Below are 132,632 nucleotides of genomic sequence, written 5' to 3' on the forward strand. Positions count from 1 at the left end.
TTAAGCATCAACAATTCATGAAGGAAGAATACCAATAGAAAAAGTAATTCAGGAACTATATTTTCATGCCAGAGGAAATTCTTTTGTTTGAAGAGAAAGGGGAGGAATACTCACCCCACCCACATTAAACTCCAATTATGCTTCTGTGTTGTATTTTCCTTGGCTGTGTGTTTACACCTCCATAAGAGACTGCAAACAGCAGAAAGCAACTGCCTAAGCTCTCCTTCAGAATTTTATTTTGCAGAGTAATTATATATAGCCTGTTATCCTTCAGAGGCTATTCTCAGTTCTTCACATTAACCTTCCTGTGCAGGCCAGGAAACTGGCTCTCTGCAGGGTTTCCTGGCATCCAACTTTCTGTGCAGAAGCATTTCTACGTATCTCCATGTGTCCAGTTGACTTGAGATGTGGGTACAGCTCTCGTAATCATTAGTACGGAGTGTTCTTAATAGAACTTGCATCAGGACTAGAGTGTACACTAAGGTTTAGTAACCATGGTGGCACTTTCGAGGGTGCAATGAATGTTTCTGTAGCATTACCTAGATGACATCTTGACTCTCTAATGCACTGTGGAACAGGGAGTGCAGAATATTCAGACAGCACTGATTGGTCTCAAGACGTTCCATAACAAATAGGGCAAATTGCTCCCTATTTTCAGCTCAGTTCCTATGCTCCGAATTTGAGCTAGATGCTGCTTAGTTCAGGATATTCTTGTCTGCATAAGGGAAGGAGATTATCACCAAATAAGAGAATCTAAAAAGCTTTGCAGTTGGAGATCATCACATTTGATCTATTGTTAGATATGCTTGTTTCAGATGAAGGAATATTGAATTGGTCAAGGTTTCAGATAAGACTTTTTCAAAGGCTGATATACTCCTGTCAGAGCTGACAGCTCACAAAGGACCAACGCCAGTTCTTGTTATATACAAAAGTCTTTATTGAAGTTCAGTTTCGATTTCAAAGCCGCGGCGCGCAGCTCTACGTCTTGAACTCTAGACCGCTGAAGCTCCGTCTGAATCTCCTCCCCCCAGGCACCAGTTTAAGACTCTAGCCCTGCTCCACCTCTTCCTCTGCTCTTTCCTCCTCTGGGTCCACCTGTCCGCTGGGGTCTTGCCCTTTCTGGACTCTTCTGACGCTGAGTCCCCTGAGTCTTCCCCCTGCCTCTGGCGGGCTTTAGGACCTGGTTCCCAATCCGGGTTTTCTGCTGTGCCGCGCGCCTGTACATTTGAACTTGGCGCCCGCGCCCAGCCGGCAACCTTCCTCCTGACCGTTACACTGCTCCTGTCACTGCTTCCCCCTTCGGGGGGGCTAGCTGGGCCTGACCTCCCCTCCGTTCCCTCACTCTCCAACAGAGGCGTGATCAGCCCTGACTCATCTTCTCTCCCTGCTGGAGGAGACGCTGGCCCTGATGCATGGGACTCTTCCCCCCCACTACGCTCTGGTGGGGGAGCTGGCCCTGATCTCTCGCTGCTGCTTTGGGAGTCCCCGCTGGCCCCTTGCTTCTGGTGCGTCCCCCCGGGACCCCCCTTGCCCTGGCCATCGGCGCCCCCTTCTGGGAATCTTCTGATTCGCTGGAGAAGCTCATGGAATCTCTCGGGCCACTGTCATACTCCCCTACGCTGCCCTCCGATTCTTCCCCTTCGCTCTCCATTTCCTTTCTCCCCTGTGTCTCTGCTCCTGAGCCCCTGACAACTCCCTTTCTAGATGGAGATTTTGAACCAGGAACGTTGGCTCTTTTGTGTCACCAGACAGCCCGGGCAGTAATGCCTACCAAAATGGCGGTATCGGCTGGAGTGAGCTTCTCTAGTCCCAGTCTTCATCACTAGAAGGATGGAGATGCAGGCACTGGCTAACATCATCCAAACCACCTACTTAACAATTGTAAGTGTACATGGGTATCAGTTGATTGGAGAACAAAGCCACCAGTTGGGCACCAAAACAGCTCCAATGTGCTTTATTTTGCTGGAGCAATGTATCTTTAAAGGCATACATCAAGAAACAGGGCAAATCTTGAACTGTGAAGAACAGCTGTTGAGGCAAGGCACCTGACATTGGTGGAATACCAGATTTCTTTGTGGCAATAGAAGCTGAAACCATCTTAATCAATGCACAGGCTCCCTGATCTCAGGCTGGCCAGGATTTAAAACACATTCTTGCCAACCTGATTCCACTGTGGAGAATAAAATATCGTTTTGATAATGTTGCACTGTCCTCAAAACATCTTTGCTTCCATGATGTGTCATTAAGAGCCTACGGCAGGACTGCTAGTTCCAGTCCCACCTGCCTCATCAATTCCTGCATACTTAAGCATAATATTTTTTTGCTCTCAAGTTGGCTTTTAGACTAGTCCCCTTTTAAAAGCAGGAACACACGAGCCCCCTTGCGTATAGAATTGCGTCTGTGTGTGAAATGGGTTACACGCTGCCTGCAGCCATTTCCAAAACAGTGGCAGCTGCAAAAGAGCTTAGTGGTGAACAAAATAAACTGGGAGCCAGGGAGCCCTTAGTGAAAAATTCACATTGGCTGTGAGTTCACTGGATGGCAAGCACACAATTTCTGACAGAAGAGGATTTATGCCGGTGTAGACTTCCAGGATGTACGTACGTGCGCATGTACAAGCTATTGTGCTGTATGCAAACAAAAGACTGAACCTCTCTGAGGGTTGCTTCATACATGTATTTCCCAAGATCAACTGAAAGTCTGTCATATTAAGACCTGCAGCAACACACAAATCCCCAGCCATTTTTCTCCCTGCAGAGAGAGAGATACTTGCCGACACACACAAATGCTTGCCAGAATTTTAGTAAAACCCATTTGCTGCTATTGATGTTTGATTAAAAATCAGTTTGTTAGTTTATTATTTTACTGCTTCGTTGTAAGCTGCATTTGGAACTGAACAACATTTCTTCACTTCAGACACTTGGTCTTTTCTAGTCCAAGACTGATGGGCCAGCACTTTCTAGGGTCTCAGGAAGAGACATTCCCCCATACCTGTTACCTGAGTCCTTTTAACTGAAGATGCTGAGTGGGGCTGAAACTGGCTCGAAGTTGAAAGGCAAGGTAGAATAAATCTTGTTAGGAGCTTACGTTGGGGCCTGCCCTTACGTTTTAACATAAAAACATAAGAAGTCTCCTGCCCATCTAATGCAGCCACTCAGATACTTGCGGGAAACTCACAAGCAGGACTCGGGCACAACAGCACTCTCCTCGTCTGGGGTTTCTAGCAACTGATATTCAGAAGCATATTGCCTTGGACTGTGGAGACAGAGCATAACTATGATGGCTAGTAACCAATGACAGATAGCCTTATCCTCCATGAATTTGTCCAATCCTCTTTTAAAGCCATCTAAATTGGTGGCCATCACTGCCTCCTTTGGGGCTGAGTTCCATAGTTAAACTATGCACTGCAAGAAACAGCACTTTCTTTTATCTGCCCTGAAACTTCCAACATAAACTTTTCCACTTCATGCCATGCATAATTTCTAAAAAAAATTCTGTCATGTCACTTCTTACTTGCTTTACACACTCTTTGGAAAGCCACTGACTGGCCCATAATGCTTAAAGGATTATTTAGGCAGATTTAGATCAGAGTCCATAAAAATTACTCAATCTGTTCTCTCAACGACTCCATCTGAGGTCCCCAAAGGCAGCCTCTCTTAACTTAGCAGAAATTCATGCTAGCTGAAATCATTAGGGTTTTTTAAAAAATAAACGTTCCGAGGACAGCAAATCCATCATCGCTGCTTCACCTCCCACCCCATCATAAACTTTCTGCAGCATTTAAAAATATGCTACTTAAAATAACAAAATATGCAACTATGGGGCAGTATCTCAGTATCTGCAAATCAAAAGGAATCCTTAAGCTGGTCCGATAACGGACTTCTAATTGTTAACAGAATGATTAACAGCTTTGCTCTGGTATATAATGGAGACTGTGCATAGCAAAATCTTATAAAAGTATTCTACATACCATGACTTTTTGTTCCATGTAATATATAGTTTTTTAATTATAAGATACTATGGATTATATGTGTCTGGGAACTCAAAGATAGGAGTCTGGTTGCCAAGTTCCTTTTCTAGACTCTCATTACTATAACTTCCATTGTTTAAAGCAAAATACAAAAATATATACATTGCTCATTATGCAACACGAAAGGACAATGCACTCTTTGCATTAAACAACACAGGGGGCTTCAACAATAAGAAATACAACACATATATCTGAAGGGAAGTTGAATTGCTGCAAATATAGTTCCGGCTTTTCTGTCTCAAATCATGTGTCAGTTCAGCTATTGTATCTGAAGTGTGATGTGAATTGGTGGCAACGCAGACCTTTGTTACACTTGTGCAGTACTCTCTGCACAATACCCTGATTGAGTGGGAGCCATTTGTAGCTCAGATGTCTATGATCTGTGACCTAAAAACAGCTCTAATTAAGTCTGACACAGTAGCGTATTAGCTTGCTTGAAAGCCACTGCAATCTATTCACATTATTAGCACCTCCCCCCCCCCCAAAAAAAAACATTCTACCTCTATAAGCTGGCAAAGTTACAGCATCAGTTCGTTTGTTTGGCTGTAGATCTAACATAGATTGGGACCAAAATAACAGCTCCAGAGATTTTTAGTGCACTGTAAACAGTACATGGAAATGCAGAAGAATCCTCAATATATTTTGGAATGCACAATCCATTGTTGATAAGACCACCAGCTGCCTCCAGCAAAATTTATCGCAGCTTTGCCTTTAAACATATAATTATGAGAGACTCTGAGTCACCGTCTTATGGGGGTTCAACAATATGAAATATAAATTCAAGCGATGTGAGATGCTAGTGTGTCCTGGGATTTTTCTTTCCCCCTCCTCCATCCCAATAAGGACAAACAACATGAGGAGTATTAAGAGGCGATTTTCAGAAGCACTTTAGACATCAGATTTAGTTAAAGTGACGACGACAAAGGACCATTCCACAAATTACACTTTAAACAAGTACACCCAAAAGAATGTGTGTTCCTATGAGCCTCGAACATGTGATCTACTTCAGGAGGCCAAGGTTCAAAACTTCACAGGTATGTGCAGAACTTCTACCTTTGTTGCATTAGCTTAATCCCGGAAAGCCTATCATAAGCCAGGGGTGTGTGTGTGTTCTTCTCAATAAGCCTTTTATGCTGTTTTAGGGCACTCTGAATATCCAGGTACCTGAAGGAAGGTTTCCATCAGTTTCAAATTCAGAAATCCTGCATCATGAATTTAAGCTTGCATGAAAACAGTGTCAAAGTAAATGTCTGGCTGGCAAAATAAATGTGCTTTTCTTAAGTAGACTGGATCTGCACATGAAGCAGAATGAGGTGGAAGGAGAGGTGGCAGAACGGACTGTAACATTTCAGCAAGTAATCATGTTTCTGAGGCTTCCATATATGAAAACTAACTGGACGGAAACTAAAATAGTTGATATAGAAAAGTTGGGAGAACAACAGGATTTTTTTTTTAAAGCAGGGGAGCCTTCAAAAAGGTTATTCCCATGTGTGATCTGTTGGTCTGCTCTATGACCTCAGAATTATGACCTGATTTTATTTTTTAAAGGCAGTGAATGGTATCTTCTGATCAGCCCAGACACTGAGGTCCAGCTCCAAGGGCCTTCTGGGAGTTCCCACACTGTAAGAAGTTACAGGGAACCAGGCAGAGGGCCTTTTCAGTAGTCACACCTGCCCTGTGGAAGGCCCTCTCATCGGATTTCAAACAAGCAACTATATGACTTTTTAGAAGACATCTGAAGGCAGCCCTATACCGGTAAGTTTTTAACATCTGAGGTTTTATTGTGTTTTTATTATTTTGCGGGGCAACCCAGAATGGCTGGGGCAACCCAGTCAGATGGGTAGAATATAAATTAAATAAATAACAATAACAACAATAATAATTTATTATTAAATAATGATTGCATCCATTGAATTGCTCCCATTTCCCAGGACAAAGGTTCAGCTACACTTTTTCTTTTTGTCAAAACCATCTTTATTAAAGGAGAGTGTCGCGACAGAACATGTGTGTATGAAACCAGCTTTGATGAAAAGTGCTTTGTATGGAAACCATGATTACTGTAAATACACATGTTGGCAAAGTCAATACCACCTGGTCTCCAATTGCTGAAACTGCTGGTACAACTGAACATGCCTGGAGGATGTAGTTTGGGCAGTCGGCTTGGACTTATACAATGCCATTTGCCTAATAATTTAAAATTAGAGAATGAGCACAGTAGATTCATAGATACTCAAATATAATTCTCTAATAATTAGCCCCAGAGTATAGATTTTTCACTATGGATACTAACAAAAGAAATTATAAATTAACATCACAGCAGTATGTTATATACTACTTTCTAAATGGTAGTATCCAATATACCACTGGGTCATGCAGTCTCCAGTTACATGATTTTGTTTTGATTTACACAAAGAAAAAGATATAAAAAATAGGTTTATTATTTATATTTCACTCTTGAGTTAGCTATGGCACTCTGCCTGCCAAGAGCCAAGTTACAGCAAGTACACTAATCTATTCAGTAGTCTTCTCTAAATCAAAACTTCGTTTGGTACATTCACATACAAAAAAAGAAGTTGCAAACTCTTTGTACAAAACAAGAGCAAATAACTGTTACCTATAGAAAGGGGTTAGGTCAATCCCTTGATTTTATTAGAATGGCACAGAAGTGAGAAGTAAGTCGTACAACAGTAAACTGATCTGGTTTTAAACTCTTCTAAAGCCCCAATAAATGCATTTTTGAATGGTGAAGTGAGAGTTACCACAGGCAGACAACTCATGCATTGAGCAATTCGTGTTCTTTATCTGTTTTCCCAACTGCATCTGGGTTGGACAAGGGGTCCAGATCAGCAAAGAGGCTAAACCAAGCCGTTAGATCTTTAGAGGAACTTGCAGCTTCTGCAAAAAGGGGGGGGGGGGGGGGAGACAATCCCCAAGAAGTTAAGATTTTTGCTTGACAGTTGTTTTTTAAAAAAATATATACTAATGCTGACATAAGCAAACATGGTATGGACTTAGAATGCACTACTGATGAAAATATGTAATATATGCCTGATAGAACCTATATTCATCTATTGCTTTTGACAGAAAATTTAAATATTCTGCAGTTATTATTATTTCATTTCTATATTTTTCTTACATTTTTTAGAAAAACAGTTCTATATTATTTATTTATATAATTAGCAACACACACGCACACACTGCCCTTAAAGTTGACTACAATAGGAAAAAACCCAATATATTGCAGTAAAATATAATGGAAACTAAATCAGCATAACTGGCAGGTAAAAACGAAGATATCACATAACAGCAGTAAAAAAGAAATTACTGTAAGAGGATCTTAACTGCCATTAAAACATCATTAAGAACACAAACAAGAGATTGGGATAGGTTTTTCTTGAAAGATAACAATGATGTTGCTCAGAAAACACATTTGAAGGCGAAGTTTGATAATTTAGGTGCCATCACAGAGAAGGCCTTTTTAGCAATTAGCTACTTTCCTGGCTCCTAAGCACAGGGACATCGGGAGAAGAGGAGGGTATCCCACAAACTCCCTCAATTGGTGGATTGGCTCATGGTTTCTCCATTCCCAACCACTTCATAGTATTTTAATGAAATCATCTTCACTTGGATGAGCCTTTGGAGGTTGTACAAAAATGGAAAGGGAGATCACCAAAGACCCAACTCTGGGAGGGCCCTAAGGGTCCATTCTGCCTGCAGCCAGGAGTACTTGAGTTCCTAGAGCGTCTCTAGAAAGGGATTTTGTCAACACAGAGTGTGACCAAGTGATGACCCAGTGGAGTTTTCGGTGCTGAAACAGGACATCTCCACTCAGGTCTTGGCAACATTTTAACGTCAACCAACAAGCAAGCATTGATAGTCAAGTGCCGATTACTTAAATAACTTGCCAATTAGAGCATAATTAGAAGACAATTCCTGAAAGGAAGCCATTTTATGTAGTTGCAAGACTACACACACACACACACACACACACACACAAAACCAAACACCTGGAAAACTCAAAGCTTTGTGTTGCTGTGTTGGTGCACACACAATCAAAGCGTAACGTGTTTGTCACCTTTCATAGGTGTCTTGTTGACGGTCGTGTTCAGGCTGTTGGATTTCTGGGCGGTCTGTGGGACAGGCGTAGGGCTGATGCTGCTGGCTGCCCAACCTAAAATTCAAGAACACAGTTGCATTTCTGTTAATCAACTATAATTACTTAACGAGCTCACACTGCTCACGACAGTAATAATTGAAGCTTGAAACTCTTCTGTTAAAAACAATTTCTAAAAATCCTGTCCTGATCTGTTGCTTTACAGCTCTGGCTTCATTGCTTTATGTAGGTCTTTACATTTTGTACTTTGTATTATGTTACTTTAATCCTGTTGTAAATTCTTCTTGTGTACTTTGGTATAGAAATTAAACAGCTCTCATTTCCTTACCAGTTACTGCAACAGGGTTGTATTTGAGTCTGCTTTTTTTTTTTTGCCTTCACTTTAACTGTCTTGAGTGCTCCATCAAATCCATTCATCTACTGAAACTAACAGTACAGCTTGTTTTGACAACTGATATTTTTGAAGTTGTTAGCAGAGCTCATGAACAGATCTATCTGCAGACTGGGAATGGGGACCTTCAGACTGCCGTTTCAAATAGTGAACAGGAGTCAATCCAGCCTACCATCTGGAAAAGGCTCCCACAACAAACAGGCTCCAGCCCTTCTGTAATAGATCTGCTAGTATTACTACTAGCAGTTCAGGTGCCTGACACGTGCCCTATGGGTCTGTAAGTTTGGTCCAAAAGGGTGGTTAGGAAAAACTTTTGAATAATGTTACAAAGTAGTGTTCTCCATTGCTAATACAAGCAAAGTTTACAGGGGAAATTGGCCTTTGGGGGGGAAATATTGGTGCTTACTAGCTGGCTGCTCAAAGAGCAGCTCACGATATGACTAGACGCAAGATTATCAGTGAGACATTAAGGAAACCAAACCTCCTACTCTTCTGCCAGCAACTGTACAAATGTGGAAAAGGTGAAGCAAGCAGTCATTATCTTGGCCTCAATTAAATTTAAAAATGGAAGCAACAGCTAGATTGTTCAGCCACAGAAAAAAGCTCCTGTACACATAAATTAAAAATGATTCCTATAATTATTATTATCAAAATGAAATACAGGTAGGAGGGGAGAAAGGGATTGCCTTTTTGTTAAAGCAGTCTTTGCAGTTAGAAAAGTAGCCAGAGGAGGCAGTGACATAATCAGTGGACTGACTGAAACACACTCAGATCATTTGTTCTTTTTGCCTTCTTTCACCTGCAAAGGGAGCCCTTCAACAATAACAGTTTCTTGCAGTACAATAGTGCCTGGAGGACCAAGTGAAGACTGGGAATAAATGGGTGCAGTAACAATACGGTTTTAAAGGCAGACAAAACAGACTAAAAGACAAAGGCTGTATTTACAGTGGTGCCCCGCAAGACGAAGGCCTCGCAAGACGAAAAACCCGCTAGACGAAAGGGTTTTCCGTTTTGGAGGCGCTTCGCAAAACGAATTTCCCTATGGGCTTGCTTCGCAAGAAGAAAGCCCATAGGGAAATCTCCGGGGACCTCTTTTAAATGCTAGCGGTGGGGAGCAAAGCCTTTCCCCCCCCTCCGGCCTTCAGAAGAGGTCCAGGAAGGCCAGCGGGGGCCGAAAGGCTTTGCTCCCCACCGCCAGCATTTTAAAAGCGGTCCGGGATAGCAGGGAAGCGCTTCCCGCTATCCCGGATGGCTTTTGAAGGCAGGCGGCGGGGGGGGGGAGCAAAGACTTTCGCCCCCCACCGGCCTTCAGAAGAGGTCCTGGACCTCTTCTGAAGGCGGGCAGGGGGCAAAAGTCTTTGCTCCCCCCTTCCTGCCTTCCGGGAGAGCGGAGAAACGCAGCGCTGCCAGCATTTTAAAATCGCCCCGGGAGCGGAGAAGTCTCCGCTGTCTGGGGTGATCTTAAAATGCTGGCGGGCGGCAGCGCTGCTGCCCGCGAAGCCTTCGCTGCCGCCCACCAGCATTTTAAAAACCCCGGGACAGCGGAGGACTTCTCCGCTGTCTGGGGTGATCTTAAAATGCTGGCGGGCGGCAGCGCTGCTGCCCGCCAGCATTTTAAAATCGCCCCGGGAAGTCTCCGCTGTCCCAGGGGCTTTTAAAATGCTGGGGGACAGCAGCGAAGGCTTCGCTGCCGCCCGCCAGCATTTTAAGACTGTCCCGGGAAGGCAGGCGGGGGGAGCAAAGACTTTCGCCCCCCACCGGCCTTCAGAAGAGGTCGGGGGACAGACTGTCCCCGGACCTGGTCTGAAGGCGGTTTCCATAGGAACGCATTAATTGATTTTTAATGCATTCCTATGGGAAACCGTGCTTCGCAAGACGAAAAACTCGCAAGACGAAAAGACTTGCGGAACGAATTAATTTCGTCTTGCGAGGCACCACTGTACTGGATAAAAGACTAAGGGGACAGGAAAATAGAATTAAGACAATTTCCGATGGATGTAAAGTGTTCCATATATTTTTAACCCACGTCTGAAGTGAAGCATGCCTGTATGATGCCTGCCTCCTTGCTGGTCAATGGGGATTAACAGGCATGCTTAGTTGATAAATTGCTGAAATGTTGTGCACAGGCTGAATTCAGAGGCAACACAAAACCCCAGAGTACTTGGGTAAACCATGGTTTGTTTCAATGTCTGAACTTGAGCGAGCTTCCCCACAAACTGATCTGGTTCAGATGTAACACTGAACAGTGGGATCTTCAACTGTGGTGTTAGCGTAATCGTAGTTTTTTATTACATCTGAAACCAGCTTTAAGATGATTTAATTCCACTAAAGTAAATGAGATGGAAGAAGTCTAACAGCTCTTAGGACACCTCCATTATTATTTTTTTAAAAACAGATAATCAATTTAATTGAGAGCCAGTGTGGTGCAGTGGTTAAGAGCGGTAGTCTTGTAATCTGGGGAACCGGGTTCGAGTCTCCGCTCCTCCACCTGCAGCTCCTGGGTGACCTTGGGCCACTCACACTTCTCTGACGTCTCTCAGCCCCACTCACCTCACAGAGTGTTTGTTGTGGGGGAGGAAGGGAAAGGAGAATGTTAGCCACTTTGAGACTCCTGAAGGGGAGTGAAAGGCGGGATATCAAATCCAAACTCCTCTTCTTCTTCTTCAATAACTAACGACATGAACACAGTTAGGAACCTGACTTAGCAGAAGGTTTTTTCAGTCTGCCAGGATGCTTTTGTATAGCATTGTTTGCTCCAAGGTATTTTATTATTTGTAAATGCTTGGGATTTTACCTGGAACCTTATACAAGCAAAAACATCTGCTCTATTAACATATGATGCCATCAAAGATAATTAATAGCTAGATGGGAAACTGAGACACAAAGCTAGCAACCTGTACATAACTGCTTTGATCACACAACAGTAAGTTCTCTAGTTTACTTAACAGGCATTGTGGAATAAGGCAGTAATTTGCAGTTGGAGAAGACTTGTTTTCTGCCAGTCATATGCTAAACAGATCTCTGAAAAATAATCCTAGCAAAGAGACATTTTCAATTAACAAGCAAAGCCTGTGTACTTTGGAAGAAAACCACTTACATTACTAGGAATGGAAATTCTGAAAAATAGTTGCCATGGTTGGCTCCTCGGCCATGCAAAATGAGAGGTTACTTGCATTTATAATACACCTTCAATTATTTAACAGGGCATAGCTTTTACTGGTTAACTTAGAAGGAAAACAACCTCTCTCCATATTGTGCTGGATGTCATAGATAACCAATAGCATTGGAAACAGTTGTGTTCTTTCTGAAGGGAAGTGTGTTGGCAGTGAACCAAGGAGACACGAACCCCTGCCCTTGCTCCACCCTGATCTCTCTCACTGGCCTTGGGGAAGTCATGCTCTTTCAGCCTGGGGTCCCAGCCTGCACTATGGGTTTCTTAGAAAAGGAATGACATAATTGCATTTGGCAAAAAAGAAAGCGTTCTGCAAATGTCGTAAATAATACATTTCCCCACCAGCCGTTCCTTTAAGTGATCTGTGACTGTGTTGCAGCCTCAACTGCGTAACAACAAATGCACAAGACTGCATGTTCGAAAAAGCTGGGAAGAGAACAGGCCCGTAGTCCAAACTGGGTTTGGTGGGGTGGGATACAGCAGCCTTCAATTCAGGGCAAAAGCAACATTCAAACTAGAGACCTCCTGGCTCACTATTCAGTCTTTTAGCACCAAACCGTATGCAATGCAGAAGATTTGTGAACGATAGTTTTCATTTAAAAGTAGCTGATCTACACTGGGGCCACAGTGCTGGGGGAGAAAGGTCTAACCATTCCCCATCTGCCATTTCCCGATTTAAATCACACTCATCCAAAAGCAGCTATTTGCCACAACAATATGCAGGTATCACACATCTCTCCCACCCACTGGCTGCTTTTAAATTTAATTGCCCTCCCTACCCTTGGTGATAGTTTGTAATTAAAAAAGCAGCTACCAACAATCATAGGAGATCCTGTTCGCAGATCTGCCCCACTGTGTCTGGTTTGCCTCTTAGTGACTTTCCTACGCCATATCACCTTAAAAATCTGAGTACTTCAATTCCATTAAGCATCTGCACTACGTTAGACAAAGAGGCCAGATATGCCCCTGTCCACAGGCCTATTAAGCCAAAGTGCTTGGATTGAAGCCACTGAAGCCTCACTGATGACACACTCCTATTTTAGGCATGCCAGTCTTGACAAGGTCCCTTTAACAACAGCTTTTTTTATTGCTACTCCAGGCTCTACTATTTTCTTCTACCTGAGGAATGTCAGAGGAATAATTTTCCCATCAACAAATGACAAGCAAACCAGCCCACGTTAACACCCTGGAGGAGTTAAGAACTCTTCACACACGTCATCCCTTCACTCTAAAAATAATGAGACAATTTTTTCCTTTCACCCTCTACGCCTCCCTCCCACAACCACCATCTGCCCAAGAAACAGCGGAGAGATTAACATAGAATATTGGCAGCAAGGAGGCTGGTCTGCTGTGCATGGAGCACTGAAGCAACAAGAGCTGCAAACTAACAAAGCACTTTCATTCTGAGCCTGTTGTGCAGATGCATCTATTTTACAGCACCAGAGTAGCCAACTGATACTTAAGGCAGGGTAAAAATAGGGAGAGGAAAATGCATAAATGAGCTTAGTGTGAGTAACCCAAGGGAAGGAGCTATTTCCTGGAAGGCACACCTACAAACCTCATGGGAGAGTGTTAGCATGACTGAGAGAAGAGACCTGATTCAGATGTAATGTTGGCTAAGACCTAGTTCAGCTTTATGTGAACAAGCCTACTTCCCTCCTGTCTGCATGGAGATTGTAAACATTCATTTCCATTTTAAACTAACTGCAATTTGTTGTTTTGTCTGAACTGGGAACTACAGTTAAGTTTCCCTATGCTTATCCAAAGAAGCCAGGATCAGAAGCCATGGCTTGATCCTGGCTTGTTCTGACAAACCACTGTTTATCCTAACCACAGTTTGTCCCAATTTGGACAAAACAACCAACTGGTTAGGTTAAAATTCCATGCTTTGCATGCAAATTGCCCCTGGTTCAATCCCTGGCATCTGTCGGTAGGGCTGGGAGAAACCCGTCTGAAACTACTGTCAGTCAGTACTAGAGACAATACTGAGTTTGATGAACCAGTTATTTGATCAAGTATAAGGTAGTATACAAAATTAAATAATAATAAAAAATTAATTAATTATCTCCTCATGGTTGTAAATGGAGAGGGAGAGAGCACTTAAGCCCAAGGTTCATGCACATAACACTATCCTACGGTTTAGTGAAGAGCTTTTCAAACTGTGTGTCACGACATGTTAGTGTGTTGGCTGCAGTATGCAGGTGTGTCATGCAATCGCTCCCCACGCTCCTCCCGGGGCTGGGGGGGGGGGGGAATTACTGCTTCGCAAAATGATGCATGTTTAAAAAGTGTGTCACCAACATAAAGTTTGGAAAGCTCTGGTTTAGTGGTTATGGCTATATCCTCCCAAGTAAGTATGTGTCTTAGTTCACGTGCATTCATGCATGGCACAGCGCTCGGCATCAGGTTGGTGGACTGAGCCCATCTGTTTGCTAATCAGCCTAAAATAAACCTACCTTGAAGGGAGGACTGCAAGTCATTCATGTTTTGGTCTAAAAGCTGAGAAGGAAGGAAGCCTGACGCTGATGACTTATTGTTCTCCATTTCTCCTGCGGAAGAGCTTGTGGGCATGTCAGCAAGTGGGTCCTCTCCAAATACAGCTGTCCACTCTCTGCTGAATTCGCCGTCGTCCAAAGAAGACGCATTGAGAATCTCGTTCAGTAATACCATATCATCCTTATCAGTAGCCTCAGTCTCCAAAGAATTTGCAAGCAGGTCCATTGATGCTGCTGGGAGAAGCAGGAGTACCAAAGCAGAAAGAAATCAGAAAAAACACAAGTAAGGGTTGAGGAAGATACTTAAAGGAATGCCCATTCAGATCTACCAGTAGTGAAGGAACTATAGCTCCACGGTGCATGCAGAAGGTTCCAGGTTCAATCTCTAGAAGTCCCAGTTAAAAGGAACAGGATAGACCTTTGCTTGAAATTCTTAGGCTTCAGAGTAGACAATAAGGGATTAGCTAAGAGACCTGGTATAGGCCCTAGAGACTGAGGCATAGATAAAATAATTTTATGGGGAGCACCTAATCTAGGTGATCTTCCAACTACACCTCTCATTCCTCACATTCTGGAATTCAGTCTGGACATTTATGATTTCTCACCTCTCAGTTTAACCTCTCTAGATGCCATAGTTCATGCAATAACTCATGTTTTGACAGTTATTTAAAATGCAGACACCTCCAGGGGCGCACCCCCCCACTTTTCCAGATAAAAACCAGATATTTCAACAAAAGAACTACTTTGACCAATGATCCCAAATGATGAAAAACCCCTTTCCTGCAGAAGTCCTTATCCTTGTTGTAATAGAAATGTGATTTAATATGGACAAGAAACAGAAGGTTCATGATGGATTACCTAGAAAAGGAAGAGCTTACTTGACAGTTACACTATTCCTACTGAGCAAAGCATTCCAACCAGGAATTTTGCTGAATGGGGTTGACCTTATGCTGGCTCAGATGTCTACAAGACGAAAAATGAAGGAAATACATAATGGAGAAGCATAGAATGCCCCCTCTTCCGGATGACAAGTAAACAGGAAGGGAATATGACTTGGCTGCTTTACCAGTGTGGAAGGCAAAGAGATACAGTGATTCATTGTACTGTACATTGATTATGTGCCCATGCACTGGAGGGGCAAGAATGGATGCTCAGGGATAACAAACAGTGTCCAATCAACCACTGTTGGGCAAAAGGAGTTAAATTTTAGCATGTAGAAAATTCTAGGTAATAATAATACTTCTTCAGAAATGGCAAAGTCGGCTATGGAATTTGCTACCGCAATTTGTGGTGATGGCCACCAGCTTGGACAGCATTAAAAGGGAATTAGAGAAAATTATGGAGGATAACGCTATCAGGGACTGCTTGTCATGATAGCTACAGGTAGTAGACCTCTGAATTTCAGTCGCTGTTGAAGGGGAAGGGAGCTCTTGTGTTCATTTCCTGGTTATGGGATTCCATAGGCATCCCATTGGCCACGGTAGGAGAAAGCATGCTAGACTACCTTAAGTTTTGGTTTTATCCCACAAGGCTCTTCTTATGGTCTTAGGAAAACTCAATGAACCAGCAAATGAGTCACTAAAGCCTACTGCTAGCCTATCGTTTTACTTTCCACCTCCCTCTCAAGGAGACAATGGAAAGAATGGTGGAAGCTTCAGAGCTCTCCATTACCATGTTCCCCTAGCCTCTTTGAAATACGGACCAGCTTTCAAAAGCGAGCCTCACCATATGGGAAGTTTTAAAATAGCACCTCCATGGGAAATGGACATGTGATTCTACCCTGAGAATCTGTCCAGCCACAATGTTTCTTCCCCTTCTCTAGAGAGCATGTTTGTGGGAAGAACTGTGTGGCAGAAATAACCCTGACCACCTTTACCAAGACATCTACTCTGTTCTGGACTGATTTAGTTTTAACTTGTTTGATTGTACAGTGGTACCTCGGGTTAAGAACTTAATTCGTTCTGGAGGTCTGTTCTTAACCTGAAACTGTTCTTAACCTGAGGCACCACTTTAGCTAATGGGGCCTCCTGCTGCCACTGCACGATTTCTGTTCTCGTCCTGAAGCAAAGTTCTTAACCCAAGATAATATTTCTGGGTTAGTGGAGTCTGTAACCTGGAGGTACCACTGTATTGTATCAGTTATATTAAGATGTTAATCCACCCTGGGACATTATGATGAAGGGTGGGCAAGAAATATAGTAGACAATGAACAACAAGGTTACCCGTAAGACCTCCTGTCCCTGTAAAGACCTGCAAGATCTGTAGAACATCTGGGGAAAGTTTATTCAGAATATAACAGGGTGGTAACTCAGCAAAGGGCCCCTTTCTGCCATTGCCCTGCATTCCAGAATGCATTTTCCTCTGCCATACATGAAGCATTATCCATCCTTTGCTTCAGACATCTTGCAAAGATGTATTCTTTTTGCCCAAGCTTTCCCTGACCAAAAGAATACACCCTGTTATTACTGTATTCCTGCTTTTATCTGTTTTCATAATATATTTTTCCTAGTTATTATAATCCCTTTTTACTGTTTTTATTACATTTTAAATTTTTATATTTCTGTACAGTTTGTTTACATATTAAGCAGTTCAGAAATGCTTTTAAATCAATCAATATTTATTCACACATCCCAGGGGTGTTCCAAAACAATTTGCAATAATAAAAATACACAATCCACAATAAATTTAATAAGCCAATACAAATATGATATGCTTTAAAAAAAGGTCATCCAAAAAAGGGGGGGAGGAGAAAGGATCATCAAAAACAACACAAATTATCCATTCACTCCGTACAAGGTGAGCATCAGTTGCTGCCAAAAGCCCAAGCTGTCCAAGTGCCTGGGAGAATAAAAATGTGTTTGATGCTAGAATTTGTCTGATGCCATCCTTGCCACAACTTCAGGTTCACAACAGTTGGCAATGCCAGTCTGGCCAACTTCATTTCAACCTACTCATAAGGAAGCATACTCCAGGGGGCTGTCACAGCTGAATTATTTCAGAGAATGAATTCCATCTACTATTGGAACATTTTTCTACAGTGAATTTGAAGACTGAACACTGACCTCATTAGAAACTGAATTTAGTATAACCAGCAACATACTTCTCCATTTTTCCTCAAACATGATCTCTTTCAGAATGTGAGCTTTGGAACTGTACATGCTTTTCATTTCAGTGCAACTACCTAAGGCCCCAGGAGGTCCTTTATCTGGCATTGCTGCTTTTCGTCTTCTCCAGAAATTGACTTTTGAAAAGAAGAGTTTATTTGGGAGGTGTGATGGGACAGCAGATGATCAAAACTCCCAAAACATTGCTGTTGGAGGCAACCTGGTACCCATCAGATCTTTTGGACAGCAATTCCCATCAACCCCACCCAGCTTAGTCAATGATGAAGCTGTAGTTGAAAACATCTGGAGGGAACCATGGGAGAAAAGGCTAGTGTCTCCAAATAGGCATGAAAGTGCTTGAAGCTTTGCTCCAAAACTGCAGCAATGTGTATGATGCTAGGTGTTTTTTGAAATCTTCCTGTCATTTGAAATCTTCCTGTCATTGCTTCATCACTGTGGAGCTCAGTAGCTTACCTAAAGTAAGTGGTAGCATGTACAATAGGCAGCTTTCTCTAATAAAAACCTCAGCTGGCCAAGTAACCTTCTCTGCACTTAAATTATCCACACATAACACAGCAAAGATAAATGCTTTCTTGTAATGAGTTGGGCATATTAGAAATGTATAGATGAAAGAATCTTTCATCTATACATTAAGTAGGTCTTACTCAAAAGTGACTGAGTCTTCTTTCAAACACATAGAGTGAAGTTATTGGAGGCGTGAAAAGAGGAGAAGTTAGGGGACAGAGTTGACTTTAAAAAATGCCTATGAGTCAACACCACTTGGGAGAATAAAAAACACCTACACACCATGAATAAAACCAACTTGGATGAAAGAAAACAGCAGCTTTAACCTGCACGATGGCTGACAATTTTGAGGGCTGAATGTTCTGTTTACATCTTCAATCCTCTTTGCAGTTACACACTTACTTGTCAAGAAAGGCCAATATTATAAGTAGTCAATTACACTGGTATAATCCAGTGTGAGTTTCCAGCTGCATCAAAGATGGCAGTCAAAAGTTGCATCCTAGCATACCAAATTTGGAATTAATTAGGTATTAAAAAAAATTAGAACCACCCTCCTCTCTCTCTCAAAGAAAACAGGATTTGGAGTTAGCAGTTCACTACAGCCAGAAAGCCACAATACAGTCGACTTCCGGAGGCGGCGCGAACGGTAATGGCTGCCCTTTCCTAACCGGGAGAGGGAAGCTCCGCTGGAAAAGGGTCGTCCGCTACGGCGAAGCGGAGACCCATTCTGGAAAACCGCAGGCAGCGGAAGCCTGCGGTCTCGGGACCCGGCGGGCGCCAGGAGCTACCCCCGAAACGTTGAGGGAACCCCGTAAGGGGCTCCGGATCGCAGAGGGGGCAGCGGCGCTGTGGGTCTATGCGCATTCAGCGGAGCGAAGCCGCGCTGCCGTTGCCGGTGAGCGCCGACCTTTCTTCCTTCAACACAAGATTCTAAAACGCAACAACCCGTGAGTAATTGAGGACTTTACTAAATTTCGGGACTAAAAATATTGAAAATAAGCTGAAAGCGGAGAGACGAGGAAAAGGAAGTCCGTCTTCCGCAGCCATTGACTTTTAAAGCAAAGAGCAGGAGGAGTGGAGGCATAGAGAGAACTTTTGACAGCTCAGATTGAGCACCCGCAGAAATTACTTTTAATCCCTTTAAAGACTGTAAGCAATTGATTTTTGGACTTTTATTAGGACTTATATACTCTTTTCTTTGTGGATTACAATTCTATTTAAGAAGCCCAGGTGTCAGAACTGCCTGAGCAGTAGAACTGTCAGACTGCAAATTTGGATACATTCTATTTAAACTTTGAGACAGTCTGAGGGAGTTCAGAATGGTTACGTTCTTGCATTATGGAACTCCAGTAAGCACAACTTGAAATATTGTGGCAAACCTAAAACCAACTCTGCTAAAACTACTTTTGTGAAGATCTCTAAGTATTGGTTCAGTTTTCGTATGTGGAATGGACTCTTCTTCCTAGGACATTTTATGCTCCCCCTAGAGGATTGAGGATTTATAACAAAAACATTGTTTTACTTTCTATTTCCCGGCCCTCTGTTTGATTGCTACCACCTGGGCCGTAGCTTTCCCATGGGAACAACTCAGCTTGACCTTGACTGCTAGATAACTTTGGAATGAGTGGCGCAAAAAGAAAGGGATTAAGAACCAGACAAACAACTCTGACAACCGTAACTACAGCCTCACAAGCACGCAGATCATCTGTGCCTACTTTGCCCTCGGAGGAAAAAGCTACCTCCCTGTCACAGACAGGGGAGGAAGAAACTGAGGATTTACAACTAGAAGAGATGGCCTCAGGAGGATCTGGTTCTGTATTAGAGAGAATTCTTGAGAAATTGGAGTCTTTGGACAGGAAAGTTGACCAACAAACTGCGAAAATTGACCTTAATACAGAAACTTTAAACAAATTATCTGGGCAAGTTGCACAGAATGCACAAGCAATCGGACAACTGAAGGAGGCTGCAGGTGAAAATCAGAAACTGGCCGAAGAGACCAGCCAAAGAGTGGGAGAGTTGGAAAAAGAAGTAAGGCCGCTCAGTAAGCAGGTTGGGGAACACCAGACCTACCTCTCCATGTTGGAACTTCGGAACAGGGAGATTAATTTAAGGATAAGATCGATACCAGAAGTGGAAGAAGGTAATCTAGCTGAGTTTCTGACCAAAGAATTCTCCAAGTTCTGGGGTCTAGAGGAGGAAGACTTTAAAATTGTGTCAGCCTTCAGACTTGGAAGACTCACAAAGAGAGAAAAGCCCAGAGACTGTTTGATTACGTTGAGATCAAAGGAGGAAAGGGACAAGATTTTGGGCCTGCACTACGGAAGCTCCCTGAACATTTCGGACAAAAGAATTGAGATTTTTAAGGACATTCCTAAACAGCTGTTGGATCTTAGATCTGAATATTTGGACTTAGTAAAACTGCTGAGAAGCAACTCAATCATCTTTAGGTGGGACTTTCCCCAAGGATTATCTTTTACCTTTAGAGGGAAGAAGATTAAAATTAGAACTTTGGAAGATAGGGATAAGTTTTTGACTGCCTACGGAGAGGACCTTCATAAAGGACTTGAACTACCCTCAGGGCCTGAACCACCACAGGTGCCTGTACCTCAGAACCCTGAAGACTCACAGAACAAAATACCACCCCAAGGAAACTAAATAGATCCATTCAGGATGTCTCTGCAACTTTTAAGCTGGAATATAAATGGCTGCAACAGCCCGGAAAAAAGGAAGAAAATCTTTCACATATTAAAAAAGGAGCAACTAGACATTACTTGCTTACAAGAAACACATGTGACTAGGCTCCACAGAAAAATATTGGTAAATAAAAGGTTAGGCCAAGAATTTATATCTTCGGACTCAGTTAAGAAGAGAGGAGTGGTGATATATGCAAAGGAGAGCCTCTCACCAAAATTTCTATTTAAAGATGAACATGGAAGAATTTTGGCAATTGAAATACAGCATCAAGGAGAGAAAATTTTGATATTAGGAATTTACGCTCCAAATGAAGGGAAATCAGAATTCTACAAGAAGTTGCATGAGATTATGCTGGATTATCTGGACTATGATAACATCATCATGATGGGAGATATGAATGGGATCGTTTCAACGAACATGGATAGGTCACAAAGCCAAAAGGTTACTAAAGATGGCAGACTACCAAAGACCTTTTTTGAAATGACAGACAACATGGACTGGATTGATATATGGAGGACAAAGAACCCCTTGGGGAAAGAAGGAACATTTTTCTCTGAAGCCCAACTGACTTGGACAAGAATTGACCAAATATGGATTTCTAGAGGTCTGGCTCCTAAGGTGAAGAAAGTGGAAATCTGCCCAAAGACCTGCTCCGATCATAACGCGTTGAAAATGGACATGACATTATTACCAACCGGCTCCTTTAGATGGAAGATGAATGACAACTTGTTTAGAGATCAGGAGATTATTAAGAAGGCCAAAAAAACAATAAAGGACTATTTTGAGATAAATTTGAACACTGCTGTGGAAAAAAGAACAATCTGGGACGCAAGCAAAGCTGTGATGAGAGGGTTCTTGATACAACAGAACGCCATAAAGAAAAGACTACAAAATGAGAAAAAGGATAAGATTTTGGGGAAAATTAAAGAGTTAGAGAAGAAACTAAGAGTAAACCCGAAGTCACAGCCGATCTTGAGAGAAATTAAACTTCATCAGGCACAATATTCCAAACTGATAAATCAGGAAATAGAATGGAAGATTAAATCAATGAAACAAAAAACATTTGAATCGGCTAATAAATGTGGGAAACTGCTGGCTTGGCAGTTGAAGAAGAGACAAAAGCTGAACATAGTAACAAATTTGGAAATAGAAGGAAGGAATATTCAGAACCCGGTGGAAATTAGAAAATGTTTCCAGAAATATTTTAAGAAATTATACACTCAAGGGCCACAAAATGAGGAAGAGATTGCAAAATTTTTGGAGAAAAATGGACTTAAAAAACTATCACAAGAAAATAGATCACTCCTGAATAGTAAAATAACACGATTAGAGATAGAACAGGCCATTCAGAATATGAAGTTGGGCAAGTCTCCAGGGCCAGATGGCTTGACCTCCAAGTACTATAAGATATTAAGTGACTATTTGATTCAACCACTGATGGAGGTCAGCAATGAAATTATGGAGGGAAAGAAGGCGCCTGAATCGTGGAAGGAAGCTTTCATCACATTGATACCAAAATCAGAAACTGAAAAGACACAACTTAAGAACTACCGTCCCATTTCCCTTTTAAATGTGGATTACAAAATATTTGCTGACGTTTTGGCAGGAAGACTCAAAAGGGTTTTAAATGAGACAATTCATAAAGACCAGGCAGGCTTTCTCCTAGGAAGATATTTGTTTGCTAATACAAGGAACATTATTGACATTTTGGAACTTTTGCAAACAAATATTAACACTAAAGCAGTTCTAATTTTTATAGACGCGGAGAAGGCCTTTGATAACATTTCTTGGAAATTTATGAAGGGGAATTTAAAAGAAATGGGAGTGGGGCGGGGTTTTGAAAATGGGATTGACGCGATTTACTCAGAACAAAAGGCAAAACTGATAGTCAACAATGTGGTTACAGAAGAGTTTAAGATTGAAAAAGGGACACGACAAGGCTGCCCGATTTCCCCCTTGCTGTTTATCTCTGTCCTGGAGGTGCTCTTGAACTTGATTAGAGGGGACCGGTTGGTGCAAGGGATTCAGATCGGAGCGAAACAATATAAACTTAAAGCTTTTGCAGATGACCTTGTTTTGACATTGCAAGAGCCAGAATCTAGCACAAAAAGAGTGTTACAATTGATTCAGGACTTTGGTCGGGTAGCGGGCTTTAAACTAAACAAACAGAAAACTAAGGTGTTGGGAAAAAACTTGACAGATGCAGAGTCAGAACGGTTTCAGAGAGAAACAGAACTAACTGTGGTTAAAAAAGTAAAGTACCTAGGGGTAAACATAACAGCAAAAAATCTGAGTCTATTTAAGGACAATTATGAAAAATGTTGGTCTGAAATTAAGAGAGACTTGGACAGTTGGTCAAAATTGAAGCTTTCTTTGTTAGGCCGAATTGCTGCTATTAAGATGAATGTATTGCCTAAGATGTTGTTTTTGTTTCAAACATTGCAAATTGTGGATAAGACGGAGTGCTTCAGGAAGTGGCAGAGAGATATTTCTAAATTTGTCTGGCAGGGCAAAAAGCCCAGAATTAAGTTTAAGATATTAACTGATGCGAAAGAAAGAGGGGGCTTTGCCCTGCCAGACTTAAGGTTGTACTATGAAGCCGCAGCTTTCTGCTGGCTAAAAGACTGGCTACTCCTAGAGGACACTGATGTGTTAGATTTAGAAGGTTTTAACAATGCATTTGGTTGGCATGCATACTTATGGTATGACAAAGTTAAGATCAATAAGGCCTTTAAGAACCATATTGTCAGGAAAGCAGTGTTTAATGTCTGGACAAAATATAAAGACCTATTGGAAAATAAAACTCCAAGATGGCTATCACCTCTGGAGGCTAAGGCCCGAAAAAGACCCAATATGGAGGCCAAATGGCCGAAATATTGGGAAATAATAGAGAAAGAGGGCAATAATTGGAAATTGCAGAGTTTGGAAAAAATGAAAGACAAAGTGCGAGACTGGTTACATTACGCTCAGATTCAAGAAATTTTTAAAAAGGATAAAAAGTTAGGATTCCAGGTGGAGAAATCGAAGTTGGAAACAGAATTGTTAGAACCTAAGACTAAAGTACTCTCAAGAATGTATAACTTGCTGTTGAAATGGAATACACAAGATGAAATGGTTAAGTCGGCCATGATAAAGTGGGCACAGGATATTGGGCATAATATTATGTTTGAGGATTGGGAAAGGTTGTGGACCACGGGGATGAACTTCACGGCATGTAATGCTCTGAAGGAAAATGTAATGAAAATGATATATAGGTGGTACATGACCCCAGTTAAACTTGCCAAAATATGCCATGTGCCAGACAATAAATGTTGGAAATGTAAGGAAAATGAAGGAACATTCTTTCACCTCTGGTGGACTTGTCCCAGGGTGAAGGTCTTCTGGGAAATGATATATAACGAGCTGAAAAAGGTATTTAAGTATACCTTCCTTAAGAAACCAGAGGCCTTCCTCCTGGGCATTGTCGGCCAGATGGTGCCAAAGAAGGACCGAACATTCTTTTTGTACGCAACAGCAGCAGCAAGGATACTTATCGCCAAGAAGTGGAAAACTCAAGATCTACCCACTCTGGAAGAATGGCAGATGCAGCTGATGGACTATATGCAACTGGCTGAGATGACTGGCAGAATTCGAGACCTGGGAGAAGAGAGGGTTGAAGAAGATTGGAGGAAATTTAAGACTTATTTACAAAAATATTGTGATTTGGTGGAAAGTTAAGTAGGATGTTTGATCATAAATAATTGGCCACCACAAAATCAGATCGGAATGGGATGTAAAGTGAGATTAAGAGAAATTAATTTACAGAGGATTATATTTAAATAAGTGGTTATAAAATTTGCAAATTAGATGATAAATTGCATGGAAAAATCTATGATGATGAAAATGGCAGCGGGAGATGTGAGGAAGTCCAAAGAAGTTATGAAACTCTGTTGAGATAAAAGAAAGGTTGTTTATCTTTGTACTTTATTTTGTAAAAACCCCTAATAAAAATTTTATTAAAAAAAAAAAAACAGAAAGCCACAATACAGGAAATATAAGCAGTCTTCAGTCATGGTAAAGCTCATGTTACAAGTGGGTGACATCACTGATGTTTCGCTTCACAAGCCACAGCTGACCCATGTGGCTCAAATGAAAAGCAATTGTGCCAAAAGACTCTCTTATTGGTCTAGATGTGGCAAAACTTTCTTGATAAATGTGACATAAAACACTGCAACTCTTGTCTCCTTGGTGTAAGGCACATCTTATGTTGTAAGACTCCTCTTTATTTTGACTTCTCTGCCCTGATATATTACATAGTGTTTTAATGTGTTTGAGAGAGCCTGTTTTGCTTCCTGGAATTTCCAGATCTAGCAGGGAATCATGAAGTTACAACATATATTGAAGACATGGTTTTAATAGTAACATTTCACCATTCCTCTGCTATGCTAGAAATTACATCTACCACAATAGCAAATAATAATGATGATAGATAATAATGATAGTAATTATTATTATTACTAAAAAATCTAACAGAATTATAGCGAAGAACAAGGATGCAGTCATCATATACTGCTGGTATTTCACAAAGAAGTCATGTATAATAGTCATAAACAATTTCTCTGTATTCTAAAAACTGTAGCTATGTACTCACTAAGAACAGAGTTCTTATTAAAGAAGGGCCAACATGACTTTTATCAATAAACTATTTGCACTGCTGTTACTTCTTCCTTCTCTTCCCTTTTGTTCTTTGCCTTGTGTTCAACATTTCTTTGCCGCTTCCTTTTTCCAACAGTAAATCTATCCCTTCTTTTCATAAATTGTCCTTTGCCATCACAGTATAGAAGAAAGAAAATTCTACAGAACACAGTCTGCTTTTTACCTTCCATTGATATAGATTTACTCCTTCATGTGGCATACTATGAGATTGCTGTATGTTTAGCACTTTAGTGGTTAGCCAAGCCAAGCTTAATTCACAGTCACTTCTAATGTGGTTGCAAGTGTCAAAACAAGATGGTTCTGCTTCATACATTACACACAATGGTTTTTTTAATGAATAAGTATCTGTGTAAAGGCAGCTACTGCTGGGAAAAACTTGTGAGCTAATAGGTTCCCTTACACAGTAAATACTAGCCACCCCCATGTGTGGGAGTTGTGCTGAAACAATCAGAATCAGAAGTGATGTGATAACTTCAGCATGCCTCAACCAAATGTGGGAATCTAGCTTCAGAGGCAAAAAAGAAAGAAAGAAGGGGGGAGGGATAGGTACAAGAAGAGGTATGTTTTACTCAGAGCAAACCTGTTGAAATTAATGGATTTAGTCATGTTACTTTTTACTTTGAGTAAAACCTAGCTGAATACCACCCATAGAATTATTGCCAGGATGAATGTACTATGGCGCACACACCTGTCCCCCCAAAAAACACAGTTGCTATGGACCACTGAAGCATAGCTGGCAAATTTTGCCTGGCTGAAAAAGTGGAAGAATAACTGTTGCTTACAACAGCATTTCAAGTCAAGGAAACTGACAGACACTATTACTATCACTATCAGTTCAGAAGGAGATACTTTTCTACATCAATAGCATACTAAAAGGTTCACAAATTGAGGTGAATGTTCTTCTACAACTCTTAAGCGCCCAAAGTGGATGATCACATTGAGACATAGCTAGCTTTTATATTAGTAAAGATTAAATAATGCAATTGTTTAAAAGATTAAATTATCTAATTGGAGACCAGCCTCTACCAAAGGTGTCATGGACTTTGAAGACGCTTGAACTCAGGCCGAAAGGGAGAAATGTGCTAAGAGGAAGGCATGCTTGGCAAACCCGCACCATAATGAACTCTCGTCTGGAAACTTATGTTCCCACTGTGGAAGGATGTGTGGATCCAGAATTGGCCTACATAGTCACGGACTCACTGTTAAGACCATGTTTATGGAAGGCAATCTTACTCGGCTACGAGTGATCGCCAAAGAAAAAGAAGAAAATACTATGTTTGGTGCCCCTTTGCAGAATTGATAAAACAGTCAGACAAAAAGATTACATACCATTTTCCTCAGGTTTCAAGTCTAATAAGTCATCTATGGCTCCTAAAAATGGCAAAACATAAGGGAAAGTTATTGAGCTGTAGGCTCTTATATGTACATTTCATACTTGCAGTTATACCATTTTCTTTAGGCAGCAATCATATGCAACTTGTCTGTCAGTAAGTCCCACTGAACTCAATGCAACTTACTTCTGAGCAGGCATGTATAGGGCTGCACTGCGTGTCTAGGAGACATACCTGAATTCTCTCTGTGGTTGAAGCTCTCCCCAAAAGTACTCAGGATGTCCTTAGTTTCTTCTGCTGTAAGCAAAATATTTTCTAGGTCAGAACCTAAAGTGCTTTAAACATGGAATGTGCTTCAAATGTTTTCTAGTATGACACTCTTTGCACTGTTAACTCGCAGTTAGGATTTCACATTTAACCTGAAACTATCCCAGATAAATTATTTACCGGTGGTGTCTTAAAAGTCTCCAGACCCACACACACACACACACACACACACACTCTATATATTTATACTCTCTTACACACAGACACACTCGCTCTCTTTTCAGTACTTTGTAGCCTACTACTGGGCACTCACAAAAACTATTTGTGTTTCTTAAAGGGTCTCCTTTAATTCAGTAGGTTGTATTAAACAGTAGTTATGCTTAGAATGAACCCATTGAAATCAGTTGACTTAAGTAGCTTGAGTTCATTCATTTCAATGGGTCAACTCTGAGCATGACTACCAGTGAATATTACACAATGTCTTTCCAAAGCAAAACTCGTTTCGCAAAAACACCATGATCTAGGTCTAGTGTACCTAATGGGTGCCACTTTAGGAAAGGCCACTGAATCAGTTCCAAATATGGTCGACCATTTACCAAGTTTAATCATTTAAGGAAGTGATAAATATCAGCATTCTAATCTTCCTTATTTGGCCATCCTCCCAGCTAAGCTAATCACCAGCACAAGACAGAATGTTGTGCAATTAAGAACATACTGCCAATAACAGAGAAAGGGTTGGGTTCCTACTTCTGTTACCTACAGATAAAATCCCATTTTGTTCTTCAAAGTATATTTGATGATGTCAAAGTCTCCCCTCAATCTGCAGCTGCAGTGTGATTTTGATAGTGAGGTGCATCTGTTCCAGGTTAGGTAATTGGTTTACAATGAAATTATTTCAAAAATGCAGATCGCCCCCCCCCCCCGCCAGGCTGCCTACAATTAGAAATAGATTATGTTTTTGCTCCAGTTAATTATCCATAAATCCAGCTGAATTAAAATACTTTTGACAATGTTTGGTAACCTTGCTCTTAGGCCCTCACCTGGAACAAGTTAAAACCTCAACCAAGCCCAGCTCCACCACACAAAAAGCATGCAGGGGACGCAGGGAAGGTAAAAAAGTCTGGTGTGTTTGGAGAAGCACAGCAGAGAAATGCAACTAATTTAGCAGTGGCCCCAATCTATTTTTTTCTGGAAAGAGGTGAGGTGTGATGGTACCACAATACAGGCAATAGCTCTAGCATAGTGAGTGCTGTGTTATAGAGAACAGGCTGGAGGTCACTCAAAGTTATGGCAGCAAGTAGAAGAATATGGAGGCCTACACTCCATGATATTTATTTTCCAAGGTGCCTTTAGAGTTGTTAAATAAAATCTCTATTCTTAGATCTCTGCTCTTAATTGATTTCATGTGCTTTGGATTTTTAGAGCTAGGATAAGAAAACCCTGATGGAGACAATGCTATATACACTAAAGTAGTTTGCAGGAACAAACTGGCACATAGCATCTATTAGGATGAATGAGAGACTTTTAAGCAGGCTCAACGTTTGAAAGGCATAATAAAAGAAATACCTGAGCTGGTTGATTCCTTGGTGTGACTGTCCTCATCTAATGAAATCAACCTTAAATTGGAAGGTAAAAAAACAAGAACTTAGTTTATGCTGTGGTGTAGCATGCTATTGGGGAAAATAATGGCAAAAAGTTACAACTGTCTCTGCCCCCTTTCAGTTTTTACAGACCATGTTGCAATACACTTAAATTCCAAGGTGTTTTCAGAAAACAAAAATATCTTGGCATTTCAGGCAGTAAAGGTACAGTGACAGGAGGATAATCCTTCTAAATGTAATGGTCAGTGCAGTGACTGAATCAAAATGAGTTGGGGACCCAGTCTAAATTACAATCTTCCCATCTCCCCTAGCTCTCTTTGTTGCCCTGGTGATTTCACTACAGCCATATTCATTCTTCTTCATTTTCTAACTAACGCAAACCAGCATTTTAAAGCAGTCTCACTGGAGACTCTCACAAGCAAGGGAAGTCAGTGTGGTACCTTCCAGATGTTGGACTCCAAATCAGACTCAGCAGGCACAGCCACTGGCTAGGAACAATGGATGCTGCTAACAACATCCAGGGGGCGCCATGTTGGCTATCCTTGCTTTTGAGATTTAGAACTTGGTTTATTTTGTTTTCTTCTAAAGATTTAAAGAGAGCAGAAGATACTCAATGTTCCGTCTGGAGGACAAGAGGAACTACTCTCCCCAATACGGTGTGGAGGGGCCAGCAGAACCACTGAATAAGCAAGAGGACTGATTACATGGCAACTGACGTATACTGGCTTGGCAGGGATCATTGCTATTACTCTGCCTGCTGTCACTCTGTGATTTTATCTGAACCATGAGCCCAGAGCTGAGGACATATCAGTTGCGTCTTTAGGTGTGCAAGAACACCACAGGCCAAGTCGAGTAGCAGAAGCTTTCAGAAATAAAGCTCTGGTGCAAAGCAGGACAGAGCAGGGAAGAAGAAAAAGGAAGAACACAACATGAATTTCTGAGCCACTTATGCAGTCAGGCTGAAAAGGAAGTTAACATCTGTCAACTTATTTATGTGTTCTTTTTGGTGTTCCTCATGCCTGTTAGAAGTGCTTTGCTGACGTGAAGTCTCTATATCTAGGAAGAGGCTCCATGTGGGAATTTTCTTCACAGCAGCCTTTCAGAATTCCTCATATACTGTTAAGTAAGACATTTACATGAACTGTGAAGAAGAGTCTTAACCTGCTTCCCTTGGAACACAATAGGTGGGAGTGAAAATGGCTATCTAGAAAAGTGACTCAGCTGTGGGTGTTCTCAAGCTTCTAAACCAGTAATGTAGAATCTGATGCCCTCCAGATTTTGTCAGACTCCCAACTTCCATCAACCCAGGTCGGTGTGATGAAAGGTCAGGAACAGTGGAAGCTGTGGTCCAAAAACATATGGAAGGTCACAGGTTCCCACCCCTCATTTAAATATCCAAAATTAGAAAGACACAAAGCAAAATTATCTAACCTATGTCACACTGCTACTTAAAAACATTTTCCCCACAAACAAAAAACATTTTGGAGAAACTAAAAAGCCAACGAAATGAGGTCTAATGACAAACACTGAAAGCTGCTCTTCAGTGAATCAACAACTAGCCTCCCCTTAACCTTGAATATTCTAAACAGCTGGCTGTGTGATTATAAGGCTCATACCCTCCTCGCTGATTCCGGATGTTTCCATAGAAGGAGGATCACATCTCTTTCTCCTTTTCACATGTCCCCATCAGCCAAACTACCAAAGATTAAGATACAGCCTATCTGTATAGTGCCTCTTGACACCAGTAACTAGAATCCCACCAGGCTTAGTTCTCAGGGTATACTCTTACAGCGTACTTGCCACTGTACTGGATCACTTGCCAAACCCTGTATAGATTACAAAAGCTAATCAGTGCTCAAAGTGAGCAATGGATATGTTCCAATTCATGTATGCAATAGGAGCAGTGATGAGGAGGCAAAGTATAGAGAGAAATGTGCTTATATCTTCTGTATGATATACCTAAGATGCTTATTGCTTTGCTGACCCACAGTATGTCAGTGAGGAGGAGCAAAAAAGGGAAAGGGGCAGCATTCGGGAGCAAAGTCCAGGCACAGCAGATAGGTAGACTAATGTAATGTAATTAATATCTATGCAATGTAACACTTTCCCTATGCAAAAGGGCATCTGTAGGGAAACTCATGAAACATGTGCATGGAAGGCAAAAGTCAATGTGTATTTTGCATACCTGCAAAATATTTTTCAAATGTGTTGTCTGCAGGGGAAAATATTACAAGGGGAAAGAAGAAAATAAGAAAGAGATTCAGCTAGGGAAACAAAAAGATCATAAAAAGGAATGGGTGTAGAAAGGTTCTTCCATTCACTTCAACCAGTTTTTTTGTGCTTTAAAATGAGAAGGTGATTTCCAGGCAAACTCAGAGAAGCTTCTACCTCCTTCCCCACTGTCTGTCTCTTCTTTTTGGGATACTCATACACTTTGGGATTGGGGGGGAAATATGCATTTTCCTAACTGTAGAGCTAAAAATAATCTGAAAGCCCATTGTCATCCACAGTATTATTTTCTTCCAACAGATTCTTATCATATGGCTTACTGATTCTGCTGATCATCTTCTAATCTGGCGTTCTCTAGCCGCAATTCCTCCTCTTTTTCTTCACTCTCCGTTAGTTTATTTACAGGCTCTTGTAAGCTCTGGGTCACCCACCAATCAACGTATGAAAAAGAATATAGAAAGACAACAAGAAGGAATGCTGAAAACTTATCCAAAGTTGCATTAAAACAGTTTCATAGTGATGGAAATTACTTCTATCTAAACAGGAAAAATGAGAGCTCCTGAAACATTAAGAGGCCAGCAATTAAAATTCAATCAAAAATAACTTTAATGGAAACAGAATGGAAAACAGGCAGGTAGTTCGATAAATTTGATTCAAATGTAATAGAGATGATTTTCAAAAGAAAAGCTAAATATACACTGTGGCAAATAGGCAGAGATGACCCATCCTGCCTCATATGCATTAAAAAAATACTGTTAATATTAGGCAACAGAGGCAAAGGGCAGCTTTGATATACAAGGTTCTTACGAATAATTGGTAAAATACCACAACAAGCTTTTTCTTGTCTTGTTCCCATCTGTGATTCAACTATGCTACACATGAGAAGACTACTATGTAGGAACATCAATGGTTTTCACTTGGGTATCATGTATTTTGGGGGATCTTTGGGAAAATTAATAAATAAAGGGGGGGGGGAGAAAAGAAATGGGCTTGACAACCTGGACAAAATGTTCTATGGGAGCCCACCTCCCAGACTGCGCATGTTCTCTCCCTCTCACACACATCCCTCCTCCCCCAACCTCCTTCCTTTCTGCTGCCTGATAAGTGAGCGAAAGAAGGGGCTCAAGGAACAAGATCCCCTTTCTTTACTTTGTAAATAGAAAGAAAAAAGGACCCATTTGTCCCCTTCCTGGAGAGAGTTTGCGGACAAACTGGCCAATTTCCCCTTCTTTAGTTAAGTACGAGATAAAGAGACCTGGCTTACCATGGGGAAGGAAGGAAGGAAGGAAGGAAGGAAGGAAGGAAGGAAGGAAAGAGAGGGTTGCTGTTGCTTTCTTCAAAACATTTTATGGAGGTTGTTGAGTTCCAGCATACCCACCAACCTTTGTGAAATAAAGCTGAAGAAAGCAACAGCGGCTTGTTCTTTTCCACCTGCTCATGCAATCTTCCATTTGGTTTTCTCCTTTTCTCCTCCTTTCAGGTCATGTGACAGTGGCAATAGTGACTCCTATGTCTTTCCTTTTCCAAAGGCAGAACAAAGCTCATCACCTTAAATTCTCACAGTCCCTCATGAGCTCAGAGGCTCAGCACTTTGAGAAACCAAGGTGGTTCGGAAGGGTTGTTCCACATCATGCCCCCACTATTTTAAAAAATGGTGTGTGGGTGTGGGTGTGAAGGAATGAAAGGAGGTGAAGAAAATATGTTTTGGGCAACTGTTGCTGATGGGCTGCAGTCATCTCCCCACCCTGGGGACATTAGGGCCATGGAGCTATGATGCTTCGTTCAGTTCTAGTACCACCACTGAGTGAATTTTATTAAAGTGCATGCCACAATTAGTTTGTTAGGCAGGAAATTCCTTTGGTGGCCTTGTGCTCATAAGAAGCACTTTTGATCCAGCAGAGGTCTCCATTAATGGAAGAAGAGGTGAGGGTGGGGTGTTTTTTGTTTGCCAGTTCATCCTTCCTCCTGAAGCATCTAGATGTTCTGAAGGGTCCCCCACTATCTGGATTCATTTTTGTGTGAAATTGGATTCTACAGGGGTAAATTGGCAAAAATCGCCTCCCCTTTTCATCCATTAGTAGAGGCATTCACAGGATCAAAAGCTCTTCCATGTGTGCAATGGCTCTAGCAGGATTCCTCACATAGTCTTTAAGGCAGAGCTTTCCAAACTGTGTGTTGCAATACGTTAGTGTGTCAGCTGCAGTGTGTACATGTGTTGCGCGATAAGTGTCTGTATTTCTTATAAGGGGTTAGTTTAATCTCTGGTTTGCTAGTAAAACCGAAAAACTGTGTTGCAGAATGATGCATGTCTAAAAAGTGTGTCACCAACATGAAAAGTTTGGAAAGCACTGCTTTAAGGAGTCACAAGACTGCTGCAACAGACTAGCACAAGTTAATCTATTTGAAAAGAAAGAAGCACGTTGCATAGTTTTGCAAGTTGTGGGATTTATAATAGAAGATATAATAAAATGCTGTTCCAAGAATCAGACTCCTAACCTCATTATTACCATGCATTTTTCAGGCTACATTTTCAGTGTTCTGCCCACTTAAGATTATTTTTGTTTTAAAAAGGTTTTCTATTTCATGCTATTTGCTGTTGCATGGTCTGCATTCTGAGATAGGGAAAGTGATGCATCGGGCTGATAACCGGAATGTTGGTGGTTCGAACCCACCCAGAGACACCTGTGGGCAGGATTCCTGCTTTGCAAGGGATTGGACTAGAGGACCTTCGAGATCCCTTCCAACTCTATGATTCTATGATTTGATGAGTCTGATAATAGTACTTTAAAGATGTTTGACTAACATGTTGTCACCCTACCATGCACGAAGAATGTTATTTTATGCAAATACAAGTTACAAACAGCAAAAACAAGATTTTTAAAATTAAATTATCTATCCATCTTTTGAAATACTAGGGCACACAATAAACCAGGTGGGGCACAATCAGATTTTCTTCACACATTCGCAGATGATCTACCACAAGGTTCTTAATTCCAAACAGGGTGCCAAGTGGAGAATATTCTGTCTTATCTCCATTAGCTCCTGTGTTGGTCCCAAAGCTAAACAAACTGATTCACTAGTGGAGGCGTTGCAAAGTCCTGCCAATGTAATGCTGATCCAAAAACAGCTGTTTGTACTTAAGTTACCTCTGGTATTTTTAAGTGTTTTTAGTTAACAGGCAATTTCATTTCTTCCTCCCGTCACAATAAGCTTTTCTATAAATATTTACATGAATTAGAAGCCCAGGAGATACATATATTCCTCAAGCAGGTGAATTAACAGAAGAGGCAACAGCAAAACACTTATTAAGGAACATTATTGCCTAATTGAACCTTGATTTAAGCTTGCAAAAAAGCAATTTATATAAGATGAATATTTTTTACACAATAATTATTTATACATAGTCTAGGCCCGGTCACCTTTAGAGACTAAGAAATTGCCTCCAGATGATTTATGAGAGTTGGTATAGGTTTTTTTTATATGACAATGAGTAACAATGAGTGTGTAAAAGCAGGGTAGGAAACATTTATGCGAGCTACTAATTTTGTATATTTGCACATCTGAAACAGTCACTTGATCAAGATCGCTGACTGATTTTGAAAGAATATATTTCATTAAGGAATTTCTATGCTTTTCTTATATCTGGGGGTAGTGGCGTCACTGTGGTCTCCATCCAAGGCACTGAGTGTAGCAGAATATCCAAATGAATACAACCATAGTGTGACCTTATAACCCTTGATAGCTTTACCCTTGTCTTTTTAATTATTCCAGTTACCTGAAATGTTTTATACTGTGATGCCAATAAAGGTATTTAATTGATTGACCCAGATACCAGTTACACCACTTAGATCAGTAACAGCAGCAGCATAGTTCAGGACTAAATACTGTAATATCACCCTATAACCTTGTGCTCTTACATCAATCTAACATCACCCAAATGGAACCATCTTTAAGAAAACATATGAATGGACATAAAACCTAGAAATAGATTCACAAGTTTTAATGTTTCTGTTTTCTTAGACACCTTAGAACAATATTCAGAAGGGCCATTTTCAAGGGCATAGATTCTGGTTGCTAAAATGCTAGTTGAGGTAGCAAAACAGGAGTTCAAGTAGGAACACAGGAAGCAGCCTTAATACCGAGTCAGACTGGCCCACCTAGCTCAGTTCTTGTCTACACTGACAGGAGTCTCACCAAGCCCTCATGGACATGATTGAACCTGTGACCTTTCTGCAGGCAAAGCAGGTCCTCTACCACTGAATTATGGTTAGCATCCCTTTGAAAAGGGAGGAGTACTGCAGGTAAACACTCCATTAACTGTCTTGACCTACTTCTGGTCATTCCATCTTCGCAACTGAAGTGGATTGCAACCAATGAAAGCTTATGCAATATTAACAACTACATAATTGGTCAGAAAAAGGTGCCACTGAATTCAAACTTTGAATAAGTTAACCAAAAGCCTACATGATAATCCTAAGCATACAGACAGACAAAAGGGAACATGGAAAGAAATTGCAAAGAAAGCAGCACACTCACAATAACTGCGTTCTGGATTAGGAAAATGAACACAGTACAAGTACTAAAGCCAAACTTTGAAATTTATGCCAAGCAGAAAATTAAAACAAAATACATGTTAAATGAATATGTTATGGCAGTTTCAGTAGCATTCTGGTACAAAGTTATACAAATTGTTTTTCTTTTTAACTACTAGTGACAAGAAGAACTAGGTACTTGTAAATAAGGTTTATTTTTAAAATAAATAAAGTTGAGTAATAGGAACGACGTATCTTCTGGCGATGATAATGTTAAAATACAGAATACATGAAAGCAGCAGATAGAAGCTGCTGATGAAACTGTAAAGACATTAATTTATCTTACAGGCTTTGTAGCTGCCTCTGTGTCTAATCAAACTCATTTAAAATTGGGAATGGATTCCCCCCTCCCTTTTGCAAGATACATAGCAACCATATAATACAATTTGTAATGTAACAGATACCAGATACAACCCCATCAAATCCTATTTGCCTTTTCATGAGAAATGGTGAGGCTCACAGCAGTAGTTATGATTACTAGGTCTTCAGACTCTACTGCAACATTTAAGAATTTTAGCCTCCTTCTCAGGGTTGTGGAGATGACAAGGAACCTAGTTATATTTTCCTGAGCTCATCTTCAACATTTCTTCAATAATATTTTCTAAATCATAAAATAGTGATGCTTCACTACTGACCATTGAGGAAAGGGAAATTGAGAAAACACTGAAGGTCCCCTAATACAAGGTTACTGCAATTTATCCTTCCACCATTTCCTTCCTCACATATTACCATTCTTATTTGTTCCTATGTCCTCTTTTCTTTCTCTGCTTTCAATATTAAAGCAGTTAAAATAAATTTATTTATCTAACAAAATTTATATACTGCTTGACTGTAAAAAGAACCTCTAAGCAGTTTACAAAGCTAAGTGGTTTACAAAATATCCAAGTTTAATAATACCATATGAATGGTGCGTCCATGTTCTCTGTTCAGCATATTTCAAAACTTAAAATGTTAATCTTTAACAAAAAAAGGAGTCAAGAGGAATCAACACTCTCCTAACAATAAAAAGAATGAATCCTGAAAGCTTGAACAAACTCCCCTGGTTACCCCCAAGCAACAAAATTCTTGGACTTGTTAGTGCATTAAAAATATTCTCTTAAACACAAATACAACTATCAGGAAACACAGCTGCAATTACATTACTTCCACAATATACCCTGAAGCTAAGAAAACAATTTTTATCAGATTGTTCATTACCAGAGTTTAGCGAAGAGAGAAGAACTCCCACTGCTAAAGCAATGTATTATTTCCAGAAACGTTCCCAAGGGCAGAGTCTCTCTTTCTGGAGATAACACTTTAGCATGAATAAATGATCACTGCATAAAATTGTTGATTTATTAATTATATTATTAACTAAAATAGAAAACTGAAAAGTAAACCTGTTGAACTTAAAAAGCCTAACCTTCACCAAGTTGTACTCAGATGCTAGAAAACCGACACACTTCCTTAATTTGGACAGCTGCAGTGTGGTCTGTGCAAATAATTATTTAACGAAACTAAGAACATGCTTATTCTGCATTAGGAAGGCAAGGCATTCCAAAAGATAATTTTCCCGTATGCTCATTTCTGATAACAGGAGAACACACTTATAAGCAAGCTTCACTAGTATAAGTGTGCTGTAGTGGCTATTGTGTTGGACTTACTGACCAAACTTACATACCTGCTTAGCTTCAAATTCAAATATCTGCTTTGTAACAAAGTTCAAGGCCAAACTAGATGTGATATGGATTGTGCAGCTGGTTTATTTAACTAACCACTGTTTGTTTTAAACCAAAATTCCTGGTTTGCATATAGCACTGAGCAGTGATTCTTCTGAACTTGACAGAATTCCTCGCCAGGCCATGCAGGGGTGGGGAGAGGGGGTGAGACAGATGCTTTGCTCTAGGCGACTGAAGACTGTCTGCAGAGCACCAAACCATGGTTTAGAATTATAAGGTAAAGGTAAAGGTACCCCTGCCCGTACGGGCCAGTCGTGTCCGACTCTAGGGTTGCGTGCTCATCTCGCTATAGAGGCCGTGAGCCGGTGCCATTCGAAGACACCTCCGGGTCGCGTGGCCAGCGTGACGAAGCTGCAGCTGGCGAGCCAGCACCAGCGCAGCACACGGAAATGCCGTTTACCTTCCCGCTATAAAGCGGTACCTATTTATCTACTTGCACTTAAGAGTGCTTTCGAACTGCTAGGTGGGCAGGAGCTGGGACCAAACAACAGGAGCTCACCCCGCCGCGGGGATTCGAACCGCTGACCATACGATTGGCAAGTCCTAGGCACTGAGGTTTTACCCACAGTGCCACCCGCGTCCCATTGGTTTAGAATTCCATGCATACCAACACAACATTATGGGTTACATACATGGGTTGACCCAAATGTATGGGATTACAACATACATTTTAACATTCTTCTTAATACATGTTAGAAGTGCCTGCTAGCATAGTGTGTGTGGACTAGATGCACTTACGATATATAGAAATTGATGAACACTCCTAAGTGTAAAAAAGTTCTACAAAAAGGAAGCTTGACACCCCTCTTTCATTTATCCAAATTATTTTGCCAAGTAGGCTAGAAATGAACAAACCACTATATATGCCTTACCTTTAGCATCATGAATTCATATGGCTGATACCCTTTGAAACTTTCATGAATAGCTGCCATGGTATGAGATGTTTTTTCCCAAAAGTGAAGTAGGGTTGTCTGTAATGGAAAGAACCAATGAAAGTTAACACTTGCATGTTGACTGACACTTAAGATTTCCTGCTCATATACCCAACCTTAGCCTTATGGGGAGGAAAACTTGATTGGACTGCTACATAAAGGCAGGTGGGTATCATTATTAAGCAGAAGCTCTGGTTTAGTGGATACTTTCTTTTCCGATACCTGGTATGTTGTGAGCACATGAGACAGAAGATTACATCGGCTTGCTCCGAGAAGATCCACTTTTTGACAAACGTCAGTTTTCAGTTTGTCAAAGTTCAGTTTTGCATGGCGGACTTGTGCTTGGACCTATAAATATAGAGAGTTTCAGAGAGTAAGAGCTTCTTCAGATACCAGGACATCCCAGAAAACACCCACTCATCAGCATGTCTGTCTTATTTCCAAATAATTATTCAGCAGAGATTATTTGTTTTATTTAATGGATTTATAGACCACACTTCAATTAATAAGTTCTTGGAAGTACTAGCGGATAAATTTGATTCTCCAGAGGTAAGCAATATCCACAGAAGCAAATAAATTTTCATGCTTGAAAAAGGCAGATTACACACACACACACACACACACACACACACTCTTACAGTGCAGTCTCAACAAAATCTATGTCAGGGCAAAACAACAAAACCCAAAGTTTGTTGCAGACGTAGCTGCTACCTCTCTCACTCTTGGCAAAGACAGACAATGAATACCAGTGACTAATGGTAGGTCCAGCTCTCAAACATGCCTATTCTTCCATCAATATATTAAGGTCATATTTCTCAAGTGACCCACTCTTTCTTAGACCACATTTTTGTCAATAGAAGAATTTTCAAACATTACCCTGGAACCTAATCCAGACACTTCCAGAGCTCATTGTCTTCTGACAATGTTCCTGACCTGTTCTATAATATATTGACTGTCTACATTCTAATCCTACCATGTTCACACATTAACTTAGACACAAAGGTTTCTGTGCTTAAACTGGCAAAAGATACATGACACAAATGATGCATGTACTTCTGAATTATCTCACTCAGGCAACAGTGGCTGGGGGATGGGAACAGAATCATACTTCACCTTTTTTATTTATTGCAGGTGAACTCATTCACTTAAACACACAACATATGATTTTTCACCTGATTATTACTAATTGCATTTATTAGTCTCTCTTTTTTTTCACAAGGAGTGACCCAAAGCAAAATGAAACAAACATTAAAATGAAATATAATAAGCAGGACAAAATTAACCTAAACCATTCAAATCTGAGTATTATTTTTTTGCATGTAAGCTTTTGTTCAAAATGCAAATACTGTGGATTGGCTTGACTTCACTTTGTTGCAAGTAGTATTAGAGTATCGGACTTAAAAATACAGCAGGGTTGAAAAGACAATAGAAATGGTATCTATGTAAACTGATCTTTCTATTCCCACTCCCATCCTGTAAGGCTGCAAAGGATTGCAGTTGTGATCCTACCATTTCATTTTCAAAATATACTTTGTAACCTAGTGACTGGTTTAATAATAATAAAAAAATCTAATATGCTTTACCCATATGTCAATGCACCCCAGGATTCATTACTCAAACAGCTTAGTCAGTAGCAGTCCTGAGCACTTCAAAATGGGCATTAACTGTAGCAGAACGGGCATTAGCTTCCACGTATTTGTCTTTGGGAAGAGTATGATTAAACCAACATCCCATAATCTAGAATCCTGTTTCACAACATACTGTAATATCCACCAAAAAACTCATTTGTTTATTACAACTGTTGTTTCTTAAGAGAAATAGCTTTTTTCTTATGCAACACCACAATTATTTTCTTTTTTAAGGGATGGATAACTTATAAACAGGAAAGGATGACTAACATTAGATGTACTTGACCCAATATGTAACATAAGGCCATATGCTTTCTGTGTCAATACCGGTTATTATAATACTTAGAGCACTGTGGTGTTACCAAATGCTACATGTTTTCCTCTGCCAAGACAGGAAATGTTCCAGTATCAAGTTTTATTAACACGGATGGATTCTATTTTATACTTGGAAGGTACAAGAGGTTCCAACACAGCAGTGCAGGGCACTGAGTACAGAATTCAGAACAGCAGAATCATAGAATTGTAGAGTTGGAAGGGACCTTAAGGGTCATTTAGTTGCAACACCCCGCTATGCAACTAAAGCATCCATAACAGATGGCCACACAACCCCTTTTTGAAGATGGGGACAGTTCCCTGCCTCCCATCTGCAGGGAGCTCACCTGTTCTCCAAGAATTCTCAAAGATTATAGACGGTGGCTCTGAGATTACATCCACAAGCTCCTTTACTACCACTGAATGCAACACATAAGGCCCTGGAGATTTAAATTCATTTAAGGTAGCTAGTTATTTCCTTACCACCTCTTTTCCTATCTTGGGCTGTAGCTCCCTCTTTGCATCTTTTATTCTATTATCATTATGTTCAGACTGCTTTCCTTTTCAGTGAAGACAGAGGCAAAGTAGGTGCTAAGCAGGTGGAGAAAAGAACTGCTTCTCTCTATAGGAATGGTGGAGAAGGAGCTATAGATGGACTCAAGGGCTGGCTTGATGGCAGCCCCTCTTAGAATCATGGTCAGAAATAGGTTGACAAACTCTTGTTTGGAGCTAGCCAAATTTATCATTAATACTGGAAGTCACATTGGCAAACCACAGTTAGCTTTGGGAAGGGAGGGGTAATTCACAAGAGAAGGAAATATGAGGAAAAGAGTGTGAGAGCTTGTGAGGTAGTCATGGTCTTCTAGGAGAATGAAAATATATAGTCTTTAAAATGAGCTCATTCCACACAGGCTAATCCTTTCCTACCAATCATTACCAAGGCAACTGCAGATGTTTTCAAGTTGTGTGACTGAACCCAGAGCCCCATGACTTAGCTATCAATTTAAATGAATGGGAAAGCTATTACATAACAACTTGCATCTGGGCATGCACTAGAATCCATCACCCACAAGAAATAATGGAACTGGAGTACAGGCTTCATTCACATGAGGGAAACAATGCATTACAGTTCTCGGAGTAAATAGGGATTGGGTCTACTCTTAGAGAGAAATCCCAGAAAGCGATAAATTGCAATGAAATATTTTCCACAAATTACCCCCTTATTACTCCTGTGAATGTTCCCATGAATGTTTTCCAGGAATTTTTCCTCAGACATTACCTCAGATACAGGTCACAGAAAAGTCTTTGCCTTATTAATGTTGGGACATTATCTATGTACTCAGTGCAGTATCCAAGTACAGAGAGGTAACAGAAGTATCTGTTAATTCACAGGACCTGACGCCTCCCTCTCCACCCTCTATTCTCAGATGACAATGCCCCTTATGCTGGATCAGGATCTATAGGGGAACACATGCAGCTTTTTTGCTGTAAAGGAGATGAGATACGGTTTTCTAACCACAAACACTGGGAATTTCCTAACTGAAGGGGATGCACTATGATGCCCAGCAGTAATATTAAGTTTATTAAACTTATTTTGTTCCCCCCCCCCTGTAAGAATGTCAGTGCACATTTAGCTCTTCCCTGTCCCCAAAACTGATCTAGAGAACTGAGCCAGGGAGGGCAAGATATTTTACTGGATATTTGCTGGTGAAACAGAAATTGAGCTTTGAGATTTACAAAATGGAGTAAAATGTGGCAGAATGGGCTGGTTCTGGCAAAACAATTCTGGATACATAAACTGGTTTATTGAGCCAAAAACAAGTGTCATGCTCAAACATTTCCCTTTCCCCATTCCCTTGACATGCTGGCTCCAAATGTGATTTGCTTAAACTTGTTTCCCTTGACATCTGAATGAACATCTTCAAGTTAACTCAAGTATTCAAGTTACCAGAAGAGTGTCTACTTTTGCAGAACACAGAAAGGGTTTAGGGGCAATAATGCTATGAGCTGTGTAGGAGATATTTTAGATTTACAATGTAAATGGTATTTTGGTCCTGCCAAATTGTACCATTGTATTGTTATACTGAATGTATTTTTAGCGCATTCCTATGCATGTTTATGCAGAAGAAAGTCCTACTGAATTCAAAAGGGCTTACTCCCCAATACGACCGCACAGGATTGCAGCCTTAGTTAACTAAGTTATGTATGTTTTTCTGTTGGCACTGCATTGTGTTCTATTGGATGAGGTGATTTAGCAGTGCACACACAACTGAATTATGGAACTTGCTCCTACAGGAGGCAGTGATGACCACCAACCTAGATGGCTTTAAAAGATTAGACAACTTCATGGAAAGGGCTATTGAAGGCTACTAACCATGATGGCTATCCTTTGCCTCCACAGTTGGAGGCAGTAATGTTTCTGAATATTAGATGCTGGAAACAAGGGAGGAAGTGCAACTATACTCAAATCGTGCTTGCAGGTTTCCCCACAGGCATCTGACATGGCACTGTGAGAACAGGATGCTGGACTAGATGGGTCATTGAGCTCTTCCTATGTTCTTACAAACAATCTTACTCCACCAGGCAGGCATAATTAGAGGATAGGATTGCTCTATTAATTGCTTGCTGTAGTTTCTGATATTTGAAGGAAAACAGAACTCTTTGCTGCTTTGTTTTCTGATCATTTCAAATGCTGAGGTTTTAGAAAGACCCCAAACAGGCTCTATTTAGGCCACTAAAGTTGGAGAAAACAACAGGCACCCATGAGGTCAGAATACTAGAATGCTTTTGCTTTTAAACTGTTGTATCTGTTTGCTGCCCTGGGCTGCTTGGAGACAAAGGGCGGGGTATAAATTCCCTCAATGATAGTGTAGTTATTATTTCAATTTCTAACCTGGCTTCTGACTTCAGTTTCTAATGGATGAAACCACCATTAAACATGTGTGTCAACACAAACTTAATTTTGGCATATTGATTGTTCATTCATAGCCAGCCCAAATAAGGCCTTACACCGCTCTCTAGAAAATAATTCTGCTCAGATTTTGCAAAGGACAGAAACCAAAAGGAAGCAAAAAGCTTTTACATTTCCATAATGTGTACAGTTAGTGGGTCATCTGCAGAACTATGTGATAAAAATGATTTACAGCTGGACTGAAATGGAGAAATAAGAGTAAAGAAATAGGGGATGAATGGAAAAGTAAACAGGAAGGAAACACAGCTGCTGGGCGGATGTTTTTTACAGAACAGATTTGCTATGATTGCCACTCTCGCTTTCAAGACTTGGTAGAGGGTTGGATTATACCAAATGTGGTCCATCTGCTTTACTTTTGCTACATAAATTAATTGCAAGCATAGAATGCAGCTTACTTTTCATCTCTTTTTCTCCGTTCAAGACTCAAACACAAATATTGACTGAACTGAATTAAAGGAAAAACACACAGCTGACTAGGCTAGGATGCCATTTCTCCCTTCGGATTTTCACTGTTCGTGTCTCAGTGTTCAACACTGAAAGCAAGTAAAACCTGAGCAGGGTGGCAGACAGGAGAGTCTAAATGGCACGCAGCAGGAAAGCGTTTCTGACACTACAGGCATCCTTTGCAAAATGATCAGTTGATTTTCAAGGAAACTGAAACTATTATTGTTCCATTAAGAAGCAATGCAGAAACACATCACTTTTACTAAGAAAAAGAGAATTTTAGTTTGGTAATAATTGGGGTTTTTTAGGATCTAAGTTGTGTTTATCATCTCTTAGAAGGGATGGTTGGGATGGTTACATTTTAGTCTTCTTACCTGAATACTCCCATCCACATGTAAGCACTGCGGAGCACTACAAGACTTATCTTTGTGTAAGCACACACAGTTCATGATGCAACCCCCTTTTGTTTTCTCAAACTACTGCTCAATATTATCTAGTTTTGACAATAACAGAATACAAATCTCAGACTGCCCTACAACACCAGGTTTTGTGGCTAGTTGACAAAATTTCACAGAAGCAATAAAGGAACCATCTATAACTTTATAATTTTTTGACAGAATTGGGTGAAGTTTGTAGGCATGGTAGCCCCTTTTAAGGGGATGTATACTGTCAGGTTTCAGAGTAGCTGCAGTGGTTTTCTTGTGAGGGCAATCTTTACAGTTTTGGGGGATTCCTCTAAGCTCCCCTAACATTTAGTGGGCAATTTGTAGGGGGCGGGAAGCAAACACCAGCTTCGAGGTAAGAAATCTACTGAATTCCAGTAGGATAGATGCAGGCTCAGTCACCTTGAAGGTTGATTTAGATCAGGCATGGCCAAACTTGGCCCTCCAGCTGTTTTGGGACTACAATTCCCATCATCCCTGACCACTGGTCCTGTTAGCTAAGGATGATGTGAGTTGCAGTCCCAAAACAGCTAGAGGGCCAAGTTTGGCCATGCCTGATTTAGATAGCGGTCTAAAAGGAATGCAGTTTTGTAGAAAATGGTTTTCAGTTTGAAAATGACATACATCATAGAATGGGTGGGTGCAAGAGATAGAGATGGCTGTAAGAGCTAGAGAATTATGACGAATGGAGAAAAAACAAACAGCTTTGGGCTTGATTTCTGCTCAATTGGCACTATAAATCTCAGAAACCGAATGCAAAGCTGAACTGGCAGGAATGAATGTGGCAGAGGCACAAGGAACTGACCATCCCACATTTTCCAAACAAGCACCATTAACAGAACTAGAAAAGAATGCAGAACAGACAATGACAAGGTGATATATTATTTTAACTTCCCTCCCCCAAGGCACTGTGATTGAAATCATTCCAATCAGAATGATTTCTGGTGAAATCATTCCAATCAGATTTTCAGTCAGGGAAGAGCTCACCTTGCCTCCTCTCTCCACATTGGCATTTTCCTTGTACAGCAAGCTTCAAACTCTGAACAGACCTAGAACCTAGGCAGAGTGTATATTTTATGATGGTTCGTATTCACATTCAATCTGTTACAATGTATCTTCAACCAATTCGCAGCAAAAAAGACTGAAGGAAAATGGTTCTCTTTCTAGAACAATATGCCCAATATGGACCATGCCACTATAAGACTGCCACTCCCAACTGCAATATGTAAAAAAAAAGAATTATGAGTGCTTTTGATTGTCTATATTGCAATATACTTGTGGCTGGTGACATAAACAAGGCACACACCAGGGAAGGAGAGGAGAGAGACGTGGAAGAGAGCCGCAGTCCTCTGATGGCACAGCTAGCCATGAAGGGGGGGGGGGGGGGAGGAAAGGAGAAGAGAAATGGTGACACCATTTTGAAAGCACCTTCTCTCACCTCAGCTGCTTTCCTGTCCAAAGAGCCAGGTTGCTTTATTTGCCTGAGGGAGGAAAGTTCCTACCAAGCCAGTCCTATCCTTCTCCAGAAGTTGACTATTGTCTTTGGAAGAACTCCATAAGCGTGGCTGGAAAAATGAAGAGAGAGAGACTGGCAACTGATGTTTGTGTGTAAGAAAACGAGACAATTTCTGGCCTAAGTTCTAGTATTAGAAACTTGACTTCTTTCCTTCATGGATGCAGTAACTAACTTCTTTATTACATGGGAACTTCCCTGCTTTTTTGTGGGGAGGGAAGGAAAGAAGACAGTTGTTGCACTGGAAGAGTCTTTTTTTTAAATATAGCCACAGGAAAGGGGATAGGAGGAAAACAAGGAGTGGATTTTTATGGAAATTGGGTTCTACAACTGCATATTGTTTACTTGTATTCACAGTCCACCTTTCTTCCATCAGAGAACTCCACACTGTCACCTATCCCAGCACTGACCAGACCCAGAGTGCTTAGATTCAGCAAGGTGGCAGCCTCATGTGGTGGGAGCCATGCTCAATAGCTAAAAAGAGAGGCTACCACTCAGGTATGTGTGCTAGTCATTCCATATGCCCTGTAACCCTGCACCTTTAATTGTGAGGGCGTGTGCAAATAATCTGTAGTTCTTCAGAAATAAGGAAAACTTGCTTGCCACATGCTGAGAGGCATATTCCAAGACTCTTCCCTGATACTGAACACAGATTCCAGGCTTTATCTCTGGTGATTCATAGCACAAAGGAAACATTGGGCAGGGTACCTTTTTCTCTGTGTGCTTGGTCTGATTCATGTGTACACAAGAAACTGTGTGTGCAGATTCAAGTCCCTTGCTTCCTGAGAAGCAGAGGCTCGGGGGTATGCGATTTGAAGAAGAAAAACACCAGGAACGTGAGCAACAAGCTGAAGACCTATGAAAAAATGGTTTTGAGGAAGGATGCCAACATTGGGATATATGTTCTGTGACCTGGCATCAGTGGAGTGAAATGGAGTGGGCATGCAAAGGAAACTCTGAAGTATATGGGTTAGCAAACTCCAAAAAAAGGTGACTAAGAAAGATGTGTGAGAGGGAGAAAAAGAGACGGAGAGGCAGAGAGAATGAGAATAAATTTACCGGTACCAGCCAAAAATTGGCTACCAGACCACTAAGATCATTTCCGTTGTAAACAAGGGGTGGGGCACATTCCCTTCCTGGTAAACTTCCAGTGCCACGTGCCAGTGGTAGGTAGAACCAGAGGCAAAATTGGATGGAGCAATGTTTGTAAAATTTTATTTTTTGTACAATAGGCTAGCATCTGCATACGCTCACTCACCCTCCTCTGTCCTTCATCTAGACAAGTGAAGGGCTTTATTACAGTTCAAGGGCACATTCCATTCAGACGAAAACGCTCAGCAAGGGTGTGGAGCTGGGCTGAGTGAGGGGTGCTGCCTGGAGGCTGAGAAAAGTCCAGTTTTTTACCCAGTAACATTAGTTTTCATGTAATATAGGGAATCAGCCTTTTATATTAACCTGGCCTGCATTACGAAGATTTCTTTTTCTACTTAACAAATTATTCATTCATTAAGATCAAGCATAGATAGCTTTCCTCTCACAGAAGAAAACAGGAGACATCCTGCAGCAACAGAACTCTAAAATGCAACCACTCACTTACTCCAGGGCTGATAAAATATTTAAAAAGTAGGAACAGCATCTCTGCTGCAGCAACCCTCCCCCCCACAAAAAAAGTAGAGATGGCCAATGCGTCTGATGTAGAGAATTCAACAGGTTCACTCAACAAGCCACATGCTTAAAAGTACAAAACAGTGTGCAAAGATATTAAAAAACATAGGAGCTGTTCTTTATAAAAAAATAAATAAAACCTTTTGATTTATGGCTGTGGGAAAAAAGTCAAAGAGAAAAAAAATGTAAACAGGAGATTCCATTGATTTTTTTTTTTAACAAGAACCTCTGGGACAGACGAGGGGGAAAAATGCCTTGTGGGCCATCTGTGAACAGTCTCACTGCTATCGTTTTGCTAAAGGCATCTATGTTTGCCAGGTGCTGCTGCAGCTTTGCTTGAAAGAAACAAATCTTGCTCAGACACATCATCGTTAAAGAGTAAAAAAAAATGTTTATGGTAGCGCTTCAGATTCCATGCTCTTCTGTCAAGAGAGGGAGGATAAAAAACAACCACCATGAACTGTTTTTTTAATAAAACAACAACAACTCAATTGCATCATTCCTTCAGTAACCTAGATCATTAATTCAAGTTATATACTTTGTTTTTCTTCATCATACTATCTCTACTTAACCTCAGTATAAAAAACCAAAAACCATGGGGGAAAATATTGAATCTAATTATTGAGGCAAATCTATCCAGGGGCTAACAATGTCACTAAAACACAGTAAGAGCAAATGTAAGTCATATTTACTGGATGTCTCTTCAGTTTTTAAACATTGAAATTAATTCCTATAGAAAAATTTCTCATTATTGTCTTCCTTCAGATTCCCTAATTTTATTGTTTAGCTATGTAAGCTCCAACAGAGGATCAGGAGATTATTATACACCCCCTTGTCATATCTAGAATGTCTTATCAATTATGAGGAACAGGAAACAATGCAACCTTCTTGGAACTATTATGGAGAATTTGGAATGTTGTCTATATGATCAAATTGATACATTTTCTTACAGCAAGAAAGGCGTAGAGAAGTTTATGTTTTGTGAAAAGTGCAGTATTTTTGTTATGTATGCGAATTTGAAGGTACAGGACTCTGTACAACCATGTGCATTATTAAGTGCAAATTAAGAATTTTATGAAATGTAGCGTTCAATACATATTTGGCTGGGGCTGTTAGCAGTTGGATTCCAACAACATCTAGAGGGTCAGAGGTTTCCCACTCGTGATTTAGGAGATGTCATCATCCATATCACCAGAATCAGCTGCAGGGCCCACATGGCTACATTCCAGTTTTATGCACCCCAAGTACCTGAATGTGTTCTCAAATTATGAACATTTATTGCTCTATCAAGCAGATAGGACAGTCTTCCCATCTCATGGAGAAACACTACATATACCCTCCAACTACCAGTTACTGCTTTATAGAAAGTTTTGAGTGCTTACATTCTATCCTATGCATCTTTATGCAGAAATACCTTTCGTTGTGTTATGTCAAGACTTGCTTCCAAATAACTCTGCTTAGATTGTAGCACGTGCCTCCAGAGCATCCTTCTCAGCTGGAGGGATGCAGCAGCTCCATGCACCAGCCCCTCGCTGCTTTTTCAGGCAGTGTGGGACCTGCAGGGCACCTGAGCTGCCACAACCCCTCTGGGCACCCTCGCAGCCCTGAATCATCCCAGCATCGGACAGAGGGGCAGCGCCGTCTCTCCGATGCTTGGGGGCCATGCTACACCGTCTGCCTGGCTGCCCCTCATGCCGCTCTGAAAGCCCAGCATCCAGTGGCGTAGCGTGGGTTGTCAGCACCCGGGGCAAGGCAAGTAATTTGCGCCCCCTAACCCGTGAATTTGCGCCCCCTAACCCGTGGATTTGTGCCCCCTGACCCTAACCCCCAGATGTTGCGCCCGGCCCCACCTGCACCCCCCACGCTACGCCACTGCCAGCATCACTTTGTGAGACTCGCAAAAATGGTGTTAAGCTCACAGGACATCTGAGCTGTTGTGCTCTTCTCAGGTGCCCACCAAGCTCCAGCTGGAGGGCAGCTGAGAAGGAGGTAACAGGCGGGCACCAGCCCAACACTCCTTTTGCGAGCAGCACAGGGCTTTCAGGATGCCTAAGCTGTTGCCGCCTCCTCAGGCTCCCTCCTACTGGAGGGTGTCTGAGAAGGATGCAATGGCTCATGATGGGCAGAAAGGCACCTACCTTGAAACCGCACCGGAGGGACACCCCCAGCACCCCTCACGCTATGACACCGAAGCAAAGTCAAGAAGAAGAGTGAGCAATTATTGCTTCACAGAGCTAGCAAGCAGCTTACATTTATAAATATTCACATTATAATGTAATCAGATATTACATCAATAGTTTAATATGAAGTCAACAGTCAGATAGCAAAAAAAAAAGAAGTCTAAAATATAATTTCATGATTAAGGTTGAGAAAGCAACCTAAGGGCATTCTGTAAATCTACAGTATACCTCTCTTGGATCCGGCTCCAATATTTATCTTGTCCACACTGGCTATGGTACAACATCAAGTATAGCCATAATAGTAATGATGATGATAAACCTTTAACATAGTGCATTAACACGTTGTTTTCTTTATTGGTATAGTGAAGATCTGAAATATAGTGACTGTTTAATATCAACAGAAAATCTTTAGAGGTTGTGAACAACCCCAAAGCAGATATTTTCCCTTTGAGATGTAACAGTGAGCTGGTTTGAATTCATCTTAAGAAGCTGAGATATGGCCAAGCGTTGTGCCAATGTATGCAGCCCCTTCACAAGCATGTGCCAGGAAGTCTTTAACCAACAATGGTTTTGCATTTCTTCAAAAAACATTACAACAACAACCAGTACACAATAAACAGTCATTAAAAAAATAATCCAGGAAAATACAAGCTTTGGAACAATTCAGGATATTAAGCCACTGTTTGAAGTTAGTTTAATACCCTGGCTTACTCCAGGTTCCTGGTTTGGACAAAATGGGAAACTATGTTTAATAATGAGCTGTCCAATTTTATTGATTGCACCTCAGAGGAGTGAAGGGCTTGTGCAGGCTAGCAAAGGGCTCCTTTATATCCCCATTTATTAAGCCAAAATATGATTATCCAAGCATTCCCAGTGACTCATTCAGGTCTCTGTTTGGGGGGAACATTGATACAGAAAATGTATTATTCACTGTAATACATACATTGAATTCTGCATGTGCCCAAGGGTTTTAAAAAGAGCCCGTTACCCTAGTTTCACTTGCATCACAAAGCAAGTGGGAATGACTGGAAGAGCTGTGTATCTACAATACCACTTTTATTTTAATTCCATTCATTAATTTAAAAGCATTTCTCCTAGAACATCATTTCAGTTTTTTATTTCTTAAGACTAAAATGGAGCAGATGGAGAAGGAAATCACTCAAGGGCATTCAGTCTACAGTTACTACAACATTCTACAAGCAATACATCTTAAGATGATGTAATATGTTCCCAGAAGCTTGCTTCTATTTTTAAAGAGCAGTTTTCATTATGGATTTGAAGGGCATCTCTATCACGCATTATTACACTGCTTTTAACCTATGAACAGCAATGATGTAGTCCTCCCAGCCATTTAATACATACTAAGTGACTGCAGGTAGACAGTTATTGATCATAGAGTAACTACAATGCTTTAACCAGTAGCCCTGCTATGGCAATTAAAATTCATGAAGTATATATGTTTGCTTTAAAAAGATTCTTGGAGCATTCCTCTAAAGTGAATTTTCCTTTCCATTCCTCCTTCTCTTCCTCTGAGTAATCAGAGAGTGAAAAGATCACAAGCTGGCCAGACACAATCCAGTTAAAGAAGAAATTCTCTGTCTCCTGTTCCAAAGCAACTCTCCGGAATGGAAAGGAGTTTGAAAAATGACACTGACCGAGGATGAGTTTGCACTAGGGGTGCTCAGTGGCATCAGACAAGCCCTTAGCTGCAGTGGGGTGCTTCTGGTCTTGTCCAAGTGAAGCAGGTTCTGTACAAGGCACCCTGCAAAGTACCCCTCCCCAAGGCCCTTGTGGTGACCTAGAGCCAAAAACGAAACAACAGACAAAAGACTGCTTAAAAACCCCCACAGCTTTATATCATCTTTCATATAAGGAAAATACGTGTGTGTGAGAGAGAGTGAGAAAGGAGTGATAGGAAGAGCAAATGCCAGGGTGGAGAGAGGGAAAGCTCTGTTGTGACTGACACGTCAGGTTTGTAAGTGGAGGAAATTATTTTACCCTGACTCACATCCCTTTTAGTTCCGCGCGCACACACACACACACTCAAAATCAACTTTAAAAGGTGCCTAGCACAAAAACCTCTGGGTCAATTTGCCTGAAATTGGACAGTTTCTTATCTAGGAGCACCTTTCTCAAGTCTGACATTTTCAGACTATTTCTCCAAGAAACCCAAAGGAACATTAAGTGGTATCATTTTGACCACCCCTAAAATTGAAAAGGTTGCCCTTGCTGGAAAACAACTGCAGCTATCAAATTGGCAGGATTCACCTCCTCTGAAGGGGTAGCAATTGCTTCAGCTTTGGTCCAATTCTACAAAGAAATAAAGAAAAGTTATAGATGGCTCCTTTAAAAAAACACCTCAAACCTTAAGAGGAGACCAGCACAAATAACTCTGGAACTGTTTGCTTGTAATTTGTCATGCTTAATCCACTCTGAAAAGGCTACAAATTGCACTCACTTCTATCAAAAGGGCGGAAACGTTACAGTTGCATTTTCTCTCCCAATAGTGAATTAGGGCATTGTGTAATTTCCCCCCAATGCAGACTGCCTCAAAAGGCTGTGGCTCTGCATGCAAGGGATCCCAGGTTCAATCCTTGGCATCTCTAGGTTAGGCAAGGGGGAAACCCTGCCTGAAACTGAAACCCTGGTGGGGCTCTGCCAGTTCAGTGTAGCCAGTACAGTGGTACCTTGGTTCTCAAACGCCTTCGTACTCAAACGTCTTGGTTCCCAAATGCCAAAAACCTGGAAGTAAGTGTTCCGGTTATCAAACTTTTTCGGAAGCTGAACATCCGATGCGGTTATCAGCTATTGTTTCCGTGCTGCCTGAACCAATCAGAAGCTGCACCTTGGTTTTTGAACATTTCGGAAGTCAAACAGACTTCCAGAATGGATTAAGTTTGGTGCTTTTGTTTTTGCTATTTATTTTGCGTTTTTGTTTTTGAGGCTTTGTCAGTTAATTTGTTTTTGTGACTGTGTGGAACCCACTTCAGCTACTGATTGATTGATTGTGTGACTGCAGAAATGGATAAAAGCCCCCCATCCAAACAATGACTAAAAAAAAAAAGTAGTTTTAATTTTTATCATCTACAATGTCTTATTTATTTTATAGTACAGTACATTGATTATTGCTTTCATTTTATGGATCAATGGTCTCGTTAGATAGTAAAATTCATGTTAAATTGCTGTTTTAGGGGTTGTTTCTAAAAGTCTGGAACAGATTAATCTGTTTTGCATTACTTTCTATGGGAAAGTGCGCCTTGGTTTTGGAATGCTTTTGGTTTTGGAACGGACTTCTGGAACAGATTAAGTTTGAGAACCAAGGTAGCACTGTACTGAGCTAGATGGACCAATTGATATTTCCTATATTTCCTGTTTTCAACAGAGGACCCTGATAGTGCTAGGTTGAGTCCAGGGCCCCAACCACATAGCAGTTCTTTGCAACTCATTGCCATGCACACTGTGCAAAACACCTCCTCCAAATTCTGCACAGAGCAAAATGTACGTTTTGCAAATTGATTGAATTTGCATGGTTGCATGTGTGAGTTTCTCAGGATACTGACTTATGTGTACAAATGCAGAATGGTGGAAGACACACAGCTCTGGGTTTTTACTATCAGCTGAAATCCATAAAATGGCATCCACTGCTACACAGAGCCAGAACACTTTATAAACCTACTAGCAAAATGGCTGCCTGACATAAATAAGCAAAAGAGGAGAACATTTGCAGGTAGGAAAAATCAGCTAACACCCTGCTTTTGCTCTGTAAATATGACTGATGGCAGCTCTGTTGGACTGACAAATTTCCATCTGCCAGCTTTTTTCAACCAACAGGTAACTCACCAGTTTGTACTGATGAAGGTCCAAAGAATAGAAATAGTAAAAACAAAGGCCAATAGAGTAAAGCATTTCCCCCCCCCCCAGCTTGAATGCAGAAAAAGAGAGAAGACAATATGCTTCAAGAAATGCAGCTCCTTTCCCATACTGAAAGTCGCCATCCAGTAATGCTTAGATTTAAGTTGGTGGAATGCTACTGAGTACCTACATAGATTCTCTTTGTACTTCCTAACATACACAGGTTAGCTGTAAAGTTCAGATAGGCAGATCCTTCCCATTGTTCCATGTAATTTATGGAAAGAACAACAAAAACCCCCAAACAAAGAAGGCAAAGAGGTGCCTAAAATGTATAAAATTATATGTTGCAATTGAGGGCAGGAAGAGAAAGAGGAGAAATGAATGGCTGGCATTTCTCTTGGCTTGGCATAATTGAGGAACAAAACAAAAAAGGCCACGTGAAGCAAAATACCCTGTATTTTGAAACTGCTCATCATTCAAAGCAAGTCTTGAATGCAATTCTGTAAAAGCTTTAATAAAGCCCAAACATTAGGTGCACATTCCTGATAAGTCCTTAATGGGATGCCAGGTCCCATATCCTGTTTCAGATAAAACACCTTAATCACAAGGATATATAATCACAATATGTTTATACGCATATATAAATATCTAAAGTACAGTGGTGCCTCGCAAGACGAAATTAATTCGTTCCGCAAGTCTTTTCGTCTTGTGAGTTTTTCGTCTTGCGAAGCACGGTTTCCCATAGGGATGCATTGAAAATCAATCAATGCGTTCCTATGGAAACCGCCTTCATACCAGGTCCGGGGACAGTCTGTCCCCCGACCTCTTCTGAAGGCCGGCGGGGGGCGAAAGTCTTTGCTTCCACCCCGCCTGCCTTCCCAGGACAGTGGAGACTTCTCCGCTGTCCCGGGGCGATCTTAAAATGCTGGCGGGCGGCAGCAAAGCCTTCGCTGCCGCCCGGCAGCATTTTAAAAAACCCCGGGACAGCGGAGGACTTCTCCGCTGTTTGGGGCGATTTTAAAGCCCCCGGGAAGGCAGGCGGGGGGGGGAGCAAAGACTTTCACCCCCCGCCGGCCTTCAGAAGAGGTCCAGGACCTCTTCTGAAGGCCGGCGGGGGGCGAAAGTCTTTGCTCCCCCCTGCCTGCCTTCAAAAGCCGTCCGGGAGAGCGGAGAAATGCAGCGCGTTTCTCCGCTCTCCCGGGAAGGCAGGCAGGGGGGAGCAAAGACTTTCGCCCCCCGCCGGCCTTCAGAAGAGGTCCAGGACCTCTTCTGAAGGCCGGCGGGGGGCAAAAGTTTTTGCTCCCCCCCCGTCTGCCTTCAAAAGCCGTCTGGGATAGCGGGAAGCGCATCCCTGCTATCCCGGACCGCTTTTAAAATGCTGGCGGTGGGGAGCAAAGCCTTTCGGCCCCCGCCGGCCTTCCTGGACCTCTTCTGAAGGCCGGGGGGGGGGAAAGGCTTTGCTCCCCACCGCCAGCATTTAAAAGAGGTCCCCGGAGATTTCCCTATGGGCTTTCTTCTTGCGAAGCAAGCCCATAGGGAAAATCGTCTAGCGAAGCGACGCAAAAACCGAAAAACCCTTTCGTCTTGCGGTTTTTCTTGAGAGGCATTCGTCTTGCGGGGCACCACTGTAGACCTAAGCATGCAGTGTGGCACCTTCCCTGTAGCACAGTACAAAACTGAGCATTCTTGATCTCAGTAACAATACCAAAAGGTATTTGGGGCTATCTAACTGGAATGGTGGATAACCCAACAAAGCAGCTGGGCCCCTTAAACACAGGGATATTGCTTGCCCGACATTCAGTAGTTGGAATGCCAATGTGTGCACAGCAAGGATAAAGCCATCACAGAAGTCACTCCTGAGGAATTATGAAAAAGACTACTGCTCCCTTGCCAACTTCGTATGGAATGTACTCATGTGCTTTGCAGTAGGTACCTTAACTAACAGATTTGTTACATACAGTGGTACCTCAGGTTACATACGCTTCAGGTTACAGACTCCGCTAACCCAGAAATAGTGCTTCAGGTTAAGAACTTTTCTTCAGGATAAGAACAGAAATTGTGCTCCAGCGGTGCGGCGGCAGCAGGAGGCCCCATTAGCTAAAGTGGTGCTTCAGGTTAAGAACCGTTTCAGGTTAAGAACGGACCTCTGGAACGAATTAAGTACTTAACCTGAGGTACCACTGTACTTAGGAAATTTACTCACCTTTCCCCAGTGTTTTTTTTTCCCTTAAAAAATGTTTAGATGTTTAGGGGTACTCTCATTTTCCTACTCATATTGAAATACAGCCCTGCAATGAGGCCAAACTTAGATTCACAAAATGTTTAGGGGTATGCGTACCCCTGCGTCCCCCCCTAGAAAAAAAGTGCTGCCTTTCCCCCAACACACCAAAAATGAATAAAAATCCCATCTGCTCCGGGGCACTCAGTGTTACCTTCACTTTTCTAAAAATAAACATTATTCAGCAATGAGATCTCATCTACACTTCCACTTGTCCTGCCAGTTTCTCCTGTAAAAACCCGCTCTTTACCTCTGATTTGGAATAAATGTTAATTGTTTTTTCTGTGGATTGATGTTTGCTCCAATTCAGTGCTAAATAGTAGCTTTTTCCTGGGGAAAGCAGTGGGGCAAATGGAAAACCACTCAGACCCATGTCTAGAAAGCATAGAAACCGTCTTGGACCTGTGGGACAAGCAAAGTGTGGACGAGCCCCAAGTCAGGTATGCTGAAGCTCAATGACATCACTGAGCATAATCTTTCATATTTGCAATTATGCATGTATTGCACATGGGAAAAGACAATAAATGAAAAGTAACTTTATTCTGACCATGTTCCCTACTGCAACAAATGACTTCACTTGAAAACTGAAATTGTCCCAAATATGCCAGTATTAAAAATATTCTAATGATATAGTAACACACAACTTCCATTCACCCAATCATAATAAAAAATTGCCACATCACCTGCATTGTCAACTGCATTCATCATGATTAGGAAAAGAATTTACAGCTTTTTCTTTTCCTAGCACATCTACAACCTCCTGAACAAAGACATAGTGTAGTCCCCCTTGTTATGCTACAAATCCTCAAATATCTTGAAAGAGCTAGTAAAATACTGCCACCCAATGGCACAAATCAGAGTTGCACACTAAAAGACAAAAGCAGCTCCACTGTCCCTCCAGAACAGCAGAAACACGGAAGTAGTTCTGTGTTAATTCTCATCAAGGAAACATAAGACATTTGCTTATCAAATTTTCAGCTGTGAAGCAATGCAGATGTCACTGCTGTTACAAAATGTGCTATGTAAAACCTGGTGTCCAGAAGAGGAAGTTAGATTCTTCATAGTTACAGGGTGTTTAGCTTGATGTTTTGTATTATAAACAATTCTAAAAGGCAAGTTCAGTAAGAGTGGGAAAAGGTTCAGAAAAGGGCAACCCAAATGACCAAGGGGATAGAGCGACTATGAAGAAAGGTCACGGCGGTTGAGACTTTTGACTTTAAATAAAAGGAGAGTAAGAGGCAATATGAATCAAGTTTATAAAATTATGCATGGCATGGAGAGAGTTGATTGAGAAACGTTTTTCTCCCTATCTTAGAACAACTCCATATCAACAAGGTTTCAGGCCTTCAAATGCAGGCCTGAATTCTTGACAAACTAAGAGTCTCCAAAATGATGGCAGGGCATGTAGCACATACTGTAGATCTGCTGCTCAGATTTGCCCCAATCAACCATCTTGCAAAAATTTTCAGCAGAATCTGGCTACACAAAATGTCTTCTGCCCATCTCCAGAGGCCACTTAGCCAGTTTTTAATATATATTTATAGCTATAGATGCCTTCACTGGATTGTGAGCTGAGAAGCAACTTGTAGCTCAGGAGGACTGGACCCACTGGGGACTCAGCTAAGGTAAAGGGACCCCTGGCCATCAAGTCCAGTCGCGGATGACTCTGAGGTTGCGGTGCTCATCTTGCTTTATTGGCCAAGGGAGCCAGCGTACAGCTTCTGGGTCATGTGGCCAGCAGGACTAAGCCGCTTCTGGCAAACCAGAGCAGTGCACGGAAATGCTGTTTACCTTCCCGCCGAAGCAGTACCTATTTATCTACTTGCAGTTCGTGCTTTCGAACTGCTAGGTTGGCAGGAGCAGGGACTGAGCAACGGGAGCTCACCCCGTCACGGGGATTCAAACCACCGACCTTCTGATCGGATTCAGCTACACAGCTGCAAATAAAACATTTTGAATGTGTTGTAAAGTGCAATATGCAATTGTGACACTAGATGGTGACTGTGAGCTATGGCAAATTCAATGCATTTTTCAAAATGAATTTTTAACAAAAGCATTTTCAAAACGTTTTTAACATGTGTGTAGATTCCACCTGGGTATAGAGGCAGAATCAACAAAGAAAGCTAGCAAAGTCTTCATGGAAAAGCACAAGCTGCATGCATCTTCTATAGATCGCAATCTATTATATGTTTACCTGAGAGTAAGTGCAATTGAATTCCTCTCAGGCATAGAATTGCCCAGACATTTACCAAAAACATTTATATCTGTCCTTCCTCAAACCCTAAAGAGATGCCTACTATGGTAATATCTGATCCATTTTGTGTAATATATTATATATGTTTACATATAATCAACTGTAATACAGTTACTTATAGAGCATTCTGTATCTACTCTTAAGTAAATCCCATTAAATTCAATGGGACTCACACCCATGTAAATATGTATAGGGTTAGGAAAACATTTCTGGTAGTTGCATCCTTCAAAGATGGAAAATATATTCACTATCAGATGAACTGTATCCCGCCACATGGGAAAGATCAATTTATGATTAATTTCACCCTCAGTGCTAGATGTTGAACTATATTTCTCTTACTGGGATAAAATCCATGCTCCATTACCATTTCTCAAGCATTGCTCTCTAGCAAATGGTGGGAATTTTCATACCTTCCTAAACTTCTCCATCTGTTTGTAAAGATCAGGATCCAGCTCTTGAGACACATCTTTCATCCACAATAAAGCTCCTCGGTATTCAGTTCGGCACTGCTCCATTCGATTGACCGTCAACCACGTATCGGAAATAGCTCTGTACCTAAATGTCTCCACTTCTTGGTATAGCCTGCACAAAGGAGTGCGCAATGCCAACCTGTGACCAAAAGAGCAAAAACAAAAATGGCAAGTGTAGGGACTCCTGAAACCAAACCAAAAGAGACTTTTTAGGCTTTATTTTGATTAGCAAACCAGAGAGACAAAGGGTTGCTAGAAAGGAAATGCCCATGGAAGGAATGCCAACAAGCAAATTAGAATGGACCCCTCCCCCGCAAGGTTCAGTTCGGATGGTAACATTTAGGACAATTTTTTCACAAGTACACAGCACACAATTTCTCAATGCAAGAACTGATTTAGCAAATCCATTTTTTCCTGATTGCTTCTGGTGTATTAAAAAAATATTTAAGAAAGACTGCAGTTCATTAATTTCCACATTCTCAAAGACTGAAGCTTTCCTTCAGAATCCTTAAAATAGCACTTTCAGAGAAGCTTTATAACCTGTTGAAATGTAACCAATTAATTAACAAGGCAATCCTATGCCCATCTACTCAGAAGTAAGTCCCACTGGGTACAATGGGCCTTACTTCCAGGAAAGCGAATGTCGTATTGCAGCCTAAGCAGAATATTTATTATATCAGTGAGCAGCCCTAGTTAATTTGCACAGTATGCTGGTACTGTGGTGAAGCAGCTAATATTTAATATGCAGACACAAGGTAAAGGTTATTGGCCATGTGGATAACAGGCTAAGCATTCAAAGTATGGGGCCAGTCTGGGTGAAATATGAAAGTTCCCTCTTGCAGTTTCTAGAATATGGTTCCTATTCCATCCTGAGATCAAGAGAAGCCTTCCCTCCAAATCACACACTTTGACAATTCTCGGAATACAGCACACACTACCTTTTCCTGCTATCACTTATCTGGAGATACAATAGCCTACTCACACATAGGTTCACTCTCCATTTAAACTGGAGCAAAGCTAGTTTAATCGACAAAGAATTCCGGTTTGGTGCATGCATGGGTGACCTAGCCATCAAACTCCTGAATATCTCAAACTACTCATAATGGTATACGGTATCTCTCTAAGCATTAGGAGACACAAAGGACTCTTCCTTGATTGGCCGTTCCATTCTGATGTCCCTGGTTCACATATCATTTATACTAAATTATACAAGATAGCACTGGTATTGGAGTGAACTTTTTGTCCTCTGTCCTAGGCTATCAACTTCTGGCAATGCGACACCATCCACCATCCAAACAGGCTTGCATCTCTTGTGAGACACATGCCTCACAAGATTGCTCTGGTGGGTCCACACCAGTCCATGATTTCCTTGCCTCTGAAGGTATCCTGACCTGGCCAATGATCTTGTGTGCAATCTGGAGCTGGGGGGACAACAGTAGCTAGTGAGATTGTATGGAACAAAGCCTTGTCAAAGCATGCTATCAGGAAGATATGACAAACTCTTAAGGTGTTTCTGGGACAAGGATGGCTTCCCCCTGGCTTGTGTCCAGCAAAGCTGAATACCACAAACCAAGGAACGATAGCTGTTCCATCCTCCTGACAATGAAGCTGTGATACTTTTGACACTGGAAGGTGCAATAATGTCCTGGTGTACCCTGTCTCTAGATACCAACCTGATCACAAGGATACAGATGAACTTTTTGATGAAAAGAAAACACCATTTTCTAGTTAGTGGTGCATCATACTAAACCAGAGGATGGACATACACATTTGAAATTGATGCCAAGGAGTGGGGGTGTATGATCATACTGGAATTAAAATGAAAAGCGGAAAGTGTGTATATGGTTAGCTCCTGAGTCAAGAGGAAATACTTGAAGAGGGACTGTCCTGTAGAGGCGAGTGGGGGAAGGAAGTGTGTGTGGCTCCCTGCCTGCTGTACTTAAATATAGCTGTTGGTGTTTGAGTTTACCTGAAGTGCCTGGAGTCTTTTTTCTGAGAAAGGCAGCCCTCTTAGTGACAACACATTTGGCAAAGACTTCTGGCTTTAACAAATCAGAGATCAAGATGTGTGGCCCTCTTTGTCAGAAGGCTGAGCTGGAAACTGAGAGGGATCCTCTCTGCAGATGGGGATGTACGTTTCATTAGCTCTTCAAATCAGAGAAGGAATTAATCTTTTAATTTCCTGCCTATTCTCCTGTGTCTGAATGAGAAGCTCAGGGAGGACAGGCAGGGACAGTCTGGGGAGGATTCAGAGAGGAGGCAGAAAAAAATCCTGTGTAAGGACCTGGGAGACTGTGGTTCAAAACCCCATTTAGCTCTGAGGCTCCCACTGGGTGATATTAGGCTGGCTTAGAGAGTTACTGGCCAAACTCACAAGGTTGTCATGAAAATAAAACATGAGGTGGGGAAGAGAAAGAGAATCGTAGATGCTGCCTTGAACTCACTGGAACAAGGACAGGATAGAAATGTAATATATAAGTGACACCCCTCCCCCCAAAAGAAAAGAAAAAAACAGACAAAAGATACAGCCAGCAGTCCTTTCCTGCAGTCCTGCTACCAGCAGTCCTTTCCTGCTTTTTATTAGGGCTGCTGGGAGGCTGGAGAGAGAAAAAGCTTGAAACCTCACGTGGGCTTCTTGTGCAGGCCTGTTTCAGAAGACAGGCAAGGATGGTAAGCTATTTCATACATGAAGTCTCTCTAGTCAAACATACCTTTGTTGAGAGGAAAAGCAGAGGGCCTTTCCTGTAGCTTGCATCATCTTGCCCGCTCTGGTTTTATCCTGAGAACCTTGGGATCGGAGAAATTTCCCCAATTCATTTTCTTCTTGAGACAGAACTGAGATTAAAAAAAGGGAGAAAGTGGTGATGCACCACTAAGTTTAAAGAAGGGAAATGTTGCATTGCCTCCATTATTCAGGTCACAGAATAACCCTCCAACATAACCCTGCAATTTCTAATTAACCTTCATGAATCCCACGCACTTACGAAACAGACGATCGGGTTCACTTCAGCACATCCCTTCATGGGCTCAGTGTAATGTAACAAGAACTGCAAAATGACCTCTACGCTGAAAAGGCAACAGGAGAACGTGCTATTTTTTGCTTGAATAGAGCTATAAGCTTGGTGGGATCAGATGAAGTGGACTGCTGTGACCTGACTACAATACCTAGAATTTCCCTTGATTGTTTTACACTCTCTTTCAACTCCTTGAGCCTGATGCTCAAGTGACAGAAGTTCACAGGGGCTCGGCAAATGGATGCTGATTGAAACAACTTGGGCATCATACACCCTTCAGTTCTATTCCCTCTGTATATTTGCATTTTTTCATTTAGAAGATTTGGTTTCACAGAGTTTGCATTTAAGTTAAGAAAATGTTTTAAAATATTTTTAAAAAAGCAAACTAAGGCAGGGCAAAGCATGTCCTACAGGTCCGTACACAATAGCAAATGTGAGGACCAAATTAAAAGGTATCAAGTTATGCAATCTCTCAATGGATGATTTTTACTTTTTCTATTTCCTTACATTTATATCCTACCTTTCTTCCATCATGTAACTCAAGAAGTTACTCAAGAAGTTCAAGTGGTTCCCAGGTAGTCACTTATCCACTCACTGATGATGATGATGATACCACCACCAACACCACCACCACCAGGCTGGCTTATTTTCAGCAGGTGAGTGGCCTCCTATGCCTTCAGACCATACTCTGGAACCATTGTTTTGCTTGAACAGCTAACACTGAAAAACAGGTACAGGAGGGTGCTGCTTCAAGCAGAGGGACAGAGGATACCCCAAATTGCTATATTCAAGTTGCTTTTGTTCTCTGCAGGACAGCCCCCCCTTTCTGCCATAAAAAGCAGCTTGAGGGGGCGCACGCTTTGACAGGACAAACAACAGGAGGAGAAAAAGTTAAGCAGCTCCCTCACACTCTCTACCACAGCCTCTGGTATTGCATTTCCTTTTATATATATATAAGAACATGCTAGGGAGACATTTCTCATGTTTTCTGTGTAACACAAAGATTGAACCAGTTTATCAATCTTGGGGCTGTCCCTACTATCAGAAAGAGTGGGGTAGCAGCCTTAGGCAGCAGTTGGGTTGGGGTGAAGAGCAGCAGTGCTGGACCCTTGTCATCTGTCCTAAGGCACACACCATTGCTGGTCATTTCCCTTTGTCAGCAGACAGAGCTCTGTGTGTGATGTGGTCTGCTCTGCACCTAATAAGCTAGCCCACACCCCTTAGGTGTGGTGGAGGATGCTGTCTTGTCATCAACGTTGAAGTAAGATTTAATTGCAAGCATGATTTGCATATGGAATGGAGAGAGGAATCTTATCTTTGGCCTCAGACAGCAAAATTGCTTGGACTGGATCTGATCAAGTTCGATGTAATATCATATTTTTCTTTGTCATAGTATTTGTTTCCGCCAAATGTACAAAGCTTTCTTTAAAGCCTAGACTGATGAATAATTTTAGTATCAACTTGAACTCTGATTATTGCTGCAGAATACTTCACAATTATCTTCATTTTACCACTGATTAAGTTAGGCTGAAAAGGCAAGGCTAACTACAGCTAAAATACTTACAACAAATCCTTTTTTGATATAGTTCAATTGCTTTAAGTAAATCCATACACGTCCTCTGAATTGAATGGAAGAGCTGAAATGAAACATAAAATACAAACTATTGTTGAGACAGGAGACACAGAAAAAACACTTTCCTTAAAACTATAAGTAAAGGTAAAGGTACCCCTGCCCGTACGGGCCAGTCTTGACAGACTCTGGGGTTGTGCGCCCATCTCACTTAAGAGGCCAGGGGCCAGCGCTGTCCGGAGACACTTCTGGGTCACGTGGCCAGCGTGACAAAGCTGCATCTGGCGAGCCAGAGCTGCACACGGAAACGCCGTTTACCTTCCCGCTGGTAAGCGGTCCCTATTTATCTACTTGCACCCGGAGGTGCTTTCGAACTGCTAGGTTGGCAGGCACTGGGACCGAGCAGCGGGAGCGCACCCCGCCGCAGGGATTCGAACCGCCGACCTTTCAATCGGCAAGTCCTAGGCGCTGAGGCTTTAACCCACAGCGCCCTTCAAAACAGTATGTTGCTTCTGAAACCTTATCAGCTTTCCTTGCCTATGAATTCATAGTGTTTTCCTCCAATGTACAACATCACATGTGCAGCAATTTTCTAATACAATTCCTATATAAATACAAAGCATGTAAGATGGTCTGAGCAAATCAGTTTGTCTCACGGGCATTTATGCTCTGTGATATGTTCTCTGCCAATGAAATGCAACCATGTTTACAGTATAGCAGGAAGGCCATTCTGTGCAAGGAATGTGACGGCACAGATTTTAAGAGGTATAATTAAGGTCACAGGCAGAAAGTAAATATGTAAAATGTAATTTGCAAGCTGGAACCACTCCAAGAAGTAAACACTCAAACTATCCAATATTTCCAGAGATGAGGTTTATATTATTTTAGTTTTAGAATTTCTCAGGAAATAGTTACAAAAAATAAAGGAGTCCAAATCAGACATCAACATTTGCTTATTTAAAGAGAGACCAGAGAGGGATTAACAGGTTCTCTGTTATCTATGCTAATTCTATAACACTGCTATGCTTGTTTTAATTCTACCATTAGGTAACGAATATCCTTTAAAATCAGACTCATAGAACTGTAGAGTTGAAAGGGACTCCAAGGGTCATCTAGTCCAACCCCCTGTAATACATGAATATTGACTCAATCATACATGACATATGGCTATCCAACCTCTGCTTAAAAACCTACACGGGAAGGAGAGTCCACCACCTCTCATGGGAGTCTGTTACACTTTCAAACAGCTCTTACTGTCAGAAAGTTCTTTCTGATGTTTAGTTGTTTCTTGTAACTTGAACCCATTGGTTTGGGCCCTAGCCTCTGGAGCAGCAGAAAACACCTTGCTCCATCTTACAGCCCTTTAGATCAGGCTTACTCAACCTGGGCCCCCAAGATGTTTTTGGCCTACAACTCTCACGATCCCTAACTAGCAGGACCAGTGGTCAGGGATGATGGGAAGTGTAGTCTCAAAACATCTGGAGGGCCAAGGTTGAGGAAGCCTGGATTAGATATTGGAATATGGCTATCTATCTCTTCTCAGTCTCTTCTTTACCAGGCTAAACATATCCAATTCCCTCAACCTTGCTAATAAAATGGAAAAAAACATCAGCAATTGCACACCAAAAGAAGGAAAGGAAATGGCTGAAAACAGACTTCTATGGCATAACACTGATTTATTTGCTACATTTGTATCCCATTCTTCCAAGAGGTTGGGGACACTGTTTTATCTTTACAACTAAATCAGGTACATGAGCCAGAGGACAGTGATTTCAATTAGGTGCATGTAGCTGTTTCTTGATTTCTCCCAATGTAGTTTCTCCTGCAGTGGTGCAGCTAAGATATCCAGGCCTAAATCCAGGGACTTGCAGCTCAGGGGGCCCTCAAATTACCACCCAAAGAAAAGGAAATGGTGGAGGCAGAGGCAAACATCAGGCCCAGCACCAGCATCTAGGCTGGCATGGGCAATCTGAAGTTCACACTAGTTGCCACAGCATCCTTTCTTTCTACTTGTTTTGTTTTTTTTAAAAAAATTGCCAGTGGGAGGCCAGCCAGACACATAAGGGATTACAGATGCTCATTTTACTATTAAAAGAATATTGTCCTTTTCTACAACAAAATCTGTTTATCATCTGGGAAGCAGAAGCATACTCCATTTTATTCCTGTATTCATGATGGTGCTATGCTTTAAGCGAGTCTTAAAATGAGAAATTGCAAGTGCTCTGTATATTTTTTTCATTTATCGAGGTTGGTAAATGTGTTGGGTTTCTTTCCTTTCTTTCTTCTTTGGTGCGGGGAGGTCTGCTCTAACTTATCAGGAAAGAAAAAAACAGTTGGAAAGTACAGAATGGTGCTGGGAGGAGATAAATGTTAACAGCTGCACCACTGTTTTCATGCCTCATGAAATGCCATATCCAAGGGTCCCTCTAACTTTAGGGTGCATTTGAGGGGTAGAGTGGCAAGGGGAGCTGCAACAGGGAAGGTAGGGTTGAAAAGCCGCAGGGCATGAATGGCTTTTTGGAACCTGGCCCAATTTTTGTGACCTCCTAACATAGGATTTTCCCCCTTTGTGAGGAAATATCTGGGCTGCCATGCCTACCTCCAGTTTTGCATCCAGATCTGCATCTGAGGCCACCACATGTTCATCCTCCTTCTTTCCTGTGACTTTGATAAGAGTTTGTTTTGTCTTCCAGTATTTCTGCTGCATTTTATTGACCACAGACTTCTCTTGGCCTTGGGCATACCGATCATAAAATTCCCTTGAATAACTGCTAGGAAGCAAGATGCTAGTTTATTTACAAGAGATTTAAGAGACAATTTGAAATCATGTAAGATATCACATAAGCAGCATTTGATGCAATATCTCTGTCTGTATTTACATTCCTTCTACACTACACAGTTCTACACTGACTTGCATTTTCCTAACCTTAGCTCCTACTACAACCACCCCAGTTTTCCTGGCTTCTTCATACTTAGGGGTATGGATGAACTATTCTGCAGCTAATGCACTATAGCTTGAAATTTTTTTGTCAGTTTTAAGAAAGGCCGTGCCTTAACTTCGTTACTGCTACAGATACAGATACAAACACAGAGAAATCTACTTACTATTTGTGGTCGTCCATCTTTTGTTATTTTCTTCAAACACTATGAAATAAGGGGAGAAAAGCACAGCAAAATGATTGATGTGATTATGCATCCCAAACCTTTGTCGTGTTTATACTGTTTACTTTGAAAAATATAATGCATAAAGCAGTTTGAAATTATAGAGGGTATTTCCAAAACCCCTCTGTGTTGCAATATTATCCATTTCTCAGAGAAGATAAATTATTGTATCCTCAGTGAATCCCAAGGATTCAGCTAAATTCATGTATGGATAATGAAGTTCTCCTTAGTAAATGTTATTGCAGAATCACCACATTTTCTTTTGCATCAGTGGATGAGATCATTTCAGTTATGGTAGCCCTAAACCATGGCACAGACAACATTTAGCTGACAGATACCAATTATGCACTATATAGAGATATATATCACAGGATATATAAGGTATAGATATTCAGCAGTTTCACTATAATAAACAAACAAGAAAAATAAGCTCTTTTGGGGCCATTTTTGCCCCCTTTTGTGCCACTTCCAGGTTCATGGTGATGCACATGTGCGCCATCACACATGCCTTGAATGCATGTGAATGGGGAGTTGCCTATACTTCCCCTGGTACTGCTGGATATATACTTCATTTAATGTTGAAAAAGAAGGCAGCTGGAACACATCTAACAACTCACATAAACTGTTAGAATGAAGATATAAACCCAGTACAGATACAATACTAGATTTTTGCATATCATTAGGTGCAAATATGGAACCTATCTTATGAACACATGCCATACCCACCTTTCTATGGAGAAATGTTATTCCCTCCTTCTTTCCAGTTAACCATGATGCTACATAACAATTACACCAACACAATCTATCATCAACATAAACCAGGTTCCCTCATAAGCCACCTCAAACCATGGTTATATTTTGGGCTAGTAAAGCACTAGGGGTAGTGTTCGTCCATATCATGCTAAACATGGTTGACACAAGGAAATGAAGGGCGGGGGGAAATTGTTTCAGAGAACAGAGAAGTGAGAGCACATTACTGAAACTGGATGTCCATGCAGCAAACTGTGGTTTGTAGAAGCCAGCATTACATCTCCATCCACAAATAAAGCTAGCAAGTATTATTTTTTAATATATATTTAAATGTCAGTAAGAGACAAGGAAAATTACCTTTTCCATTTATACTTTGGGGCTTTCAAACTGTCAGAAAACATTTACCTTTGGAAACAGCATTTTACATGAAAATAGGTTTTTTCAACTATATAGCAATGATTCACAAGACTGTATAACAGGCTTAACATCAATTTAAGCCCAGCTATGCTGATGGTATGTTTTGTATGGCAGCCAATTACCAATGATATTAGTTTCATACCAATCATGATATTTACATTTACATGTACTCCCACTGCAGTAATAGAAATACTCTAAAAAGGAATGAAAATATGTAAGATTGGCAAGAACTAAGACTATAACATGCTTTGTTTCCTTCATCCTTGGGCTACCTTCTGTTCATTTCTTAATCATAAGGGTAGATGGATGTCTTAATCACATATTCTGGACTGTGACTTCTTTATGGATATCCCTCAGCTTCTTACAAAACAAGACTGCAGCTGCTATCTTGAATAAAGGCCAAGGGGGGTAAAACTGTTGCTGCCTTAGAGCTATTTCATTTTTTCAACTCTTGAGTAAAATTAGTGGAGGATAAGTGCAAAAAAATTGTTGCTAAACAAAGTAACTTCATTTTCTAACTGCTTTTGATGCAGGTTTGTTTTTATAACAATCCACTTTGCTGTTAAGGTATCATTTGAAGATAGCCTAAAAGGAATACTCCTAATGGGAGCGGCAGGATTTGGGTTTAGCAGACACAATTACTTGTTTATGCAACCAGACAGGTAACAAATATGAAAACAAAAAGCCTTTCATTGTGACCTGACAAAGCTGTAGCTTGTCAATGGCAGTTATTTGTGTTTTTTGTGTTTTTAAGTTCCTAAATCTATCACCAACCAAAAAGCAAAAACAAATACCCTCTTGCAAAGTATTCAAGTTGATGGTTGCAATTTTGCATCAACACAGTTGTTTGGGAATCTGTAGCTTTTATAATGAATATTCCTCCAGCTGTAGTAAAAACCTAGTTAGGAACTAATATCTAGCAAAAAATCCTCAATGAATTTAGAAACCTCTTTCTGCAATACAAAATTCTCAGTCATAAAATGTGCAATGCTTTTTGCTCCTCTTACTCGGCTTTTCAATTTCAGGAAGCACAGACCATGCTTCCAATGCTGTCCATTGCAGCTGCAGCGGTTTCTTGAACCCGCCAGTACTGGGCCCCGACCCAACAGCTGAAGACCTATGCCAGGGGTAGTCAACCTTTTTTATACCTACTGCCCACTAATGCACCTTTATTGATGGTAAAATTTCCTTACTGCCCACCAGTGCTTGATGGAAGGAGGATTCAGCTTGTGCCGTAGAACCCCCTACTGTCCACCTAGAATCCTGAAATGCCCACTAGTGGGCAGTAGTGACCAGGTTGACAATCCCTAACCTATGCACTAGAGACATTCCCCCCCTTTTTCCTTTGAAATATCAGAATCACCCCCATATACCATATGCGAAATTCCTTGAGGCTCCTTTCAGTTGCAAAAGTGGTTTACCACACAGCACAAAGGCTGTAGGATGTCCAAAAATCCTTGAGGTGCACAGACCTAGCTTCAATTGTTCTTTAATCCTATACCTGAACTACTTATAGCCCAATTCTAAACTCATTTGACTAGACTGTGATAGGAATCCCTGTTCATGGCTTTCAATTAAAATATGTTTACCTTGCTCCTGGGAAGATTAAATGCAGAAGTCATTCAACCCTTCTACATTGGAGCACATAGGGGAGAATACAATCTTCTGTACAGCCAACATACTCTCGATTAACTATATGTAACCTTTTAGATCGCTCAGTACCATTTTGTGGTTCGAGGACCCGACCACCGCGACGTGAAAAGAAGACACAGGGACACGTGATATAAGGTTAATGGGCTAGAAAAGGCCACAACTTTATTGATTACAGCAATGAAAAGGTATTGGCTTAGGCATTGGATCGTGAAACAAGTGGGTTTATTCACCAGGGGTTCATCACCTGTTGATGCTAATCCAACTATAGGCTCACCCCTGCTGTCACCGAGGGTCGTGCCATGGCCTCCCGCCAAGCAGGCATCGGACAGAATACACGACCGCCAGATTCCTTTAACGGAATACCCCTAAACATTGAAGGCATAGGCGATGGCCACACCTAGCACTTCGACACACCACAGCACATTATTCCAATGCCTAACCTACCCACCAATACCACAAAAGTTGTGACGATTGCTACGAGGTAGGCGAAAAAACCAAAAAGCCTAATGCCAAACGGAAAAACTCCTACCAGGCCCCCCGTGCAACCGGGGCGACCAACCTAAGGTCCATAGCAAGGCCAATGACCTAAGCCCTAACTCAATGGGAGTGGAGGGTGGGTGACTCGCACAGGACGACGAAGAGGAATGAGGCCGGGGAAAGGCTGACGCTGCAGCATCAAGGCTGCTGGACACGCCCCCCCACGGCACCTGGTTGGACGGCCACCGGGGGGGGGGCGTGAGTGCCAGCCAGGTGAGCTGGAGGCAGGGGGCTATGCCCCCTGCTAGGGGCGGTGTTCAGGCTCCCGCCCACAACCACTCCCCTCTCTTTCAGGGAGGAGAGTCTTTGCGTTTCTGTTTCACTACCTTGTGTTCAACACCCTTAGCCAACACAGGGTGTGGCTGATAGAAGGTTCGGCTTTTATTTACTGATGTGCCTTAAACTTATTTCTACCCAGGTCATTCCCATAACCAATTCACCTATCCCAGAATACCATTCTCCAATATATGTTCCACCCACCCCCTTCTCCCAGCACCTTACTGTTATTCACTTCTATGCCTCCCAAGTGGTTCTTTCCCCTGTATAATCAGCCACTCTTGTGAAGCTCCACCTGCCCCACAAAATATTCCCTCCCCCATTCTTTCTGCTTTCAGGCTCCCAGTGCACCCTCTCCTTCAACACTTAACTTCAGAAAACATGCAGAGAGTTTCTAGCTGTCCCTAATTTTGCACAAAGGTTAAAGTAAAATAAGATGTCAGGGGTCTTACAAGGGTAAAAGAAGCATTGCTGGATCAGTTGCTTTTAGCAGGATGGATAATAAAGAAAACTGAAGGCTGAGGAAAGGTAACAAATGGGCAGGCCAAGAAGCAAGAGGAACAAAGGAATAAATACAGACAGGCTAAGGTGAAGAGCGGGGGTAGGGTGGGGTGAGTCACAGCCAAATATCTCCAAGCATGGACTGTTGGCTGTTCCACACAGCAGCCTCATCCTGCTTCTTGTCGAATATAGCTCAGCTTTGCAAATAACCCAATTCTAGCAATTGTTGGGACCAATGGGAAGCAAAATATGAAGGAAACCACAGTGGACAGAAAGAAAAACTAAAGATTCCCACCCACCTTTTACACTGAGTGCAGCAGGCCTTGTGATTTCATGATTCCTCTTGGATTCTCCCACTCCTACCCACCGCTTTTGGACTGCTTGGTCCAACAGTGACCTTTGCTACTGAGGTGGTCTAGTCAGGAGAAACCTGCAGTTACAAGGGGTAACCACAAAGAGAAGGTTTGCTATGCTGCTACATTTCCCCGTATTTACTGCAGGTTTAACTAGCCTTAAGCTCTTGCTCCTGCCCTTTACAGTAAACAATGCTATCAATAAATAGGCAAAGTTAAGCTGCTACCAAGAATTTCATAAAGCATTACTGGTTTCATGAAAGGTTTTGACTGCAGAAGATGATAGGCAGTCAATTGACTGGCAAGCATATATGGTAAAAAAAAAGAGGGCAAAAACAGATTTCAATTAAACAAAATTACTTCTCAGCAGCTTCCTTGTTCACACATTCCCATGTCAACCATTTGTGGCCTAGAAGCTTTCCTGCCTAGATTCCCAGCGACAATTCGACTGCCATAGGCAATCCAGGTGTGCAGCTATTTATAAATTTGGTCTGAGAGTTGGCAAGGCAAGTGTGTGTGAGAGATTCCTGACATGAATATTATCAGAGATGGAAAGTGCAACATTTCAAGGACCTTAGCTGTTTGCAATGCTTTAAACCATACTCTGAAGGTTTTAATCTAGAAAAGTGCTTTCAAGGTTATACCATTGCAAAATACCAGCCACCTGCCTTAACAACGGAACCAATATATAATGGCTGGAGGTACAGCAAACCAGTTTTTAAAATAAACACAAAGAACAAGTAGAAATGCTACTCTTGACCTGTAAAAATAAAAACCAGGATTTACCTGCCAATTTAAACAGCTGCTTAAAACATTCATGTAAGAAAAATACGGGTGGTGGTGGTGGGGATTAACATGGTATCCAAGGTAAAAATTACACACCAGCCTCTTGGAAACTACTATACAAAGATGTGTGATATTTTGACACATATTATAAGCTACCCTGACAAGGAAACATAAAAAGCTAAATATATAAAGCTGAAGCAAACAGTCATTGACCTAGTAGGAACATCTATTGGGAAAAACTCTGCACTACACAAAAACAGACTTTCCCCTCAGTATGAACTGAATATATGACATTCTCAGCCTTCCAAATAAACTGTCAGTTTTTTTAAAAAAGACATTGTAGCTCTATTTGGGTTTTTCGTTCACACATATGTAAGTGCATGGAGAGGGATAGGAGAGCTGTGCCCACTGATCCTGCCTTCATATCCCCATCACCACAAACAGCAGAGAGTCTGTAAAGGGAAGAATGATGTGTTTACATTTCCCCCACAGCTGGGAACCTAAGTGACCGTGCGCAGGGCACACTCCATTCCCAAAAGAGCAGCTTCCACTCCACTCCCAACCCTGATATTGCTCTTGCCTTGACTACACTGGAGGCAGGAAAGCACCTTTAACTCAAAAGGTAGTTTCCTGGAGTGTGAAGGGAAGAGTTGCCAAGGATGATCAATGCAATGGAAGTGATGGTGACAGAGAATGGTGCGAAGCGTCTACTGGGGATATTCAATACAACCTGGTCCTAGAAATAATGAGATGACTTGTCATGGAAACAACTGTACATTTTCAGGCCTCATGCAATCTCGTTGCCATGTAATTCAGCCTGCAGCTACAATGAATAGCCACCTGGCATCTCTCAACCCCCATTCCAGCTTAATGCACCTTACAGTATTCTGTTGCTATGAAAAGGTACATATAAGTTCAGAAGCATGCAGCTTCCAAGTATAAAACATTGGCTATCCCTGCTTCTGAGTTACACCAAAGTTTTCAAAGGCCAATAAAACTACCTTAGTGACCAAGTCGGAAAAAGATCTTGAAGCTATTGGCATGAAAGTGAAATTATAACCCAACGTAACAGATATGGGGGTGAATCTTAAAACAAGTGAATGGAAGAAATTTCACAGAAATTCCCCTTGCACCAATCCCAAAAGTCACTCTGGAGGATTAGGTGGGGGGCTTCTGAATAATGTAGGATATAGCACACAGGCTGCTGGAAAGGGAAGAACAGCCCACAATCAGGCAGAGGCCTGCTCCTAATTTTGGACACACACACATCCTTCTCCCATCCTTCTCTGTGCTGTTCATTAGGAATCCTCATCCTAAAAAGAGGCTTTCCGTGGGCAAAGGTGTCTGAAGGAGTGAGGTAGGTGAGTAACTTTCACCCCCCCCTTCCATTCACTCATTTTAGAATCCAAGCCATAGTAAATAGCCAAGGACACACTGGTTGTTCAGCAAGTTAGCTACTTTTTCTTTTAAAACGAGCAAGTTAATTGTTTCATCTTAAAAATAAATAAATCCCTTACTTGGGATTGGACACCTTATTCAACTATACTGGACCCAACTTCTAGATATTATATAAGCAAAGTTTTAAAGTATGATACATCTAAAGGACATACACAGATTCAGTTCTTACAGAGCCTAGTTGAACTTACTGCAAATTAACCATGTGAAAAAAGAGAAAATGTGGGAAAATAGGGTTATAATGTTTTCTCCAACAAAATTTGTTGTGCAATGAAGGGCAGTGATTTGTGGAGCAGCAATGATAACTTGCACTTGTTGAATTTTCACTCCAAAGGATTAACTTGCAAGGGTTTGAGATTTTATTAGCTACATTTGCATCCCATCCTTTTTCCAAAGAAGTCAGGGTGGCATACACAAGGTCAAACTATGTTATCACAACTCTGTAAGAAAGGTTAAGCAAGTTTCATGGCCACATAGGAATACAAAGCCAGGTCTTACCAGACTGAGTCCAACATTTATTCAGCATTTCACACTAGCAATTAGCAGCATATATTGCTTTTAGCATAGCCATCTGTTAGTTTTAAAATGGTAACCCACATCTAAAACAAAATTGGTGATATCAGTCCTAATGAGAATTTGTTGGCTGGGGATGACGGGGAGTAGTAGTCCAATTCATCTGAAAGGTACCAGGTTGATGAAGGCTGAAATACTTCTGCCTCCCCACCCACTACCAGAATGAGGAACAGAGTCCTGTCTTGTCTGGCAATGTGGTATTCTAAAGGATATATGGGTCCACTGAGTGATCCAGTATAATTTAATGCATTAAGCATTATCTAGATTCAGTGGAACTAAAATGTTAACTTCCAGCCTGATCATGCACCACGTTTGGCAGAACAAAGAATTTTGTGCGGCTTTCTTGCTTTTATGCTGATACACATGTATTTTCAACTTCTATTTTTGCATCATTTTCCAAGTATGATAAACTACTTGACTGGGATAATATTAAGTATTCTTCAAGTTTTCTTCAAGATAAAGAATTCTTGGGATCCTGGACCCAATGAACATTAAAAACTCCCATAAACATACCCATTTGTTCAAGTTGCTTTTGTTTGTAAGAATATTTATGTTTAAGAGCCAAACTTCATATTCAGAAACTTCATGTGGCTATACTCTTCCAAGGATGCTGCAGGTGAGCAATCACATGTTCAAATGTTTCCTGTTACATGCTTATATGTTTCCCATTGCTCTTATATATGCAATTGCTTTAACTGTTTTAATATTTGTGTCTTCTTTTATATGATATTGTATTGTATATTGCTTCTGTATTGCATGTTATTTACATCATCTGCTTTTGAAGTTGTTTAGACCAGGGAACATACCGTACACCATTTCTGAACTGCATGGAGGAAAGAGACAACATATGCTGTGAAGTGCCCTGAGATCTAGGGGTATAGGGCAGTATACAAATTTAATAAATAAATATATGTACATTTGACAAATAAAATTAGCATTCTTAGTAGAACAAAATATTCATTAAGCTGCTCTCTCTGGTATACAGCACAATTTATGTACTGAATGATTTACAACTTTATTTTGGTTTGTTCTTCCAACAACTCTCTACAGTACATGACAACTATTTCCATTTTCCACTTGTGGAACCATTATGATGAACAATATTTTTTCAGATAGAAAACTGATGCTGGTGGCATGCCTAGAACCAGATAGTGACTGCAGAGGGCTTAAACAAATGCCTCCTTGACTCCCTGGTATATTAAAGTGCTGGCATCTATGAAATAGGCTAGGAAAGAACTTAAGCACCAGTGGAGAAAGACCCAAGCAAAAATAAAATAAAAAATGACTGCATATCCCAGGGAGTCCATATTCAGGCCGATGAAGTGGCAATGATGGGTAGTTTGCTACCTTGTGACAACAGAACCTTTCCAGCTGGTGCATGAGTTGTCTGGCTGGAAGGCAAACTATCATTTATTTGTATATTTGTGACCTGCACTTTTGCAACAAATAACAAGGCAGCTTACAACATAAATACAATGAAATCAATAAATAACTACAGTATCTGCAAAACATAATTAGAAACATCAACAAAACAGCAATACTCATTGTTACTGTTTAGTTTGATTCTTTGTTGATAAAAAGTTGCTCAAATAAAGTCTGTCATGAATGCCACACTTCTGGCGAGTCTACATCAGAGATGTCAGGAATTCTCACTTGGATTGGTTTGAAAGGGTTTCTTTCAAGTTTGTTGTCAGAGACATTTCCTGAAAGCTTTGCATGGACTTGTCAAACTCAGGTGAAAATCCTGTTCGGCTATGAAGGTCACAGGATGACTTTGGACAAGTCCCCATCTCACAGTGCCCTTGGAGACTAGGTGGGATATACAACGTGAAGCATTGCATGGAGAACACTGGCAACATATGAGATACATATAGTGAAGTATGGCTTAGGGAGGGTAGGGTCCTGACAGACTCCAACTACAAAGCTGCTGCTGAAGGGGTCAGAGATTATCTTGCTCTTAAGCCCAAAGAGACTTCCTGCTCAGGATGCCTAGAAACTATCAGGGTGGTGGTGTGTTTGGGGGTTTCTGTTGGGTTGAGAGTTTATTTTGGAGAAGCATTTTTACTGATACTGCAACTGTTTTTGTATTTTTCTTGTCAATACTTTATGATGAATTAGGTAGGGATTGTCTGATTTTATTGCACATTTAATGATGTTTTCATATCGATATTGTAAGCATGGTTTAATTATGGAAAGGCAGCATACAATGATGATGAGGTATAAATAAGCCCCCCTGGAGCTTTCCATCCACCTGTTCTCCCTGTCCTCCTGTTAACCTGCCACTATTTCTAGGACAGGAATGCAATACAGTTGCCATCAGGATCCTAAACATTTCAGATGGTGCAAATTATAAGCTATAATTCATGATTTCTGCTTTCAGATGATCATATATTGCATACTTAATGGGCCAAGCTACAAATGAGCCTTTCCCCTATGCATGCAGCCCCACCACTCCTTGCAATCAAACCAGTAAGTCTCCAATTAACCATCATTTCCTGTATCATCCAAACCATGAATCTATGGTTACAAGCTAGGATATTAAAACAACTTCAAACCATGGTTTAACATACTGGCTTGTTCCGCAGCTGATAACCATAGTTTCCTGGTTTGGATAAGACTGGAAACTTCCCCATTCCTAGGAGCCAACTCCTAGGGGGCAAGGTCCCTTTGCACCACCAAATAATATATCTGAGGGGGCTGGTTCCCCTCCCCCAAAGTTGATAGGCATTGCCATTCAAATGGTGTGCATGTACTGTACCGCATATTGTGATCAATTATGTGGGGTGCTGCTTACATGGCCCCCAATATGTTATTCAAGTTGGCACCCCGTCCTGATTTGTCTGCTGAATCAGCCGGGAAAGAAGCAAAGGGGCTGCACGCATGTGTGGGCAAAAGGCTCATTCATATTCCAGTTTACGAAGCTGAGATATGACCACCCTAACACAGTCATTATCACTGGATAATGCAATCTCTAAAACACAGATCAAGACCATACAATTCAGGGCTTGTGCAGTGCCTAGCAGGCACCCAAAGTACCAGTCCTCGGAGCCAACTCTCAAGGGCTGGGGTCCCTTTGCCCCCCCAAAAAAATTTCAGGGGGCTTAGCGCCCACCCCAAGTTAATGGACATTGCCATTCAAATAGTGGGTGGGTGCTGCATCTTGTGATTGATTATGTGGGACCAGGCTTATGTGCCGCCACCCCCCAATAATTCATTCAAGTTGGACCCTCTGGTACCAGTGCTGTAGATTTAATCAGTGCTTTTTTTCCTTTTAAAAAAATATTTAGTGGTACTCTCATTTTCCTACTCCTCTTGAAATACTGCCCCTCAATGAGGCCAAACGTAGATTCACAAAATGTTTAGGGGTCTGCGTACCCCCAGAAAAAAAGCACTGAGTTTAATAATAATACCCATTATTATTCCTTATCAGCTTGAATGGTAACACTGTGCTGCTGACCTCAAAAAGTGTCAGTAGCAGCTTCCCTGGCCTGCGAACAGCAGGCGCCCAAGTTAACGACTGAAAGCAAATAATGCAGCAAATTACGAAAAAGGAAAAAAAAACACAAACCGGGGAGGAGGAAGCAAATGCACCTGCTGGTTGTCATAGCTGCTAAAAGGATGAGAAGGGAGGGCGGGGGATACCGAGCAAGCAAAGGGTGAGGCGTGGGGGGGGGAGATGCCATTTTGGAACCGGGGGAATTGTGATTACCCAGGCGAAGCGATTGGGGGGGGTTGAATCCTGACCCCCCCCCAATTGCAGCTCCCTTCTCCCTCTGCCAGGGACGCGCCCCACCCTCGCACCCCGACCCACCTCCTGCTTCCAGGCATCCCCGAGCTATTCGCCTCTCCTCCTCCTCCGTGAGAGACACGCCGCCTGCCGCCTGCCGAGGTGGTTGGTGGTCCCTGCCCGGCATGCGCGGCTCCGCCCTGCGGCGGCGGCGGCGGCGGCGACGGCGACGGCCGCTGCCTCAGGAGGAAGAACCTGCTTTTCCAGCTGGGCCGAAGCGGCGCTCCTTCCCAACTTACCTTGCCCGCGGCTCTGAAGGAGGAGGGCGGCTGCGTGCGTCGGCTCCCCCTCCCCCAACTCCCTCTAAGGGCTCCGCGGCCTCGCGCCCCTCCTCACAGGGGGAGTCTCATGGCGGCCGCCGCCTGGCCAGGGACTCCCCTCCCCTTTCCTCCCCCCGAGAATGGTTTGCTTTTGTTTTTACCTCACGTCGCCCGCGGCCGCCGTGGCTCCAGGTGTTCCAGCGCCGCCAGCGTCACAATGTTCCTCCGCCCGGGAAGAGAACGGCCCCGAGCAGGGGAGGAGCTTCGGCCGCCACCGTTGTTACCTCAGCCTGCCCCCCAGCCCCGACCGCCCGGTTCCCCTCCTTTGCCTCAGGCCGGCGAAAGACCCGGGCGGCCTGACGGGCTTGTTTGTTCTTCTGGGCCCGGAGGCGCCTGGCGCTGCTGTGGCTTCCTGCGATTGTTCTCCCTTTCTCGCCACCAAAGCGCCGAGACGGCACTGCAGCTTGGAAGTGTTCCCGCTGCTCCCTCCCGCCTCTCCCCAACAAATAAAATAGGCTCCTGTGCTTTTTTTTTTCCTCCTTCATTCAACAGGTGAAGCTCGTCCCACTTCACCTGATGGAATTGGTCGGAGAAGGGCGTCCTATTCCATGATGGTGATATTTATTGCCTCAGCCACTCTGGGCGGCTTCAAACATACAGGGACACTGGGAGGGTTTGTTGCTGGATAAGCTTCTGGAGGAAAAGCGTAGTAACCCTCTTCCCACTTTATTTATATACCACCTTTAATCCTCCAAAGGTCTCAAGGTGGTGTGTGCATGGTTATCCCCTCCTCCCCATTCATCCTCACAACTTCCCTATGACACAGGTTAGGCTAAGACATAGTGACTGGCCCAAGGTGAGCTTCATTGTGGCCAGGGGGTACCAACTTGAATAAAAGGGGAGGTAAGCCCTGCCTTGCATAATCGATCACATGATGCGGTGCACACACGCCGTTTGAATGGTGTTGCCCATCAATTTTAGGAGGTCAAATTTTTTTTTGGGGGGGGGCCAAAGGGCCCTTAGGAGTTGGCTCCTATTGTTAATGGCTGAGTAGGGATTCCAACAGCTTCCCTATGCAAGAAACAGATTTGAAACATATTTGAAACAGATTTTCAAACATATTTGAGAATATATTTAGATATGTGCCTAAAGATCAATCTTTCCCAGACATGGCACCCTCTGGATGTTTCATACTACGACTCCCTTGAGCCCCAGTCAGCATGGCCAATGGTGTGGTGGGAGTTGTAGTCCAACATTTCTGGGTGCCAGGCTGGCCTAACCTCTCCTCTGATTTACACTCATTCTAATTAGCAGGCACTGCAGAATAGTTGTTTTCTGGGCAGCACCCAAAAATAGCAAAAAACAGTTTACACTCGCATATTGGAAGGAAGGATGTGGGAGATATAAATAAATAAATAAATAAATAAATAAATATATCCTGCCATTGGTTTGTCTCTGGGTAGCATGATCCATCTGGAAAAGAAAAGAAAAGAAAAGAAACAAAGCTATAGAGAATATAAGACGGTTTACAGTGGGGGCTGCTTCATTAGGTATATGGGGCACTATCCAACCATCCTGATACTGCCCTCAGCTAGCCCCTCACCTGCCTGCCTCCCTATGTACAACCAGTCTAGAGAATGGCACTGTGTGTTGGTTTCCTGCTCCTTAGACTCAGCTTACCCTTTGTAAAACTTAACAGGGAAGCTGAGATCAAAACTATAACTGGCACTTCCAATGAACACGAACCACCACTGTCTCATTTCATTGCATTTATTTGTATGCCACGTTGCCACACACACAAAAATTATGCTCAAGGCAACTTGCACAAAGAAAGCAATACAGTGGTACCTCGGGTTAAGAACTTAATTTGTTCTGGAGGTCCGTTCTTAACCTGAAACTGTTTTTAACCTGAGGTACCACTTTAGCTAATGGGGCCACCTGCGGCCACCACGCCGCCGCACGATCTTTTCTCTCATCCTGAAGCAAAGTTCTTAACCTGAGGTACTATTTCTGGGTTAGCAGAGTCTGTAACCTGAAGCGGATGTAACCTGAGGTACCACTGTATATTTCAAAACAAATGGTACAAAAAGAGTTTCCTAATAACATAGCCAAACAACATAATAGCAAACATAATAACTTACAAAAATCAACATTTCAGAACTATAAATATATCATGATTACATAAACAACATCCAGGATCCAATAACAAAAATAACAAGGGAACTTTGCAGTTTCTGCTTGGTCCTAGAAACATGCCTCTCATGATATTGCTCTCAGTCCTTCTCCTGTAGCAACTGTCTGTTTAACTCCCCACTCCACTTTACTTCTAAAGATCACAAAAACTCAACTACACAAGCAGCAGCACTGAGCATTTGATTCTTGTTTTGAATGCCTAAGTTTCAAATAACAATTACCCGGTATGTGTAACTGAACAGCAGCTGGTCCAGTAAGTATGTGTAGGTTTTTGGCATTAGAATCACAAACCTAAGCTTTCCTCTAAAAAAAGTGAAAGTTTGAAGATGGACATTAACAGTTCAAGAGGTAAAATATAATTATGAATATGTTACTTAAAAAAAAAATCCAACATCATTTCCCTGCTATCTCTGCCCATGCCCAGAATTTTCAGTTATAAATGTCTGTTATATGTTGCAATTGTACTGTTTTGCAATTGTACTGCAGAAGGCTCATGGAATGTGAATGCTATCGTTTTAAGAACAGTATCCTTTTTTCCTGCTGGGGTTTAGTACAGTGGTTTACTTTTGCAATATTCTCATTATTTCAACTTCCACTCTCTTCCATATCTTTATATAGTGCACTGTACTGCACGCTGTTCGCCTTCCATTTAATTTTCTGTCACTGAAAGCCTTATTCCTTTGCCAATATTTTGGTATGTAATGTACATGCAGACAACAAAGGAACCTGGGCTGCTTTTAATTTGAATAGCAAGACTGAAACATCTTGAGTGAAAATCTAGTGGATGTTCCGTGGAAATCTAACTTACACAAGATAGGAATATTCCTTTCTTTTACTGAAATGGAACAACATAGTGGGAGGAAAAGAAATGGCAAGGCATGGGGGTGGATCTGTGTGAGTTCTCACTTTAAAAGAACAAAATCTGCCGTTTACGCATCCACTTGCAGTGTTAATTTGTTCATGCATTTATTACATAAATAAAATTTAAACTTAATTTCATCCTTGATATCATTAAGCGGTGCAACTGCTTTGATTAGTCATAATTCAAAATGAACTTTATAAATCTATTTGTAATGCAGGAGAGATTTTGTTCACATTAAGGATACTCAGTTTAAATGCACTTTATGATTGTCACACTATTTATGATTATATTACTCAAACTGTTGTGTACAGGCATTCATCATTTGCAGGGTGAGAAACAATCACATTTATATGTTACTGTTCTTCCAAGGACCTTGGAGTGGCACCCATGAGATTATTTCATTCTTTCCTCATAATAACCCTGAGTGCTACTACTACTACTACTACTACTACTACTACACACACACACACACACACACACACACACACACACACAAGCAATCAATAACAATTGTAATATTGCCTCAGGGAACAATGTGAAAGAGCCTGCACATACCTCAAGCTCATACTTTGCCTTCTTTTTTTGCACCACAAAAGTCTAAATTCAAGGAACTGTGGTTTGTTTGAATTATGACTAATGATAACAAGCCAGGATCAAAAGCATGTACTCAGATCTTGACTTGTTCCAAAACTTATAGTGAATACAAACCACAATTTACTGGGCTTGGAGGTCACAGGGAAGAGCAGTTAACTTAAAAGTGAACTCCTTCCACATAGTGGGAAATGATAGCTTTCCACAAAATCTGAACATATACACAGTGGTACCTTGGTTCTCAAACTTGGTTCTGTTCTGGAAGTCTGTTCCAAAACCAAAGCGTTCCAAAACCAAGATGCGCTTTCCCATAGAAAGTAATGAAGAATGGATTAACCGGTTCCAGACATTTAAAAACAACCCATAAAACAGCAATTTAACGTGAATTTTACTATTTAACAAGACCATTGATCCACAAAATGAAAGCAATAAACAATGTACTGCAGTCACACAATCAATCAATTAGTAGCTGAACTGGGTTCCACACAGTCACAAAAACAAAACAAAAAAGAGCTGCAGAAACAAAAACTCAAAATAAATAGCAAAAACAGGCAGACCTTAGTGTAATACTAAGCTTCTGAAAAAAGTTCGCAAACCAGAACACTTACTTCCGGGTTTGCAGTGTTTGGGTTCCAAGTTGTCTGAGTACCAAGACGTTTGAGAACCAAGGTACCACTGTGTATAATCTCAGTACATTACCATTCAGTACAGCCATGTAATTTTTCTTATTAATTCCCCAGTATTGAACACATTGATTAAGCATTTTAAATTTATTTAAAGTGCTTTTTCTACTGTCCCTAAAACGAATAATTCACATTAATTTCAAACAGCTAATGACAGAGTTTATTTTCCCACAATTTATTTAGAGTTGCTGTCCGCTGCTACACTGAATTATCAGGCACCTTTCTGCTATCAACAGACGGAATGTCAACTCAGTTTCTTCAATGCTGCCCGGTTTTTGTAAATATCCCAGAATTATCCATCTAACAGACTTGCTCAGGTTCTGAAATGCAGAGAATTTAAAAGAAGCCCCGATTAGGAAACAAGATGGCAAGAGAAACATTGAGCCAGTGTGGTGTAGTGGTTAAGAGCGGTAGTCTCGTAATCTGGGGAACTGGTTCGCGTCTCCGCTCCTCCACATGCAGCTGCTGGGTGACCTTGGGCCAGTCACACTTCTCTGAAGTCTCTCAGCCCCACTCACCCCACAGAGTGTTGGTTGTGGGGGAGGAAGGGAAAGGAGAATGTTAGCCGCTTTGAAACTCCTTAAAGGGAGTGAAAGGCGGGATATCAAATCCAAACTCTTCTTCTTCTTCTTCTTCTTCTTCTTCTTCTTCTTCTTCTTCTTCTTCTTCTTCTTCTTCATCTGTGTAGGTATTAGGGCTGCAGTTGGATTGAAGAAAATGTGGCAACAAACTAATATGGATATTCTTTTGGAATTCACTGAATCACCAATGGACATCTATGATGCTGAGTCCTATTAACTTTAGGGCCCTTTGCTGGTGTAAACAGGTGTACTGATGTAAAACTAAGAAGAAACTATAGAATTTCTGAGCTGGTAACTTGGCTAGTGAATGAGCGCAAACCAGTTAAAGTTAGGTGCACTTAAGGATCATTGAAATAAATGGGGTGTGAGTGCTTAATGGTGCACAAGTCAACCATTCTCACCCAGGCATACATATATAATATTTTCTGGATGGAGTTCAATGACTCCAAGGTCTTTTCCTGTAAAATATATTTCACCTATCTTCTCTATAATTGACATCAACTGCACCTCCTGCCATTTCTCAGTAGAGCCGTCCTAAGAGGTTTTTCCTCTTTTGAAGAGATTTGCCAACAATTTTCGTTCACCATCAAGGCTTCTAGGTAAAATGACCTAGTTCTGTGGGGAAATTACAAGGTGTGTTTGAAAGTAACTTCCCAGCTTGGTTTTTAAAATGCTATACTACCTTTGGTTTTGCATGTCTGGGAAATAAAGTTCAGACTCAGTAACTCTTTCCCTTCCCAACTTCTCACTGCCTTTTATTTGAACTAACTGCCTACAGTACCTTATAATGTTACAAAGATAAACAAGAAGTAGGACAGGAGATCGAAGAAGATACTGATCACTGGAGTATAGTAAACCAGTAAGCTTCCAGATAGTCTACTGGATGTGCTTAGTGGTAAAAAAAGGACGAAGCAGAAGTTTCCCCCCCGACAAAAGGTGCATTAGAAGTTTGGTTTAAACAATATATATATATTTATATATATATATATATATATATATATTCCACATAGGTTGTCCCTGTAGATGCAGATGGAGAAAGGAAGTAATGTCTGACAATCACACTTGCAGCATGCTCCCAGGTATTGGTCTGTGGTCACATGGTAGTCCATTCTTTACCAAACAAATCATTACCAACCAGTGGGGCCCATCACAGCATAGTCACACAGAGTCAGAAGTTACTTTGCACGTATGGTCACATCTGTAGAGATGCTTCATGATTTTGGAGAGCCTGTAGGGGGTGATAGAAGAAGGAACTTAGAATTTCCAGACTACGACTGGGGAGCCATTGTTTCTGAAGATGTTGTTGGACTCCGACTCCCATGATCCCCCACCATTAGCCATGTCTGCTGAGGCTGATGGGACTCGGGCAACATCTGGAGGGCCGCAGGTTCCTTGGTCCTGATGCAAATGCAGTGTCAAATCCAGGAATGGGATACCTTTCAGCTAAGAGGGGACATAGTCTGGGGAGAGTCCCAAGGGCCAGATAGGACTGAATCCAAGCCCTGGGCTTGAGGTTCCTCACCCCAAGGCTAACCCATGCAGGAAGATGCTCTGTTCTCTTTCACATGTTCTATAGTAAGAAGCTGGTCCCTTTGGTTCTTGGGGAACCTATGCCAGAAATTCCAGACAAGGAAGCCATGCAATATAAATGTTTTCTAGTATAATGCTTTTAAAACATTATAGAGTTACACACTTCTTTTAAACACATTCTTACACACACACAGAGCCACTGAATATCATCAGCTGGCTCCCATACTCATCACGTTGCTTGTTCCCAGTCCATCTGTCTCTTATACCACTCATGCCACTTCTGTCTTTCCTCCTATATATTTCCTTCTAGTGTATCTCCTTCTGAGACCACTATGTGCAAAGCAGACAGGAACTTAGAAGGACACCATTCTCTCTCTCCCACTCCCTGCTTTTAGCAACCTTCTGGAGGTTGTGGTAGCAGCACAGCGAGGTCTCTTTAATGAAAGTCTGAGGGAATGCACGGGCTACAAAGAGGGTGTCTATCTCTTGTTGTTCCTGCCATAGCTAAGGACTACGCCTGATGTCAGGTGGGCATGGCTTGGCCAAAACAACCTAGTTGGCCAAATGGAGAGTCCTGGCAGGCCTCAATCAGGGCCATGGGCTGGAGGTTCCACACCCTTGGTTTACAGGGATGTGCTGATCTTTTTCCTAGAGTGATCACCACCACCATGAAAATGATTCTGAAAATTAGTCCTAAGAGACACAGAGAGAAAGTGAGAGGCTGCAACTTCAATGGTTAAAGCTCAGCCCTTGGTTTGGCAGTAGATCAGCCAGCTAAGAGCACAATCTACCTGAAAATTGTGCTGTTCTATTTTTCTTTCTTTTGAATTTTGAATTTCTTTCTTTCTTTTGAATTATGGTCTGGAGGAGACTCTTGAGAGTCCCATGGACTGCAAGAAGATCAAACCTCTCCATTCTGAAGGAAATCAGCCGTGAATGCTCACGCGAAGGGCATATCCTGAAGCTGAGGCTCCAATACTTTGGCCACCTCATGAGAAGAAGACTCCCTGGAAAAGACCCTGATGTTGGGAAAGATGGAGGGCACGAGGAGAACAGAACGACAGAAGACGAGATGGTTGGACAGTGTTCTCGAAGCTACCAGCATGAGTTTGACCAAACTGCGGGAGGCAGTGGAAGACAGGAGTGGCTGGCGTGCTCTGGTCCATGGGGTCACGAAGAGTGGGACACGACTAAATGACTAAACAACAACAACAACAACATTTTTTTTTCCTATTTTGCATTGGATATTGTGCTGTAAAGTTTTGTTAGTGAGGTGAAGTTAAACATACACACTCCCTGTTTTTTGCGTCTGTTTTGTTTCTGGTATACAGTAGGAAAAAGTGAAAAGTAAAACATTAAAATGCCCTTTCTCTCTGACTATGAGGGGAAATGTTTGTTTATTAAATTGTAATTTGCTTTTCCTTTCAATAGCCGCAATATTGATCCGTTTTTGGTAATATGCACATTAATTTTTTGAATTGGTCAGAAGGTGCATGGTTAGGCCACTCAAAATACTCTGGTATGTTGTCACCGTAAAATAGGATATTTAGGTCTTTTTGTGTCATCTGCAGAAGATTCTCTTTTGCTTCTGTCTCTCTGTAGTAACTTACTTGGGTTGCCAGGTCGCTTCTCTGCTGACAGCTGTACCCGTTGTCTTGTTGTGAAGCAGCACTTGTTTAAAGAAGAAAAACTGTATTTTGTCTGCTGAGAGCTACCAATTGCTGTGGAAAATAGTCTTTCCAACTCCATCTCTAGGTACAAGTGTCACTCATTATCTCATGCACCTTTGCTGAACTGAGAAAAAGTGGCTGCAATTCTGATTTGCGAAAAGTGGCTGCAATGTGAGTCCAACAAAACTGCTATTTTTCAAAGTGCGGATCAATCGCTTATACAACACCAAGGACAACTTCTCTCTTTTTCAGGGCAGAGATCATCTGGCTCAGAAGATAACCTGCACTCTAATGTGTAATAAGGACTGTTTCCTGGACCATGTAAAATAGTTATTATTTTCTCCTCTGAAGACTTATGGCTTAGATTTTCTGGTTCTCTCTCAATAGGCAGTTGACCTAGTCTATCTGGGTTTCAGAAGAGCCATTGATATGATATACTCTGCAGAACACCACATCATACAGAGTATTTCTGCTAGTGTTAAACTTTATAGGAAACCGTTAAAGGAGAGGTGGGAACTGCAAGCCCAGGGACCAAATGCAGCTCTCTGGATTTCTCTATCAGGCCTTCGAGACTCCGTCCGTGCAGGCCATGCCTCCCCCTCCCAAGGCCATGCCACTCACCTGCCCTGCTCCACACCCTCCTTGAGTGCTTTCCCCTGACTGGAATGTGTTTTGAACTGTGACTCTTGCTTCCTGGGTTGCGACACTGTGGCTGTGTTCACAAGGCAGTTTATTCTGTTTTCCTGAGATTTCCCTAACTGTTGATTTCTGCATTTATACTTGATTATACTTTGGGACGCGGGTGGCGCTGTGGGTTAAACCACAGAGCCTAGGACTTGCTGATGAGAAGGTCGACGGTTTGAATCCCCAAGATGGGGTGAGGTCCCATTGCTCGGTCCCTGCTCCTGCCAACCTAGCAGTTCGAAAGCACGTCAAAGTGCAAGTAGATAAATAGGTACCGCTCCTGCGGGAAGGTAAACGGCATTTCTGTGCGCTGCTCTGGTTCACCAGAAGTGGCTTAGTCATGCTGGCCACATGACCCGGAAGCTGTACACTGGCTCCCTCGGCCAATAAAGTGAGATGAGCACCGCAAGCCCAGAGTTGGTCACGACTGGACCTAATGGTCAGGGTTCCCTTTACCCTTTACCTTTATACTGCATTTTACATGATGTAAAAGCCATTTCTGGAAATATAGCAGAACACAGGGCAAGTTCAGTGCTCATTTCTGTGTTATTTGCACTCTCCTCCTCTGGAAGTCTGTCAAAGGTAAAGGACCCCTGGACTGTTAAGTCCAGTCAAAGGTGACCATGGGGTTGTAGCTCTCATCTCACTTTCAGGCCGAGGGAGCCGGCGTTTGTCCACAGACAGTTTTCTGGGTCATGGGCCAGCTTGACAAAACCGCTACTGGCACACAGAGGACCAGGACGAGTGCTAGAGCACACGGAAATGCCATTTACCTTCCTGCCGCAGCGGTACCTATTTATCTACTTGCACTGGTGTGCTTTCGAACTGCTAGGTTGGCAGGAGCTGGGGCAGAGTAACAGGAGCTCACCCCATCACGGGGATTCGAACTGCTGACCTTCTGATCGGCCAGCCCAAGAGGCTCAGTGGTTTAGACCACAGCGCCACTATAGCTCAACTGAAGAGCACATACCTTGTATGCAGAGGGTTTGAGGCAAAATCCCCAGGTAGGGCTGAAAAAAAAGTCCTTACTGGAAAATCTGGAGAGCAACTGCCTGTCATCATAGGCAAAATTGAGAGAAATGGGCCAATGGTATGATTTAGTACACAGCAGCTTTCTGCCACTCATGCCCTCAACTTGCCTCAGTTTCCCCCCTTGCAAATTCTTGTCTGCCAGCATAACATTGCTCTCTGCAGGCAAAAGGGGTTTCAAGAAGAGCTATCCTATCCAGCACAGCAGAATTGACTTGAGGATAGGCTGACTCGGTTAAATTATTAGATCTTGTTATATAATGCCTCTCTGTAATTATAACTGCTACCCTGTTTGTGATTACAGAGGACTTACATTACAGCCTCTCCCTCCTGCTTCTAAATAATCCTCATCTTTCCATCTTTGGTGTTTTCAATTAAGATTTAATGCATTGAAGCTATATTTCCCCTTCCCTTCATGGTATTCATTAGAGGACATTATATTTTCCAAACTCCACTCTGCTGAAAATAATTACATTAGATCAATATAGGGATGCCCAGTGGATTGTATTACACAGCTCATCGGAAAGTAGTGCAAATATATATATTTTCCCCCATAAGGTCTGCATTAACCAGCTCAGTGACCAGAAGTGGGTTGATGATCTAAGGCTTTTATTTTTAGTGCCTGAAACTTCCACTGAAGGCACCTTGAAGGGAAAGAGCTGTTGGGGGACTGTTCTGCAGCAGTTAAGTGGTCTTTCAATTTTGCTTCCTGAAAGAAGATGCAAGTTGGGTTATTGCTGTCACAGTTTCTCCAGAGAACTTGGTTGCAACCAGGGTTGCTGGGCTGTAAGATCTTAGGTCCGTATAGTTAAAGCCATGGTTTTCCCAGTAGTGATGTATGGAAGTGAGAGCTGGACCATAAAGAAGGCTGATCGCCGAAGAATTGATGCTTTTGAATTATGGTGCTGGAGGAGACTCCTGAGAGTCCCATGGACTGCAAGAAGATCAAACCTCTCCATTCTGAAGGAAATCAGCCCTGAGTGCTCACTGGAAGGACAGATCCTGAAGCTGAGGCTCCAATACTTTGGCCACCTCATGAGAAGAGAAAACTCCCTGGGAAAGACCCTGATGTTGAGAAAGATGGAGGGCACAAGGAGAAGGGGACGACAGAGGACGGAGATGGTTGGACAGTGTTCTCGAAGCTACCAGCATGAGTTTGACCAAACTGCGGGAGGCAGTGGAAGACAGGAGTGCCTGGCGTGCTCAGGTCCATGGGGTCACGAAGAGTCGGACATGACTAAGCAACTAAACAACAACAACAAGAAGATCTCAGGCCCATATTCTCACAAGCAGGTATTAACTGAACATCCTACAGCAGCACTGATAATATCTGGTGAGTGTGTGAAGGCAATATGTCATGAGCAGGGAACCTATGACCCATAGGACATTCTTAGATTCCAACTCCCATCAGTCCCAGGCAGCAAGGGGCAATGGTCAAGGATGAGGGGAGTTGTAGTCCCAGAGCATCTGGAAGTACACAGTTGCCACATTTCTGCTTTCGCCCAGTTGTCTCCCTTCCCTAGGTCAGCTTTTTCAGGTTTGAATGCTCAGAAAAACCTATCAAAGTTTTTCAACAGATTGATTGATCCAGTTCGGGCAAGCGAATGGATACTTTGCCCAACAGCACTGTTGTCCCAATGCCTCTTTCAGTCTTAAAGTTTAAGACCAAGGACGGAGAACCATTTGTGGCCCTCCTGATGTTCTCAGACTCCAGTTCCCATCAGCTCCAGCCATCATGGCAAAGGATTATGGGAGTTGAAGCTCAAAAGCATCGAATGTAAGAGACTTTGAGTTTGATAGGTCTGACTAGGTAGTGTGGTTAAAGTTACACCATAAATTCGGCTCCTTTTCACTGTGTTTCATTGTCCAAGGGTTTAACCTCAAAGCCAGCAAAACGCTGTTTGTATGCGGCAATAGTGACACCTGGCGGCTGTTTGCATTCACCACAATAGTTTCGCAATACACAACCTCTGTAATAGGATTGTACAAAAGACTTAACCAGATTACGGTTCTTGTACAGAGCACAGCACATTTCCATGTTCTTGTTGTTGTTTTAAAGAGAGCACACGCCTCTCTCAACAGCAAGATTCCTCCCTCCCGTCTAGGGATGAGGATTTTTTTTTTTTTGATTCAGTTCATATTTAAAGACAAACCTACCTAATTCCTGATGAGTGGAGGATCCAATCCTGCTTGTGTCTGCTTCTGCAGAGCATTCTTTGTGGCAAACATGGTGTGGAAGCAGACTCCTGCAGCCAGCAGGATTTCACCCTCCACTCACCAGTAGGTTTAATCCTACTCAGTTTGACTGTGTGTGTGTGTGTGTGTTTTCCCTTGCTGGGAACAGGCACATCCAGCCAGTGCTCACAATGCATCATGGTTATTGTAGTCAAAAGGTTGCATTAGTGCTTAGTCATCGTCACCCCACCTCTTTGCTTAGCATCATACTTGGGGATTGTCATCCTCAGGCAACTGTCAAGGTCCCAGCATTCCTTGCCACCATCTCTGGACCCAACACTTCTGACCAGTAGTATCTGAGGGGGCCCTGGACAAGAGGTGCTGAGTTGAAGGCATGGTTTCAAATACAAGCTGAGTTAAATGCATATCTGTTGGATTTAATTCTGATATACCAAACTAAAGAGATTTCCCGTCTATTCAGAGGTCATTCTGGTATCTATAGTGAGAATTGCATCATGGACCTAATAGTCTGAAACTGAGCAAATGTGTTTAAAGCCTTAAATATATTGCAAAATAGGTGAAAAGCATATGCTTTGTGAATTTTCCCAACCACTGAAAAAATTGCGTGGCTACTCTTCTGGTGCAATTTACAGCTAGGGATGTGTGAATCTGTCAATTTCCAGTTTCTCTCAGATTCTCATTTTTCAGATCACTAAATTTCCACATCAGATGATGATGATGATTACTATTATAAAATCCTAACAAAAATACATCACCATTTTAAGGAACATTTCTCTTACTAAACACATTTTTTTTTTGTATGCAGCTTTGACTAAAGCACACATATTGGGAAGTAATTTTCCCTATTGTAATACACTTGTGTATTCCCACTAATATAGGCATTTTTAATAGGGTTGTGCATTGGGACTGATCAAATTCTGGATCCTGAAATGAACCAGGGTGATTAAAGCCAACCTGGGTTTCCCCCAGAATAGATTGAGTCAGCCCTGGATTACTCTGGGTGCTTCCATTGCAATCCAGGGCTGTCAAAAGGATGGAACAGTTGGCAGTGAAGTGGCCGAGAAGGAAGCATGAACAGGTTGCAAGCAAGCATCTTCTCCGCATATTCTCAACCGCATGTTTACTGTGGTTTGGGTTTTCTGCAAACTCCGCTCTAACATTTACAATTTTGTACACATTGTTTCGTCAGTGAAACAAAATTCAGAGATGGGTGAATTTAGAAGGACAGTCATCTTTCAGCTTGCCCACTGGTTCAGGAAGAGCAAATTAAGTAGTTCCTCATTAAAATGTAAACAAAGCCAAGTGTTTCCCTGCCCCTATTTATGACTAATAGCATCTAACCCCCTAAATGGCTGAGTGGGGACTTAGAAACATGCCCCCTCACGCAAAGAGCTAGCTCTTGAAATATACTCGAAAGGAAACCATCCCTTTCACTAGCTATAGGAACTGAAAGACCACTAGTTGACTTTGTCTTATTTTCTGCTACGGAGATGAAGGCTCAAATGGGAAGGGGAGATGTCCGCTGTTGCCCTGAGCTCATCAAAACTCATTCCAGTTAGGAGGGCTCCAGAGACTCGTGCTGAAGCAATTAGAATTACAAGCTTTGATGAAACTAGTTCACCGCTGCATTCTTCATTAGTCATTTATGATAAATAGTTCTCAAGCTACTTCAAGCATCCCCAAACTACCTATTTTTTCTCTTCTCGTGTTGGAAACGCCTCCCGAGATCAAGCCTATCTGCCACATTCCCAGTTTCCACAGCAGGGCTGGGGGACCTGTGACCTTCCAGATATTGTGGGACTGCAACTCCCATAGAGATGGGTGAATCTGTCAATTTTACTTTCATTTCCCCCATCTTAAACACATTTCATGTGTGTTCATACAAAGAATCCACAGTCTATGCAACAAATACAGCAGTGTGCTTTTGAGCAGTGCTGCAAAGGCCTTTCCACACAATCTGGGCTAATCCAACCATTTCAGTTTCTCTTTTCTCCAATCTTAAATTGTGGAGAGAACTACATCTTCTGTACATATACCACATCAATTTGTACAGGGGTCTCTCTTACCATGAGTGTTTATTTGTACTGTTTTAAAACCTATTTTCTTTTGTTTTTGTTGTATGATTGCAAATCGCCTTGGGACTTGCATGAAGGGAGATTAATGGATTAATAAAACAACAACAACAAGAATAAATCTCACTCTTACATTTTTTTCTGGCTAGTTTAGAAGAGACAGCTTTTAGTCCATCTGAAACTAAGTCAAAATTGGGCATATTTGCACATCCTTTTCATCCAGCTGTTTTCCATGTTTTATTTGCACTGATTCAGGATTGCATTTCGAGAACAATCTTAGGAACATAGGAAGCTGCCTCCTACTGAGGGCTTATCCTTACTTATCTTTTGCCCTGCAGTTTTCAGGCACAGGTCAGTGCTAAAAAAATCTGTGCCTAAGCGTGGTTTTTGGTTTGTTGTTATCCTGGAGCTTTCCCCATGAAAACCCACTCTTTATCACCCATTTGGAACAAACATCAATTCAGGTTTTCTGCGGATTGCTATTTGCTCTGATTAAGCTTTAAAGAACAGGTTTTCATGGGAAAAGCTCCATATGAAAAACAGGGCACCCTGACATGGAGCTTCAAAACACAGAGCATGCCTGGAAAGAGTTATGATAAGGCTTCAGTGAGACCATTGGTCCATCAAGCTCAGTATTGCCCACACAATGTTCTCAGCAAGGAGTCTCTTCTGGTCCAACCTGGAGATGCCAGAGATTGAACCTGGGACCTTCTGAGTTATGGCTCTTCTCCATCCTGAATACCCTTTTTAAGGTAAAGGTAAAGGTACCCCTGCCCGTACGGGCCAGTCTTGACAGACTCTGGGGTTGTGCGCCCATCTCACTTAAGAGGCCAGGGGCCAGCGCTGTCCGGAGACACTTCCGGGTCACGTGGCCAGCGTGACAAAGCTGCATCTGGCGAGCCAGAGCTGCACACGGAAACGCCGTTTACCTTCCCGCTGGTAAGCGGTCCCTATTTATCTACTTGCACCCGGAGGTGCTTTCGAACTGCTAGGTTGGCAGGCGCTGGGACCGAGCAGCGGGAGCGCACCCCGCCGCAGGGATTCGAACCGCCGACCTTTCAATCGGCAAGTCCTAGGCGCTGAGGCTTTAACCCACAGCGCCACCTGCGTCCCCTGAATACCCTTTTTAGGGGTGTTCAAATGAAACACCTTTCATGCACTGAGAGGGAGACTGGGGTCTTGTTTGCCAGAACAAGAAATGTCATCCCAGAGCTGCAACCATATACATGTCTATCTGTTTCTTGTAATGTTTTCCTGAATGGATTCCTTACATTTCTCAATCTGCATAGTTTGGTGTGTGTTGTCAGAATTATTTTTTGCAACAAGAGCACGGAGTAAATTAAGCACAGAGGTTTTACTGATCCAAAGTATCTGTTTCTCATTGGTGAATCAAACACTCTCCAAACCCAGTTTTATGCTTGTCTATCTGTCCGTCTCTAAATAATATATTTGATGGCTGCTTAACCTTCTGTTAACCTGCTCTATTAAAATTCTTCAGACACACAGTAGCAATGCTCATAATCTCCAGTTCATTATCTTAATTAGATCTGTCCTATATTGTCCCACTGTTCATTCTCATTAGTTTTTAAAGGTGATCAGCCTCCAAAAAGGAATATGAGCGGAATTCAGTGGATTCTATTGTGGCTGTTTGGCTCTCATCTACGTTTGGATCTTTCAGGTGTAATAATGACAGCGCTACTGGTACATTTAATTAAAAGTTACTTTCAAATGACGCGAATGCCCATTTTGGAAAATGAAGACAAAATTAACTCGGGGATGTAAAAGGCCTGTAATGGAACTGAACTGAACTGGGCTCTGTATCAAAATATAAATGAGACATGAAAAATGTTGCAAAAACGAAAAACCCCAGAAACACTTTTTAAGCAAAATTCCTGCCTGCGCCGAGAGCAGTTTGTTAAGGGCAAGTGACAGTTTGTGTCAAGAGGACGATGTATGATTATGTCATTCATTTCATTATGGCCCCATTAACCATTTCCCCTATGTATCATCACAACAGTCATCTGAGGTAGGGTAGGCTGAGAGAAAGTCACAGCTAAAGGCCAGTTACTGCTATCAATGGTTACCTGCCATGATGACTATATTCTACCTCAACTTTCAGAGGTGAAATCTGAGGTTATCGGTGTGCCCTCAGACAATAGCTCCTGTCCTCCCTAACCTCATGCAATAGGGGCTGATCAGAATTCAACACCATTTGGAAGGCACCAAGATGGCTACCCTTGCTTTAGATTACAGAGAAATTGTGGACTTGTTTACAGGCAAGTCTAATAAGTCTTTCTCTCTGATGCAAGCTCCTGCATGAAAAGATTAATGTGATTAGAAATTTAGAACACTTTTTTTCCCCCTGGGAAAAGGCTTCCACTGGCTTTTTGTAGTCAGGCTATTATGTTTCTGCATCGACCAGATTGCCCACTGCCTGATAGTTAACCTCGAGTAGGTAATTAAATAAAATGAAAGAAAAAAGAAGATGAGTGCTTCCTGTCTTCTACTCCATCAGGATGAGTCTCTTTTCTTCCCCCTCTGAGTCTGGCAGTCGGGAGGGGCCGGGGGGGAGGGGAGTCCGTTTGATTTCCCTTTGTAAAGAGGCAATTGCAACATTCAGCGAGCAAAGACAAGTGTCACTTTAAACACAAAGTCCAGGCTTGTTCAATCCATAGCGGAGAAAAGGGTGAAGTTGTGCAGCTGGGTGGCGATGCTTCTTCTCAGCAGCTGTCAATGAAAAAAGGACACGAGCTCTCTCTAGACGTCAAAAGCTTCATCTGAGGATATCATGCATATCTTCGGATAATGGCAGACGTTTTCAATGCATCCCAAATGGTTGCATTGGGACTGGTTCTATTCAGATCTTTGTAGCTTTCCTGTGTTTTTATTCCTTGGAACCCAGGGGTTCCAGAGGCACCATTGCGGATTTAAGTAGGTGATAAACAGACACCTACATCTCTATTTGCTTGTGAGGTCAGAAGGCCATGGATGTCATGGGGTTCTGAGGAAGAGTGGGCAGGGAAAGATGCAGACCACCATGAGCCCAGAAAGCTGCCTTATCCTGTCAGACCCTTTGTCCAACTAGCCCAGTCTTGTCTACCCTGACTGGCAGATGTCTCTGTGAAATTTCAGGCACTGAGTCTTTCCCAACCTGAATTGGAGATACTGGAGATTGAACCTCTGAACTTCTGCATGCAAAGCAGATGCTCTACCACTGAGCTTTGGTCCCTGTGTATGAAGTGATTGCTCAGTGGAAGAGGATACAAAGTCATGGTCACATTGTGCCTCTTCTGCTTCTGAACACCTGGCATTGCTACTGACTCAGCCTGACCTTTAACCAACCTTCTCTACTCTACCCCGTTCTTCTTGACATTAGTCATTCTTGCAGAGCCTGGGAAGTTTAATAATAATAATAATAATAATAATAATAATAATAATAATAATAATAAATTATTTATACTGCCCATCTGGCTAGGTGTCCACAGCCACTCTGGGTGGCTCCCAGCAGAAGACAATAAGACATCAAACATTAAAAACTTCCCTAAACAGGGCTGGCTTCAGATGTCTTCTAAAAGACAGATAGTTGTTTATTTCCTTGACATCTGGTGGGAGGGCGTTTCACAGGGCGGGTGCCACTCCTGAGAAGGCTCTCTGCCTGGTTCCCTGTAGCCTCACTTCTTAAAGGGAGGGAACCGCCAGAAGGCTCTCGGCGCTGGACCTCAGTGTCTGGGCTAAATGATGAAGGTGAAGATGCTCCTTCAGGTATACCAGGCCAAGGCCATTTAGGGCTTTAAAGGTCAGCACCAACACTTTGAATTGTGCTCAGAAATGTACCGGGAGCCAATGTAGGTCTTTCAGGACTGGTGTTATGTGGTCTCGGTGACCATTTCCAGTCACCAGTCTAGCTGCCTCTTTCTGGATTAATTGTAGTTTCCAGGCCACCTTGAAAGGTAGCTCCACATAGAGCTGATTCTGAAGTTCAGGTTCAACATGTCCCTGGAGGAACTCAAAACAGTTCACAAGCATCCCTTTAGCAAGTGAACTAGATAGAACTTTCATGGCTGTTTCTGGTTTTTTTAGTGTTTAAACTCTTTGGGTCATAGAGTCATAGAACTGTAGAGTTGGAAGGGATCCTGAGGATCATCTAGTCCAACCGCTTGCATTGCAGGGATATGCAGCTGTCCCATACAGGGAACAAACTTGCAACCTTGGCATTATTAGCACCACACTCTTAACCACTGAGCTACCCAGGCTGACAGTCTTAAGGCTTAAAGAGCATAATGGTTAGGTAAAATAAATTACCCACATTCACACTGTGGGTTTCTTTTGCCTTAAGTATGTTTTAATATCCCGACACAGCAGCTTGTAACATTCTGAATGCTGATCAGAGTATTGCTGTTGTTTACTGCTGCAGGATAACCCCGTGGGAACTTACTGATGAAGGAAGGGGCCCACCAGAGAATGCTTTGCCAAGCCCCTCACCCACAAAAACTGGATCCATTTCTTCTTTTCTCTTCCCAAAAAACATGGCCTCCCCGCTGCATTGAGCATCAAGAGAGATCTGTCATGGACATAAGAAGGCTTTTCTTTTAAAAATGCCTGTGACTGATCCGTTGGAAAATATTTTATGTGACTTTGACCAACTGAGACTTTTTAATGTTAATATCTGCAGGTGACAGAACAAATGCATCAACTTTTTTTGCCCCCCAGTTTTGATCTACAATTATCTCTTTGAAGATTGGGAGAAACAAGCTCTTCAAGGAAATAAGAAAGAGTGAGAGAGATCGAGAGAGGGAGAGAATTTGATCGTCATGCAAGGAAAATATCAAGATGGATAGAATGCAGAGATGAACACTAAATGTCAGTCTCTGGACTATAATGAAAATGGTCTGCATTCCTATTATTTCCTGTCCTCAGGTCTCATTATAGTCATTTTACCAATGAATACATGCATAGTATGCTATTTCCTTTTCTCATTACCATCTTTGTCATGGAAAAGAGGCTATCAGAATCTTAATGACTCAGTTATTTAAGCCATTTCTGTATTCTTTATATTTTGAACAACCTCTCTGTTTCACTTCTTCCCCACAGGTTATTAATGCCGAGAATGGGAATTACCATCAAATTGCTGAACAATGAAAAGGCCAAAGTATCAGGATTGCTATTATCTCCGCAACAAAGATTATAACAAGAGCGAGAAAGAGGGCCAGGATGAATTCAGCACGTGTCTCCCCAAGGCAACTGACATTAACAAATATGATAAAGAGCTGGATCTGAAGTCCGTGGAAGTGAAGGGAAAGACTTCCAAGGTCCCCAAGTTACTCACCCTGATGATGAGGTGCTGTGTTAGCATTGTTGTGTTAGCTCCCTACTTCTGCGAATGGTGTGGAAGTTCCAGGGGCAGTTTGGCTTCCTTTGAAAGGAGAGCTGTCTAGAGGCAGAGGGCTAAGCAGAAAGACTGCCTTGAAAGAGAATGGCATCAAACATCTGTCTCCCTATATATCTTTTAGCTAAATCCCATTTTGAAAACACACATTTAAATGTGGTGTGTGTGTGTGTGTGTGTGTGTGTGTGTAATGGGATTTCCTTGTGACTGGTTTCCTTGTGACTGAATAAAATTATACTGTGGTCCAGGTTGCATTGGTGTTTTGCAACTTTGACCTGTTGCAGGACCTTAGCCAGACCTTAGCAGAGCATATGCAGAGTTCCAGAAAGCAATCAGTTGCAGGCAGGATGGACGAAGCAGGAGCAATACACTGCTACTAGTAACTTGGTTACTTAGAGGTGTTTATTATTTACAGCGGTCTCTACAAGTTACTATATACAAGAACAGAAACGGATCTTAACTAGCTCTCTCTTAACAAACTCCAAATGACTCTCAGAACACCACACTGACCAACAAACACTCCAGTCAGTAAGGTCATAAGTTATCATGCCTGTGTGAGACCTCCAAGGCTTCATATCTCTAGGCAGAATAACCCCTCTCTGCTCAGTCATCTTGGCTTTCGGCCAACGCTTAATTGACTCTGTGTGAAGCTGCACAGAATGGCACATAGTAAAAAATCCCAACAGGTTGTGTGTGCTGATCGCGGAGGGATGAATGTCTTGCTTTGCCTTGTAGATCCCTGGAGGGTAGACTTCGTGACTTTGGGGTTCATCCCCATACTATGCTTCTCTGATTTCTGATGGAGCCAAAATGGCACTGCCAACATGCAAGATAAAAGTATAGTGTGCTTGGAGGAGCCTCAAAGTTTGCAGAAGTACAATGAAATTAGAGTTTTAGAAAATATGTAAGACCTCCCCTTCAAAAAACAACAACCAAAAACCTTAATGAAGTCAGAATGTTCTCAGTGCCCAGAGAATGCTGAGGGGGAGAGGGATGGAAAACTGTTGGTGGAAGGAGAGGGAGACTAGAATACTGAATAAGGAGCCTTCTACGCTATATCACAAGGGTAGCCAACCTGGTGCCCTCCAGATGATACAACTTCCATCATCCCTGACCATTGGCCATGCCTGCTGGGGCCAATGGGAGCTGGAGTCCCATGACATCTGCAGGTGTCAAGGCTCTCCCCTGGCTGCAGCAAGAGCAGAGAAAACAAGATAGAGTCTTTTTTTAATGAGTTTTATTCAATACTAATAATGACAGACAAAAGAATGCAAGAAGCCTCAACGAAGGCGTTGCTCCAAACTGGGCTCCTCCTCCCTCCTTCTGTCAGGAGTCCAGGTTCCCAGCTCGATAACACAGTAAGTGTAGGTAATTAAAAAGGAGGATTTATTGCAAAAACAAACAGATAGCTCTGGACGGCTCTGACAAAGCCGCCTACATTATCACTCAAGATGACCCTTCTGAAGACTCCTTCCAGTTCCTACAGAAGATATTGAACCTTCACCCCTTACGTCTCTTGTTTTGCTTCCTGTCTAGCAGCCCTCCCATTCGCCGATCCTTTGGACTTATTGGATCAGCTCCAACCTCTTCCTGTTCTGAAAGACTGTCTCTGTGCCTGTTAGCGCCTGTTTGAGCTTTCTGAGAGCTTTGGCTGTGTTCCAGCCCACTCTCAGTTGTTCCCCTGGCAACCAGCCATCCAAGGTCAGAGGGAGTCAGCGCTGGCAGCTCTGGCCTCTGCTCAGCCTGCATCAAATCTAAATCTCTCTGTTCCTGCCCGTATTCTGCAGCTGGCTGTAAAGTTCCACTTGGAACTGGCTCATTCCTGATACCTTCCTAGCAAACAGCATTTTCCCTTATGGTGGCCACTCGTGGCCAAATGTCTTTGAGTCCTTTGTTCCTGTACTCTTAACGAATACCACATTTTGGGAGAAGGGGGATCAGAAATACTTTCCAGTGACAACGTGTCATCTGGCTGCCCGGCTGCAGTTCCCCCCATTTCTTCTAACACTTCCCAACTTTTCTGTTTGTCTCTCTCTGAGCTGTGACTTTCCTCAAACCCTTCAGACCCCTGTTGTAATTCAAGGCTGTCTCCCTCTTCTCCTGCAGTGTCAGGAGAAGGGATGTGTGTGATCTCCACCATTCCTCCTCCTCCATCTCACCCTCTTGAGTCCAATCCCTGACATCAGGGCACCTTGTTGGCCACCCCTGCTGTAGCGTTTTGTCCCATGTCCAACTTGTGCTTCTCTTGCTTGGGCATCAGAGCCAGTTCAAATGTTATATTGTACCAGGCACAATATTGCAGAGCTGAGATTCACTAGCACACACTCTCTCTCTCTCTCTTTCTCTCTCTCTCTCTCTCTCTCTCTCTCTCTGTGTGTGTGTGTGTGTAAATGCTCATCAAATAGTAAAATCCAGATTGCTGGTGCATGGATCTCACCCACAGTCAGATCCAGGTGTTTCAGAGATCACTTCAGGTCACTTTGAGAGAATCATGTTGAGATGTGTGAGTCAGCAATTTGGTGTTAACATTATTAGTGGGTATGCAGGAAAGCACAAGTAATTTGTGTGCATTCACCATGCCTCCCGCAGTGCAAAATTCAAAACAGCCCTTGGGCTGCCTATGTATTAGGGGAGATGACTCTCAAAGGGTGAGTCACCCGAACAGCCACGATAGCCCACCAGGACTACAATGTCTCATTGCAGATCTGTAAAAAGAAGAATGGAGAAATTAAAAGTGACATTTTTAAAGCCCTACCTTTATAATCCAAATGTATGTGCGGGGAATTTAATTAGCGTCATAATTTTGCTAAGTTCTAGCCATCCCCAGAGTAACTTTAATGTAACTTCTGAAATTAATTAGAGCATATTATTTCTTAGAGGAAACAACCCTTCACAGTCTGTTTTGCAGTCACTGTTTCTTCATGTTATCTTTGAAACATTCTCCTGATCTTCAGCAGAAACGCCAACTTAATAAAGTTCTTAATATCAAGTGAGGCTGCTTGAAGCCTGATGAGCCAAAACTGTGTATGCCATTTCTCTCTATTGCTAAGCCGGAGTTTCTGAAATACTTATTAAAAGGGTTAGAAAATGAGACAGAAATCAGCGTATTTTATGAAAAGAATTACTCATTTTCTGAGCCCTCCAAATTGTCCTAAAGAAGTTCCATTTGTCGTTTCCAACCCTTTATTTCCCCTGAAACGGAATCATAATTCAGTTATCTGTTTAACTCACTTTTTAGAACATGCACTTTTCTTGATGGCAATAATAATCAACATAGATAAATTAAATTAATAGCTTTACTGATGCAATAAATTAAATCACTGTCTCTCTTTATCTGTCATCGGAGTGCAATATCACATGACAGGCTATCAAAACATTCATTTCTGGGTCAGAGATTCATGTATTAAGTTGGAAGCGTTCCTTATTTCATCTACTATTGTTACATAAATAGTAATGATAAGGACAAGCTGCAATAAAATGTTGCTGTGTGAACAAGGTCAGCTCACTTATAAGCTAAAGTGAGCTGCTTGCCTCAAGTGGTTGGTTACCAGGGTGGCGGATCAATGCCTCTAGCCCAGGTGTCAGCAAACCTTTTCAGCAAGGGGCTGGTCCACTTTCCCTCAGACCTTGTGGGGGGCCGGACTATATTTTTTTGGAGGAAATGAACGAATTCCTATGCCCCACAAATAACCCAGAAATGCATTTTAAATAAAAGCACACATTCTTCTCATGTAAAAACACCAGGCAGGCCCCACAAATAACCCAGAGATGCATTTTAAATAAAAGGACACATTCTACTCATGTAAAAACACGCTGATTACTGGACCCTCTGCGGGCTGGATTTGGAAGGCGATTGGGCTGGATCTGGGCCCCGGCCCTTAGTTTGCCTACCCATGCTCTAGCCCATGGGTCGGCAAACTAGGGCCCAGGGGCTGGAACAGGCCCAACTGCCTTCTGGATCCGGCCCGCGGATGGCCCAGGAATTGCTGTGTGGATCATCAGCGCACATGGGTTGTTTCCCTCTCTCTCACACGGCAGTGGTGGTGTTTCCTCCCTCCCTCCTCCTGGCTTCTCCCTGCCCTGCCTACAGGAGGAAGGGAGCTGGGCTTTGTTGGTGCCAGCAGCAGCAACGCTCGAGCGGCCGCCATTTAAAGCAGCCACTCTCTGGAGCCCTTTCAATCACCGCTCAGCGTCCCTCTGCTGCCAGCCCCTGCCACTCACAAGACATAGGTAAGCAGCCACCGGGGCTCGTGGTGCTCTTGCATCATCATTTTTTTTCAAAATATATTCTGACCCCTCACAAGGTCTGAGGGATAGTGGACCGCCCCACTGCTGAAAAAGTTTGTTGACCCCTGCTCTAGCCCATCATCAGAGGCGCCAGTTTCTCAGGATGATGGGGCTAACACAACGTCCTGACATTGTGTGGGCAACGTGTGAGGAGCCAGGGGGCGGAGCCAAATGCCTTCTGAACATTGAGGGGGCCCAGCTTCCTCAACCCCCTCACATTTTGGGGGCACTGATGCTTCAGCCCCTAGGAGCCGGAGCCTATGTCCATCACCCACTGTTTCCACCCCCCATCCCCTGCAGAGCTGCAGTGCCTTTTTGGTGGTGGCGCCTGCCCTGTGGAACGCCCTCCCATCAGATGTCAAGGAAATAAACAACTATCTGACTTTTAGAAGACATCTGAAGGCAGCCCTGTTTAGGGAAGTTTTTAATGTTTGATGTCTTCCATTTTTAATCTGTTGGGAGCCACCTAGAGTGGCTGGGGAAACCCAGCCGGATGGGTAGGGTGTTATCATTATATTATATTATTATTGACCGCTTGCTGCTGCTGACCAGCCAGTCATTCCCCAATATAAGAACAACAACAACTTTATTATTTATATGCTGCCCATCTGGCTCTGTGTGGCTCCCAACAAAATATTAAAAACACAGTAAAACATCAACCATTAAAAACTTCCCTGAACAGGGCTGCCTTCAGATATTTTCTGAAAGTCAGATAGATCCAGTGGTTACAGAAATAATCTACTCAGATTTGATTTCTACAGTCCTTTATAATTCAGCATGTACTTTAGGATCTAGTCCAGGACAGTCTACCTTAATGGGGTTTTTCCAAGGGCTCAGACAGTGGTTATTCCCTGCTTGCTACCTAAGACCCCTTCAATTGCTGTCAGACCCCAAACACCCATCATTCCCCTCCATTTTTCCATTCCAGCTGGCACTGATGGGAGTTGGAGTCCACCAGCACCCTTATTTTAAACAGAGATGCTGTGCTCTTCTGCCTGCCAAACCTCTCCTCTGTGACTGAGACATGGTCCATTCCCTGCCCCCCAGCCCTGGCCCATCAGCTGATCCCCACATCTTTCCATGCTGTTCCTCTCCTTCCGCTCCTTGGGGACCAGCCATGGACTGTGAGGGAAGGAAAGCACGTGCTTCTTCCAACTCATTTTCAATGGCTTATAAATAGAAGCAGAAGACTAAGCTTAAATAAATGCCTCCTTTAATAAAAAGTGTCCCATGTGCCGAAATAGGAAGGGGGAAAAACTGTTTTCATGGAAATGTTCAAGAAGTGATTTCAGGAACAATATCGGAAGAGTGATGAGATTATTAATGAGTCAGGCTCACACAGCTGGGCCTGAAAAACAGACTCCGACACTTTCCATTTTAAGATGATTTCCCTCTCTCTCTTTCTCTGTGATTTACTTTGCTTCAGTCCAGTTCTGAATGGGTTTGTACATTGGATAACAGCCAGAATAAGAGAAACACGTTTTTTAAAAAATGCAGTTGTAGCCTGTCCATCTCCCAGGGAAGGGATGAGGCACCTGTGGTCCTCTAAATGTTGCTGGACTACATATCCCATCATCCCCTGCCCATTGGCTATGCTGGCTGGGACTAATGGGAGATGGATTCCAACACCATCTGGAGGACCTCAGGTCCCTTGCCCCCCCGCCCCCCCCAAGGTCCTGGACTGGGTAAATGCATTATAATTATTTTACCCTAGACAGGGCCACTGCAGGTTTTGAAAGGGGCTTGGGCAAAGTGTTCTAAAGTACACCCCCCTCACAAGTTAGTGAGCTCAAGTTTGCAATAACAGTTAGAACATCATAATAATAATAAAAAAATTCCTTCCAGTAGCACCTTAAAGACCAACTAAGTCAGTTTTTGGTATGAGCTTTCGTGTGCATGCACACTTCTTCAGTTAGAACATAAGAACAGTTAGCTGGGTCAAGACAATAATAAATTTAATAATAATATTTTTTTTTTATTTATACTCCACCCTCCCCAGCCAGAGCCAGGCTCAGGGTGGCTAACACCAATAAAATCACAGCAAAAACATAATAGGGGGGAAAAAACCAATTTAAAATACAGGTTAAAATGCAATTTAAAATGCAGCCTCATTTTAAAAGCAGCTGATAAATCAAGACCATAAGGGAGGGAAACATAAGGGTCAGAATGAGTCCAGACCAAAGGCCAAGCGGAACAGCTCTGTCTTGCACGCCCTGCTTAAAGATGTTAAGTCCCGCAGGGCCCTAGTTTCTTGTGACAGAGCGTTCCACCAAGTTGGGGCCAGTACTGAAAAGGCCCTGGCCCTAGCTGAGACCAATCTAACCACCTTGTGACCAGGGACCTCCAAAATGTTGTCACTTGTGGACCTAAAGGTCCTCTGTGGGGGCATACCAGGAGAGGCGGTCCTGTAGGTACGTGGGTCCTAGGCTGCATAGTCCAGCATCTTCACTGTGGCCCATCTAGACCAGCATCTTCACAGTGACCAACCAGATGCCCGTGAGGAACCCTCAAACAGTACCTGAGCACCAGTAGCGTAGCGTGGGTTGTCAGCACCCGGGGCAAGGCAAGTAATTTGCACCCCCTAACCTGTGGATTTTAGCAGGGGGCAGAGAGCTGCGAGTGTGAGCGCCCCCCCCCCAGATGTTGTGGCTGGTGCGGCCGGCCCCCCCTGCACCCCCCACGCTACACCACTGCTGAGCACAAGAGCTCTCTCGTCTCCTAGGGTTTCCAGCAACTGGTATTTCAAAGCATTACTGTGTAGAGGAGAAGGAAGAGAAAAAGCACATAGCTTAGAAGCCCTCTTCACACCTTCAAAGAGGTGGGGCACATGGGGCATTGTGGGCGGAAGGAGGTAACACCACTGTATTAGCTACTCATCTTTACATGTGTTATTCATTCATAAAACCAGAACAGAACTTCTGGGGTTTATTCATTCCTGACCACTTCCTCCCATGTTTTGGCCTTGCATTTGCAACAAGAGCACCAGGATACGGTGTGCTTATGTTCGTAGGAAGTAGTTAAAGGAAAAAGAAAAAGAACAGTTGTGTGCATTTGATACTCTTTTTTTTTATTAGGATAAGGAGGGCGATGGGAAAATCTGCATTTTGGTTGAGAAGGGTCATGGCTATCTTATTCCCTATCTCATTCCTTCCTAGACAGCTCTCTTTGATGTTGCAGTTCAAGCATATCACATCAAGCTCTTGTGACACACAGCCAGATGGGAGAGGCTAAAAGTCAGCCCAAGCATCGATTTTGAAAAAAACACCCACCCTGGCAGATTCCAGGGATCCATATTTAGCGCCGCTCGCCTGCAGCAAACATCTCAGGCTAGCAATGTTCAGAAACCAATGGGCGGAAGAACAAAGGAGGCAACCTCTTGTAAGGTTCTTGTTGCCAGTGGTCATTTGTCTTTTAATTGTTACAAGCAACAGCAGACAAACTGTTGGAGGCGGTATGTGCCTGAATGCCAGTGTCTGGAAGCCACAGGAGGGCAGAGTACTCTTGTGGTCAGGTCCTGCTAACAGGCATTGTTGTCAGGAGCTCAGCCTACACTCAAGTAGGACCCTGGCAGAGACACATGCCTGACTGGCATGTTCTCTCCCTCCTGGCCGATCGTTTCGGAGCTTCAAAAGCTTTCTTCAGCCCAAACATCACAGCGACCTATGCCAACAGACACCGGCACATTTAGGGATCTACAGAGTCTCCGCAGTTTGCGTAACAGACCTCAGCAACTCAGCATTTTGGCTAATCTACTTTATTTACATATAAACACACATGGAGCACTGTACCATGGCTCCCTCTCTCTCTGGCATCAGACAGCAAAGAGAAAGAACAAAGGACAATAATCCCCCTTCATGGAACACAGTAACACAAACATCCCGTCTCCGTCACTTCCCACTTTGTGGAGTCAAAACATACCACGTCATGTGAAAGACAACAATCCCATGACTGCAATCAAGGAGCAGCAATTCTAACAGGCATCTGCTTGGCTACTGTGAGAACAGGATGCCAAACTAAGATGGGCCAATGGCCTGAGCAAGCAGGGCTCTTACGATAAAGATGATAAACTAGAGAAAAGCACACGCAGATCAACAACGCTGGTATCTCAAGTAATATCTCTTTGATTCTTCATTTTGGCTGATTAGGTTTTTAATATGTCATTAGCAGTGTATCCTCTATCCTGGTCAACATCTGAATTTATTTGAAATTGTTACACCCACACCTGGTTTTATACATGCAATTGTTTTAATTGTTTTTACATTTGCAATTACTTTGTATATGGTTTATATTGTATTGTGAAATTGCTTTGAGATGCTTCATAGGAACCAATTAAGAAATGAAATAACAAACAAACAAATAAACAAGCAAACAAATAGAAATGTGTAAGTAAGCAGTTACTAACTCTTAACAGAGAACAGTGAACCATGGTGAGGGAAAAGCATTATTTTTCTGAACTTCTTCCTAGATTGGAGGGGTGGTGGAATCGCTTTCCCTCCAGATCTTTTCTTTTTGGACCAAATGCTTTTGGCACAAGATAGTGCCCTTCACTATACACACACACACACACACACACACACACACACAGAGGTCTGACAGCCAAGCTCCTGCTAGGGACTTCTTCTTTGTTCTGGACCAGACAGTCTATTTCTGCTTGGTAACAGCAAGCCTAATGGACCCTTATTATATAGCTCTCTCTGGAAATCATGCCAGTGCTCCTTCAGAATTGGCCGAGAGCTGTGTTGAATCAATGAGGCAGCTGGCACCCTCCCCGGAGACTGAATGCTTTACCTTTTTGATTCATGCGCTCTATGCGAGCAGAGATCCAGGATGCCATGAGTGATTTCTCTTAGAGGCAGGTGAGAACAAAAGAGCTTTGTAAACCCAATTCAATAGAAGCGGCAGACATGGTGCTCTATTGATTACGAAAATACATACGCAGTCCAGAAGCATTTTCTCCGTAATTGATTTCTGGGCGAGGTGGAGCTGAGAGTCCTAACAAATAAAACATTCCATACCGGGATTGCCCTGCCTATATATATATCAGCAAGTGTGTAGGATCAGTCGCAGCTTCTTATAAACCGAGTTCTTTGCTGAACAACATTTGCCCACTGTAGATTATATACTCAGTCCTAGAAATGATAGATGGAGAGAGATGGATTCTCTTGCATTTCTGGCCATATAAATTCCAGAGAAATTATTACAGATGCATAGAAGTTCTGGGAGGGAGTTGCCCAAGAGTGATAAAGAGATATCGGGGAAAACTTACTATTATTGTTGCTATCTTGATTTATGTCCTCTCAAGAAAGCATGTAGAGTTTTATCCTCCTGCTGTTTTTATGGTTCACAACAGCACACTACCCTCAGGTTTGAAGATGGCATGGGAAGCAGTCTTGAACCAATGCCAGCAGTGACTCTCTGTCAGTGCCCAAGAGGCTTGGTAACAAAGCTGAGAAATATGGCTGGGTCATGTTTGACTGAAGAGACCAGACCTATGAGAGGGTGGCTGAGAGCAAAGACTAACTACTTGCCGCCTCCTAGTTAGGTTTGTCTTTTTTCTCTGGAAGCAAGCTTGGATAGCTGCCAAAGCAAACTCTTTTTCATCCCTACCTCCCTTTGTTTCTGGAGAAGATATATATAATTGCTTGCATTTGGGCCAGGCTTCTTTTAAATGTGGCTGGTGTTTTTGTTTTGTTTTGTTTTGTTTTTGCATGACTCGGGGATAATGTCCATGCAGTCTGAAGGTGAGGGTGCTGGGAGGCAATCGCTCAGTGCTGCTAGGCAAAGAAGCAAATTGTGATTGCAAACCAAAGAATCTTTGTCAGGCTGTACAAAGCGGGCGTCTCTTCTTTAGGAAGGCTGGAGTCCAACACTTCGGCGTAGCATATAATTTTCTTATGCTGAGGGTTCATGCTGTGGTTCCAGCAAATATACCTTTGACTCGCATAATCCTTTAATATGCATTTCAGGAAAGGCTTTTAACACATAAAGGATGCTAGACAGAAGTTATGAAGAATGCTGATCCTTTCTGTGTTAAGAGAATTAAGCTGAAAGAGCAAAATCTAGCCCGCCAATGCTTATGTTTACCAAAATACAATAAGCATTTTAAAGACTTTCATTGCCTCCTTTATATAACCTATTTATTAAATCATGCCCTTGCTTGTGGCCTTTCTTGTACAGTGGTACCTCGGGTTACATACGCTTCAGGTTACAGACACTTCAGGTTACAGACTCCGCTAACCCGGAAGTAGTACCTCAGGTTAAGAGCTTCAGGATGAGAACAGAAATCGTGTTCCGGCGGCGCAGCAGCAGCAGGAGGCCTCATTAGCTAAAGTGGTGTTTCAGGTTAAGAACAGTTTCAGGTTAAGAACGGACATCCAGAACGAATGGATGTCCACTGTAGATGGATACCCAGGTTGTTATTTACAGGAGTGTGCTAGCTGGTGTCTAACTCCAGCTGTCCATGTTGTGAACAGCACATAGTATGAGAAGAAGTCTCAAGTGAGACTCCCCTAGCCTTGTTTAAACTAAAGCACATAAAAAGCCGGCTGGATCAGGTCAATGACAAATGACAACATTCTGTGCTCACAAGTGGACAAGCAGATGCCCGTGGGAACCAGCAAGCAGGACTCAAGCCCAAGAGCCCTCTCTCCTCCTGGGGTTTCTAACAACTAGTTTTCAGAAGTGTTACAGCCTCCAACCGTCGAGGAACAGTATAGTCAGCACGGTTAGTAGCTCCATTTTGAAAAATAAGCATATCTTTCTGCCTGGCTAATTGTTAAGCGGGCCAAGGATGTATACAGGGCACTGATGCTCCCACCCACCCACTTTTAAACATATATACAGAGCCATGGGTTCTAGAAACTTGAATTTCTAGTGAAAGCTGAGCTTCTGCACCCACGCAGAAGTCATGGCCCCCACACAGCCCAGCTGTAAACTTCTTGGCCCTTTCCCCTTCCACCCACTACAGCTTTTATTTCATCTCAATAGGATGGAGGTGTGTTTCTCCTTCCCAAATTGATGATGGCATCTAAAACACTGGATAGTCCATCCCAGGCATTGGTAATCTCTTTAAGTGGTTCCATATTTCCCAGGCACCTTTCTTCTTCAATCTTTCTGCAGGGCCTGCAAGACAGAGCTGTTCCACCTGGCCTTTGGTTTGGACTCAGTCTGATCCTCATGTCTTCCCTCCCCTTACGGTTTTGATCTATGGGCTACTTTTAAAATGAGGCTGCATTTTAAATTGCATTTTAACATGTATTTTAAATTGTTTTTCTGTTCTTTTCTCTCTCCCCCCCCCTTATGTTTCTATTGTAATTTTACTGGTGTTAGCCTCCCTGAGCCTGGCTCTGGCAGGGGAGGGCAGGGGATAAATAAATTTATTATTATTACTACTACTACTACTACTATTATTATTATTTCTCCCTCCTCATTTTCCTTGCGTGATGTCACTTTCCTCTCTGCCTGTGCTTGCCATCTCATCTCCTAGCAGCCAATATACGGTGGAGCAACAGGTGTTTCCATTTTGAGTCTTCTGCCATTGGACATCAAAAGATGTCTTCCCTCATGTTCTCTTTCTTCTCTGCCAGTCCCTGCTTCTGGGTCAATGACCTTCCCTGCTCCCCATTCTTTTACAGTGGCCTTTCCCTGGTTCCACCCCACGCCTTACCATCAACTTGCATGCATTTTCTATTTGTGCACCTCACCTTTGCTAGGAGGACTTTGCTCTTGCCACATCAGACATTTTGCCTGCCTTATTCAAAACACTGCCTGCATCCCCCTTTATACTTGATAAGAACCCCTCTGGCTGGCAACTCAGTTGACACTGTTTAGCATTTCCTGGAAGAGTGGTAGCATTCAGAGTGGCTGCACAGAATAAGACAAACAACAGGCTGGCCCAAGGTAATTCAAGGTCAGCTTTGGGGCTGAGTGGGGATTTGAACTCCAGTCTCCCACATCCTATTCTAACACTAACCACTGCACCACGTTGGCTCTCAATGGCTCCCAAGACATTTTTTTGCTGCTTGAGGCAAAGGACTACTTTCCCATTCCACATAGAGAATCCAAATAGATGGACAATTGAATCTTCTTTAAGAACGTAAGAAGAGCCTGTTGCATCAATCCACTGGCCCATTTCGTCCAACTTCTTGTTCTCACAATGACCAGCCAAGTGTCTATGGGAAGCTGTCAGGCTTCAGGGAAATGGATCCCTCCACCAGTGGCAGTAATTAAGTAGATCAAACGAAAGGAGCGCTCTTACTAGATAGTTCTTAATAACCACAGTGAGAGACAAAGGAATGAATATCTCTCTAAAATGGCGTTGCTCCCAGTTAAGGTTCAGCCCCTCCATCCCCATTAATCTACGTCACTCCTACGTCATGTAATCTGAGTTTGTTGCCTCTGAGCTTTCTGTTCTATCACTCTCAGAGCCCGTCTAGTCCTAGGTGAAGGGGAGTCCAAGGACACTGAATCTACCAGCTGTCTCTTTCCTGGTGTTCCCCCTTCTAGCTGTTCCTCACCCAGTATTTCCCAGCTTTCCCCCTCTGGACTATGCCCCTCTGCAAACCACCATTCTAAATCAATCAATCAATCAATTTCCTTTATTCGACCGATAGTCAGAAATAAAACACAGAAATAAAACACAATACAGAATTATGAACTAAAACATCATAGGGGTACATGAATAAGGTAGGGCCACAGCACTAAACCTCTCACAGATAACCCATTCTAAATCAATACTGTCCTCCTGCCCTTGGGAAGGTTCAGGAGAAGAGAGGGGTGGCTCCCACAATTTCTCCTCAGTCCAGCCCCTTACAGAAGCCCTCAAACATGCCCTGAACACAGTAGCACTCTTCCCTCGTGTGATTTCCAGCAACCGGTATTCAGCAGCATTCCTGCCTCTGACAATGGAGGCAGAGTATACCCATCATGCTAAACCATGGTTTCAGCCTCCAAACAGGGGCAGACTTTGGTCTTTCAAATTTCAGTGGCACCCTGATTGAGGCCAAAATTTGGCACCTCCGCCAGAGAGCCAGGGTGGTGTAGTGGTTACAAGCGGTAGTCTCGTAATCTGGGGAACCGGGTTCGTGTTTCTGCTCCTCCACATGCAGCTGCTGGGTGACCTTGGGCCAGTCTCACTTCTCTGCAGTCTCTCAGCCTCACTCACCTCACAGAGTGTTTGTTGTGGGGGAGGAAGGGAAAGGAGATTGTTAGCCGCTTTGAGACTCCTTTGTGTAGTGATAAAGCGGGATGACAAATCCAAACTCCTCCTCCTCCTCCTCCTCCTCCTCCTCCTCCTCCTCCTTCTTCTTCTCGCCTTCTGTTCTGCTCAAATCACTATGACAGAGTTGTGATGCCCTACATGCCCCCTAGGCTTGGTGCCCAGTGCAGAGGAACTGCTCGGGTTGCCCTAAATCTTCCCCGTCAGAGGAGCTGCCCTCCAGCCGCTACCCGCCTTCTCCAGCCCCGCAAAGCTGCTAGCAGCGCCGTAGAAAGGTCGGCAACTCTGGGAAACGGGGGGGGGGGGGGGCGGCACCGGAGGGATCTTTGCACCACGGTGTCGGATATACTTAAGACGGCCCTGATCCTGTTCTCACAATGGCCAACCAGTTGCCAATTGGAAGCCTTAAATATTGGAGTTTGGACAGCATCGTCTGTTGCAAGGTGGTACCTTGGGTTACATACACTTCAGGGTTACAGTGGTACCTTGGGTTACATACACTTCAGGTTACATACGCTTCAGGTTACATACTCTTCAGGTTACAGACTCCGCTAACCCAGAAATAGTGCTTCAGGTTAAGAACTTTGCTACAGGATGAGAACAGAAATTGTGCTCCGGCGGCATGGCAGCAGCAGGAGGCCCCATTAGCTAAAGTGGTGCTTCAGGTTAAGAACAGTTTCAGGTTAAGTACGGACCTCCGGAATGAATTAAGTACTTAACCCGAGGTACCACTGTACAGCAAGGTAAAAGGAGCACAGGACAGCATCTCACATAGCTGTATTCTTGCCAGTGCTCTCTGTTCAACACAATTCACTGCCCGAGGCATCTTCCTCCCTCTGCCTAGTGGTAAGCCAAAGATATTGCTATATAAAGCAACAGGCTAAAACACGGGCAATGCAACAACAATAACCCATTTGTGGAAAGAGCAGCTATACGAAAATTAGTTTGTTGGAATAAAGGGGTGGCAAAGTCCATTAAAAAAACCAATAACTTTTTGTGCAAAATATACAAAATATTGTTATAAGCAGAAAGATATACAGCAGATCCACAGATAAAATAATCATGTAAACTTACAGAACCACTTACAGATTTACGAGAACAATCTAATAGCTCATCTTCATTTATATGGAATGGTGTGATTTTCTGTTTTTTATGAGTACAAAGAGACTAGGAAAAATTTGTTGTGTTTATATTTCAATTACTCAAAGTTTATGGAAAGATTTTGCAAGAACAAGGTGGATTATATTCTATCATACTATGTTATACTATAGCTGTGTCTTCTGTGTAAAGAACTTATATTAATTTGATCTTGTGCTTTATTGTTTCAATAAAATACAAATAAACTCTATTTTTCAATGACCTGATTGCCTTTTTGTCGGCCTCCTCTAAATTTAATAAAGTCACCCATCCATTTCCCAAACTTTAACCAATCAGGAAGCAAGAGAAGGTAGCATGGGGTTTTTCCATTTTTGACAGGTCACTTTACAGAGACCATTGTTAAAGGGAGCAAGGATTTTGCATTGCACACTGAATACAAATACTGTATACTCTTGTCTGGAAAGCAGAGGCAGAGAGACTGGTGTAGAAGGAAATATTTTAGGGGAGCACCCGCTATCACTCACTGCCTCTTGAAATAATTTCTAAGCCCTCTCTTCTCCTTTATGTACATAAAGGATTATTTAGATTATTTAGGGTTGAATGGTAAACTATCTACAAATTTGGTTTAGTATAAAATAAAATTCTAAGAATTTGCCATGACTTTCAGATTTCAGACTAAGACGCAGTGTGGTAAGTCTAATATGCACAGCACAAACAGATTGGCCTTTTCTCATCTGGATCAGTTTGTTCAGATGTGTTCACTCGCAGCTCCATCGTGTCCCATTTCCCCCCCACAGATTTGTTTTTTAAACATGAAAAGTTTGCATTTAAATTCTACACCTTTCCTCTCAAAGTATGCATTTTCCTGTGCTTTTGGGGAGTGGGGGCACAGAATCAAAACTGCATCGCAACATTCAGAGAAACGTGTGACCTGATTGATAGATGCATTCTGATTACTATGTAGTCCTGGCCAGTGAATTAGGCTTTAAATTGCAGACTCAACAAATTCCTCCTCTTTCCTTAATACAATGCAGCAGATAGTTACAGAGATACATTACCACTCGGTCTCATTATATGATTAAACTTCTCCAAAGCGTAGTGGGATATACAAGAACAGGGTCAAGAGGCATTATTTTGGAAGGGATGCTATTCACGCCCCCCCCACCCCCGTGGTCCCTTTCCATCCCTTGTGTGCACTGTCTTCTTCCAGTTCCCTTCTTCATTGTGTATGGAGGTGATGAAGTTCCTTGTTCAAAGTCTCCTGCTTCCTCTCTCCTTCTCCAGCATCCCCTTGTCACGCGAGTCTCCCCCTCCATACTTTGCATTAGCAATTTCCTGCTTGGCTGCTCCTCCACTATAAAACAAGCTGGGAGATTTAGCGATCTCGCAGCACAGGTTGAGTAACAGCTCTTCCATTTCCTTTTCTGACAAAAATCTGCACCTCTCTCTCGCCTCGCGGAAGCCCTCAGCCTCTGTAAGTTCAGACTTCAGAAGCGTTGAGAGCAGAACAGCCAGGAAATCTGGCGGGGAGAGAGAAAGAGCGGCGTCAGCCATTTTAAAAAGGCTTTGTTCATTCCCATCTCCTCCACGCCATGGCTTGATTCTGGGTAACATGCTTCTAATTGCCTAAGCACCTGCGCTATGAAAAGAGATGTATTTTCAGTGCCGATGAGCTATATATAATAGGCACGCAAATATTGGCTTAATGCAGTCATTTAGAGAAGGCTTCATTTTGTGTACATGAAGGTTTGTGCCACAGCTGAAGCCTTGCCTTATGCTTCCGAAGGCAGCTGGAGCCAGACACCAGGGGAAATTCCTAGGCTGGTCTAGTCAGAGTTTAGCGAACCTGGATTTCTCTCTCTCTCTCTTGGATGTCCTATGAATGTAAGAAGAGACCTGCTGAATCAGACCCAAGGCTTATCAAGTCTAGTGCTTGGTTTCCTCCAGTGGCCAACCAGATGCCTATGAGAGGTCCATGAGCAGGACACCAAGGCCACAGCCCTCTCCTGCTCCACAAATTCTGCTATGGAGCCCAATGACTGTTTGAATTTTGGGTACCTCACTTCCATTGGCCGATTTGGCTAAAAACTAGAACTTTCCAAGGGCTCCAGAGGCTTCCCTGACAGAGTAGACTTGTCCAAAGGCTTTCTGTGACAGTGTGACACAATGATGTCAACATATCAGGGTGGTTTAGGAGGCCTCTGCCCATATATGGTGTGATGATATAATAACATCTTCAGTGTGGGAAGCTTCTGCCTAAGCCGCTCAGAACTGTGAGCAAATCTGTCAGATTCCGTTAACGCCTGAGGTGAAGCCAAGTCCAGCTAAAAATCTTGTCTTCAAATCTCAAAAACTGAATGTGTGAACCTGCTGGTCTTCTACAATGTTCTCTATAAGGAATTAATTCTCTTGCTAACATCCTGGAAGGGCTGCAAAACTGTCTTTCATCATGCTTTTAGGATTTCTCCATGGAATAATTTTTCTTAAAAAATAGGCTTTTGTGTTTAATACCATTTTCGGCATTGTTTTTCGCTCTGCTCTAAGATTATTTGAATTACGCAGGAAAAGTGGGGTAGAAATGCATTTATTTTATTTTAAGACAAAATAAAGTAGCTTTTCTTTCTTCTTCATGTAAGTGGGGACTCAGCTTACGTTAGTCAATAAACAGCATTTTGAATGTGTTATAAACATGCAACACCAGATGGTGCTGTAGAGCAGAAACCTTTTCTATGCAGTTTTGCATAGCGCTTTTCTTCTTTTGTTATAACGATTTAATTTCTGACTTATTTACATCGGTTTTTTTCCCCAGGATGGTGTCAGAAAGGGAGAAAAGAGGAAGTGGGGTGGTTCAAAATGGCACACAATGTATCAATTGAACAATAAATGTAGCAAGTAAAAAATACTGGAAATGGTCGCAAATAATTATAATATGAAATAGCTGTGACTGTTCCTGGACTGGGATGGCCTTACCACAGTGGTCCATGCACCAGTAACCTCATGCTTTGATTACTACAACACATTTTACATGCAGCTGCCCTTGGATCTGGTCCAAAAGCTGTCTCTAGTGCAGAATGCAGTGGCCAGGCTGCTCACCGGACAGGAATTTCATTAGGTCACGATGTCCCTAAAAAGATGGGTTTCTGCTAGGTCATGGTGTTCTTTATTGGCTAGTTTTAATTGCCAAATTTTAATTGCCAATTATTCTTTACATTGGATGGTGAGGTAAGTGTTGTTCGTTCTAAAGATTTATTGCTTACCACAGATACTGTAGAAGCTTTTAAGGCTTAGTTATAAGAAAGCTAAGCGTTTCTTGGGTTGCTTGATTTGAGAGAGAGCTCGATTTGAATCTGACTGAGGAAAGTTTGCTATCCCAGCAATGAGGTTTGGGGCCTGTTCCATTTCATGTGTCATTTGCTCAGACGGAGGTAGAAAAACTCAGGGCATCTGTCACACTTCCTTCTCTAGATCCTGTTAGCATCCTGTGCATCACCCTGAAAAGCCCTTGGTTTTAACATCAACCAAATGTACTGCATAGAAAGTGCTGCCACAAAAAAGATACAATACTAGATTAGGGGCAGTGCTGGATTTATGCATAGGCTAAGTAGGCTGAAGCCTAGGGCCTCTAAATCTAGGGGTTCTCGCCAGCCCTCCCGCTCCCCAGCGGGCAGTATCCCCTCTCCCAAAACTGTAAACCCAAGACCTTCATGCAAGGGCAGGGCAACTCAGGCCCAGCAACTATGAGACTCAGGGCTGGCCAGTGGGGCCCAGTTTGAAGCAGTGGGGCACAAATTGATATTTTTTTTTTGTAGGGCCCCATTTTCACAGCCAAAGTCTGCAAAATCTTATGGATATAAATAAAATCCATCTAGATTGCCCTGGTGTGGGACCTTGAGGTATGGGGAAGAATGAAACTTTCCTTTTGGGGAAGAATTACAACGATAAAAATGAATGTGCTACCGAAGATGTTATTTCTATTCCAAACAGTTCCAGTAATCAAGGGGGCAGCAATTTTTTAAAAGTGGCAAAGAGAAATTTCAAGGTATATCTGGCAGGGTAAGAAGCCGAGGATAAAATTTAAGATTTTAACAGATGCAAAAAAAAAAGAGGAGGCTTCACCCTGCCAGACCTGAAATTATATTATGAAGCATCTTGCCTCTGTTGGTTAAAGGAATGGATAAAATTACAAGATACGGATGTGTTAGACTTAGAAGGTTTTGATAATAGATTTGGGTGGCACGCGTACTTGTGGTACGATAAGAAACAGGTCCACAAGGGTTTTGAAAATCATATTATAAGAAGGTCCTTGATTGAAGTATGGGAAAGATACAAAAATCTGTTGGAACAAAAAACACCTTATTGGTTATCACTGCTGGAAGCGATGAGCGTGAAGAAAGTCAATATGACAGGGGTTGGGTAACATATGAGAAATTAATATGTAAAAGTGAAGGAAAATAGAAAATGAGACCATTTGAAGAAGTCAAGAATCATGTGAATGACTGGCTGCATTTTTTTCAAATTAATGAGATGTTCAGAAAAGATTTAAATGAAAGGGGCTTTGCTGATAAAGAATCCAAATTTCAGACTGACATATTAAATAATGACTGTAAGATCTTAGCAAAAATGTATAAGATATTGCTGGAATTGTAGACGAAGGATGAGGAGGTAAAATCTGTGATGATTGATTGGGCCAAAGATATAGGACATAATATACAAATGGAGGAATGGGAAAGACTTTGGAAAGATGGTTTAAGATTCACTGCATGTACTGCTAGAAAATGTTATGAAGATGATGTATCGATGGTATATAACCCCCGTAAAGTTAGCAAAAATGTAAGTAACAATAAGTAACAAATGTTGGAAATGTAAAGAAAAGGAAGGCACTTTCTTTCATATGTGGTGGGAGTGTAAGAAGGTAAAATGGTTCTGGGAAATGATTTATAATGAATTGAAGAAAATGTTGAAATATTTACTAAGAAACTAGAAGCGTTTTTACTAGGTATTACAGGGAATGAGATAAACAAGAAAGAGAAGTTATTTTTATACGCAGTGACTGCAGCAAGAATATTGTTGGCCCAGAAATGGAAACAAGAGGAGCTGCCTACGATAGAAGATTGGAGAGCCAAAATGATGGACTATGCGGAATTGGACAGAATGACAGGAAGGATTCGGAATCGACGAGATCAAAGATTTACAGAAGATTGGGAGAAGTTTATTCAATATTTGCAAAAACTAAGTGATAACCAGATTACGTTTGTAAGTTTTAAGGAAGCTCTGTGATGTGAAAATCTAATAATAAGTATAAACAATGAAATTGAAGCTACCAGAATAAATAACAATAAGTAGGATTGTGTTAAAAGTTATAAAATGAAGGAAGTTCAGACAAATTGAGGGAAGTCAAAAAAATGGGGTTAAGAGGTAATTAAGAAGTTTGAATGTACAGGCAGTCAAGTCTTGTATCCGTAGCAGTGGCCAGAGGAGAAATGACCGCTGGGAGGAGTGCAGAGAGAAGGAATGCTGTGGTGCATCTGCAGCAGCACAACCAAACGCCTTCATCTTCCCCAGCTGCAATAAAGCATGTCTCTCCCGCATCAGTCTCTACAGCCACAGCAGGAGCTGCAACCTTCCAACAGCTTGACCTCACCCCCAAAGGTGCAGTCTTTCATTGTTTCCTGAGAAAGACGGATGCCAACCTTAACTTCTGTAAACCTTTTGGGATGGGGTGGGGCTGTATTGTTCTGAATTAAAGACCGGGTGAGGTTTCTTTGTTCAGAGCACAGGTATAACAGCATTTATCATTTTAAAAAATACTGTACTTGAAAATGATTGAGAGTTTCCTTTTCAGGCTCTGAGTAATTGGGCTCGAACTCTGATAGACAGTTTCAGTGTCTGTCTTTGACTGTCAGGCTTGTGGGCTGTTGATAATAGTTTAAACGTAAATGCTTCAGAACAACTGTGTGTATATGTGTGTATTAAAATCAAAGTTATCCCGTGCCACACCAGCTACATCTAGATCTGTACGTCTTCATGTTATCCAGTTGCTACATGATATTAAACATGGCCACAAGATGGCGGTAGAGGATTATAGCAATGCCGTGCAATTAAGAGGGTTTTGTAAATCACATCCTTGTCCAAGTCAAAATAAGAAAGGACTTTTACATTAAATGATGCACGTCTTTAAAATCGGTCGTTGCTCTTTATTCAGATGTGCCTTCGCTGCCTCAACTGTTTTTTTTTTTTTACAATTCTGTAAAGAGTGACACAAAGAAGGAACAAAACACTGTACAGAACATTTCAAAACATTTTTTTTAAATGTGATGTATACTTTTTTTTTTTGCTACTTATCTGTTGTCAAGAGCTGCCTTTCACTCCCTTTGGTGAGGAGGATGGGCTGGTCACAAATTTGAAACAAACAAACAAACAAACAAACAAACAAACCAACAAACCAACAAACCAACAAACCAACAAACCAACAAACCAACAAACCAACGAACAATAAAAGTAAAATGGGAACTGGTTTAGGGGAAGGGGGAGGTGAGTTGAATACCCTGCTTGAGCTCTTTATGGTCTGGCTGGTGGGATTTTCAAACAGCAGCACGCCTGCTTGGAGGAAAAGTTACACTGCAGCTTTTTGTTGCAGCGCCAACTTGTATCTAGAAGATGCCAAATATTGGAGTCAGAATAATGAAACCATAGAATTGTAGAGTTGGAAGAAACCCTGAGGTTAATGTACTCGAAATGTTGACTTCAGATCTCCAGTGTGTACACATTGGGCAGGCTCCTTGGGGAGAAGGAGCCATTCAGCCCAGCTCTGCTGTATTGCCTTTCCAAGCCAGAGGGACACAATCTCTCTTGGACAACCTTCCAGGGGTGAGGCTGACTAGAGGCAAAAATGGACAGAGCAACGTACCTTTGTCCAGGAAGGCTCCGTTCCAGCTATGCAAAAGGCAGAGCTTTCCACACACAGAGACAAGCACACTCATCCCTACATCCAGGCAAGGAAAAAAGCATCACCCCTGTTGAATCGCCCATTCCAGCCAGGCAAAATCACCAGCATGGGGTGGCATGGAGAGAACCCCAAGGGTCAAACAGAGAGGCTTGGAGGGCTGGGTTGGGGGCCTAAGGTTCCCCACCCTTGCTGCATAGTCTGTGCCCCTATCAAGGTGGCTTGAGTAAGGCTCCTGCTTCAATCTCTATTCTCTTCAGCAGCAGCCATCTGGGAAGAGTGGGGAAGGGCAGCCTGTTGAACAGCTCTTACTGTCAGAAAGTTCTTCCTGATGTTTAGTTGGACTCTCATTTCATGTAACTTGAAGCTCTTGGTTTGAGTCCTACCCTCCAGAGCAGGAGAAAACAAGCTTGTTCCCTCTTCCATGTGACAGCCCTTGAGATGGGTATCATATCTTCTCTCAGTCTCCTCATTTCCAGGCTAAACATATCCAGCTCCTTCGACCGTTCCTCATAAGGCTTGGCTTCCAGACCCTTGATCATCTTGTTTGCCCTCCTCTGCCCACATTCCAGCTTGTCAATATCCTTCTTAAACTGTGGCACACAGAACTGTGGGTGACCTTCATGCTGGAAAGCCAGGTAAACGAAGTCATGGATTCTATTGATGCAACTTGCGGTTCTCTAGCAGCGAAGCCTGTTGGATTCCTCCCATCCTGGGTAGGGCAGTTGAAACAAGCCGATGATCAGAAAAGGTCTCGGTTCATTGCCTCTATGAATGCACACAACTAGCATTTCTATTAAAATGTCCAGAAAAAAATTATATTTTTAATGTGTGGCATTCAACCGTGAAAAGGGACACTAGACAGGATTAAAAAAGAAAGAAAAAGTAATGTAATTTCAAAGTCAGAAGAGACGGGGATGGTACTAAGGGTGAGAATGCTTTCCTTGCTCCGTAATTCAAATCATTTTCATAAATTAAATTAAAAGTGAGCAGGAAGCAGAAAAACATGTCGCCGGCTTTTATTTATTTATTCCGACTTAGCCAGATGTGCTGCAGTTTGGGAAGAAACTGCAAGCAATGGATTGATGGCAACTGCATCTATTGACCCAGACAGGGGACTGAAGTGGGCTTGGCCATCGTTCACTCGCTGAGTTACAGCAAAAGGGTAAGGATGCATATTGTTTCAAAAAGATATCACACAGAATGTGCACATGGTGGTTTCAATTTACGGCTAGCCATGGAATTGGCTCCATCAATAACATCAGGAGGGACAGGACTGGTGGATAGATGTCCAATACTCTTCCTTGAGCCACAGTTGCGTTAATCTGAAGAGCTAGTATCTAAAATAGCTAAGGGTGTTTTCACAATGAAAGCTAAAATGCACCCTTTAGACCAAATCAACCCCAGGGCTAATTTAATGCTTTATGACATACAGCTAATAGCTCAATTAGTTACTTAGCAGCCCAGCCGTACCCATGGCTACTTAAAAGGAAGCCCCATCGAGTTCAGAGAAACTGAGGGGTCATATACCCTTTTTCTTGACCTGTATTTTGATCATATCATGTACTGATTAATTCCCCCAGGTCCAAGAGCTTTCCTTGTTGCCTCGTGAAAAATTGCCTGCTGAAATGGGTCTTATCAGATGCATGGAAAATCTGAAGAGAGGTTTTGCTTAGCAAGCTCTTGATACAGTGGGCAAAATCAGATTTTGCTAAGTCAAAGCCACAGAAAAATGAGAAAAGCTCTTGGACCCCGGGGGAATTAATTGGTATACAATCTGATTACTATATGGGGCAAATGAAGTTGTGGCTGAGCCCTTACTCTCAGGTAAGTTGGTTTAGGAGTGCAACCTAATTGATTTTTAATTTTTTTTATAAATTAAAAAAGGCAACCGGATATTGCTAACAAGCCTCACGCTTAACACCACGTCATGGCAGCAGCACTGCTTGCTAGGGATGGAGAAATCCATTGATTGCAGTTTCTAAGTCCTGCCCCTAATCTGCAGTTTGCCACATTTCAACATCACTTTTCAATTTATGTTGTTGTTGTTGTTTAGTTGTTTAGTCATGTCCGACTCTTCGTGACCCCATGGACCAGATCACGCCAGGCACTCCTGTCTTCCACTGCCTCCCGCAGTTTGGTCAAACTCATGCTGGTAGCTTCAAGAACACTGTCCAACCATCTCGTACTCTGTCGTCCCCTTCTCCTTGTGCCCTCCATCTTTCCCAGCATTAGGGTCTTTTCCAGGGTGTCTTCTCTTCTCATGAGGTGGCCAAAGTATTGGAGTCTCAGCTTCAGGATCTGTCCTTCCAGTGAGCACTCAGGGCTGATTTCCTTCAGAATGGATAGATTTGATCTTCTTGCAGTCCATGGGACTCTCAAGAGTCTCCTTCAGCACCATAATTCAAAAGCATCAATTCTTCGGCGATCAGCCTTCTTTATGGTCCAGCTCTCACTTCCATACTGTATCTATTTTAAAGATCCGAATGAAAATCAGTGTTTCTCCCAAAGTGTACATTTCAGCAAGCATACCAACCGAACTGACTTTCTCCCTGCCCTGACTTGTAATGGCTTATAAAGTTCACAAGATGGTGAAGTTCTCCTGGGTAAAGGGAGACCAACAGGAAGGGCTAGCAGGAAACGCCTCCAGGTGTGCCAACATTCCAGGCTATTGTCAGAGGTATTATGCCTTTGAATCCCAGTTTCTGGGAGTCACAGGTGGGCAGAATGCAGGTTTCCCATGGGCATCTGGTTGGTCACTGTGAGAACAGGATGCTGGACTACAAGGGCCATTGGCCTCATCCAGCAGGCTTGCCTTATGTTCTTATGGAGAGTAAAAATCACAGCTTTTCCTGAGAGTGTTTTGAGAAAGCTGTTAGTCTCATAGACTTTGATCCCTGAATGACAACAGGTTCTATAAGGGTCATTTCCCATCTTATACAGTCACAACACAAGACTGAGGCAGCAATTTGGGGGGCAGTCTTTGCCAAATCTAAGTATATAATAAGGAAGGGCTAATAATATACACTAATATTTCCCACCCAAGGGCATGTGTATGACTAACAAGCCTCTTCTAATCTCTTGCCATTCCTAAATTTTCTTTGAGAAAACATGTTCAAGCTCTCACCAACGCAATAGCATGTCTCATTAAACAGGAGAATATGTCTATATCTGTTTCTATATGTACACTGTGCTGTACCCCACAACCTTACTGTACTAGCAACTCTACTGTATTCTTGAGAAATGTGGACCACTTATAAACACCATCTCCAACTCCTTGAAAGATTCCATCAACACTGTCTCTGAAAAATTTTACGCATCACTCAGGAAGATAGGTGAATTAATGCCAGTGTACTAGAAGAAGCAAAGATCACCAGTGAGTGTTCAACATCAACTTTGTTGGATTGGTCATGTTGTGTGAATGCCTGTTTATCGTATTCCAAAGCAACTACAGTGGTACCTCGGGTTAAGTACTTAATTCGTTCCGGAGGGCCATTCTTAACCTGAAACTTAACCTGAAGTACCACTTTAGCTAATGGGGCCTCCTGCTGCCGCTGGAGCACAATTTCTGTTCTCATCCTGAAGCAAAGTTCTTAACCCGAAGTAATATTTCTGGGTTAGTGGAGTCTGTAACCTGAAGCATATGTAATCTGAAGTGTATGTAACCTGAGGTACCACTGTACTCTATTCTGAACTTAAAAATGGTAAGCATAACGCTGGTGGTCAACAAAAGAAGTTTAAAGACTCTCTCAAGGCAAATCTAAAAAAGAGTAGTATAAACACTGACAACTGGGAAACACAGGCCTGTGAGCGCTCCAATTGGAGAACAGCCTTTACCAAAGCTGTCATGTGTTCTGAAGACGCTTGAACTCAGGACGCAAGGGAGAAACATGCTAAGAGGAAGGCCTGCTTGGCAAACCCTCACCATGATCAACTCCCACCCAGAAATCTATGTCCCCACTGTGGAAGGACATGTGGATCCAGAATTGGCCTCTACAGTCACTTACGGACTCACTGTTAAAACTGTGTTCATGGAAGACAATCTTACTCGGCTACGAGTGATCGCCAAAGAAGAAGAAGGAGGCCCCACATGAACTGACACATCAAAGGAGGTACATTGCAGAAGTCCCATTGACTGCGCCTGACTATAGTGTTAAAGAAAGTCACATCTAGCCTGCTGCAAGGTAGGCCAATGTTGCTTCTTCACATTCCTGCTTCTGCCTATCACCCAGGGAACTTTAACTGATAAGCAAAGTTTTTCAGCTGGCTTCCTCTCCTGGTGTGGCTGCTTCAGTGTTGTTCCTTCTCCAGAGCTTCCACTCCTGTCTCCTCAGGAGTAAATTGTGGTCAGTTGCTGGTTGATGTTGACCCATGACATGGTCTTTTTGGTGGTGGTTCCTCAATTGTAGAATGTCCTCCTTGGTAAGGTGTACCTTATTGACTTTCAGAAGAAGCTTAAAATCATTCCTGCTTACCCTTATTGATTTATTCCTGTAAAGACTAATTTTTCTGTGGGGACTCTAAATCTGCCCAGGAGAACACTGACCTAAACTGATATCCCTCCCCACCCCACCCATGCCCTTGGCCCTTAACAGTTACATGAAAGGGGAAAGTTCAGCATGCGCATCTTTCTCCTGGCATGCAGTTGCTGTGCAGGAGAAAGATTTGCCAGCTGACTTCCTGCCTGTTTTTGTGTGTGTTTGTTTTTAATAGCAGGGACAATTAAAGGCACAGGAGTCCTGCCAGGAAAAAGTTGGCAACCTACTGGTGTATGACACTCAATTAACCTCTATCCAAAAGCTGTGGCTTAAGCAGGCCAGGGATCAAGTCAAATGAACTATGGATTGACTCAGACTAAACCAGTCATGCTTTAGTCCTGTCCAGATCAGTGGGACAATTTAGCTGACCAGCTTAAGTGCCGTTGACATCAATAGGATTACAGCATGACCAACTCAGTGTAGATCCAATGCTATGATAATAATGTTTGTTGTCAACTTCTCTTTGCCTTGGGGAACCTGTCAATTAATCGTCCCTAGGGTGACCAACATAAAGAATCCCACTAATTGGATTTTAATGACAAACTTCACTTTAGTCACACAGCAATTTTTGAAATCTAATTATCTCTTTAGGAGGACCACCCAATTCATTGCTTTTCTGCAATGTATTATTTGCTCACTCCTCACAAGCCTCTCCTTGTAATTTTGCTGTAAGGTATTTTTCTTGTACAAGTGTGCATGAGTAATTAAAAGTGTGGCATTCCACAGAGTACTGCTAGAGAAGACCTCTCGTATCTGATAAATTAACTATGTGAGATGTTAAAAAAAACAAAAACCCCAAACAAAGATGCATTGTATATTTTGCACTTCAATCTTTTTTCACATCGGCTTTCTGGTGAAGGAAGCCCATGAAGCTGGAGCCTGAGGTAAATTTACAGTGCAATGTTATACATCTCCACTCAGAAGTAAGTCCCATTCAATTTATGTAAATGGCCTTTGGGGTGCAGCATTTTTATACATGACCTCAACAGCTACTGCTGAGTTGTTTGTTTCTAGGTAGCTTTGGAACACAGACTTTGCTTTTCCAAACTATATGAGAGAGAGAGAGAGAGAGAGAGAGAGAGAGAGAGTATCTAAATTAATGCACTCAACTGAAGACACTTCATCATACAGTGGTCTAGTTTTCATGTCATGCAAAACCAGAAGTGGCTTGCTTGATGGCTGTTTTGCCCCACTTCAACTCCTCTGGAAGCTGCATGCCCAATGGTGGGTGTGGTCAAAAGCGGGCATGACCACCCTGACTTACTGACCATCAAGCACATCTACCATGTCATCATGCCTGAGAAGGTAGAGCTGGTCACCAAGTTCCCCTGATGCTGTTGCTCACATGTAGCTCTGGTTTCATTACCCTTTTTGCCTTTTTGGAGAGCCAGTGTGGTGTAGTGGTTAAGAGCAGTAGACTCGTAATCTGGTGAACCGGGTTCGCGTCTCCGCTCCTCCACATGCAGCTGCTGGGTGAACTTGGGCTAGTCACACTTCTCTGAAGTCTCTCAGCCTCACTCACTTCACAGAGAGTTTGTTGTGGTGTTGAAGGGAAAGGAAAATGTTAGCCGCTTTGAGACTCCTTCATGTAGTGATAAAGCGGGATATCATATCCAAACTCCTCCTCCTCCTCCTCCTCTTCTTCTTCTCTGCCCAGAAATTTTTGCCATTGCTGCTCCACAGGCACCCTTGGTATCTTGACTGGGAGTGGAATTATGGTGCTGCCTTTTAACAATGCTTTTTAAAAAAGAGAGCATTGCCCTGTTGAGTGTGGTGGTTGAATTCACACTGAAATTGAGAATGCCTTGATTTTACTGAAGGCTTTAACATTGGGATTTTCCATAGGGCTATATTAAACTCTCTGAGCTCCTATATGGGTTGATAATTACCGTATTTTTCCGTGTATGTGATATTTCCCCCCCCCCCCAATTTTTTAAGTTTAAAATTGAGGGTCATCTTATACACAGAATGTCGCAATTCTGCCGCCATCCATATTCTCTCCCCCCCAGCCTCCTCTCACTATTGGCCTCACGACAAACCCTTGTCTGGCACTCCCCCCCCCCAGCAGCTCCCACTCAGGACATTGTCCCTTCCACCCCCAGCTGCCCTCTGGCTACCCAGACCCCACATTTCCCAAGTGCACCCACTCAGGCATCTCTGGCAGTCACAGCTCCTTGATCAGCGTTTGCATGTGCTGGTGCTCATGGAGTAAATACGGTACATACCGTAAATACTAAGACAAAAGTGCAACACAAAGGTGGGAGAGCTGGAGCTGCAGCTGCAGTAGAGTTACACTGAGCTGACAGGAGCAGCCAACATTACACAGTTTGCCTCATTGTTTGATGTTTAAATATACGGTACTAAATATACTGGTGTTTTGAATATTTAATAAAATATCAAAGTTGTTCTGTTTGGTGTTTAAAATATTTATTTCTTAATTTGGGGCTCATAAAATAGGGGTCGTCTTATGCACGGAAAAATACAGTAACTGCTGCTGTTCTCTGCTAGTTCTGATGTGGTCTTTAACCTTAGATCAGGTGATTAAGGTATTGAATTGCAAATAGCCATTTTGAAGAGAGTTATGTTTGGTCTTTTGTTCCCAGCCAGAGTGGAAGTAAGATGGGATAAGGGTGCTCTTCTGGAGCTGCCTAGCCCCTTGGGGCTGGAAAAAAGGCTAATGAAGGCTGGAATGGGGGAGAGACACAGTTTTGATTTCTGGAAGAAGTAAAGTTATTTCTAAGATGCTGAACTTGTTCTGGGCATGTACAAGATCTTATGGAACTGTTTGGATACATCGTTTACTGTATTTTGTTCTGTTCTGAGGAAAGTTCTGTAAGTAAAGCTTTGAATCAAGCTTGTGGGTGGGCCTGGACAATGTTTGCTTCCAAAAGGAGTCAGCTTTTATGCATCCAGTCGCTTCTAGCTACGCAGTTTTAAGATCTGCAATATGCCCTCACTCTTAACTGGCTTCAAAACACGGCTGCTTGAAACTAAATGCTTCCTGCCCTTGCTCCAAGGGGTTCCTGGAGAACAGAAGTGTTGGCTGGGTGTTGTCATGAAACAGCCAGCGCCTTAAAATAAACAAGGAGCATGAGTGGGTGGGTAACATTTGCCCTCCTTCCTGTAACTGCCCAAAGCTTGAGTCAAAACATGTTAGTTGCAAGCGTGCAGAAGTGCCCTCCTTATTTTCCTTTCTGAAATGGCAGAGAGTCTGCCTTTTTTGACTTCCCCATTTCACAGATGGGGATTGGTCTTCTTGCTTGCTCTGGTATCCGTCTGACTTCTTCACTTGCAGGCAATAAAAGTCACCCGTTGTCCCTCCACCTTCTCCAGCCATTCCTCCTTCTGGGGTGAGAGCTGCCTGCTGTGGAAGATCTAGGAAAAGTATTGCTGGGATAATCAGAATCTAGCGCTTGAGGGACTAAGTGCTACATTGCTGGGCTGTCATTGAGGGAGTGAAGCTGGGTCTTATTTGACTCTAGCAAGAGGTGAATTGAGCCTTGATCAGGGAGAACAATTTTAACACATTTGGCTGCATGCACGCTGTCTTTTATCTATGGAAGGTTTTGACTGTAACAGGAAAAATGAGCATGTTATTCCTGTAGCGCATGTTTCTGAGCTCATTTATCAATGGAATGAGAAAAGTTGCAGAAATGGTAAGAAAAGGAAAAGGAAAGTTATAATACCCAAATCAGGCTTCTGCAATGCGTGACCCACTAAGGACTGTGCCCTACCAAGGCTTCATTTATCCCTCTGAGGTTTTTTCGCTGACCACCCAAGGCTGCAACAATAGAAAAGTTATTATTATTGTTGTTATTATTACTACATTTCTACCCTCACTTTTCCTCCAAGGGTCTCAAGCTGGCATACATGGTTCTTCCCCATCTCACTTAATCCCCCACAACCACCCTGTGAGGTAGATTAGGCTGAGAGGCAGCGACTGGTCCAAAATCAAACCCAGTGAGCTTCAGGGCCAAGTGGGGATTCGAACCCTGATCTCCTAGGTCCTAGTCAGCCACTCTGACCACTGCACTACACAGGCTCAGGTTGTCAAGCACATGACAACTGGCTAGTGTTGCTACAGGTTTTGCAAGGCTGCATTGAATCAAGTGACTTGGGTCTAAGCCAGGCCACACCCCCTCTCTGTAGGCCACACCCCTTGCTGGCTCTACCAGTGTTTTTGTTCAGCAAGAACTTTTGCTTCTCTGCCTAGAGAGCAGTATGTGGGTAGAAAGCAGCTTGTTGTACAAAGGTAAAATTTACATTCACCGGTCTGCCCAGGCCCCTCCACCCTTGACCTTGGGTTGAAAATTGTTCCCTATCCCTGATTTTAACCCAAAGCAATTCACAGTCTGATTCTCTCAGCCAGGCACAGTCAAACTGGTCCTCTCTGTATGTTTTGCACTCCTTCATTTGCAGCCATAGGCTTTGCAGGTTGTTCTGTGTCACAGGAGCACGTCAGTCAGTATTCACAAAGATCAAAGGTGGAGTTAACTCTTTACAGTGGTACCTCGGGTTACATACGCTTCAGGTTACATATGCTTCAGGTTACATACTCTGCTAACCCAGAAATAGTGCTTCAGGTTAAGAACTTTGCTTCAGGATAAGAACAGAAATCATGCTCTGGTGGCGCGGCAGCAGCAGGAGGCCCCATTAGCTAAAGTGGTGCTTCAGGTTAAGAACAGTTTCAGGTTAAGAACGGACCTCGGGAACGAATTAAGTACTTAACCTGAGGTACCACTGTATTAGCAAAAACGTGACCTCCACAGACTTGGTTGGATTGTCAGGCCTAATGAGAACAGCAGCTCATGCCCAGGGGTCTTCCTCCATGAAAATCATTTGCCAAGACTGAACATTCCCACCTCCTCACTAGGGCTTTCCCCAAGCAATTGGAGACTGAACCTGTATGCAGCCAACCTCTCCTCCACCCTCTTCATGTCTCTTCTGGTTCTGGAGACAAGCAAGGATGGGAGCTTGTCATAGCAGAAGTGGGGAAGACATCTGTGACTCTTCACCAGCCTGACTCATCTCTGCCTCTTCATTCCACTCTCTGGTTTCAGCTTCTGCCTCTGATTCTGGTCTTCTCTCTGCCACCAACTCTTCCAGCTCACTAAGCCCTGTTAGCTCTTTGGCTTCCAACACCTCCTTCTGGAGGCCAGCGTGGTATAGTGGTTAAGAGTGGTGGACTTGTAATCTGGTGAACTGGGTTTGATTTCTCGCTCCTCCACATGCAGCTGCTGGGTGACCTTGGGCTAGTCACACTTCTCTGAAGTCTCTCAGCCTCACTCACCCCACAGAGTGTTTGTTTTGGGGGAGGAAGGGAAAGGAGATTGTTAGCCGCTTTGAGACTCCTTAGGGTAGTGATAAAGTGGGATATCAAATCCAAATTCCTCCTCCTCCTCCTCTTCTTCTCCCTCTATCCCCTCCCTCCATCATTGTCCCACCACTACTCCCCAGGCTCTGAGCCTTCTTCCCTTGGTGGTTCTCCAGCTGGTACCTCTGACCATTCCTCTGTGTCCAACCAGTCCATGACATTCTGCTAAGGCACTTTGTCCTTGCAAGTTAGCGGCAGCTCCCCCTCCAACATCCTAGCCTGGTATAACAGCTGCCTTCAGTTCAGCTGCATTACCATCCCTCTCACCCTGGGGCCATGTAAAATTCACTGCACCACGATCAGAGGCAAGGATGCTTCTGAATATCAGTTGCTGGAAGCCACAGGTGGGCAGAGGAATGCTTGCACCCAAGTCCTGCTTGCAGGTTTCCCATAGGCATCTAGTTGGCCAGATGCTGGACTAGATGGACCAGCAAGCCTCTTCTCTTCTGGCAAGGAAGGACCAGTTGCCCACCATCTGCTATTATGAAGGATTTTATGAAGCTTTTTTGCCTGTTTCATAACAGCCACAAAACTGAGCCATAACATAAAGCAAGGGAGAGGATAGAGAAGCTTCCTTGGCATGGCACTGTGCTCCGGTTGCAGATGAGCAAGCCACTGAAGCAGCTTAGGGTGATACATAGGGTCGTTGTGGCTTCCATTGTCATTTAACTCAATGAAGCGAAATTGGCATAAAGTTACAATTCCAAGGAGACGCAGTAGGGAGTAAGCCCCATTGAACTCAGGCTGGGTTTACTTCTCTCGGTAAACATGGTGGGATTGAGCTGTCAGTTGTACCGTTTTACTTCATTGGGTTGTGGATCGGGCTGCCTCTTATTACAAAATAAAACGGTATATTCTTGGTCTTCTTAGGTGGTAAATGCTAATTGGGTGGATTAAAGAGGCGGCAAGAGGGCACAGCTTGTAGAATGATATCACACTTACAACCTTTAAAGATTCTTATCTTAGGTATGCAGATTTCCCTGCACAGAACCATAGAATTGCAGAGTTGGAAGGGACCACGAGGGTCATCTAGTCCAACCCCCTGCAATGCAGGAATCTTTTTGTCCAACGTGGGTCCTGAACCCATAACCCTGAGATTAATAGTCTCATGCTCTACCAACTGAACTACCCCATATGCTCTAGATAAAAGTTGTTTGTTCAACAGGCACACACCTGGTAGTCATCTGTGATGATAGGATAGGCCTGGTTTGGGAGCTCCAGCTGGTGCAGAATGACACAACCAGACTGTTTTGGGGGCGCATAGCCAACAGAGTATGTGGCACCATTGTTGAAACATCTATACTGGCTACCCATCTACTGGTAGTATTGTGGTTTTCCTGAATTGTATTCATTTTATTGATTAATTTATTGCTGTTTGCTTTATGTATATATTATTGTGAGCCGCTTTAAACTCAACATTTGTTGCTGGAAAAGTGGAATACAAATATTAAATCAAAATCAAACCAAAATCCTGTGGGAGTGAGTTCCATAGTTTACCTAAATGCTGAGTGAAGAAGTACTTCCTTTTATCTGTTTGGAATCTTGTTCAGCTTTGTTAGATGTCCATGAGTTCCTGTATTATGAGAGAGGGCAAAAAACTTTTCTTTTATCTACTTTCTCCATGCCATGCATAATTCCATAAACTTCTAACAGGTTACCTCTTTCTTAACTAAAAAGTCCCAGATGCTGAAACCTTTCTTCAGAACATTGCCACTCCATCCCCTTTATCATTTTGGCTGCCCTTTTCTGAACCTTTTCCAACCCCACAATATCCTTTTTTGAGGTGAGGCAACCAGAACTGTAGACAGTATTCTAAATACACTTGTACCATAGGTTAGTATAACAGCATTATGATGCCATTGGTCTTGATTTCAATTCCTTTCCCAATGATCCCTAGCATGGAATTTGCCTTTCTCACAGCTGCCACTCTCTGGGATCAGCATCTCCATTGAGCTATCTGCTACAATGCCAGAGTCCCACTTCTGGTCAGTCATGAGTCACAACCAGCTCAGACCCCATGAGCAATTAAGATTTTTTTGCCCATTAGAACAGGGTATTAAAGTTCACTTGGGTGGGACTACAGCAAGCCCTGTTACCTTTTCAGCTTCTGATGCCTCTTCTTCCCAGTCTTCTCCCTCTGACCACTCATAGTTGTCCCACCACCATCACTACCTGGGCTCTGAGCCTTTTCCCCAGCTGGTTCTTCCTGCCACTCTTCTGTGTCCAACCAGTCCATAACATCTCCTTGCTTACAACCATTCAAACATTAGCACTGTCAAGGTCAGTCTCATCCTCCTAAATTTCACCATTGCCTTGATAAAACACAACAAGGAGATGGGTGGGGACAAAACCAGCATTAGTTGGGTCTACCTATCAATGACTCCAGCTCTGCCTGCCATTGGCTTCATCTACTCTTGCCCTCCCTGTTTTCACCCAATGGGCAGCAGTCTCCACTGGTGGTCAAGCATCTGCTTTGCATCCTGAAGGTCCCTCATATATCTAGGAATGGTTGGGACAGACCTTTGCCCAAAACCCTAGAGAGACATTGTTGTAGACACTGCTGTAAATGGACCCATTGTCTGAATCCAAGGCAACTTCCAAATCTCCTCTGACCCTCCTGTCCTTCTTTGTTAAGATATAAGACACTTTCCATTTAAACCTGCATTTCTTCGGTAATAGAGGCAGACTCCAGGGTTCTTTTTGCTCACTTCCCAAGATTGGTTCCCCGCCCCCCACAAAAGGATAGGAATGAAAAGTTACTCTAGATTTTCACACAACTTAACTTCCCAGCTGCTTCGTTGTTGTGATTCTCCCTTGAAGTCAATGAAGCTAAACTGATTTAAATCTGGTCTGTAGTTCTGAATTATACAGATTGTCTCATTCCCCCTTCTTTTTGAGCTCACTTCAGAGACCAATTTAAATCAGAATGCCTGGAACGATATAGGCACACTTCAGCAGTAAGTTCCATTGCAATCACTGAAGCTTACTTCCAAGTAAACACCCCTGCTCTCCAATTCCAAAGCTAGGCAAACACATTTTTTTAAAAAGGTTTCCAAAATTCATCTCCGTTTTCTCCATTGGAGGGGGAAATGGCATGGGTGATAGGGCACACATCTCTTCATTTAAATCTGAGGTGTGGAACTTGCAGCCCTCTGATTGTTAGACTCCAAATCCCATCAGCCCCAGCCTAATGAACAATGGCTAGGGATGATGGAAGTTGTAGTCCAGCATTGCAACTGAACTTCTTGAATGCATAAGGCATTCAGGTGGATCAGGAGACCTCATCCAGCCTGCCAAGCTTTCTCTGGTGGCCCACTGGGCCCCCAAACCAGTCTTTTGGCGGGGATGAGTAGATTTATTGCCCTTTTCACCATAGCACTGGGCTGGGCAGAGACGTTTCTGCCCAGTCCAGCTCTATGATGGGCATGCAGATAATCCCTCCCACTCCACCATGACATCACATTATCTGATGGAGTGGGGGAAGGGGCACTTGTCATTCTTCCTGCTAGAGTGCTGCAACAGCAGAGTGGAGAAGAGAGAGATGGGGAGGATATTTGCTTCCCACACCAGCACCCTAATGGGGAGGGACAGTTTTCCTGCATGCAGGTACCACTGTCTGCCTGCTTGTGCACAATTGTCTGTCTGTCCATCTGTGCACGAGTGCATTGTGTGTGAGAGGCTGAGTGTGGGTCAATCACACCCACTTTGACAATGCTCTTTTTTGCTCTGGCCGTGCCCACGGTTGGCTTGTGGCTGTCAGAGGGTTGGCCAAGGCCAAATGTGGTCCTTGCGGAGGGGGGAAATGTTGGCCACTCCTGATTCAAATAGAATTCTGTGCTTGCCTTAACAATCCCATGCATGTGATGTTAAGCCAGGAAGATGTGAGGGTTACAGTGGGGGACGAGGACTGAAGAGACCCAGATTCAAATGACTCCGCCATGGTGATCTCTAGGGTGACCATGGGCCAGGCACCTGTTCCATGTCTAACCCACCTCAGTGCCTGGGTATAGCATGTACACAACCTGTCTGACACTGGCTGACACAATTAAAAGGATTGTATTTTACTTTTAAATCAATGACAAGCAGCCTACGCTTTTCTCACCATGAGGCAATGTCTGGCAACAATTCAGGTCAACAGCCAGTTTGAAATTGTGCCAAGAGCCATTTGACTCCCATTGCCCCATTGGATGATTAAGAATTTCAGCTTTCATTCGAATCAATTTTCTAGTCCTCGTGATTCGTTCAGCAAGATTAAAAAGTGCCAGGAAGTACAGTATTTGCTTAAAAACAACAACCATAGACACAATACAGAGCTATTGAAAATGGTCCTAGGAGAATGTATACAAATCACTCTAAGTACCCAGGGAAATTTCTATATAAATATAATAGTAATCACTACGATATTTTACTGCAGGTGTGGAAACCTGTGGCAGGGAGTTCCAGTATTGAGGGTGTGGACTAGATAAGATCCCTTCTAACTCTAGGAATCTAAATAGGACCTTAAAAATGTTACCTTGTGGAATGCTCCTGTTCTGGGTTCCAGCCACTCCATTCCATGGCCCCTCCCCAGCCATCAGCCAGCCAGCATTTAGTGACCACTGAGCATGCTCAGTCCGCATGTGGATGCTTTGGGAGAGTTCCTTCTCCCCTTTTTTTTTGTTTTTCTTCCCCTCCTATGGCTCAGTCAGTGGAGCATGAGACTCT

General features: G+C 42.6%; 1 protein-coding gene across 12 annotated transcripts; it reads right to left on the bottom strand.

Annotated features, from left to right (window-relative positions):
* Nucleotides 1-5,980: 5,980 nt before the first annotated feature.
* On the bottom strand, nt 5,981-77,448 carry ICA1 (islet cell autoantigen 1). Of its 12 annotated transcripts, none has more exons than XM_083705315.1 (15): nt 77,156-77,448; nt 65,590-65,628; nt 65,084-65,252; nt 62,479-62,551; nt 60,612-60,735; nt 57,841-58,039; nt 38,113-38,238; nt 37,831-37,929; nt 30,969-31,066; nt 28,385-28,434; nt 26,786-26,848; nt 26,550-26,591; nt 14,164-14,436; nt 8,106-8,201; nt 5,981-6,925 (listed from the first exon to the last, which is right to left on the bottom strand). In XM_083705315.1, the coding sequence occupies exons 2-15, from the start codon at nt 65,604-65,606 to the stop codon at nt 6,804-6,806; spliced, it is 1,551 nt and encodes a 516-aa protein (XP_083561441.1). In that variant the 5' UTR covers nt 65,607-65,628; nt 77,156-77,448; the 3' UTR covers nt 5,981-6,803. The 12 variants fall into 12 exon arrangements, with proteins under 12 accessions (XP_083561441.1, XP_083561438.1, XP_083561444.1 ...); XM_083705312.1 differs by having other exon boundaries at nt 65,084-65,255; nt 77,156-77,423; XM_083705318.1 differs by having other exon boundaries at nt 14,164-14,433; nt 65,084-65,255; nt 77,156-77,410.
* Between the last annotated feature and the right edge of the window lie 55,184 nt (nt 77,449-132,632).

This window comes from Podarcis gaigeae (assembly GCF_964106915.1).
Source record: "Podarcis gaigeae genome assembly, chromosome: 12".
Classification (NCBI taxonomy): domain Eukaryota; kingdom Metazoa; phylum Chordata; class Lepidosauria; order Squamata; family Lacertidae; genus Podarcis; species Podarcis gaigeae.

Bases quoted from the DNA above. Each gene is read 5' to 3' on its own strand.
- ICA1 (XM_083705312.1), bottom strand. The intron at 8,202-14,163 runs GTAGGTTTATTT...CTTGAATTTTAG, and splicing joins CTTGCAGTCCTCCCTTCAAG to GTTGGGCAGCCAGCAGCATC. The intron at 6,926-8,105 runs GTGACAAACACG...CCCTTTTTGCAG, and splicing joins CAACAAGACACCTATGAAAG to AAGCTGCAAGTTCCTCTAAA.